We start from the raw sequence: 144,179 nt of genomic DNA, 5'->3' as shown, positions 1-144,179 counted from the left end.
GAAACAGGTTCGCACAGGGTTCCGTACTCGGGTATTTTTTCCGACATTTTGCACGATAAATCAAAAATTAATATGCATAAAAATAAACAACAATCTGTTTTAGAATATATAAGTAAAGCCCTTTCATAATATGATACCCCACTTAGTATAGTTATCTTACTTTGACAAGTGTAAATTAAAAATTTATAAACCCCCCCCCCCCCCCCCCCCCCGCCCCTAGTGAAGGTTACAGAAATAAATAAAAAGAGCTGATAATTTTCAAACGGCCGAACCGATTTTCTTGGATTATTATTGGATTATTAACTAAATTAAAATCGGTTCATTACTTTAGGAGCTACGATGCCACAGACAGATACACAGATACGCAGATACACAGATACACACGTCAAACTTATAACATCCTACTTTTTGGGTCGGGGGTTGTATTTTTGTTTTCAGTCGTCGTCGCATTAAAATTCAAGTAAGCGCCTGTCAATACTATATTGCAATTTTTTTCTGGCTTTAAACTGTGGTCGCTGCTTGCAAAGCAGTAACTTTTGTATGGTATGATCAACCCTCCGCCTCCCATAGTCCCACCAACCTCTCGGTCATACGTACCGAATCGCTAATCCTTTCTCGATTAAGGTGGATGCGACGGGCCTGCCCGCGAAATTCAAATTTAATTTGATTTTTCGCAATTTCGTCGCCTCAGTGCTTGTTTGTCTTATCTACCATTGGGTAAATTTTACAGTAGAAGAGTTTTTGCCCTATCTCTTTTTAAGAGCTTTAGTTTCTAGATTTCAAGGTTTTTCTTAATAGATGAGTTACCTATGTATTGACAGCTACAACATTCATAAGAGATGATAATTAATTATAGCTTATTTTTCAGGTTTTGTATGGAGATAGAACAAACATGCCCAAATATTATTATGAATGTGGACTTAGAACATTACCTTATTACAGATAGGACAAAGTGACTGTTCCATTTTTGCATGCTTATTTGTTCTATGTTCCGAATACATATACAGGATGTTTTTTGACAATTTCTTTCGAATTGTGATTTGAGTTTGAAAGAAGAAGACAAACAAACAATCTTTAATTGAAATAGAATTGCCAATCGTATTTTTTTTCATCAACCGACTTTTAAAAAGGAGGAGGTTCTCAATTCGTCTGTATTTTTTTAATGCTTGTTACCTCATTTTGACTGGGTGAACTGATTCTGATGATTCTTTTTTATTTGAAAGCTGGTGCTTCCCGTGTTTAACCCTGACCATTTCAATTTGGTCCAGTTTAGTCGGTTTTTTAAAAAAGTTTATATTATTGGAGAAATATTAAAAAATAGTACTACTGCTTACCACACAGATTAAGAGCATCAGGGACTGGATTTCTAATACAAACTTTCTTTTATTTTTTAAGGTTGGCGGTGTTAGTTAACATCGCATAGTTTTTTAAGGTGCTCATGAAATAACAAATGCAATTAAAGATTTTTTTTTATTATAACTGTCTTGTCTTTTGTAGGCTTCCTCGCAATTTTCTCTTCTTTAGCTTTATTTCCTGCACTTAATGTCTTCTTCTTATTTTTGCCTTCTTTGGTTTCATTTACTTCTGTGTGTATATCCTTTTCATTTTTTCCTCCTTTAGTTTTATTTCCTGCATTGAGTGTTTTGTTCTCGTTTTTACCTCCTATTATTTCATTTCTTTCATTGAGTGTCTTCTTTGCTATTTTCCTATTTTTTTAATTCTTTTTCATCTGCTAGTTTATTCGCATCGATATTTTCTTTTTCGTCCTTCCATCGTACAGCTTTTTTAATAAGACTCTCCATATACATTTTGTCTTCTACTGGCATATATTTGAACATGCTCCGAATGTCATCAATTTTCTTTTTCGTTAATGTTTTATTTTCCTCTTTTATGATAATTTCACTTAAAATAGTGATTTTTTTCTTTCTTATGTCAATTGTCTCTTTTGCTCCAGAAAATGAAGTTTGATATTTAATAATATACCACTCTTCTTTAGAATATGTTATTGATTTGACTTGTTTATAAGGTATCTGATGGAAAGCAAATTTTCTAGCTTCAGACTGAAATGACAAAAAATCGGGATCCTGCATTTGTGTAAAAAATAGTTTTAGAACATTTGATTTTATCTTAAGTAGGGCACGTAGTAGAGATAATGGACTGTATATTTCTTGGTGTCTTAGGTTTCTTTCTATCATGTTTCAATCATGTGAGGATGTTTAGTCATAAAAAAAAATCAACACCCTGTTGCAAATTCATAACGCAATTGAGTGTAAATTAAAAAGTACTTACTGCTCAATTTGCGGCTGCTTTTGCTCGTATCCACTTTTATAACCTGTTCTAGACATGATATTTTGTCAATATCTAGAACAATTTATGCACTAAAAACACTACAATTTATATAATTTTAGAATTATTTCTTAGTAACGAGGTTATTCTCCCGACGTCTCAGCCAAAGTGACGACTGACGAATCAAAACAAAATGGCGGACATGGCGCGCCGCGGCACCGCGGTCTGTGATTGGTCGATTCAAAGGATATAGAACACTCAAGAACTCAACGTCTCTTACGATGTGGGACTTAAAACAAACACTGGACATAGTACAAATAAGCACAAAATTTTCGTTGCAGTGTCGTGTCACTAAAAAAATTTAATTAGTTTTTTTGTTGTATTTAAAAGAAAAAGTTTAAAATCTTCCCTAACAGCAGGATTGAAATTTAAGCCGTAACAAATAACGCATTAAAAGTTATTTTCGAAAAATTTGGTAGATAGAACAAAAAAGCACTGAGGCGACGATTTGTAAACTAATAGAACAACGTAGGCTTATGTCATTTTAACTGCGACAATGGCAGTATCATCCTCACAGGTTTATATAAAAATCTTTCCTTGAAAGGGCCCAGTTTAAGAAATTAGCTCTAGTATCAACTAATGAATAGTCGATAGAGCTAATTGCGAAAAACCAAATTAAACTTGAATTTCGCGGGCAGGCCCGTCTCATGCCTCTTAAGGAAACAAAAAAAATATTCTTATATGTATGTTTGGCTTGTTTGAGCGTAGGTGCATATTATATCTACGTGGATGAAGACAGAGATCAGCATAAATTAATGATCTAAAATATGGATGTTACAAGGCAGTCTCCTGATTGTGTATGCAGTGCGCGGCGGTGATGACGTGATGGCGGCTGAGCAGAGATCCGCCGCACAGCCAGCTTGTGGGAGATGACCTAACCTCGTAGCCTAGCAGCGCCATCCATGGTAGGTCACCTGAAAATAGCAAGTACTACGTGTGATATCCATAATTTTTAACCCCCGACCCAAAAAGAGGGGTGTTATAAGTTTGACGTCTGTATCTGTGTATCTGTCAGTGGCATCGAAGCGCCTAAACGAATGAACCGATCTTAATTTAGTTTTTTTCTCCGCGTGGATTTAAGTTTTCAAAATCCCATGGAAAGTATTAAATTTGAAAAGTAATCCATGCAAAAAAACCGGCCAAGTGCGAGTCAGTCTCGCGCACCGAGGGTTCCGTACTCGGATATTTTAGAGACATTACGCACGATAAATCAAAAACTATTATGCGTAAAAATAAATAAAAATCTGTTTTAGAATCTACAGATTCATATGCCCTTTCATATGATACCCCACTTGATATAGTTATCTTACTTTAAAAATTGAAACACATTTTAATTTTTTTATTAAGATGTAACCACAAATTCACGTTTTTTGAATTTATTCCTTTACTAATTGTAGGTCTATCTGGCAGGACCTTGTATCTACCTGCCAAATTTCATGAGTCTAGGTCAACGGAAAGTACCCTATAGGTTTTTTCGACAGACACGACAGATGGACAGACAGACAAAGTGATCCTATAAGGGTTCCGTTTTTCTTTTGAGGCAAGGAAACCTAAAAGTTAAGATTGAAAAAAATCTTACCAAGTTTAGCGTCCACCCCACCAACTATTCTTCCAAAACTAGCCTTGCTGATGCCGCATTCCGGTGGAGAAGGGAACGCCGAGATGTAATCATCATTTGTTGGTAGAGACTTGGCTATGCTCCGCCCTGGAGCTAAGGTGGCTGTGGCAGGCTGCAAGGGGTTGGTAGTGGTCGGGGGTCGCAAGGGGTTGGTAGTGGTCGGTGGTCGCAAGGGGTTGGTAGTGGTCGGTAGCAGAAATTTCCGAGGACAGCATACCTGTGAAAATAAAACCTTTTTAGATTAATTGCTTTTTAATTGATTTTAGTTGCTTGTATAGTATAAGTTACGTGTATAGTATATGTATGGCTTATCATTGTAAATTGTGAATTGAACACTTGAAAAGAGCAACCGCCGAGTTTCTTGCTGGTTCTTCTCGGTAGAACGGCATTCCAAACCAGTGGTAGATTATATTTTTGACGATTCAAACAGTTTAACCGATTCTGACGAAGGGTACAGGGTTAGCTTATATCCTGGGGACGGACGTAGGCAACTTTTTATCCCGGAAAATCAAACAGTTCTCACGGGATCTTTAAAAACCTAAATCCACGCGGACGAAGTCGCGGGCATCCTCTAGTATCGAATACTTACGCTTGTCATGGCGCGCAAATAGTATGAATAGGTATAATATAGCAAAAGTAATTAATAATGATTGATGATGATTATAATTTTATACCTTAGGAGTAGTGCCTTCGAAGCCACAGGTTGTTTTCCTCAGAAAGTCTTGGACTTCTGGTCTGGAACCGAAATTTTCCAAAACTTTTAAGTACGGCTCACACAACTTTATGTTAAGACAGGACCCAAGGGTCTTGTCCACTGTTTCACATTGGTCTTCTGTAAAAAAAGGAAAAACTTTCATATACTTACCTATCTACTCACTTATATATACATGGTATAGGTACACCATGGACAAAATATGAGGAAGATGTATATTAGCTTCCTGATATTTTGTCATGTTCTATGATTTGTCAAACATGCTATGAGTAATAATAAGCTATTTCAGAGCATAAATGTCAAAATCTATTTGGGGGTTAAACCGAGCATTATAATTATTAAGTCCATGGTTAAACCGCGGTATTTTTGATAAGGAAGCCGACAGACAGATTTTTTAAGTCCATTTAAACAGACAGACACACTTTCTCATTTATAATATTACTTAGTTACCTATGGATTGAAATAATTGGAAACTTCATTTCCCTTCAAAAATAAATTGTTAACTTTGCATCGCGCATTTTTTTTAATAGTGCAGTTTAGTTAATTTAAGCAAAAATATACTTAAAATTAAGCAATAAGTATTAAACTTAATAAAAATATCAAACTCACCAGGCACAAATTGAGTAAACACAAATTGAAATACACAAACACACAAAACAATCAAAAGTCGCACCATTTCTTGCTATCAGAGTCTCACACTAGTTTTTAGTAACTTAAGTAATTATTGTTACTGCTCAATCGGTTATCTACTCTAAAAAATCTATTTAATGCACTCTACCTCGGTAAAATCATTAATTTATAGAACTATAAAAACTCTCATGTGAATAAAGTTTAACCACTTGCTAATAAAATAAACTCTTCGAAGTTAGGGAAGAATTCTAATTACACTAAAAAATATCACTTATACTTAAAAGTTCTAACTTATACTAAAAAAAATTGTATAAAAGTAAAACTATACCGGCAATAAATAATAAAATAACTTATGAGTAAAGAACTTATTTTGTGTAGAGCTACCTAAGTGCGTGCGCTCGACCTATGTGCACTGATAATATTAAATGGTATCATCTTGAGCCATATAAAAATAAGTTTTAAGCTTCGGGAACCCCTAACGACATTAATCTTATACGTTTATAAACCGGTCAAGAGTGAGTCGATTCGCAAACGAAGAATTCCGTACCATCGTACTACAAGAAATTAAATCCTTTTGCGCGACAATTTTACCGCGATTCTTACCTTCCTACCTTCCAGCTAGGTAGCCTTTTTACACGACTGACCAAAAAGGAGTGTAATTTTTCAGGGTTTATGACGTATAGTACGCGACAGGTCGAGATGGCAACCGGGGTGCACAGCCCCCGCACTTACTCCGTGTGGGATAGTAGTAGATAGTAGTATAGAAGTATTAGGTATGTGTGTGAGTTTCTTTATTCAACCATAACTGCTAAATGCCTGAAACAGTTGTGAATGTATGGGATATCGTTAAAATTACATCATCCCGAGTAAACCTGGCTAAAACATACTTCCTAACTTCCAGATCCACCAGGTATAGTTCAGTCAGTCAGATGTTTTCCTTGCAAAGTGCATAGGTATAGGGCGGGCTACCAAAAATCTCTAACATTGAGAAAAGTCGACTGGTTTTAGAGATGTTGCCGATGGAAATCCCTTCGGGCAATCGACTGGTAAAAAGATAAATAAACAAACAGTAGGTAATCCAAGTCATTTTGTGTGGAAAATAGGTAAGTAATTTCTCGGTTTAAAAAATAAACCTATCCCGTACTACGCATATACAGAGTGAGGCAAAGATAAACTTTGACACCATCGATTATCTCGAAAATATTTATTTTATACTATTTAATCGTGGTTTTAGGGTTCCATATCTTTTGAGAAAGAACCCTAAAATGGAGGGCTTATAGGATCACTTCATCGTTTGTCTGTCCGTCTATCTATCGTGTTTGTCAAGGCCCGTCAAGGGAATTAAAACCTATTGGTATGGTATGGTATATTAAAGGAAATTCGGTTGGTAACAATGTCGTATAGCACAATCCGAAAATCGTGAATTTTTGGTTACATCACAAAAAAAGTGTTATTTCTTGTGGATAACGGAACCCTTCGTGTACGAGTCCAATTCGCACTTGACAGGTTTTTTTACTGTGAATGTATAGGTATATTTATGACCTAAATCTTAATAAAAATTCTCGGAAGTTTTACCATGAACTCATCACACTAATATTATAAAGGCGAAAGTTTGTATGTGTGTGTGTGTGTGTGTGTGTGTGTGTGTGTATGTTTGTTACTCCTTCACGCAAAAACCACTGGACGGATTTGGCTGAAATTCAGAATGGAGATAGATAATATCTTGGATTAGCACATAGGCTACTTTTTATCCCGGAAAATCAAAGAGTTCCCACGGGATTTCAAAAAACCTAAATTCACGCGGGCGAAGTCGCGGGCATCGGCTAGTAATAAATAAATTATTATAGGCCCAATGTTTGAGGTTTTTTCAACTGATCGACCTCGCTGCAGTTTAGTTTTCTGACAATAAAACACCGAACTACAAATATGTATACAACTTTATTATTTACAAGTCTACAATATTACAATAATTACAACACACTATGGCTCACAAATATTTATTGATAAAATATTATAGTCGTTAAAACTATGTATACAGGCATACCTAATATTTACAATTTATAACTATTCATGAAGATTACTAAGTACAAAATGGAATGGTTGTAAGGCTTTTACAATTTTAGCGACATTGACAGTGAGTTTAGACACGTACGAAGCTATTTGCTTCCTCGTTTCTAAATCGAACCGCTAGGATATGGAACGCCCCTCCGGTATCAGTTTTCCACTCCACTTTTAATGTGGATACCTTCAAGTCAAGAGTAAATAGGCATCTTCTAGGCAAGCGCACTCTATCTTAGGCCGCATCATCACTTGCTAGCAAATCTGTTCGCAGCCAAGCGCTAGTCATTAAATTTAAAAAAAAAGAGATCTTGCGAACGTAGCCTGAGACGTTGGTCAGACCAAATAAAAGATGTAGTGGACATCTGCCAATTCACATCTGCGATGCAATCCATGCGGCAGGAAATAGAAAGCAATGAAAGAACATCGTAGTCATAGCTAAGATCGCAAAGGGGAGCCTCAAAATTGAAAAGTCTTCATGAAATAAAAAATAAAAAAATGGTTTAATCGAATCACCATTGCATCACCTAATGATACTAATCGTAATAAATAAACTAAATGTCGCAGACTAAAAGAAGAAAATGGATGAAGCTATTGTGACCAAACGAGAGAAGTTAACTGGCCTCATTTTAATAATCACTAGTTAATCTGATGCTGCTTGCAAACTTGTTGCAAACACATTAAAAACTGTACGGAAAGATTACACCAATATGACGCTAGGGTAAAATACTTTATTTTTTATTTTTTGTGGGACAATAATTTACAGTATTCTAAGCCAATGTGTTTGAAATTGAAATGCATAAATTTCGGTAAAGGTTTCACGCCTAATCAAAAACATACAACAATGCAGTTTCCTATAAATGCAAAAACATTAATTTTGCAGCCTTTGACTAGCAGTGAGCACTTAACAGTGATCTATTGTGTGCTGAGACAATATCGTGCTGTAAAATTGGAATACATGATATTACGATACGACAGTCTGTCGAGTTTTTGGCTACTCATATTTTTAATTACTGTGCCACGTGACTCTATTCCATGCCATGTATTTTAGGTCAAAATTGCTCTGTGGGAATGACCTGTAGCGTCCTTTTTTAGCAGCGAGTTTTCGAGTCAGTTTCATCACTCTGTCACCCTATTTCAGCTGTCTACCTTTTCCTTCTAGTCTAAGCAGAACATAATATTAATATTTGTAACACGTAAACTTTACTAATGCTGTGACTTCAACATATTTTACTATCCGCACTGAATCAAGAATTTAAAAATAGCTTTAGTCGGAAAGCTGATGTATTTACTGAGAAGTTGAGAATATGGGATTTCCAACGAGAATTAGATGACAAATTCTCGGTTGGACGGTTCTCCTCGAAATTGCACTAAGGTTGAAATCTATAGAGAGCACTTTGACTTTGCTTAGACTTAAGTTTAAGTTAAAACGAGACAGATTTACGCCAGCGGTATAACACTGTCTCGTTTTAACAGTGTTTTAAGTCTGAGCAAAGTCAAAGTGCGCTCGATAGATCTCAGCCTTAGTATTTGTTACCAGATGGCTTTGGAAACCAATGGGCAATCCTAGTGAGATTCAAAAATTCTTCTACAGAATATTCATGATCATTATTGCCAACTAGACGTCCATAGCTGGACATATAGGTCTCTTGTAGGGATTTTTACACGCCATGGTCTTGCACCGCTTAAGAGGGGTCTCTCCGTCACTCGCTCCATACAAACGTAGTTCGTCTCATCCACCATACTCAACCATCAACCAATCATACTCAATGGAATTTCGTAGAAACGTTCCGGGAATTAATATCTAGGTATGCCTGTGGTTTTCCAGATTTCCGTTAAAATATTCGGTTTCAAAGTTACGCGGTCTTATAAATTCACATAAGTACAAATTTTTGAACCCCTGTAATTGTAAAACTACATATTTTTAGAAAAATCTAAAACACTACAGGCACAGATATTAGTTTCTAGAATATTTCTGCAAAAATTTCATGGACTTTGGTTGCTTAATATTCAAATGAAATTGGGGCTACGATTGTACGGAGAGAGCCCTGTTAAATCATCAATATCAAACCAGTCTGCTAAGAATCCTGCGACTTGTTTGATATCGTCTGTCCACCTAGTGGAGGGGTCTTCTAACGCTGCGTTTTTCGGCGCACGGTCGCCCTTCTTGAACCTTGGGACCCCAACCTCTATCAGAAATTCGAATATGTGCCCTACCCATTGCCACTTCAGCTTCGAAATCCATTGAGCAATGTCGGTTACTCTGGTTCTCCTACGGATCTGCTCATTTCTGATTTGATCACGTAGAGACTCCAAGCATGGCTCTCTAAATCGCCCGCTGAGTGATTTTCGTAAAGCCCTAGTCTTATGGTACAAAGCCTTAAAACCATCCAACACATTTCAACTGACTTACATAAATAATATAATGACTAAAAGGCATATATGGCTTCCGAAATAATCTACAAACTATTTACATCATATTTATAGCTTAAAAATGTTTTTGGTGGAATTTGTTTCCTTGAGAGTAAAAGAACTGTTGCTTACTCAAAATTGAAAAAGGATTTTTACACATACTCGTAGTTATATAAAATTGAGAGGTCACTTTAGTTAAGCTAGGATGCTGTCTCGACGCTCTGCTACCACTTTTGTTCTTCTGAATCCTGATGTTTTAGTGATAGTGAGAGATGGCCATTAGTAGCGAGATGGTCAGTGGTCAGTTTAGGTAGTTCCACGCAGAGTGCGGCGGATGGTGGTGCAGAATTGGTCACCACTATGATTCTGTCTCCACGCTCTGCAACCCCTTAGGTCCGAGATTTCTCTGTATCCTTTATTTTTGTGGTGGAGAGATGGCCACTAGTAGCGAGATAGTTACTGGTCAGTTGGAGTAGTTCCGCATGAATTACGGTGGGTGGTAGTGGTTGGCCACCCTTATGATGCTGTTACCATGACATTCCTCTAAATCTTGATGTTTTAGTGGTAGAGATGGCCATTACTGGTGAGATGGCCAGTGTTCAGTAGGAGTGGTTCCACATGGGTTACTGTGGGTGGTGGTGTGGCGGTTGCTTTGCAGGTTTGACCACCCTCATGATGCTGTTACCATGACATTCCTCTGTATCTTGATGTTTTAGTGGTGAGAGATGGCCATTAGTAGTGAGATGGTCAGTGGTCAGTTGGAGTGGTTCCGCGCAGGGTGCGGCGGGTGGTGGTGCGGCGGCTGCAGCGCGGGGTTGGCCACCGCTATGATGCTGTCTCCACGGGCCGCCACCACTTGTGGACGAGATTCCTCTGTTTCCTAGTGGTGAAGAAAGAAAAAAATAATCTATATATGTATTGCATAAAACCTATTGAAATTATTATAATATTTTATAATAGATTCATATTAGTGTCATAGATATTTCATACTAAGAAGGATTTACCTACTTATGAGACTGGTAACGGGTCGCCATGATTTGAAGTATACTCCGTAGGTATCCTTTTACATTGGAGGAAATTTTACACTGAGTGCACTAGATGGCGCTGGCGGACATTAGATTGCGATGTTCCGGCGCACTTTAGGTTAGCAGACGAGTATCAACAAACAATCAGTTCGATATCTGCTTACGTTTAGCTTTCGTTACAGTTATACCTGTGATTTTACTGTTATGTTATACTTCCCAGTGGTTTAGGGTACCTTGGTATAATAGCTACGAATAAACAATCAAAAAATTTACTTACGGGTGGTGGTGTGCTAGTGCTAGAGTAAGAGCATCTAGAATCAGCGTCGTCACTTTCTGTCTTCATGCCCCACCAACTAAAAAAAAAACAATTAGGCACTAAGTTTTTTGTGTAAAACCTTTTTGTTTCTTAGTTTCACAAAATATTTTTAACTCATTACCCGTGATTAGAACTCCTTGCAGTCTCCGGACTGGTTCTGACTCCGTTTCCGTCATCTCCGTCCTGAATAATAACGATATGGTTAACATTAACTTTCCATTTGTTAAATAATGTGTAATGCCCTTCTGGCTTCCTTCAAGGCAAGAGTGAATAGACCTCTTCTAGGCAAGCGCGCTCCGACCTAGACCCAAAGCGCAAGCCTATCTTGCAATAAAAAAAATAACTGCTTCAATAGTTAGCTTATAAAATAATGAATGGGAATTACTTTGTATTTAAGCAGTGATCTGCATTAGCATGGAAGATTTATCGGCCTTGCATTCAATAGACAGACAATAATAGAGAGAGAGCCAGCGCGTGCCAGACCTTTGTTATTTTATACTAATAGGAATGATCAGTGACTATGTTTGTTTCATTTGGATCATAGTGGTTTTTGAGATAAAGGTAATAATGGTGAAAAAATCTTACGTCAAAGTATAGCGCCATAATTTGGCTTAAACTGCGATTTTGTCTGCGTTGATGTGTATTTGTATATTATTCGTATAAATCATTAAATCTTCTTCGTGAAATCTTCTAATTGATTGTGAAAACTACATTAAAATCTCACAAGTTTAGGAGAAACAAGTGAACTCATAGATAAACACAGATTTGTAATTTTATTTAAGTAATTTAGTTTTATAGAGAAGAGAGGAGATAAGACCTAATAGATTTTCACTTACTTCTCATTTAATTTTATAGGTGCACCGTTTGACTGAGACGGCTGCACTGGTGAGGTAGGGTGCGGCTTGCGGGAGGGTGACAGCGACATTGAATTCCTTGAGATTTACATCAACTGCTACGATCAACAATTTATTCTATATCAATTAATCAACTGTCTCTCTCCCACAAGCCGCGCCCTTCACAAGCCGTCTCAGTTAAAGGGTATATCTATAAAACGCCAACTGTAATATACCTAGATGTAACAACCAGAAAGTGATGCATCTTTATGAATATAGGTGTAGTACACGACAGGTTTAGATGGCAATCGGGGTATGAGGTGGGGAACTCCTCGCACACCTGCACGTCACCCGCAGCGGGTTAGCGCGGGGGTTGTGCGGGTGTGCCGGGCGTCCCCACCCCGGTTGCCATCTCAACCTGTCGCGTACACGTATTGCTAGTGTATACATATTGCTAGTGTCCCCTAGCAATGAAACTTGAAGAAGTCAGCTATCATTGTCAAGTCCACGTCAATTCCTGCAAGTTTTAGAATTTTGTTTTTACACAGTGCAAGTGACATGTAAGTGACTTGCTAGAGCTGATTTCTGTACGTTTTGTTGCTAGTAATAAAACCTTGGATTAAAAATAGGAGTTATTAATCATGTAAATGTAAAGCGTAGCAAATTATAATGAAATAGCTAGACTTACCGCAACTGAAAATAAAAAGAAGTATTAAACATAAAGAAATGAAAAATGTTAGATTTCATTAAAGCATTCGACAGTGCCATGCTTACCTTTACCGAAACTAAAAATGAATGGCAAAGAGAAAAGAATATGTTATAAGAAAATAAGTGCCTTAATTTATGCGCTACTTAGGTATATCAATTTGAATTCCATTTTACAAATGCGATAAATATAATTCATTGGTTCAAGGGTGGGATATGCAAGGGTAGCTTGGGAGGGCCAAATTTGTTCAAAGTATAAATTATTTAAAAAAGGCTTTCTAATGTCGATAGGTAATTGACTGAAGGGCGGGGTACGCAAAGGTAGCTTATTAGGTCCAAATGTTTTCAATGTATAAAATATACTTATGTAATGAGATGTGACCACCACAATTTTATAAAAGTACCCTTCTGATAAGATATGACACTAGAATTCAGACAAGTAGTCCATGAATGAAATCGTTATTTGGGATTAAGATTCTTACTTGACCAAAACTGGAGAGAGTTATAATGAAGTAGTAGAATCAAGTAACTAATAAGATTGGAAGAATAATTTTTCATACTCTTTCTAATTAGAATTTTTCGAAATTTAAATAAAGATTACGTATGTTGGGAGTTTTTTTATTCTATGGGTAATTTTAAAGGGTATCGAGTCCTTATACCATAATTTCTTCACACTTCGTATTAAGAATGTTTACCTTATTAGAAATTCAAATTATGGTAAGTATCTTCAAACAAAATAATGTCTTTGCTAATATATTCTTAAATTTTAGGGTTAGGAATAGACTATTTACAACCCTTGAGGTTAATATTATTGCATTTATGTCCTTAAGAACCCTAAGTACATCTACAAGCAGTGTTAGACTAGTCAAGTATCTAGTTAGCATTGCTAGGTGTTATAAGGTGAGGTCTATTTCAGTGCTGACGACCTGCCGCGGTCGTTTACTGGGCGTCTCGTCCTCGTCTCGATCTCTTTCTTCACTCGCAGTAGATGGAGGTAATCTGAAAAAGTGTTTTCAATGTGTAAATCAATACATACAACAAATGTATTCAAATCAAGCCGTTCTAAAAAGAATGCATTTAATTTAACAGATGTTGGTAGCTTTACCCATGTTTGGAGTAGTGTAAGCCAGCTCGTCTTACAAGTTGTCTGGCCAGGGGAAATAGTTCGTCTCGCCGCGTGAGCAGCGCGGGTACACAGCGGCACATCTGAGCTGCTGCCTCGTTCACCATCACCTGGTGTATCAGAAGTCAGAACCATATTATGAAAGTTAAACCATTTGAAATTTCACCTAATTTGTTTCGTACTTATTATGCTACAGTATTGCCATTTGTACTACTATTAGTATTGTAATACAGTTGGCGATCAACAATCGACTTTTTCATTTTAAGTTATTAATCAAAGTAAATGGAATAGTATAATTTCTGAATTTACTTTGATATCTTCAAAATGTTATCACTTATCAGGAAATTTTAGATTTATAAATTGGTGTGAGGCTTGTATTACAAACTGAAATCAAAGATCTCACCCTACAGTCACTTTAGACATAGATTCTCAATAAGGTAGACCAATAAATTACAAAAAATTATAATTATTGGCACAGATATTTAAAATGTCAATTATTGTTAGGCTTTTAACAAAAAGTTACAATTCACAAACCTCATGCAACGTCAGTGGTTTTTCCGGTTTCCGTTTACAGTCAAACCGTCCATAGATCGCCGCGTACTTCCTGATCTCCTCCATCCTCCTCGGATCCGTCTCCGGCATCATCATCACCAACTCCAAGTCCTTACACATCTTCTTTTTCGTATTCTGAGGCTTTGGTTCTAGCTGGGGTAAGTGCTTACTTAACTTCTCCGCTGCAGCTGCCAACTTTTGTACATGGATATCTAGTAAGACTGGTGTTAAATGGACGGGAGAAGTGACTGAGCTAGGACTAGATCCTGACGAAGCAGGAGGGCAAGCACTTTGTGGAGAAAAGGATCTTGAAGTAGTTGTTACGGGAGCTGTGGGTGCTGGGGATACAGGAAGGACTATTTTAGTAAACGTGCTCTGACTATGTACAGGACTTGCGTTAGGAGCTGAGGTATTTGAACTGCAGGAATTCTCTGGAGCGCCAGGAGATGGACTATACATTGGTCTGTTATTGTCTGGCGAGGCTACTGTTCGAGGTAGAGTAGGTATATTGGGTGGGATGTTTAATAATCTTTGGTTACAAGGTAGAAAGGGGTTTTCCGTTGGACACAGGTTTGGGACGATGGGGATTTGGAATAGGGCAGGATTGTTCACCCATTCTTGAAGGGCTTTTTGGAGTCTCCTCACGTGGAGAGGTTTGGATGCCATGCCTACTAAAGCCATGATCTCTAGGAATTCCTCTTCGCCGGCATCACAGAGTTGCTGGACGTCGTCGCCTCCTGAAATTGACAAATTATGATTTAGCAAAATCTAAGTTCTATGACTACATACTTCGGAACGTATTTTCATGGATTCGGGTCGGATGCATTGCATAATTGCCCTGAAGGAATGACTGAAGAGACAGAGAAAACGATTGCACCGATTTTACTAATCTATATTAATTGTAGATATTGAATAACATATTATTCTGCCGAGTTTCTCTTCCATCTTATAATTTCAAAGTAGCATTGCAAAACTAGCATTCCGACTAGAAAAACAACACAAAACACGCAACAATGCAACCAGATACTATAAGTAGTAAGGCAAGTTCATTCCGCTGGTATTGTTCGAGGCAAAAACGTGAGATAATCGAAAAAAAGTCCAGCTCACACTTTTAATTTAGGCGAATATGCAAATCCCACCAAAAACATTTCATGTAAAATGTTGCCAAGACTCACAAGTTCATAATGCTTTCACTGTTAAAAAGTTATGAGATCTCTAGTAGAGCCAAGCCCCTAGCTGAGCTTAGAATTGCGCTGCCCATGGGACCTATCCCAAGTCCAAAGTATATAGCTCTTAAATGCTCTTGAGTATATCACATTTATAACAATAAAGAACAAATAACTCTACTTACAAGCTCTGATTTTACAAACCCTAAATCTTGGTTAAAAAAGGACGGCTTGGCCGTTTAATGTTCGTGGTACTTTTATCTGATATGACATTTAAGCCCGGAATAGCTTGTGCGACAATCATGAAGTATAATACAAATTAGTAATTGTCGAACAAACTATTCCTTATGACCTTAATATAATATGTTATGTCATGTAATAGTTTTACGAACATTAAACGGCCAAGCCGTACTTTTTTAACCAAGATTTTGGGTTTGTAAAATCAGAGCTTGTAAGTAGAGTTATTTGTTTTTTATTGTTATAAATGTGATATACTCAAGAGCATTTAAGAGCTATATACTTTGGACTTGGGATAGGTCCCATGGGCAGCGCAATTCTAAGCTCAGCTAGGGGCTTGGCTCTACTAGAGATCTCATAACTTTTTAACAGTGAAAGCATTATGAACTTGTGAGTCTTGGCAACATTTTACATGAAATGTTTTTGGTGGGATTTCATTTCTTTTTGGCAGGTGCCCTAGATTTTTTTTTTGGATCTATTTTTTGTAGGTACCTACATCATTTTCATGGCCTGGTCTCTATCGTTACCTCTTTTTTTAAAAGCTTTTATTCCACTTGCAATGTATGTAACTATGTTGGTTTGGGTGGAATCTTGCAACTCAATTTTAAAGCAGACATATCAAATTTCAGTCTTTTAGGACTTCAGGAAACACATTTTTTAAATGTACAGACTGGGAAAAGTTTATTTTTCTGTTGTTTGAATGAAATCCCTAGCCTACATACCAAATTTGAGTCTTCTAGGACTTAGGGAAGTACTTTAGAACTTTTGACTAGAGGGGTTTTGAATGGCAATAAATCTGAAACCATAACAGGTAGACAATTGATACTTGGTACGTTTGATAAGTCTGTCAAGGACATATTATCCTGAAAATATCAGCATTCTAGCGATAGACTTTACAAATAATTTGCTTCCCCCCTACGTGGGAGTGGAGGGGGAAAATTTTGAATTTCTTAATTTTCCTGTAGTTTGTATGCAATTTCTAGTGTACATACCAAATTTCAGTCTCCTAGGACTTCGGGAAGTACCCTAGAATTACAGACTAGAAGTTTTGACTGTCAATAAATCTGAAACTATAAAAGCTAGACAATTGATACTCAATGCGTTTAATAAATCTGCCAAGGACATCTTATCCTGAAAATATCAGCATTCTAGCGACAGAATTTACAGATTTGCTTCACCCATAAGAGGCGTAGAGGGGGGGCATTTCCAATTTCTTAATTTTCCTGTAGTTTGTAGTCAATTTCTAGTCTACATACCAAATTTCAGTCTTCTAGGACTTCGGGAAGTACCTTAGAGGTTTTGAGTAGAGGTTTTGATGATCATCAGTGAGGGACGAAATCGGCGTATTTTAGGTATCAATAAATCTGTAACCATAAAAGCTAGATATTTGATACTTGGTATATTTGGTAAATTTGCTAAGGACACCTTATACTGAAAATTTCAGCTTTCTAGCGTCATCCAGACCGAAGTTATGACGGGTCGAAAATACGGCGAAACACTTCGAGAAAAAGGTACGTAGCGCCCCGGCCGCCGTTTGGCTCGTCTTGGCGGGGGCACTGCCGTGCCCCCTGATTACTTACGTGACCATTTTGCGAAGGGGCTTCGAGAATTAAAAAAAAAACAAAAGGGCCAAAGGAACGGCCGAACCCTTCCTAACCTTCCTCCTTCCTTAGAGAGGGTAATTGCGAACATTAAAAAGTATAAAAATAGTTTAAAAAACCGGACAAGTGCGAGTCGGACTCGCAAACGAAGGGTTCCGTATCAACGTGCAAGATTATGTACTTTTCAATTTTTTATAATTTATATGGCGGCCATTTTGAAATTTTTATTATTTGTTGTTATAGCGGCAATAGAAATAATAACTACGCACTCTGAAAATTTCAACACTCTACCTATTTAAATACATGAGATACAGCCCGCTGACAGACAGACAGACTGACAGACGTGGACGGACGGCAGCACAGGCTTAGTAATTGGGTCCCATTGGCACTTTCGAGTACGGTTCCCTAAAAAGTATAAAAATAGTTGAAAAAAAATATTTTGCATCGCTCGGGATGTCTGCTCTTTTTTCGCTTATGGAAATTTGTTTTTTCTCTCGCGTTTTTGGACCCTGAGAACGAGTCTACGAGACGCGTTTTTTCTTAATTCGAGTTTTAGAGATGATGCTGTTTTTTATTTCATGTAGAATATTTATGCAAGCTTTGTGGATTTTAATGATTAATTATTTTAATAATATTAAAAAACTTTTTATTTCACATATTAAAAAACTGGCTGACTGATCTAGCGTACCTACAGCCTAAATCGCTGAACTCGAAACTTGCAATTTTGACAGTAGGTTCCTTTTAGAACTAAGAAACGATTTTTAGATATTTCACCTGTTAAAAAGTTATAAGTAATAGGGAATGAAAGTCTGTAATTTTTCAAGTTGAATTCATGAAAATTGGTATTTAGGCTGTTGGTTAAAAATAAAGAATTGAGTATTTTACTATTTATAGAAATTCCACGCCCAAGGGGGTTAAAATATATGGCATGAGTGGTACGGAATATATTATCTTCAATGGAGTAAAGAAATTTGGAACGTGGAAATAAATGGAAATCGTAGAAGAGCAAAAGTGACTGACCCAAAGGATTAGCAAACTGAATTGGTGAATGAAATGAACCAGGTCACGAATACCTATGTCAAAAAATTTGCGCTCGATTCGCTCGCGCTTTTATTGTGTAGGTATTTTAGTAGATACCTGCAACTTCGTCCACATGGATTTACTTTTATGAGAATCCCTGGGAATTCTTTGTTTTTCCGGGATAAAAAACATGAGAAAAGTAGAGTATTATATGTTGTTACACTAAAATGTTATGTACAGATTACGACTTTAAGCCCATATTTGAATGTTTATTGTTTTACCGTGTGGGAGCGGTGTCATGTAAGTGAGCTACAACCTTTAACTTACCCATTTCTAATAAGGTGTCGTAGTATGCGAGTAGGCTGGCTCGTTGCATCACCCTGTACAGCTGCAGCTCGGCTTCGTTGGCGGGGGCTGACGTCACCACCACTGGAAAAGATAAGAGATAGGTACTTTGAATTTCTTTCCGTACATAAAAGAAGTTTTTTTTTTTTAATTTCTTATACAGGACGTAACTAGTTAAAAAAATTTACAAACAAACAAAAAAAGCCCTTCTAAAAACTAAAAAGTAAAATTTAAAGAGGGCGCCATACATACTGAATTTTACTCAAAAAATTACTCGTAATGATGTAAAGATTAATGACGGTAGGTACATCCAAATCTGTTCAGCCATTTAGAAATTATGATGGAATAAAGAAACTCACATACATATACGAGTGCCTACTTAGTAGATACTAGGTACATACTAGGTACAATTGTATTATTGTACCTCTAAGAAGAGCAGAAGAAAATTGGTAACAAACAATTGGAATGCCGTCGTATTGTGGTCTGTTTCCTTTTGACCTTTCCATGATTCAAAAGCCCTATAACTCTAGTAGAGTTTATTAAAAAAGTTATTTTTCGATCGATGCTTTGGAAATGGAATACCTGCCAAATAAATAGATATTAAGTAATTTCTAACTACCTTCTTTCTTTCTCATTTAGGAACGTGTCTGCAATGCCCATTCTTATAATTTAAAAATCCATAGGTAGATAATACTCAATTCTAAAACGGATATAGCTTAATACTTTCCAAATCGATCGATAATCCTAACATTATAATAACTGCAGACGAAGTGCGTGCCGAAAGTAATTTCGTCCCTAAATCGCGTGCGGAGACGCCGCACAAAAAACTACCCCTTTTTAATAACAACCCCAGCCATTACCAAAATAATCGCTTCAACCGTTACCGGGACGAAAAAACAGAATGAATAAAATTTTACATAAAGGCCTCTTTTGTTAAGCAAACGGGTTGGATATAATCTATGGTACATTTATAGCCCGCCAATGTGCTGTTTGCGCGGGAAAAATATCGATCGCTAGTTGCTAGAGACAAAAAAATTGTTGCCACCCTTAATGCGCTTGGCGTGCACTATTGGTTTTTGTAATGAAAAAAAATGTGGGGTGGGCCATGTCTCCACCCCAGGCAGGTAAAAAATGCAGCAAAAAAAATTAACATAAGTTTTTAGCTTATGTTTGTTGTATTTAGTTGTTGTTATGTGATTTGATGAATAGTTTTTATATTATTATTTAGATGATTGTTTTTTTTGGAATAGGTGTTAAAAAAAGGGACTTCATATTATAATTTATATCTACGTATTTGAAACTACATAGGTAGGTTCGTATCATGTTAGAGTTTAAACCGTTTACGAAATAATGTAAGTAGGTAAGTATATTGTAATTTTTTTCTGTAATACTTAGTTAATATAGAAACCTGTGTATTAATCCATAGAACTTCTGGTTTAACTATAGATACAACATTAAATAAAAATTCAAAACGCGCTAGACTTAAAACAAACTACAAAAATAAACTACAAATAACAATGTCAAGTTACATAAAAGTTAAATATTAATAATGTGAATGAAGTGTTTTGGCAAAAATATCATAAAAAATATAAAAAGTTAAGTTGTTTTAAAATTGACTAAAAATATCAATTTATTTCCACTTATCAATATTTAATCATAACAATATACAACAATCTAAAATGATTCTCATGCTTTTTCCGTAGACTACAAAAAACAAGCATTCAATCATATTATTCCCAAGTATCTTTCCATTAAAAAAAGTAATTGTTCATAACTTTTTCCTAATGAAACTCATTCTGCCAAAACTTTCTCAGGCGCAAAAAAAGTCCACCGTACGGAGGTACAGTGTCCAAAAAATGTATTTGCATAATCTTTTTGGGCATAAAAAATCGCCACTATGCGCGCTTAGCGTATGCAAATTAGGTTCCAAGCGAATATTGAAAGGGTTAGCTGCGACCACATGTCTCGTCTTTTGTTTTTTTTTTTACTTTTTTAGTTTTTTTTAAATAATCTTAAAATTGGTCACGTAACACGTTGCATAGAATGATAATTTAAATTATAACTATCGTTAATTTTATTCAAGTCTCACGGTACCTCCTATCTTCGAACACACTTCGAGTTTTTTTTAATCTGTTTTGTCTTGAGAATTTCAGACTGAATTAATATGCAATTCTTTTGGGTTACATGCATGTTTTTTGCGCCAACATTTTATTGTGTTGCTGATTTTGCATTGTCTTTTTTCTAGTCCCAGCATTATTGTCTAGAAATCGTCGCCATGTTTGAATTTTCCCTTTTTGCAAAGTTACTTATCATGTAGAGATAAAAATAAAAGGACAAAATATACTTAAATGAATTGTATTACACCTACCTCTTATTGTCTTAACGATATAATAGTATTTTATTATTATTTGATGATTATAGTTGCTTTACCTATTGGTACAATTGTAAAACGCCTTAAAACTATAGTCCATTTTTCCTTAGTTTGTTTAAAAACCTTCATGGGGGAACGCGTAAACAACTTGATTTGCCTGGCCCTTTAGACCTTCTGCACTTGGGTTTCACTCGTATCATTTCATTGTCAGTTCGTATGGGCCACGTATACTGCGCCTCTATGCATTTCAGCAAGAAGCTACTTGTTTCCCTTTCAAGTAAACTAAGGAAAACTAAAGTACTTAGTCAAAGTCAGAGTCAAAGGCAACAGCAAGTACCTAACAGATTAATTATGTTACGAGTGCCGACTGTATAGCGGTCGTTACTCCAAAGAATTTTACAGACATAAAATTAATATTTGTAGCTTTTACAATATTTCTTTTTCCAATTATCTTAGTTGTAGCGTTGCTAATAAAAAGTCGTCACATTAACTTTTACAAAATTAAAGTTTAAAAAACAATTATTTACATTGGATGAATTAAAACAATTAAAAATTACGTTTATGGTGAAATTGACTCACAAATGCGTGTCATAAATTAAAACGCATGATGGTTCTTCATTGCATCACGTAAGTAAATGCTCAACAGCTGTTCAATGGCCTTAAGCCTTTTTTATGATTGGCCGGTTCGCGCTTGACTGCGATCTCAACTGATGGCAAGCGATCGTGCAGAAAATGCATCGTCTTAATTGGTATTGGGATTAAGGCATTTTTCTTCATACTTTCTTTCTTTCTTGATGATTGAAGATTTCTTTCTTACTTTCTATCTTCTTTTTTCTTACTTATTGCTAATTTCTGAGTAGGTATACCTACCCATTCCGATTGTACCGATAGTGTTGAGCTTTTAGGAATAAAGGTGCCCACGCACTCGAACTGAACTGCAACGCGGTAGTGACGTACGCGCGTCGCGACTGAAGAGAATAACGTGCGGGGCGCTGACGCGACGCGCAGTTCAGCTGCAGTTCAGTTTAAGTGCGTGGCCACCTTTAACACTCAACTTTGGACAGTACATCGAAATCATCTTCCATCCAGCAGACGGACGGACGGACAGACAACAGAGTGATTCTATAAGGGTTCCGTTTTTCCTTTTGAGGTACGGGACCCTACCTAAGATTCCGACGAATTGAGAACCTTCTCCATTCTTGAAGTCGTGTAGAAAGGTTGGCGGGAAGGATTGGATGAGGAAGGCTGAGAACTGGATGTGGTGGCGCTTTTTGGGAATGGCCTACAAGCCTGCCGACACCTACTAACGTCTGCTGCATAAAATTAAGATGATGATGAAGTTATTAAAGGCTTTCCAATTAAAGCATGTAATTACACGTTTTCGTTGAAGATGTTAAACGGTGCTTGTATAAAATAGGGTAGGAGACCAGGTGCATTCCATTAATTGGCCGACATTTTAATACTTATTATTTAGTTACTTAATTCTTTTAATCCCAAGTTATGCTATATTGGGTTGAACCTAGAAAAAAACAAAAAAAAAAACCTAGAAAGTATTTAATTATTTATTTATTAAAACATCTTTATTGCTTAATACTATAACAAAGAAAAACACAGATAGACTTAAAAACAAAAGGCGACCTTATCACTATAGTGATGTCTTCTAGTCTACCTATCCTAGACTACCTAGACTATCAGATATTTAAATACTTAGATACAAGATGCAGATTAAACCTATATTGGTCAGAGTAGATGGCAACCCCCAGGTTTTTGGGGGGGTTGACATCTAGCCCAATTTAAGCAAAATAATGAAACCTCGAAATAACATAGTTGTGAGTTTTGGCACGTGTGTTCCTTATGCTCTTATGCGTAATTAACATTATCAATTGCACGTGTAAACCTCTAATTTCATAATGCGTTCATTACAAAGATGTTTTTACGTGCAATTGATAGTGCAATTAATGCCGTGCCACTAGTTTCGTAACGTAAATTCCGCTTTACAACCAGATATCCTAAAAATTCCCCACCCCTATGATGCATGGCTTCTCCAGTCTCCTACTTCCCAATGTCTCCCCGTCCGTGGTTTTTTAAATTTTCGCAAAATATATTAGAGCTATAGAAAAGAGCGTCGATGGCGAAAATAATTCTAATAATGAATCACCGCGCCGCGCCGTCTCACTACTGAGCAAGGGATCTTCTACCCGTGATGGGCTGATGATGATTTAACCATGACTCTATTTAGCGAAACAGGATACGAATTATAATTCCATAGTCCATACTCTATAATTAGCTATCTAGTTACCACAGTTATAAAACACGCGCATAATAAAGCTAATCGTGCGAAAATACGCCTAATCCATACCAATCCAAAGAAATACGACAGTAATTAGCGCCAACCACACCACATCTATTGAAAAAAGAACATGCACCCCTCGCGTTGTCTATGCCCAATTTGAATAAAGGAACAAACCTTCAGATAATACAATCATTCCTCTATAAACAAAAACACGGCATTGTCGTTCGAAATTTGAATAAGTTCGACAGCCACCGTTCCCAGAGTAAAAAAGCTTGAAAAAGGCGCTAATGACACTGTACCATAGACAACAAAGATGCCGGGATGTGTATACGCATCTGATTAGGTATTTTTTCGCACTTGCAATGTGATTGATATGCGTACTGGTGTCTTTGTATGAATATTAAATAGTTTGAATGTCGCTAACGACTTTTTTTACTTAAGCCCCCGGCTTCCGTGCGAAATTCGTGTCTTGGATGTCACTTGAAGAATTAACTTTTTTCTTACTAGGTCACGGGGTTAATCGTTAAATTCAAAACTTAATATTTTTAAATTTAAATATCCAGTGAGACATCAGTACCCCGCAACACAGTATCACCTTATCTTCTTTTCTTTTTCCACTTATACCTATAAAAGGTCGTTTTGGTTCAGGAAAATCAAAGAGTTTCCACGGGATTTTTACAAAACATAAATCCACATAGAGGTAGTTGCGAGCATCATTTAGGTACTTGGTATGTATTTAGAAAGCTCGCATTCTGGAGACAGTGAGACAGTCATAGACTGCTTTTGGTACTAAGTAAGTATATCCCGGAAAATCAAAGAGTTTCCACAGGATTTTAAAAACTTTACGCGGACGAAATCGCGGGCATCATCTAGTTTATATACCTAATACCTACTTTACAATTTGATTTTATAATATCTTTGGAATAATATAGAACCCTATAACTTAATTACTAAGTAAAAACGAAAGCTCCCAATCATCAATGAAAAAAAATAACGATCAAATGCGAGTTGGGCTCGCACACAAAGGGTTCCGTACCATCAACAAGTAATCCGTACATACAAGAAATTTTTAATTTCAGAAGACTTCAATTCTTTTTAATTTTCATGGCGGTCATTTTTAAATTTTAACTATGTAATTGTTGTTATAGCGGCAATAGAAACACACATTCTGTAAAAATTTCAATTCTCTACCTATTATGTTTCACGAGATAGAGCCCACTGACAGACGGACGGACAGCGGAGGCTTAGTAGAAGTCCTTTTAGCGCCCTTTGGATACGGAACCCTAAAAAACATAATTACAACATGATGACTAATCTTATCCGATTCGAGATAAAAACCGTATAAAAACTAAAGCACATGTCCATCGCACAGAATCATACGAAGAACGCTCTAATTTCTTTATTATATTTGATTAACCCTTCAAAGTTGCAGCGTAATTTAGAAACAGATGCATCCCTGATTAATTACTAGAAAAAGTGCTCGGCACCTGCCTGATCACTTTCCTTTGCATCGGGAAAAAATGAAAAAAAAAAGATGCAGACCATAGATTCCAGACAGTGTTTTGTTAAAAACTTCCGCACGGAGGTTTTAGTTTTTTGAATATATGACTTTCCTGGAAAAAACAGTGTTTAAAGGTTTTAACACAGATAAAGGAAAAGGTACTCGTACTTCCTATTCCTATGTTTTTAATGAATTTTCAAAAACATACTGAAAATTAAAAATGAATCCTTTCAAATGCTGCAAAGTGAAAAAAAACTTGGTGTTGGTCGATGAAAAAAAAAGTAAGCACGCGTTCGGAAACTTCTCTAATTTTTCTCTCAACAATAAAAAAAAATCATAGATAACTTCTTTTGTCTTAAAAATTTTTTATTTGATAATACCACACTACTTTCTCAACCTTCTATAATTTTCCCAAAAGTTACATCTAATTACATAAAACTATTTCAAAAAGCACGCCGTAGTTTTTACCGCCAAATCACGTATGTAAATCGACAAGTCATTGTTTTTTGGAAGCAAAAAATACGACGGAAGTCGGGATCTATTTGGGATTGCTTTAATCTTCTTTTTATCATATTTTAGTTTATTATTCAGTTAATCTATGAAGTAGTTAAAAAAATATGATTAAGTATAAAATATCTAAAGCTATAGGATTTATTTTCAAAATTGAAAGTTCGACAACCAAGCCCTCTATGGATAACATTTTGTAGATCAAAAAACTCGAAACCATTGGTTTTTTTAGTTTTTTACACGCGTATTTTAATGGCAAAATTCACCATATTGGATTAAATATGACGTCATAATAGCCTATTAAAGAAGACGGATAAAAACTCTACATTTTTAAAAAAAGAACCCGTCAAACTAGTATGTATTAGCAACAGATGCAAAATAGAGCTATTACAAAACCTAATCAACAAATTGACCGCCTTAGAAGATAATATAAAGGGTAGGCTTGGCAAAAACCCGACCGACCCATATTGGCATTGGGTACTTGTTCCAGTTCACTCCCTGCTCTAGGGTTGCCTCTCATCGCTAATATTTAATCGATCGCCTGAGGAACCAGACAAAAACCATAGGTATGGTTTTGCTTTAACGACAAAGCTTCTTTCTTTCATACTAGATAAATCTTATTTTTGCCAACAGAACTTTAGCGCTTGTCTTCATTTTCGTGTTAATTTGTAACAATATAACAGTCGATGGAAAGATAATACTTAATAGTGCAGCAGCAATAGGCTAACCATTCACTATTCTGTATTATAAGCGACTTGGTATTGCTTTGTAGTACATGGGCCTATTGAGGAAGTACGGTTGGCCTCAGAATTCGAGTAGCGATTCCTCGAAACTATTGCATCAAAAACCTGTCGCACTTATGGCCTTTTTCTATAAACGCGCCACACACATCTAACGCATGTGCATAGCCGTAAATAATATGATCATTAAGGTGCTAAACGACTAAAGGGCTTTCACTGTCGGTACATTCGTTTTCACCCTGCTGGGTATCAAACCCCGAAATTTCTTACTACAAGTCGCACTGCTGAGTCAAAGAGATTGTCGAAAAATTGGTCACATGTTACAACCCTACTACCATGAATCTCTTCCGAACCTAGCCTGTCGAGTGTGGATAAAAAACTGTGTTTTTGTTGGAACCGACCCCTTGCGTATAATCTAATAGGTCAGTGTTACAGCTCATCATCATCATCATCATGATCAACCCATTTCCGCCCCACTACTGAGTACGGGTCTCCTCTCAGAATGAGAAGGGTTTAGGCCTTAGTCCGCCACGCTGGCCCAATGCGGATTGGCAGACTTCACACACCTTTGAGAACATGGAGAACTCTCAGGCATGCAGGTTTCCTCACGATGTTTTCCTTCACCGTTAAAGCAAGTGATATTTAATTGCTTAAAACGCAGATAACTGAAAAGTTAGTGGTGCGTGCCCGGGATCGAACCCCCGGACCTCCGATTAGGAGGCGGACGTTCTAACCACTAGGCTATCACAGCTCATACTATTTAAGTATATCAAAACCGGTTACTTCGATCCTGGGAGATGGATTTGGCCCAAATACTTAATAGCAATGCTAACTATAGGTGCTTAACTAATTCATGAAATAAAAAGACGTGTTATAGTTTAATTTTCTAGCCGAAATTAACAATCATTCGGTAGGCACGGCATTCCGAACTAGTGGTAGATTATTTTGACGATTCAAAAGCACTTGTAAAAGTTTAATTGAATAAAAATATTTTGAATTTGAATTTGAATCTTTCGATAAATTACTTAGTTATTTAGCAAGAAACAGTTAAAAATTATTTTGCTATAATCCGCCAACAGAAAAAATCTGTATGGATATAAATCACCATACAGATTTTTTCTGTTGGCGGATTATAGCAAAATAATTTTTAACTGTTTCTTGCTAAACATGAACTTCCGCAAAGTAACGCCTGATTCTATCCAATACTTAGTTATTTGTCAAGTCAAACTCGCGTACCGAGGGTACTACAGTCGTATTTCTTCGACTTTTGCACGATTAATCAAAAAATATTATGCATAAAACTTGCATAAAAGTAAATAAACATTTTTTTTTTGGAGCACACTACGAATAAACTCTTCCTAAGAGTTCCTACTTCCCAAATTAAAAAGGAAAAGTTAGATAAGAAAAGGGAAATACATAATTATTATTAGTTACATATATACCAGAGTAATAGGCATGATGAACTATAAAAAATGGTTAACCGCAGTAAAAAGTAACTTAGGACAGTCTTTTTAACAAAGTTTTTTGAAACATGAGTTTAAATGGACTAAAGACATAAAATTTTCTCATTTAAGGCTCGAGCGAGTTTCGAATCAGGTGTCTACGTACATTTAAAGTAAATGCAATTAAAGAGTGTGCACATGTCGGAATGTGTGACATGGAAAGAATTTGCTAAACACTTTTTATTGAATAAATTAATGCTAAATGATCAGTGTATAGTGAATACCTGATAGTATTAGATTTTTAGTTTATTTCGTGGTTTAATGACATTTTATAATATTGTAGATAACGGATACATATCACGATTGATTTGGTGTTTTTAACTGCCGATATTTCGACTCAGTTGCATGAGTCGTGGCCACGAGGGGTCCCAGTCCAGTCGGCAGTTAAAAACACCTTAATCGTGGTAGGTACCTGCCCGTTATCTACAATATAAAAACCTGATGATATATTAGTACATGAATCTCATCATAAGGTCAACCCATTATTATCAGCCCACTATTGAGCACGGATTGTCTCTAAGAATGAAAAACCGGCCAAGTGCGAGTCAGACTCGCGCACTGAGGGTTCCCTACTCGGGTATTTTTTCAACATTTTGCACGATAAATCAAAACAAAATCATACATAAAAATAAATTAAAATCTGTCTTAGAATGTACAGGTAAAGCCCTTTCATATAATACCCCACTTGGTATAGTTATCTTACTTTGAAAATTGAAATACATTTTAATTTTTTTTTTAATAATGTAACCACAAATTCGCGGTTTTCAGATTTATTCCTGTACTTGTGCTATAAGACGTACCTACCTGCCAAATTTCATGATTCTAGGTCAACGGGAAGTATCCTATAGGTTTTCTTGAGAGGCACAATGGACGGACGGACGGACGGACAGACGGACAGACAGACAGACAGACAGACAACAGTGATCCCCTAAGGGTTCCTATAAGGTGTAGGCCATATCCCGCGCTGGAGTACTGTACGGATTGGCAGACTTCACACACCTTTGAGAACGTTATGAAGAACTCTTAGACATGGAGATTTCCTTACACTGTTTTTCCTTCACTGTTAAAGCAAGTGATATTTAAGTGCTTAAATGCACATAATTATGTACCTAATTCTGAAAAGCTAGAGTGCACGCCCGGGACCAAACCCGTGACAGTCCAAATAGCAGGCCGAAACTAAGCTATCACCGCTTATCCATATTTCCATACTAATTATAATAGTATAAATGCAAAAATGTATTTATATGTCTGATTCTGATACCTTTTCAAATTCAAATTCAAAATATCTTCATGCAATTAGATGGCCCGTCCGTTAAATAGATCTTGACGGGTACAGGGATGGCTTGCATCCCGGATAAGGACAGACCTAGGTTACTTTTTATGCCGGAAAATCAAAAAAAAAACCTCGGGATTCTTAAAAATCGAAATCTACGCGAATGAAGTCGCAAGCATTATCTAGTATTTTACAAATTACAATTATTTATTTATTTTAGGACATGTACTTAAATAGAAAACTTGATGACCAAAATTCAAACTCGCAACCTAGGCACTCTAACCATTCAACCATTGAGGTTCAAAAGCATACCTAATTAAAAACCTGTACCCTAAGGCGCCACTTAGAAGTTTAACACATGTTTCCATTATAAACCGTATTCTAATTGATACTCCGAAGCCCCAGGGCTCCGCAGTTAGCACCTCACCTACGCTTTTTTCGATGGAACTTCATAAAAAGTTCAAATTATTTTATGCGGGGCTCTGACCACCCCTCGGTGAGGTAAGTTAGGTTGTTATAAGCTAGGGTTGATAAATGTTAGTTATTCATAATCGAACCTAAAGTAATGTTTTAGGGCACCATACCCGAAGGGTGTCAACTGCCAACGGAAACCTATTAGCCGCTGCTGTCTGTCCGTCCGTCCGTCTATCTGTCAGCGGGCTGTATCTCATGAAACGGAATAGATAGAGAGTTAAAATTTTCACAAATTGTGTAGTTCTGTTGCCGCTATAACAACAAAATATAATAAGTGAGTTAGTCTAAAGGCGATGTGTATAAGATGAATCAAAATGATTTTACAGTTACTATCTCACGATAAAAATGAACTAATACATTATTATAAGTATAGCGCATAACTGAGTAGGCTCCTGCAGTAGTGAAGGAACCTATTCAGTTATACGTATGCCTGTAATTTTAAAGTAAACTTTAGTAACAGGTGACAACCCTAGCCCCCATTAGTCGACCATCTGTCAGCGAGCGGAAGGGTTGGCCCCACGACAGTTTAGCCTAGTGTTTGCTTTGTCTATACTGTCCAATTAAATAGTTTCATGAAATTTGCACCAAACCGTAGATTGCTAAAAACTACAGTTTGAATGTAAAACTAATTATTTAAATTCTTTTTAAAACTAAGTAAGTAGGTACCCAAGTATTACTTGATGATATAACATCGATGGATGACAAAAATTATATTTCTGAAAAAAACTCTACCGGTGCTATGATAAAAATTATCGAGTGGACCTACTTAGCTTTAACATTCACTCTCACGTTTAATAAGAATAAGCTTCACGTCATTCACACAAAAATTTCGTGTCAGTATTTATATGTGTTACATTCCCATAGAATCTATACAAAACGTGAGCCCATCACATCAAAGTAATTAAAAACAAAGGCCCTCACCCACCTTTACCATTTGAATCAAGATAATCCCCTTTTTATCGTACCGAGCTATTTATTATTCATTCCTCAAGCAATAACTCTTTTTGTGAAGACAAATGTCCACTCGCGCCCCCATTTCAAAAACTTTTTTATTAGACCTCCTTATAGCACTCCTCTTTTTCTCTATGGTCATATTTGATGTTCTCACGGAAGAGGTTGAATGTAGGCCGGTAGGTTGAATGGCTATGGACTGCAGTCTATCATATGACTTTTAAAAAAAACGCGGAAGGGTTGCCAGTACTCAAATTATTAGTTTGTTTTCCCCTGTAAGGTGCTGTGTGGGAATAAATGACCCCTCGCGAGTTTACGATTTTTTCGAACATCCGGGAAGATGTTTTAAATGGTTTTAATGAGAGGATGTGGACAGATAAAAAGTGGCTGACTGGACCGCGATCTTTATTTTTGGGGTGGTTACTTATTGTTGATACAAAGCGGCGATGGCCTAGTGGTTAAGACATCGCAGCCTCCCAGTTGGCGGGTTCAGCGTACGATCCCGAGTTCCTCTATAGTCGAGACCTCTAATTTTGCGTTGCTATATTGCTTTATTACGTAAATAAATATTTTTCTCTCCTATTTTCGGGTGTCGAGGACCAAGATCCTTTTTGGGTCATTGAGCCAATAAAGTTTAGTAGTAACTAATCTTCGTCATATCAACCAGTGGACATCCAACTGCTGTACAAAGGTGTCTTGTAAGGGTAAGATGAATTAATGACAAGTGACAACGTGCTGAATTAATGTTGAATACTTATACTTAGGTTTAGCGCATAAATGAACAATAGTAGTAGTAGTATTTTTAGTTTTCAAAGTAAGATAACTATACCAAGTAACATATTCCTACCTGTACATTCGAAAACAGATTTTTATTTATTTTTATGCAGAATAATTTACGATTTATCATGAAAAATGTCGAAAAAAATACCCGAAAATGGAACCCTCGCACTGGGCCGGTTTTTTAAGATAAGTTGCATCTTGTAAACAAGAATAAAATCATTATTTCAAAGCCCAATATTGTAACGTAAACCGGAACGTAGTCGCGTCACTTCACCGCTCTCGCTCTGACAGGTTTATGCCTGTCAGCACTCAGCTACTATCGATGGCTAAATTAACTCTGGACGTGCCAACGTACTGATTTCACTTTACAACGTACATTTTGTGTTCTAATTTTGTGTATTCGGTCTCTCTGTGTGTCATTCGGGACCCTAGTCCCTTTATAAGTTTGTTAATCAACTTACAATATTTATTTAAAAAGCCGTAGAATACAAATTATTAAACCGTGATCAAACTATTCCCACGTTAGATCATTAGAAGGTTTTTTATTATCACAAGATCCCTCACGATACCTCTCCCTCAGCTACAGGTGATGGTGTAAAAACTGTGGGATCCCAAACTTACTTTTTTCATAAATTACTTAATACTTTTTTTTATTCGTTCTTCATTGTTTTTGATTATGTTAAAAATAAACGCCAAGATTTTTTAACTCAAGCAATTTTGGGGCCACAATAAAAACAGAATACCTTTGCTTCTAGACAAAAGCTCTACCTTACCATTAGAAAAAATTCTGAAATGCATAAAAAGCACATTTAGCAATGTAAGAACAGAACAGTTCTTAAAATATTCAACATCTTAATAATTTGATCATTGTTCTTAAACTTGATTTATTTTTAGGTTTCTCTAATTTTATTAAAATTGGTTTAGTAGTTTTCTATAAAAAGTAATTAAGAGATACAATATATATCAAAGATTTTTTTAAATACTTATGTTATAAGTTGGTATCTGTAGCTTTGGGACACCTATTCGTAAAAGTTCAGAATTTAGTAAACTAACACCTATCAACGATCTTCAGCTATTGTATAGTTTAGCCTAAAATAATAATCCTCAGCGGAACTCAAAAAGTGGACTGTACAAATAAAAAACAAATTATAGCTATAAAATCAAAATGACGATTGAACTTCGAAGACACATGCTATTTCCGATTCGTCGACTATTAAAATCAGTTAACTTTTAAAAAAACGCCCGCATCCTCACCCGCGGTCCTAGACGACAATTAAAAAGAAATAAAACAAATCTGTACGGCCGTCAATGTCAAAACAGGCGGGAAAGGACCAACTGACGTTTCTTTTTTTTAAAAGTCAGGTGGCAAAGGGTTAAGAATTTTGAGTTTAATAATTTTAAAGTTCATTGCGTTGGAGAAAGCGTGACAAACATAGTCTAAACATGTGTTTAGATCGTTAATTAATTATAAGAAATTGAAAGTAACCCTTTTCCTTTAAGTTTTTTTTAAATAGGTCTGTTGGGTGCTAAATTTATCACCTTGAAAAAATATTACAAAGGACAACAAAAAATTGTTTAGTTATTAGTAAGTAACTTTCACAACAAAAATTCGAAATGCATAATTCCTATTGTGCTTTCAGTTTTTAGACAGCGTCGATTTATAAATTGAAATAATAATGTTCAATTTTAATTTTTCCAACTTTAGGGAAAATCTTTTTTGCTTGTAACAATTTCTCAGATACTATGTAGGTACCTAAGTACCAAAAGTAGGTACATTGTTTAGACTTTATAGAGTAAAATTGCAAAGTAAGCAAAAATCATACGTTTCATGTAATTAATAGAAACTTAAAATTAAGCGTTATAAAACAAATAAAACCCATACAAAGCCCTTTTATTTCTTACAAAATCAATCAATTTTTCGCATCGCAATTCGCAACCTCACCTGTCAACATTCAAGCAATCAGTCAAAATGATCATCAATATTTACTCTGTGCAAAGGTCTTTGACCTCTCACCCTTTACCCCAAACAAATTTCAATTCTAAATTCAAACCGACAACGTACTTTTTTGTACAAACTATCGCATTTGTAACAATAGTGTGTATGCTATCTTCCAATATGTTTAATTGGAAGGGAAATGAAACTGTATTATTAGGTTGTTAAAGTTTATTCTTTATTAAACGTAGTTATAAAGGTGGCAATTTGTAAAAGAAATTCTTCAAGCAAAAAATAGCTTTCACGATTTAGGTATAGGGTGCATATTTGATTGTATATTTTGTGTGTTTTTCTTGGTACATTTGTCCATCAGAAGTAGGAACATCTGCCCAGCAGCTGTTCTACTGAGATTAGATCGACTTGTCCGTTCCTTCAAATCAGGGTGGACGTTGAAGGGTTAATAGTTTTTTCATCGGGCATTTGAATTTGAATTATTCACTTATTTTTGACCGACACGTCGAAAAGAAGGAACGGGGGGACTAAAAGATGTTACAGAAAGGTTTTATTTATTTAATTAATTAAAAAATATTAAGGGATTTAAAACCTAAATCCACGCAGATGAAGTCGTGGGGTCAGTTAGTTACATAGGTATACATACATATTCGGGGCCTTAAAAGAAAATTCTGTCGCACACAATCGATTTTCCAAGATATTAGTTAACAGTTAAAACGTGTATGGGGCAAACAGACATACATAATAATATTCACAGGCCTAGTTTTTGCGCTTCACCCATTGAATTCAGAATGTATATAATAGAGGTGGTGAAGGTAAAAGGAGTATTATCTTTTCGTTGCTTAGGTGACCTGCGAAACATCAGTACTCGTTATTTCAGAAACAGACGTATTTGTAAAACGTTGCAGTTTAATTTACTTATTTGGATGCTAAAGATAATATTTTTCGCTATAAACTGAGTACAAGGTACTTGATTGAACTAATATAATAAATTATTTTTGGTATTTACCTGTGCGCATCAGTTTCTCCTTCTACTTACTATAAATGAAGATTGCCCAAAATTGACGAGACACTGTCCCGGTACTAAAGAAAGAAAGAAAAACATTTATTCTTTGAAAGTTGTGCCACACATCACCAGCTGTACCTTCCAAAGGGTTTGGTTATCCAGATGCGTCTAACACTTGAGCATTAAAGCCAAAATTCCTCAAGTAGAAGAAGCGCCAGAATAGACCATGTCATTTGTGGCACAATCCAAAAAAAAGACTGCAAGTGCCATTTCTATTTCTGTGGTTTCTTATTCTATGGTTTCACCCATAAGCAATGTTGCAGAACATGGTCCGAAACATCGAAGCTTTTTATGCATCTACCGATTATCGACTTTTAAAATCACTCGAGTTTTTACAACTGGTAATAAAATGTATGATACGATATGTTGGTAGTACCTTAATGAGGTTTTTTTAGGTTTTAATGGTATATAGAGTTGGTATTTGCAGGCTGGTTGTTGGTGAAAAAACGGCTTAGCGGTGAGTTGGACAGTTACTTACTCACTTTTTGTTTTTACTGTTAGTTACATACTTCTATGTGTCTAAATATATAAAAGGAAAAATTGACTGACTGATCTATCAACACCCAGCTCAAACTACTGGACGGATGGAGCTGAAATTTGGTATGCAGATAGCTGTTATGACGTAGACGTTTGCTACGAAAGAATTTTTGAAAATTTAACCCCTAGCCTAAGGGGGTAAAATAAGGGAGTCCACGCGGACGAAGTTGCGGGCGTAAGCTAGTTATGTATAAAAGCGGTGATCGGCATCCTAGTAAGTAGTTATAATAGGTATTATGGATTATACAAAAGAAAAGTTAAATATCAACAGAAACACAGATATAATTTAAAATAGAACATTGCACCTAATTGCTTGCAAAAAAATACAATTAAATTCAATAATAAAAACAATTTAGTGATATGATTGACACGGCCTACTTAGAGCGTATGTTTAAATGTAATTATAATACGTTTATGGTTTAAACCACACAAAAAAATGAAAGGAACCTTTATAGCAAAAGTAGCTACGTAAAATATTCACATATTTATTTTTTGCGAATTGAAAGAGTGACAAAACACAATCTTTTTTTCATTGAAAAAGGTACAAAAATAACTTATAGCTGACCTAATTAGGTAAATATCGACTGTAAATACAATGTTCCAGTAGGTACATAATGGCAAGTTAACATATTTTTTTACTTTGATATGGCAAAAGTCGTATAAGATATTTTGGGAACTTTTTTTACGATATTTGTATACTAGATTAACAGTTCAGTGTTTCAATGATTTCAGAATATGTTTCAAAATAACAAAAACAAAAGGTAACTAAAAGTAAAGTTAGGTATAGGCTATACTCGACATAGGTAACAATGTCGCTCGCGCGGAAACGTAAAAAAAAAAACATTGTCAATGCAACAATCCCGGAGTAAAACATGGCGGCGTTTCGGCGCTAGCTGCCTATTATAAATAATTAATGATTCCGGCCGCTCTTATGCACGATAAATGCCATTACGGTTTTCATTGGGGATTTGCAAAAAACCTCGAAAACCGCCGTAGTCCGAACCCGTCGCGGGCAAAAAACGGGCTTAAAAGACCGCGCGGGCATCGCTAAAATTCCCGCGATTTCTTATTGCCGCCCGGTCATTTGACTCCAGGCCATTATGTGCGGAATTAATAGTAAAAAACACGGATTCGATATAAAGGTATATTTGTGCAGTCGCCGCGGCTTTTTGTCATATCAATAAAGTGTATATGGCAACACTGCTCCGTCACTGGACATAATTGCGCGAACTGTATAATAATCACGCTCATGAAAATTCAGGTGTGCATTATAAAGGGCGCGACGGCTGCCTGAAAAACTGAGATCCATATTTATTTTTTAAAAATCTGACTGTCACTAGCTAGGCTCCGGGTTCTAGTGCTTTTGAGATTATTTGTATTGTTTTTTTATAAAAAAGTTTATTAACATCAATAAAATGGAAGATTTTTGAAAGAGTTGAGTAAAATAGTAATTTTTAACCCCCGACCCAATAAGAGGGGTGTTATTATAATGTAATAATAATAATAATCATCATCAAAACTGATGGTCAAAGTAGGTTTATTATACATGACTATAAGGAATTAATTTTGATTTAAATACTTTATAGCGTAGAGGTTAAAAAAATGAAAATTTTCTTTTATTTCGAAACAATTTTCATTTCTGCCCGCACATCACACGTGTAGCACAAAGTCGGTTTTATTTGAATTTCGAATGCTGTTATATTAATAACCCCATTTCGCCCGCGTGCACTATAAAAAACCCCAGTCATTACACATCATGTTCCGTTCCTTTCGTCTTTCCAATGTGGCGTTAAAATAACCAAAATGACAGATGCGTCACTTCGTACAAGTCATACTGCAATAGGGCTGTCAACCATACTCAAATAGAATAAGTATTATAAGTAATTTGAAAAGTTTTCAAAAAAAAATACTGCTATCTCATACCTGTCATGTATTTAATAACTATAAATATGAAATAGGTAATTAAAGAAAAGTTTTTTCATGTTTGAAAATGACGCCATTACAGCCGAAATATTGATTATTTTCTCAAAAAATACAGGCAGTTTCACAGATTTAAGATACATCCAATGTAAGATGTAACATCCAAATCTTTTCAGGTATTTAGAAGTTATGGTGGAATAAAGAAACTCACAATCATAGATACATAGCAATACATTTATACATAGCATAATATTATTGTATATCAAATCTTTGAAAAGAGCAACCGCCGAGTTTCTTGCTGGTTCTTCTCGGTAGGAAAGGCATTCCGAACCAGTGGTAGATGCTTTTGACGATTCAAAAAAACTTGTAAAAGTCTAATTGAATAAAAATATTTTGAATTTTTTCGAATACATACAATATACATGAACCCTGAAAACAGTACACTCCATTTTTGGGCGGTCGTGTAAAAGGAAAGTAGATCCGATTTGAAATTGGGCATCCAAAATTTTCATGCTAATCCAAAATTATGTTAAGTTCGGTGGATGGAGAGTGCAATTTAGATTCAGAATTATTATCTTAAGACCATTATTTGCTAAACCATCTGTGCACTACTATGGGAAGTAGGGATGTAAAGACATTCTTTCTGAAAAAATTTCTTCAGTTTTTCAAGATGTTAATTTTGACTGAAGAGTGCGTGTTAAGTTTTCTAGAAAAATACCTATTGACTTATTTTTTCTTTTAAGTGGTTATGCTATAATTTAGACTTATTGAAAGCTCTTTTTGGGTTTTAAAGTTTCGACCAGTGACTCTTTGGTAGGTACTTCGCGTCGCCGCGCCGGCCGGTGCCTCTATGATATTTGATAATAGGTATAGTTTTCTCTTCATAAAACATACCAGCTTCATTTTCTCAAAAAATTTGACACCCCTAAACTAAACCGGTAAGAAATAAACAACAGCAAGATAAATGAGATTTGCATATTCTCATATTGTTAAGGCTAACTGTAGGAGTATAAAAAGCGTTTAAAAATTTGTAAGCAGTAGGTACATAATTCGTCTTTTTGGACGCATCTTTGCGTAACTGTGAGTTCGTTTTTTGAACTCAGCTTTTGAATTTGAATGTGGAAGATGGTATTGTCCGATTCACAGATTAAACAAGGAGGGATTCTATTGTTTTTTTAAGCATAGACTAAAGCGAATAAACATAAAGCGAACTTTTTGTAAATTGGATTCAAAACTTTTTGATTCTACTTTAGCACTGCATTTTACATTTATTTAAAAGTCACTTTAATTTTTTTAGCTTCTGATTTTAACCATTTGATTTTCAATACATAATTATGTACCATGTATCTACATTTAAAATCAATTTTACAGAAATGAACAAAAGTCTGTTTAGAAGTATTGCAAAAATTATTATTAATACTTAGTAGGTCGATTATTGCAAACGATCAGTTTAATAAATTAATTGCCATTTTCTAAAGAATATTTTATAAGTTGCATCCACAAATGAATATACATGCTACCTAGTTCTGTATACAATATTATGTTTAGTAAATTATATATGTATGTGTCAGCGATATAAATGCCCTACTAGATGCGGCGCCTCATAGTAATCGTAATCCGCTTTGTCAAAATTAAACTTGCAGGATAACTCTAAAATTTAAATTAGTATTCACGTTATCATATACCAGAACACTAGCAAAAACTTAGCGTTAAACTACCTTAACACGATCCAGTTCCAATAACTATTTGCCTAGTCTTCTAGTTAGTGCTTTAGTATTTTTCAAACCCGCATTATATCGCGTGCAAAACTTGGGTTAATGCCTCACCTACGACGCGGCATTGACTTCGAGTGACCTATTTACGGACCGTTCGTTGATCTCTAGCGTCATTCAGATTTGCAATACATTGTGAACTTTTAAAAAATACAGGATTTAAAAAAAATCGTAGTTTTTGTATGGTATCTTATCAGTAATCATCAGTAGTATCACCTGTCATCGTTTTTGCTAGCGGTCTGGTTACGCCCTGCATAAATAGGTATATAGGTAGCTTAATAGCTTTAGTACCTACAGTCTCTTCTGACTTATCAAATTCAAACTATTTTTATTCAATTAGACTTGTACAAGTTCTTTTGAATCGTCAAAAGCATCTACCACTGGTTCGGAATGCCTTTCCTCCCGAGAACAACCAACAAGAAACTCGGCGGTTGCTCTTTTCAAAGTTTTGAAGAAGATATTATGCCATGTGTAAAAACAAATGGAGTCCCGCGCATTGCTGGAGCGAATTGCAGGTCAAATCCACGCTCTTTTATCAATTACATAATCTTCGACTGTATAATATGCTTTTCTCAGGAGCATATTTTAAATAGATTTTTTGAACCTGTGTCAATCATAATATTATGTTCATAGAAACGAACCGCATCCAAAGTAGAATACGATTGACAGGAGTGAAGGCACCCGATGTTTGTTGGTACATGTTGTTAGTATGAAACGCCGCATCTTGTAGAATATTTCATAATCATTTATTTCGTTGGTACGTATAAAAACCGGCCAAGTGCGAGTCAGACTCGCGCACTGAGGGTTCCGTCCTCGGGTATTTTTTCCAACATTTTGCACGATAAATAAAAAACTATTGTGCATAAAAATAAATAAAAATCTGTTTAAGAATGGATAGGTAAAGCCCTTTCATATGATACCCCACTTGGTATATTTATCTTACTTTGAAAATTGAAACACATTTTTTTTACATGATATAACCACAAATTCGCGCTTTTCAGATTTATTCCTGTACTAGCTGATGCCCGCAGCTTCGCCCGCGTGGATTTAGGTTTTTAGAAATCCCGTGGGAACTCTTTGATTTTCCGGGATAAAAAGTAGCCTATGTGCTAATCCAGGATATTATCTATCTCCATTCCAAATTTCAGCCAAATCCGTCCAGTAGTTTTTGCGTGAAGGAGTAACAAACATACACACACACACACACACACACACACACATACAAACTTTCGCCTTTATAATATTAGTGTGAAGTGTGATTTGTACTATAAGACCTACCAACCTACCTTTCATGATTCTTGGTCAACTGGAAGTACCCTATAGGTTTATTGACAGACACGACAGACAGACAGACAATGAAGTGATCCTACAAGGGTTCCGTTTTTCCTTTTGAGGTACGGAACCCTAAAACTTTAATACAAATTAAAAGAAACGGTTTTCTTTGGCTCCGTCCGTCATTATATCGCGTCGAGTTGGCTCCTCCGCGTCTCGTCGTAAAAACGCGCATAAAACAATAATATTATTGCACCGGGCCTTACAAGGAACCCGCGGGCGGAAGGAAAAACATGAATTACTTTAAAAAGTATAATGAATTTCATATTATAATTCAACATTTTATTAAAAAATTATGTATAAGTTTGTAATAAATACACTTACCCAGCCTAATACTTAAGTATTAGGCTGGGTACGTACTTATAACACGCCACGCGATGTTGAAGGCGCGGGTTAAAGCTATAGTCCATCAATAAAACCCAACCAAAATATTAAGAAAATTCAAGTACATGAATTGAATGAATTCGCAATCTGAGTTCCGAAGTATGTGAAACAGTGTCTAGAAAATGTATGCATCTATACCTAAGATGAATTAGTAATTTCAGATTCCTAATTTTTTTTCAGATCTGATAAATTCGACGTGGCTGCCGACAGAAGGTCGATTTTTGGCCGAAACTGAAACCGATGGTTTAATAAATCTGACGGCTGTGAATAAAATGCTTTATTTTTATTTTATTTTTTTTATGTAGTCAATATAAACTTTTAAAAACTTGTCTTGATTGGTCTTGTTGAATTGTCATAAATAATAACACTTCGAAATAACGTTAGTTCTACACCTATTTATTCACTTACACATCAGTCCCAGTTTCGTTTTCGTTAAATTTCAGCAGGTGCTAAAAAAAGTCGGCATCGGCCAAATATTTAGCCTATTTTGGCCGAAGCCGAAGGTTTGGCCGAAGGTGGGATGTGTGAAATCGGCTTCAGTTAGCCTAAAAAATATGTAAAGTTTTAAATTTGATTTATTTTTATGCTCTACCCACATAGTAGGTAAAGTATCTCACAAACACTCACAAATCTAATAAGTAATTTTATTTACCTATTGTGTAATTATCTTCCATAAAAAACTACCGCTATCCAAAGTAAATAGGTGTTCTCATGATAATAATATTAATTACTTATTTATTAATTGTATTCCTACTTACCTAACAATTAAAATTTATCGATCCAGTTTATGTACATTCATGAGATAATTATAAATACGTACAATAAAATTATAAAGTTTCATTATACTTTTTAAACTAAAAAGCCGAACGTAGAAATTAATTAGAATAAATTAATTTATTCACATTCTTACATTAAATTACTAGCTGATGCCCGTGAGTTCGTCAGCGTGGAATCAGGTTTTTAAAAATCTCGTGGGAACTCTTTGATTTACCGGGATAAATCTCACTCAGGAATAATATCGCTTTCTATTGGTGAAAGAATTTTCAAAATCGGTTTAGTAGTTCCAGAGATTACCCCCTACAAACAAACTTACAAATTTTACCTCTTTATAATATAAGCACACGATTCGTACAGATATATTACTACAAGATTCCCGCAACTTCATCCGCTGATTTACTGAGGTTTTTTTTTCCTGGGAGAAAATTTGGACGTCCATCTCTGGGATGCATCATGCAATCTATCTCTTCAGTTAAGCGGATAGGTCATGAAAAAGTAACAGACAGACAGACACATTTTGCATTACTACCCATAGTAGTACCATATGTTATAGATGTAAAAGTATGTTTGTTTGTTGGTTTGTCCTTCAATCACGTTCCAACGGATCAACGGATTGAGATGATTTTTTGCATGAATGTAGTTGAAGACCTGGAGAATGATATAGACTCCTCATTGTCCCGGAAAATCAAAGTTCTCATCGGATTTAAAAAACCTTAATCCACGCGGACGAAGTCGCGGAACAAAACCTAATCACACTAATATTATAAAGGCGAAAGTTTGTATGTGTGTGTGTGTGTGTGTGTGTGTGTGTGTGTGTATGTTTGTTACTCCTTCACGCAAAAACTACTGGACGGATTGGGCTGAAATTTAGAATGGAGATAGATTATACTCTGGATTAGCACATAGGCTACTTTTTATCCCGGAAAATCAAAGAGTTTCCACGGGATTTTTAAAAAACTCCATCCACGCGAACGAAGTTGCGGGCATCAGCTAGTTCATCATAAGTATGAATGTTTAAGACATTTGCACGATGTTTTTTCTCGGACACATTTAATACGAGTGACCAACATGACAAAAAGAGAAGTTATGTAAATGCCGGTATAAAATGCAAGCGGCAAAAAATTATCTTCGAGGCTGTATAATATTATAGTGTAACTATGTTCTGAAAAACGCGGCCTAACGAAACGAACGGCGGGTGATTAAAAACCTGCGCCAAGTGCGAATCGCCTCCTTCGGAATGTTCCGTACATTCTTGGTGGATTGGTCTTTGTTTATAAGTATTTATCACTATTACTTACAGTATACTTTGGTTCCCATAGACAGAGCCGAGTGCAGAACTATGTCGCGCGAGTCGCGAGTGCTGCCAGTTTCTACCGGTGGCATGTGAGTGGAGTTTTTCCAGCGTTTCCACAGATTTTCGGCCCGAAACATACGGGTACTGCCTAAACATTTCTCATTCTGAGAGAAGATCCGTACTCAGTAGTGCGCCGGCGATGGCAATGATGATGAAACAGTAAACGTTTTTGGTTCCCATGGACAGAGCTGGGTGCAGATGTTGCGAGTAAGTAACGAGTGCTGGTTTTTGCCGGTGGCATGTGAGCGCAAATTTTCCAGCGATCCTACAGTTTTTCCGGCCCTATACGGACAGACTATGGCATAAACCCTTCACATTCTGAGAGGAGCCATGCTCAGTAGTGCGTCAGCGATGGCAATGATGATGAAATAGTAAACACGTTTGGTTCCCACAGATAGAGCCGGGTACAGAAGTATTTCGCACAGTCGCGAGTGATGCGGGTTTTTGCCGGTGGCATGAGAGTGGACTTTTTCCAGCCCAATACAGACGGACTATGGTTTAAAGCCTTTTCATTCTGAGAAAAGATCCGTGCTCAGTAGTGCGCCGGCGATGAGAATGATGATGAAATAGTAAACACGTTTGGTTCCCACAGATAGAGCCGGGTGCAGAAGTATCTCGCACAGTCGCGAGTGCTGCGGGTTTTTGCCGGTGGCATGAGAGTGAACTTTTTCCAGCCCAATACAGACGGACTATGGTTTAAACCCTTCTCATTCTGAAACAAGATCCGTGCTCAGTAGTGCGCCGGCGATGAGAATGATGATGAAATAGTTAACACGTTTGGTTCCCACAGATAGAGCCGGGTGCAGAAGTATGTGGCACAGGCGCGAGTGCTGCCGGTTTTTGCCGGTGGCATGTGAGCGGAGTTTTTCCAGCGTTTCCACGGTTTTTCCGGCCCTATACAGATACGCTGTTTTTGTTGTAGCTCCGTTTGTAGCTCGGTGCAACGGTATTGATACTTGCATTTTAAATTGGAACTTGTATTTACAGCTTTGGTTTAAGAAATTCTTTTTTTTTCTAACAAGTTGGCCGTTGATTCCAAACGTATCTACGAGTATATCTCAAATATCTACCCAATAATGAAGTGTTGTAGACCGTCATCTAAAGATGGGTACTGTTGTATTAGGATTCTTGTTCACCACGAATTCAGCGAATGTTAATTAAGTTGCAAAAGTATCAATTTGAATTAGTTTACAAGCGAGGGAAAGAGTTATACATAGCTGATACTCTATCCAGGTCGTTTGATGTGAATGATAGGTTGCAGATAAAGTTGGATGAAGAGAATATAGAAGCTAACATAGACATGGTGATAGGTTCATTAAACATCAGCGAGAAACAATTAAACTATTTTCAGAATTTAACAGATAAAAATGAAGAGATGAGAGTATTAAAAGATCCTAATACAACAGGTACATTATGATTTCATGATGTACCTACTTAATAGTACATTATTGCAAAGGCCGGAAAATAGGCAATTGCAGGTCAAGTATGAGTTTGAAGGCCGAGCCGTAGGCTAGGACTTCACTAAATACGAGACAGGCAATTGCCATTTCCCGCCGAGGCATGTATAGTGCTTTTTTCAAAAGAATGCAGGAATGCAATTAAATAAGTGAAAAAAAATATTTGTGTAAAACTGAATGGAAGGCCTTTACCTACAATATGTTTGTAAAATCATTGAATTAGCGATTGTTTTTAACCGACTTCCAAAAAAGGAGGAGGTTCTCAATTCGTCGGAATCTTTTTTTTTATTTTTTTATTTATTTTTTTATTTTTTATGTATGTTCCCCGATTACTCAAAGACCCCTGGACCGATTTGGAAATTTTTTTTTTGTTTGAAAGGGTATACTGTGTAGGTGGTCCCATATAAATTTGGTGAAGATCTGATGAATATCTTCGGAGATGGAGAACAGAACTCCTCAATGGATAGGAGCAAATAGCTCGCGATCAGTGTAATAGCTTAGTAAACAGTAGGGTTTTAACTGGGCATAGCATATTATAGTACAGTGGGGCCACTAAAAATTGTGAAATAAAAAATTTTCAAAAGAAAAATAAAACCGACTTCAAAACCACAAACACTAAAAAGTAAAAAATAACTTTTGTTTAGCTACACTTGTAATATGCCTAGGTATGAAGTCGGGCGAGCTTCACTCTTGGATTTCTAATTTTGTTTCAATATGCTCGCTCGACTTCATACCTAGGCACATTACAAGTGTAGCTAAACAAAAGTTATTTTTTACTTTTTAGTGTTTGTGGTTTTGAAGTCGGTTTTATTTTTCTTTTGAAAATTTTTTATGTTTCTTGGAAGATGAAATTGCTTTTTACCAATGAAAGGTTTACGTATTATTTTGAACGGGATCTCACTTGATGATAATTTAATATGCACTTAATGATGAAGTCCAAGATGGAAAATTAATTTTACATTATTAATAATGGCAGTTGTTTATTTAAACTAATTTGTTATGCAGCTATGCTAAAATTCTAAAAACTTGCAATAATATTTCTAATAGGATATAATATTAATTATAACAATATTTGACATTTAATTATCAGTTTAAACATAAAGTTACTTGTTTGCTAATTAGTATGATATAAATAGATAATATACGTTATGATACTGTTATTATCACGGCTGCCTGTTTAAAAAAAAAACAGTTTTTTTTTAAAACCAGTTTTTAACATAAAATTATTTAAACTAATTTTTAATTTTTTCAATCGGAATAAATCTGTCCATTAAAGTTTTCTTAAATAATAACTCTGCGCTCTTTACTAAGGCTTTTTACGAACAAAAAAGAACTGACAATTCGCTATTGTTAACATACCAATCAATAATCATGGAATCACGAAAAAAGGTACAATCATTGAGACATAAGAAAAGACATGCATATGAAATACGACTTGATATAAAGGACATTCCTCATTCCGCAAGTTTTAATCAAGATTCAAGACTATTCCATCCAAGTCACGAAGCATTAAGAAACAGAGTGGCGGACAAAAAACCTCTTCTAAGACAAAGCGGTCCCGGCGATGCAGAAAAACTCAAATTACCTTCCACAGGCGAATCCCGCATGTGAATTTTCTTTGAATCGGCTAGCTACAGTATTTTTAGGGTTCTGTAAATCATGCTTAAGACCTGCAGGTCGATTGCGGAAAATTGCATCAATCTTTATTTTATTTTATTTTATTTTATTTAATAGGAAGCCAACGGTATACAAAGAAAAGTAATTATGACGACTTATATAAACTTAGGACTATCAATGTATACTCACTTACAGGCTAACTCAACATGCTTAATCTACAACTTCTAAATAGTAAAACTTAACTTAAGACATTCTTTGCATAAAATCTATAATAAACAAATCAATTACTCAGTAAGCCAAAAGTACAACAATTATTAATACTAACAATAAAAACTACAAAAAATAGCACCCTACAATCATACTAATATTATAAAGGCAAAAGTTTGTATGTGTGTGTGTGTGTGTGTGTGTGTGTATGTTTGTTACTCTTTCACGCAATAACTATTGAATGGATTTGGCTGAAATTCTGAATGGAGATAGATTATATCCTGGATTAGCACATAGGCTACTTTTTATCCCGGAAAATCAAAGAGTTTCTACGGGATTTAAAAAAACCGAAATCCACGCGGGCGAAGCCGCGGGCATCTTCTAGTCATTATTAAAACTCAAAAAAAAAACTCACAACTCAAAATCATTTATTCAGAGTATTTTTGTTTTTTATAATCTAACACAATTGTTAGATTTGTAAGATGATTTATAGTGGTGATAATTCAAAATTCAAAATATTTTTATTCAATTAAACTTTTACAAGTGCTTTTGAATCGTCAAACTAATCTACAGTGGTTCGAAATGCCGTTCCTACCGAGAAGAACCAGCAAGAAACTCGGCGGTTGCTCTTTTCAAGTATTCAATTTACAATGATTTGCCATAATTATCTACGTAAGCTTAAAACTAAAGCTATAAGGGTTCCAAACGCGCCCAGGCCTGAGAAGAGTCCACAACAAAATCAGCCGGGTATTCTTATAATCGCAATTGCTGTGATTGGCTAAATTAATGGTACTCTTGTTGCAACAATGCATTGTAGCCAATAGTGAGCGAGTATTAGCTACAGCCTCACTTATGTCGATTCCGGAAAACTTGCATCGATCATTATTACTGCGCCATAAGAAATTTTGATGATTTAATTCACAATATTGCACTACAAACTTATACCTACCATGAGTGACTGATTAGTATTTAACTGAACTTTAAACAGCTCTTCTGTAAAATCGACAATTGTGTAGTGTGTAGTTATGTGTAGGTAATTGTGAACAAACCTATCGAGATAATATATGTGGTGTGAACTGCAGTGACGCTGACAGTTACGGAACCCTCTCAATGCGAGTCCTTCTCGCACATGCCCATCTTTTTTGTGTATTTATTCATTCGGAATTATGGTCGGTGTAAAAAATGTGATTGTTGTAGGAAATGCAATGCGAGGAAAAACTGTGCGTTTTCATATCGTTGCTTGTTGCAATTGAGATCTAGATGTGATTATGTTTGATGTCGTTATAAATAGATAATTATAGGTAGGTACATTTGTACCTGTTTTATATGTCATTGAATTATTATGTACTTATACTCAAAATTGTATATATGTAATTTTTTTTAATTGATTTCGCGATACCTGAGTATAACTTTGTTAGTAATCTAAACAACTTTCGGAAAAACGTTGTAATTTTCCATTTCCATACCTACTGAACTTACATTTTGTTAATTCTGTTATTATTTTTTTTGGTAAACTTTTTTTTAAAATATGATAAGAATGAGATCCATACTAATATTATAAATGCGAAATTGTCTATCTGTCTGTCGGTCTGTCTGCTACCTTTTCACGCCCCAACAGTGTAACCGATTCTGGCAAAATTTGGTACAGGGTTAGCTTATATCCCGAGGACGGACATAGGCTACTTCTTATGCCGGAGGGCATCCTCTAGTGTGTAAATCCTAGAATAACCAGGTGGCTCTTTCAAAATCAATGGTGTAAATAAATGAGAGATAAATATGGAATTAGAGTACAGTTCATGACAATGGGAACTTCTAACAAAAAATCGAGGCTTCGACGTCACAGGTGACAAATGTTAGTACATTTGACGCAGCTAGCCCTAAAGTAGACCTATTTTTTAACCCCCGACCTAAAAAGAGGGGTGTTATAAGTTTGACGTGTGTATCTGTGTATCTGTCTGGTGGCATCGTAGCTCCTAAACTAATGAACCGATTTTAATTTAGTTTTTTTTGTTTGAAAGGTGGCTTGATCGAGAGTGTTCTTAGCTATAAAATCGGTTCAGCCGTTTGGAAGTTATCAGCTCTTTTCTAGTTACTGTAACCTAGTTACAACTAGGGGGGGGGGGGGGGGGGGTTATAAATTTTTAATTTACACTTGTCTTTGATTTTACTTTTACGTCACCATAGCCTAATATTTGACATATCGTCAATACAGGATCAAACCGAGAGTTCCCTCACTCTAATTCACTCTGCTTGTAGTGATACAAGGGGCGGACCAACAAATTCCTGAAAGGCCGGCAACGCATTGGCGGTTCCTCTGGTACTGCAATTAATGTTCATGGGCGGCGGTAATCACTTAACATTAGGTGACCTTAACATTAGGTCTGCTAAAAATAGAAAATGTATCCAAATTATGTTTTTAAATCAACCATGTTTATTCTTATGTTGCTGTCTATAATGCAAGTTTTTACATTATTTTTATAAATATCTCCTTTTTTGTGTAGCATCACAATGAGTCTTGTTTCAAAGTAGTATTTATGTTAGCGTAGCCATCTTCATTGTTTTAAAAGTAGGACATCAAGAATATTAAGACAACCAAATTAGGTAGAAGTTAGTTATGTACATAGTAGGTAGGCACCTAGGTGCCTATAATAATACACTTATTTTATTCAGATATTTAAGTTAGCCCTTGACTGCAATCTCACCTGGTGGTAAGTGATGATGCAGTCTAAGATGAAAGTGGGCTAACCTGCAAGGGTTTTGGCAGTTTTATTAAACCTGTCGCATCGCTTGGCGACACGCCTTTGCCGGTGGGACGGTAACTAGCCATGGCGGAAGCCTCCCACGTGATCAGACCAGACCAGAAAAAATTTAGTAAGATGGTCGATCTAGTTTTCATTAGTGGTAAGGGGTCAAGACCCTCAGCAATGAGGACTGCTACGCAGACAGAGAGAGAGAGAATTTTGAATGGCAGTTTCACCCTACAAAAGCAGGGCAGTCTTACAAAAACAGGACGTCTTAGCCACCCTCATTAGCTTTGGTCCTACAAAACATTGGTAATTAATAACGGAATCCATTAATTACTCACGTATGTACACATTTAATTCTCTAAAGGTGCTAAATACCACAGACAATTTCTTTATTTATGCATGTCCAAAATACCGGACAAGCACGAGTCGGACTCGCACACGAAGGGTTCCGTACCATTGTACAAGAAATCTTGGTGTGTAAGTGATCCAAACAACATAGTGACCAAAGTCAACCTCACCTTCCCGTGGTGTACCCTGCCGATTTGCAAACGAGGCTCTGACACGAAGTTATCCTATAAGAGTTCCTTTTTTTCTCTCGGTCTGGACTTACGGAACCCTAAAAATTACATTGTACTCTACCCTAATAGGTTACATTTCTTCTGCATTTTTAAGTAATTTACCCACTTAAGTAAAGTTATGTTCGCCTATCGCCATTTTTGATATTTTGATATTTTTTTGTTACCTATGTAAAAATAACGAGTATAATTTTTTAATTGCTTTTAGTTGTGTTTCAACTAAACGTAGGTAGGTACAAGCTGCTTGATGGTGAGTGATTAAACAGTCTGTAGCAGTAGATACTTAATATGAATAAAGATTATTTTATATTTTAGGATTCACTTAGATTTTTTAAACATCTCATGTGAACTCATGTCCTAAGATAAAAAAACAGCTTCCAGGAGGATGCAAGCAAATAAACTACGGTATTTTTAAAACACTTCACTATATAAATATATTAGCAGAAAATTATGTTATAAAAAGAAGATATGTATTTCTAAACCTAACTTACTTTTCTTTTTAATTTATTTAAGTATTAAAAACCTGGTATTTTTTTTTGACTAAATAGGTAGGTAGAGGGACCTACCTGCTTAATATTATTAAAACAGTAAAAAACCGTTCAGTATCGACAAATATGCTCGTTATAATAGAAATAGGTAGGTATCTATCTATAGAGATATTTTCAATATAGATACTTAGTTCAATTAAAATTTATAATTATATTATCAGGCATGCTTAACATAACATGATCCCAATAAGGCATAGCAGCTATGTGAACTATTTATAGTAAAGGCAATCGCGATTCTTTATAGACATCTAAATAAAGAAATTAACTCGAGCATTCACACCTTTCCTGTTAATTGAGCTTTGTGTGAATTTTAAAGAGATTAAAAGCACACGAGTAAAATATCTATATCTACTCGTGTGTTAAATGTATGTATTATTTATGGTAGCACCTAAGTTCTGTAATTAATAGTTAAGTAGGTACCTAACTACATTGCTTATGTATTGCATGCTCACATAATATTGTAACATTTTTTTAAAGAGCAGCTGCTGAGTTTCTTGCCAGCTCTCCTCGTAGCAAAAAATAAAGATATTAAGTATGCGTATATTTCTTTTTTGCTCATTATAAAAGATAAGTAAGACCCTCTACACAAAAAAAATTTGATAATAATTACAAGTTTCTCTATGTTTGGGCTTTCGTGACTTTTAAAACATGTTTTTAAATTATTGTGACTTACTGGTCCCATTCACGTTGCGTCCGATTATCTTATTGGACCCGTTCGGTTGCGTTGCGGGGGTGTGCGGGGGTACGCTCCGTCCCGTTTCCTCGCCCGGGCTCTCCATATCTCCCTTCTCACTCGCGCACATTAACCCGCCAATTCCGAACTTCACTACTTTTCAAAACTACATCTTAAGTTCAGAAACACAAGCTAGAAAAAAAGTTAAATAAAAAAAAATTAAAAAGGTTTTTATCATGTAATGATCCTATTGGATTTCCCGCGCGATTTTTCCAGTTGCGTTTTAATTGAAGTCGGCGGTCACAGACGTGTATACACGTCGCGACTGAACGCATCCGACTGAGTTGAAGGTTTGAATTGGAACCCTACGGGTGCAGCTGCATCGCCCCGCCCAAAGCACCCCTTTGGAGGGGTCTGCTTGCCCCACATTTTCCTTTTGCTTACATAAAAAAGAATATAAAGCACAGACGAATTTCTGCTAATGTATGGGTAGTTTGGCGTCTTTAGGGGAAGGGATTGAAAGGGTTCCACCGTGAGGGCTGACTGTGGCTGTAGGGACGGTTGACATTTTTTAAATTAGGAACGGTGCGCTGCTATGCTTTATTGTCATTGAAGCATTACGAAACGAATTTTAGCAGCAATGATAACAAAGTATTCAAAGATATAATAACATTGTGACAAGAAAAGTTTGATTTTCATTTAGTTAACTCCTTTAGTAATTGCATTCACAATGTACATATCTAGTATTAGCTTTAACGTAATCTTAAACTGCTAAGCTAGGTGTAAAATGTAGCTATCTACTTAGATTTTAATAAGTAAGTCAAAAGGTACCTACAATAAATAATAATTGGTGCGTAATACAATTTCTAGAAGCCTATTGATGATTAAATACCTACAGAATTTGAACGCTGCAAAAAATTTAAAAACTTAAAAAAGTAAAATTCTAAGTCCTGCTCTAGCAAAATAACTAAATTAAAAAAACTTAGACCAGTAAATAGATTTTTTATGTATTACTGCTATGGATACATTTAGGGATACATCATACAAAATTTCAAAAGTTAACAGTGTAACCCAAGCCTTTTTTCAACTGGTCAAAACAATGTTGCCATAAGTAAAACAACAGAATAAATAATAATTGGGAAAAACAGTGTTATTAATTTTTTCTTCGCTTCCAAGTTCCAACTTCCAAGTATTTATTTGGATAACATGAAAAGATGAAAGCAGGTAGACGCGAGGTGCGTAACCTATATTTCGCGGGAGATTTTTTGCAAATCTCGAGGTACCGTTTCCGAGCCGCCATTTTATAGGTTTTTTTATAGTTTCCACGAATCCGCCGGTTTCGAGCCAGAGGCGAATAAGCTTTTGCAAACTGATTATCGTTTTTAATTTATTTCTGCACGCATGCGAAAATGTTTATTTCTTTAATTTATGAATAGAATTTTGTGTTAGTCTCATAATCTATTGTATTAACTAGTCTTATTTGATTAAAATTGCTCTTCCGTTTCGACATGCGTAGCAGTCTGAAGTCTCATGAAATTATTAAAATCACTTCGGCAAACCTGCCTACATACTAACCTTTATATTTGGTGTAATCATTAATTACTATATAATGTGGCTAATTCTGTTGTACAAAATCTCTAAACTAAACTGACTAACTGACAGGATAGTATTCTTTGCATTGTGCTCCATGTGGAAAGGGATAGCATCAAGTAGTTTCAGATCTGTCAACAATTATTCAGTTTAGGGATTGTGTAAAACAGAATAAAATTAGCGACAGTCTTAATAGAGTACTTATGTTCTTTAGTAGATCGTTACTTACTTAGATATAGACAAGACTCTAAACCTAGGCTAATTGAATGAAAACTACATACCATAAACTTCCTAAAAGTTTCAGACTCTTGGAATTTTTAGCATTAATTACAAACCGTGGACAAGTCCGCCTTCTAAAAAAAAAAAAAGTTATTTAGCGCAATAAAATAAAATAAAAAGACCGCATTACAATGTAGTTTTATTCACACGATTTTCCTCGCGCTGTGGCAGTTTTTCCCGCGCTTTCCACAAAAAGGCCTAGGTTCCCACAGAGCAGGCTGCGCCGTTAGTCCATCATCTAGGCGACGTGTTTCCAGCTAGCCGCAGTAGCCGGCCGCGTCAACCTTTCACCGATGGAAAAACCTACACTGCCTTAATCGACCGCCCGATATTATTTGCAGAAAAACTGAGGCCACGAGACGAGCAGGTGCAGACATAGCAGAATCTATCGCAAGATGTTGCCTATACCTAAGGTTTTCGCAGGATTTTCCGTAGTGAAAATGAAAATCTGCATTTTCACTGTAGAAAATATTAGTAAAGGAATCCTTATATAGGTAGATGTAGTTGCGTGTTCCTTAGTTTCCTTAAAAGATAAACAAATCGCAGAAATCTCAGATAATAGACGCGATTTGCTCGGTGCTTTAGACCTTCTGGAGTTAGGTTTGTACTCGAAACAAGATTAATTCATTGTCTGTTCGCGGTAACAAGCTCGTATGGGCGTATTGTGTGCCTCCATTTCACTGTAGAAGCTATTTGTTTACCTTTTCTTCAAGATAAGGCAAAACTAACTATATTATTATACTTATTAACTCAAATGACTATTTCAATTACGCACAATTAATGTATTCCATTTTAAATCCTATAAAAATATTCCAACAAGAATTCTCAATGTTCAATTGAATGTTAAAAATAACGTGTTGATATTGTGATTCTAACAAGAGTACCTAATTCTTATTTAATTCTTGTACAACAGTCAAAAATAAGTAGATAAATTACGGAAATTATTGATGTTATTTTGTCACAGTGAATTGCTTAGTATTATTATGTCCTATCTATAAATATTTTTTTCAGCATGAGGTAAAGCCAAAAAAAACAGAATAGTAATTTTAGTACAGATAGAATCTACTAGGTATTACTTGCAAAATTGAAATTTGAGTTGAAACTTGAAAATTAGCTGTAAGAGTGCGATAATTTTAAACAGGTTTTAAATGCTGTTTTGACCAAAACAGTTGCTGTTGTTTTTTTAAATGTTTTTTTTTCCAACCCAGCTTATGTGTAGCTGTTCCCGTGGCCGCGGTCTAATAGTAACACACTCTCTCGTAGTATTTTCTCACGCTGGCCTCGCCTCGCACTCGGCACTCTAACACATCGCATTTTCATTGCTAACGACCGCAACCCGTTTCTGGGCGTGTATGTCACTTACTTCACCCTTTCACCTATCTTTTAAAAGTTCCGTAGCTTAAAATAAATTTTTATTCTTAAAATAGATTCTTTATTAAAAATAGGTTCTAACTAAAAAAAATTAAACACGACTGCCTTGCCAAAAAAGGTAAATATTTTCTCATTTGGAAATGGTATCATTCGGCTACCATATTTAATTTTTCTCAATTTTATAGCAGACTGTAACGACATCCAAATCTGTTCGGGCATTCAGAAGTTATGGTGGAATAACGAAACTTATACGTGTCCAAAAAAGAAAAATGATTTCAGGATTTATAATAAATAATATATGAACACTGAATTTAATATCATGTAAAAAATGTTATTAGTGTCCAATAAAAAACAGGAAACTATAATTTTAAACTGGCAACATTTAGGTATAAGGAACTATAATTTGAAAAAAATATAGAATTTGAACAATGAACATAGAGTTTGAATTTGAATGGATGAAAATTGAAAATCCTTATGACGCCATGCAATGTGGCAAGACTAACGATCATTATTAATTTTTGCAGATTTTTATGGATGCTTAAAAAGTTCGCGTTAGTGCTATACCTACGGTACCCTATAAACAAAACAACTTTCATTATCTTTAAAATTCTAGAGTTTATTTTTATACGAGCTTACATATCGCAAGATTTTCCTGCGCAACATCACAAAAAAAAAGCATTACAACGTTCCGCTAGGTACCTACTTACCTTCTGAAATATACTTACCTTAAATACTTAATGTACTTAGTTTAATCCATACTAGCAGATGATAATGTTCATACTATTCCATTGTATTTTTTTATAATAAATGCTAAAGTATATATGTTTATCTATCTTTTCACGGCCCATCCGCAATTATGACAAAATTTGGGATTTTGAAAAAAACCTAAATCAATGCGGATAAGTCGCGGGCGTCATCATCATCTGGTAATTTTATAACATTACAACGGACTTCAATAAAAATTGTACAGTCAAGGTTTTTGATGTAAATATTCTTCTACCTGTAATCTGTATGTATAGGCACTTTTTTATTCTAGGTACTCGAACCTATTTTTTTTAAAATTAAAATGTGACCTTTTAGGTATAGTTCGCGACAGATCGAGATGGCAATTGGAATATGAGGTGGAGGTTACCCGCACACCCGCACGTCATCCGCGCTATACCGCACAGAGTTAGCACGGAAGCTGTGCGGGTGTGCGGGGCGTCCCCACCCCGATTGCCATCTGCAACTGTCGCATACTAGGAAGATACTTGCCTTATCTAATCGTAACATCTCGACACCTCGAACAAATCGGTGACTCTACCACTAGAAATTTTCTTTCAGTGAATTTCAGTAACTAAGTATATTGAATGAACATTTCAGGCTGTATAATCTTTACCTGGCCTGAAAAGAATAAATTGAACAACTGAACGAACTTTTTCTTTTCGTTCACTTTTCATGAGTTTTTGTCTCTTTCAATAATGACTTGAGTTGAGCTTTGCATTACTTTGTACCACCAATAAGTAAAGAGACAATTATTTTCGCCTTAACCATCATAAGTGTCAAAGTAGTTGTTAATGAATTCCATTACTAATAAATGTCCATTCCGAGAACGAGAAATTTCAATAACTTTTTACCGAAACTCAGTTTTCGGAACGCGGCGAGTCGCCGACGACGAAAAACTTCCAAGATGGCCGCCGGGCTGATGCAAATAAAATTGTGGCTGGATTTCGGTAAAAAATCCAAAGAAAGAAAGAAATGGTTGGAATTTAGATCGCATTACAACTACATTCTTATTATTATTTAAATATATTTTTTTCATCATCATCATTATCATTATCGATTAATAGACGTCCACTGCTGAACATAAGTCTCTTGTAAAAACTTCCACACCCACGGTCTTACGCCGCCTGAATCCAGCGGCTCTCTGCGACTTGTTTGGTGTCGTCTGTCCACCTAGTTGGGGTCTTCAAACGCTGTACTTTCCGGTGCGAGGTCGACATTCCAGCATCTTGGGACCCCAACGTCTATCGACTTTTCGAACAATGTGCCCTGCCCGTTGCCGGTTACTCTGGTTCTCCTACTGATTTCCTCATCTCTTAATTTGATCTCATAGAGAAACTCGAAGCATAGCTGTTTCCATTGCCGCTAGTGATTCTGAGCTTTCTTATAAGGTTCATAGTAAGCGACCATGTCTCGAATCCATTGCTCTGTGCCTCGTTACCTCGACCGTCAACATCGAGCTTCGTTATCTCGACTGTCGTCATCGAGCCACATTATCTCAACAGTCGACATTGAACTTCGTTATCTCTACAGTCGACATCGAGCTTCGTTATCTCTACAGTCGACATCGAGCTTCGTTATCTCGACACTTCTTCGATCTTTGTAATGATTAGTAATAATAATTTAATTGTATATCAAATCTTTGAAAAGAGCAACCGCCGAGTTTCTTGCTGGTTCTTCTCGGTAGGACAGGCATTCCGAACCAGTGGTAGATTCTTTTAACGATTCAAAAGTACTTGTAAAAGGTTAATTGAATAAAAATGTTTTGAATTTTGTACGATTATACTTGGCTTTTGGTTTGTCGTAGTCTGGTAAAAACGTCTGCGGCCGGGTGCCCGTGAACTTAGCAGAGCATATGCCAGCAGATCAAAAATAAAAAGGAGTTCCCTTCGCATGCAGAAGAGTTCTATAGTTCCTGATACTTTTTGAAGATAGTTCTGGCGTTTTTGCTAAAAAAATCGCAGTTGAAATAATGCTCTGCTAACTTCCGGTAGCAGATCATTTTCGAGCAAAGCGAAAAAAAAAGAGTTCTCTGTACGCACGTATCTCAGTTCTATAGTTCCTCATACTTTATAATGATAGTTCTGGCATATAAACCTAAAAAAAGTCAAATGAAAAAATCAATAAATTTTCAAATTTAGTCATCATAAGTAATTTAAAAAAATGCTAGCAGCTAGAACTCAAATCTCAGAACCTAGAACTCTACGATTTCTTATAGCTCATTAACTAAGCTATAAAATAAAGCTATTAATTAGCCCAGAACTCACAAAGAAGTCCCAGCAGAGCATAGAAGAATAGTTATAAACAATAAATTTTCAAACTTCACACCAAAAGTTGTTAAAAAATTTCCAGCTGCTAGAACTCTCATCTCAGGGGCTAGAACTCCTCGATTAATTATAGATTATTAACATAGCTATAAAATAAAGCTATAAACTAGCCCAGAACTCTCAAAAACGTACCAGCAGAGCATACCAGAAGAGTCATGATACACTAATTTTCAAACTTATTATCATAAGCCATGAAAAAAAATCCAGCTGATAGAACTCTGATCTCAGAGGCTAGAACTCCTCGATTTCATTAATATTATTGATAAAACTATAAAAGAAAGCCATTAACTTGCCCAGAACTCTCAAAAAAGTGCCAGCAGAGCATACAAGAAGAGTCATAAACGATAAATTTTCAAACTTAAAAATCATAAGTTACTAAAAAAATTCCAGCTGCTAGAACTCTCATCTCAGGGGCTAGAACTCCTCGATTTCTTTAAGATTATTAACATACCTATTAAACAAAGCCATTAACTAGACAAGAACTCTCAAAAAAGTGCCAGCAGAGCATACAAGAAGAGTCATGATGCACTAATTTTCAAACTTATCATCATACGCCATGAAAAAAATTCCAGCTGCTAGAACTCTGATGTCAGAGGCTAGAACTCCTCGATTTCTTAAATATTATTGACAAAGCTATAAAACAAAGCCATTAACTAGACGAGAACTCTCAAAAAAGTGCCAGCAGAGCATACAAGAAGAGTCATGATGCACTAATTTTCAAACTTATTATCATACGCCATGAAAAAAATTCCAGCTGCTAGAACTCTGATGTCAGAGGCTAGAACTCCTCGATTTCTTAAATATTATTGACAAAGCTATAAAACAAAGCCATTAACTAGACGAGAACTCTCAAAAAAGTGCCAGCAGAGCATGCAAGAAGAGTCATAAACGATAAATTTTCAAACTTAAAAATCACAAGTTACTAAAAAATTTCCAGCTGCTAGAACTCTCATCTCAGGGGCTAGAACTCCTCGATTTCTTTAAGATTATTAACATACCTATTGAACAAAGCCATTAACTAGACCAGAACTCTCAAAAAAGTGCCAGCAGAGCATACAAGAACTGTCATAAACGATAAATTTTCAAACTTAAAAATCACAAGTTACTAAAAAATTTCCAGCTGCTAGAACTCTCATCTCAGGGGCTAGAACTCCTCGATTTCTTAAAGATTATTAACATACCTATTGAACAAAGCCATTAACTAGACCAGAACTCTCAAAAAAGTGCCAGCAGAGCATACAAGAAGAGTCATGATGCACTAATTTTCAAACTTATTATCATACGCCATGAAAAAAATTCCAGCTGCTAGAACTCTGATGTCAGAGGCTAGAACTCCTCGATTTCTTAAATGTTATTGACAAAGCTATAAAACGAAGCCATCAACTAAACCAGAACTCTCAAAAAAGTGCCAGCAGAGCATACAAGAAGAGTCATAAACGATAAATTTTCAAACTTAAAAATCACAAGTTACTAAAAAATTTCCAGCTGCTAGAACTCTCATCTCAGGGGCTAGAACTCCTCGATTTCTTTAAGATTATTAACATACCTATTGAACAAAGCCATTAACTAGACCAGAACTCTCAAAAAAGTGCCAGCAGAGCATACAAGAACTGTCATAAACGATAAATTTTCAAACTTAAAAATCACAAGTTACTAAAAAAATTCCAGCTGCTAGAACTCTCATCTCAGGGGCTAGAACTCCTCGATTTCTTAAAGATTATTAACATACCTATTGAACAAAGCCATTAACTAGACCAGAACTCTCAAAAAAGTGCCAGCAGAGCATACAAGAAGAGTCATGATGCACTAATTTTCAAACTTATTATCATACGCCATGAAAAAAATTCCAGCTGCTAGAACTCTGATGTCAGAGGCTAGAACTCCTCGATTTCTTAAATATTATTGACAAAGCTATAAAACGAAGCCATCAACTAAACCAGAACTCTCAAAAAAGTGCCAGCAGAGCATACAAGAAGAGTCATAAACGATAAATTTTCAAACTTAAAAATCACAAGTTACTAAAAAATTTCCAGCTGCTAGAACTCTCATCTCAGGGGCTAGAACTCCTCGATTTCTTTAAGATTATTAACATACCTATAAAACAAAGCCATTAACTAGACCAGAACTCTCAAAAAAGTGCCAGCAGAGCATACAAGAACTGTCATAAACGATAAATTTTCAAACTTAAAAATCACAAGTTACTAAAAAAATTCCAGCTGCTAGAACTCTCATTTCAGGGGCTAGAACTCCTCGATTTCTTTAAGATTATTAACATACCTATAAAACAAAGCCATTAACTAGACCAGAACTCTCAAAAAAGTGCCAGCAGAGCATACAAGAAGAGTCATGATGCACTAATTTTCAAACTTATTATCATACGCCATGAAAAAAATTCCAGCTGCTAGAACTCTGATCTCAGAGGCTAGAACTCCTCGATTTCTTAAATATTATTGACAAAGCTATAAAACGAAGCCATCAACTAAACCAGAACTCTCAAAAAAGTGCCAGCAGAGCATACAAGAAGAGTCATAAACGATAAATTTTCAAACTTGAAAATCACAAGTTACTAAAAAATTTCCAGCTGCTAGAACTCTCATCTCAGGGGCTAGAACTCCTCGATTTCTTAAAGATTATTAACATACCTATTAAACAAAGCCATTAACTAGACAAGAACTCTCAAAAAAGTGCCAGCAGAGCATACAAGAAGAGTCATGATGCACTAATTTTCAAACTTATTATCATACGCGATGAAAAAAATTCCAGCTGCTAGAACTCTGATGTCAGAGGCTAGAACTCCTCGATTTCTTAAATATTATTGACAAAGCTATAAAACGAAGCCATCAACTAAACCAGAACTCTCAAAAAAGTGCCAGCAGAGCATACAAGAAGAGTCATAAACGATAAATTTTCAAACTTAAAAATCACAAGTTACTAAAAAATTTCCAGCTGCTAGACTCTTCTTGTATGCTCTGCTGGCACTTTTTTGAGAGTTCTTGTCTAGTTAATGGCTTTGTTCAATAGGTATGTTAATAATCTTTAAGAAATCGAGGAGTTCTAGCCCCTGAGATGAGAGTTCTAGCAGCTGGAAATTTTTTAGTAACTTGTGATTTTTAAGTTTGAAAATTTATCGTTTATGACTCTTCTTGTATGCTCTGCTGGCACTTTTTTGAGAGTTCTGGTTTAGTTGATGGCTTCGTTTTATAGCTTTGTCAATAACATTTAAGAAATCGAGGAGTTCTAGCCTCTGACATCAGAGTTCTAGCAGCTGGAATTTTTTTCATGGCGTATGATAATAAGTTTGAAAATAATGCATCATGACTCTTCTTGTATGCTCTGCTGGCACTTTTTTGAGAGTTCTTGTCTAGTTAATGGCTTTGTTCAATAGGTATGTTAATAATCTTTAAGAAATCGAGGAGTTCTAGCCCCTGAGATGAGAGTTCTAGCAGCTGGAAATTTTTTAGTAACTTGTGATTTTTAAGTTTGAAAATTTATCGTTTATGACTCTTCTTGTATGCTCTGCTGGCACTTTTTTGAGAGTTCTGGTTTAGTTGATGGCTTCGTTTTATAGCTTTGTCAATAACATTTAAGAAATCGAGGAGTTCTAGCCTCTGACATCAGAGTTCTAGCAGCTGGAATTTTTTTCATGGCGTATGATAATAAGTTTGAAAATAATGCATCATGACTCTTCTTGTATGCTCTGCTGGCACTTTTTTGAGAGTTCTTGTCTAGTTAATGGCTTTGTTCAATAGGTATGTTAATAATCTTTAAGAAATCGAGGAGTTCTAGCCCCTGAGATGAGAGTTCTAGCAGCTGGAAATTTTTTAGTAACTTGTGATTTTTAAGTTTGAAAATTTATCGTTTATGACTCTTCTTGTATGCTCTGCTGGCACTTTTTTGAGAGTTCTGGTCTAGTTAATGGCTTTGTTCAATAGGTATGTTAATAATCTTAAAGAAATCGAGGAGTTCTAGCCTCTGACATCAGAGTTCTAGCAGCTGGAATTTTTTTCATGGCGTATGATAATAAGTTTGAAAATTAGTGCATCATGACTCTTCTTGTATGCTCTGCTGGCACTTTTTTGAGAGTTCTTGTCTAGTTAATGGCTTTGTTCAATAGGTATGTTAATAATCTTTAAGAAATCGAGGAGTTCTAGCCCCTGAGATGAGAGTTCTAGCAGCTGGAAATTTTTTAGTAACTTGTGATTTTTAAGTTTGAAAATTTATCGTTTATGACTCTTCTTGTATGCTCTGCTGGCACTTTTTTGAGAGTTCTGGTTTAGTTGATGGCTTCGTTTTATAGCTTCGTCAATAACATTTAAGAAATCGAGGAGTTCTAGCCTCTGACATCAGAGTTCTAGCAGCTGGAATTTTTTTCATGGCGTATGATAATAAGTTTGAAAATTAGTGCATCATGACTCTTCTTGTATGCTCTGCTGGCACTTTTTTGAGAGTTCTTGTCTAGTTAATGGCTTTGTTCAATAGGTATGTTAATAATCTTTAAGAAATCGAGGAGTTCTAGCCCCTGAGATGAGAGTTCTAGCAGCTGGAAATTTTTTAGTAACTTGTGATTTTTAAGTTTGAAAATTTATCGTTTATGACTCTTCTTGTATGCTCTGCTGGCACTTTTTTGAGAGTTCTGGTTTAGTTGATGGCTTCGTTTTATAGCTTTGTCAATAATATTTAAGAAATCGAGGAGTTCTAGCCTCTGACATCAGAGTTCTAGCAGCTGGAATTTTTTTCATGGCGTATGATAATAAGTTTGAAAATTAGTGCATCATGACTCTTCTTGTATGCTCTGCTGGCACTTTTTTGAGAGTTCTGGTCTAGTTAATGGCTTTGTTCAATAGGTATGTTAATAATCTTAAAGAAATCGAGGAGTTCTAGCCCCTGAGATGAGAGTTCTAGCAGCTGGAATTTTTTTAGTAACTTGTGATTTTTAAGTTTGAAAATTTATCGTTTATGACTCTTCTTGTATGCTCTGCTGGCACTTTTTTGAGAGTTCTGGTTTAGTTGATGGCTTCGTTTTATAGCTTTGTCAATAACATTTAAGAAATCGAGGAGTTCTAGCCTCTGACATCAGAGTTCTAGCAGCTGGAATTTTTTTCATGGCGTATGATAATAAGTTTGAAAATTAGTGCATCATGACTCTTCTTGTATGCTCTGCTGGCACTTTTTTGAGAGTTCTTGTCTAGTTAATGGCTTTGTTTAATAAGTATGTTAATAATCTTTAAGAAATCGAGGAGTTCTAGCCCCTGAGATGAGAGTTCTAGCAGCTGGAATTTTTTTAGTAACTTGTGATTTTTAAGTTTGAAAATTTATCGTTCATGACTCTTCTTGTATGCTCTGCTGGCACTTTTTTGAGAGTTCTGGTCTAGTTAATGGCTTTGTTCAATAGGTATGTTAATAATCTTAAAGAAATCGAGGAGTTCTAGCCTCTGACATCAGAGTTCTAGCAGCTGGAATTTTTTTCATGGCGTATGATAATAAGTTTGAAAATTAGTGCATCATGACTCTTCTTGTATGCTCTGCTGGCACTTTTTTGAGAGTTCTTGTCTAGTTAATGGCTTTGTTCAATAGGTATGTTAATAATCTTTAAGAAATCGAGGAGTTCTAGCCCCTGAGATGAGAGTTCTAGCAGCTGGAAATTTTTTAGTAACTTGTGATTTTTAAGTTTGAAAATTTATCGTTTATGACTCTTCTTGTATGCTCTGCTGGCACTTTTTTGAGAGTTCTGGTTTAGTTGATGGCTTCGTTTTATAGCTTCGTCAATAACATTTAAGAAATCGAGGAGTTCTAGCCTCTGACATCAGAGTTCTAGCAGCTGGAATTTTTTTCATGGCGTATGATAATAAGTTTGAAAATTAGTGCATCATGACTCTTCTTGTATGCTCTGCTGGCACTTTTTTGAGAGTTCTTGTCTAGTTAATGGCTTTGTTCAATAGGTATGTTAATAATCTTTAAGAAATCGAGGAGTTCTAGCCCCTGAGATGAGAGTTCTAGCAGCTGGAAATTTTTTAGTAACTTGTGATTTTTAAGTTTGAAAATTTATCGTTTATGACTCTTCTTGTATGCTCTGCTGGCACTTTTTTGAGAGTTCTGGTTTAGTTGATGGCTTCGTTTTATAGCTTCGTCAATAACATTTAAGAAATCGAGGAGTTCTAGCCTCTGACATCAGAGTTCTAGCAGCTGGAATTTTTTTCATGGCGTATGATAATAAGTTTGAAAATTAGTGCATCATGACTCTTCTTGTATGCTCTGCTGGCACTTTTTTGAGAGTTCTTGTCTAGTTAATGGCTTTGTTCAATAGGTATGTTAATAATCTTTAAGAAATCAAGGAGTTCTAGCCCCTGAGATGAGAGTTCTAGCAGCTGGAAATTTTTTAACAACTTTTGGTGTGAAGTTTGAAAATTTATTGTTTATAACTATTCTTCTATGCTCTGCTGGGACTTCTTTGTGAGTTCTGGGCTAATTAATAGCTTTATTTTATAGCTTAGTTAATGAGCTATAAGAAATCGTAGAGTTTTAGGTTCTGAGATTTGAGTTCTAGCTGCTAGAATTTTTTTAAATTACTTATGATGACTAAATTTGAAAATTTATTGATTTTTTCATTTGACTTTTTTTAGGTTTATATGCCAGAACTATCATTATAAAGTATGAGGAACTATAGAACTGAGATACGTGCGTACAGAGAACTCTTTTTTTTTCGCTTTGCTCGAAAATGATCTGCTACCGGAAGTTAGCAGAGCATTATTTCAACTGCGATTTTTTTAGCAAAAACGCCAGAACTATCTTCAAAAAGTATCAGGAACTATAGAACTCTTCTGCATGCGAAGGGAACTCCTTTTTATTTTTGATCTGCTGGCATATGCTCTGCTAAGTTCACGGGCACTGCGGCCGGCTCGATGCAAGTTGTGGTTGGAAAGTGGTAAAAAATAGAAAGGAAGTCTTAGTATTTCATCGGCGTTGCCAGTTATTGTGCGGAGTGGTGTGTTTTTGCGGGAATTCCATCGGCCGAGGAACGGAGGCTTTTTGCTCAGCCCCGGAGTCTGGGAAGCGAAACGCCGATGCTCGAGGCTACTGCAAAAACCACGCGCTCCCGCCATAACGTAGCCTAACCGCGGCAAAAACTCAGCGAGTTGCGACATACGGATAGAATTAATGCGGCAACTCTTTAACAGAGGAGCTTAGGACTCTTCGTTACACGCTCCATACAAATGTCATTTTCTTGTGGGAGGCTTCTGTCGTGGTTAGTTAGCTATCCGCCAGTAAACAAGCGACTATGGACGGGTGCATGCAAACCTAGATTTGTTGCCGACTATACCTACCACTCTACGAGCAAAGCCGTGCCGCCAAGCAATTTAAGATTCCGGTACGATTCCGCATAGAAACTGATAAGGGGTATGGTTTTAATAAAACTGCTATACTGCTTCAAAGGAAACCCGCTTCCATTTTACTAAGATCGCAGTCAAGAGCTAGCTTGTAATAGATTAAAATTTAAGAAGTTTCATTCTCGAAATAAATTTGCATAAAGCAGCTAAAGTCAATATTATTTTTAAACACCTTTTAGAAAATACCTCTGTGTCGGTGGTTTGCCAGATTGTCGTACAAAAGTCTAATTTTAAAGTTACATGGGTTCATTCTGGAAAATCCTCATTAAAAATCTGAAAAACCGTAATTACAGGTATTAGTACCTATGCTGTATGAACAAAATTTCATCGAGTTTGATTGGTTAGTATTCAAATGGGACCCAAAATCATAGAATTAATAAGTACTACGTTTGTTCGGAGCGCACTACGAATAAACCCCTCCTTATGCGGCAACTCTTTAATTTTCTTCAAGAAAGCGCGGGAGGAAATGGTGTAATGAGTGTTGCCAGACGCAAAAACCATCTGTATAATGACGTTCCTCATTTATCCACTTTAATTCAGTTCTTGTTGGTGGATGATAAAAAAATAGTCGGTATTTTAACTGTACGCGCCAGCACATAGCGGACTTTTTTACGACATTCCTACCTACTTACTTACTTTGTCTAATTACAACGATTATAATTAACAAGGCTTGTCTAAATTAGCCTGAGACTCTAATGTAACTTTTGAATTATTTAACCATTACTTGCGAGAAATCCTAACGTAACTACCTCGATACCTACCTATGAACTTTAAAATTGTATAAATATTAGTATTTTCAACGCTATTTTTGGCAAATTGAAATGCCCTGTCGTATCTAGGCTACACGGCCCTCAAGAGTTCGATAGCTTTAAGTAGTTTTAAGTAAGTAGGTTAGTTCTGACAATAGCTCGAAGTAGGTAATACTTACAATAGATAAACACCAATGATTTGAAAACGACACAAAGGTGTGTGAAAAGGTAAAGCTGTAGCCGGTTGTAAGTTTTTAAGATATCCATAATCATCTGAGCACCTAATCATCACAGCTGCCCATAATATTACAAATGCCAAAATGTGTTTTTGTTGGTTTGTCCTCCAATCATGTCGCAACGGATCGATGAGATTTTTATGGGTATAGCTGTTAAAAGCATGGAAAGCGACATAGGCTACTTTTTTACTATCCTGAAAAATTGAAGAGTTCCCACGGGATTTTTAAGAACTAAATCCACGCAGACGAAATTTCTGGTCTGGTCTAGTGGTAAACTTCGATACATAACTAGCATAAAACTTTTTTGGTGGTTAGCTTAGTTATACAACTCTAGGCAAAGACCTGCTGACTGTCAGCCATAGTCCACACTCAAACCACAAAGTTAGTGACCGTCCGCGTCCGCATCACATTTTATTTTAACTTGCGCGCCATTGAGACCTTCGATTATTCGAAGATTGACCTGTCAGTCAAAAAGTAAAAAGATAATTAAGTCATGTACACACTATCAATTTATTGCATTGTGTTTTGTAACAGTTTTAATGGATGCGGGTAACTTTACAAAATATTACAAACACATTAGATTAGTTATTGAAAAACTGATTTTAAAATAAATCTGTGGGGATTGAGGATGTTATGCAGTGAAGTCGGTTCTTGTGAGGTTCTTGTTGTAGGTGATTTTGTTAGGCCAAACCATGGCCAAACAGTTAGACCACGCTTGGATTTTGTTACAAAAACACTTTAAGGCCAATTTCTAACTGTGAATTTGCACCACAAACAATAAACATTTAAATGTTTGACAGATCGTCGTACTATGTGACGAATCTCACTTATTTTTATTTTGTTGAATTTTTACTCGCACTGCGCATTGCAGAAAATCGTGATTGGTATGAATTTATATACAGACTGCATCTGTAAAAAGAAATGAACAGTATAAAAAAGTTAGATAGTTGATAGTGTGGAATTACCTTAGTTATGTTAAGTTTGCAGCGGCAAAGTATTTTTCGTGTGGCAACATTGACATCAAAGTTTGACAAAAATTTGAACTGCTTGCTTTCAAAATTATAACGAATTTCTGAAGCAAAGAAATAAAACTGAATTGTATAATTTCACTGACGAATTTTAATGTTTTTGTAATAAAAACAAAATAGTTTTCAGTGATCATTGTGTAGTGTTTTATGTGTGATATATCAAGATGACGTCCGAGAAAGGATGCAGAAAAGATAAAAATCAAAACATTCAAGTGTTCGTGAGGCTAAGGTAAAGCGTTGCGATTTTACGATGTTTTTACTACTTTCGTTAGTATTTGAACTTTCTTGTAGGTTTATACTGTTCTATAACTAACTCACAATGCACTTTAAAATTTAATTTGTCTTGTAAATATCACAAGAATGACTCATATGTATGGAGGTAGGCGTCATAGCTTCATTGATATTTTGAACGGTTAAAATCTCTATTTTCTGTCCCAAATACAAGATTTATGTCTTGTTATTGCAGTCTGCTTATTCCAAAAATTTTAATCCTATCTTGGCTCAGTTTTCAAGACTTAAAATCATTGCTTTGATTGACTGCAACTTTTGCTCTTGCTCTATTCTTTAACTCAACATAACCCATAAAGTGTGCTAAGCCTATCTGTACTGAGAATTAGTATAGAGAGTTAACCAAGTAGGTGTGAAGCTTTCATGTTAAAATTGATGGATTTATAAATTTAAAGACCCCTGCCCACTAAGTTTATGTTTGTTCAGGCTAGTCTCAGAAATTACTGTAAGTACGGATTTTCATACAGTTTTCACTAATAGAACAGGGACTACCTAAGGAGGTTATAGGCTATAATTTATGAACATTTTGCAAAAATAAGTGGCTCCACTATCAAATCAGCTTTTGGTATGATTATAATTGTGACACCTAGAAATACATCTAATGTTTATTTTCTGGAAATTAAATGATTACTTTAAAAATGTAATGAGTAATATTTTTATTATGCTAGTTAGAAGTTATTGGTACTTTGCTATTGATATGCTGTTGTGGAGTGATAAATGATAAAGTATAATTTTTTTGATCAGGCCTCTGAACCAGAGGGAGCGTGACATCAAGTCCTTGGGAGTGGTGGAAGTTGCCAATGGCCGGGAGGTGGTGGTGCGTCAGTCTCAGCAGAGCATGCACACTAAGAGGTTCACCTTTGACCGAGCCTTCCCTCCGCATTCCAAACAGGTTAGTGAAATCAGGCCAAGTTCACTTGGTCACGTGTGAACACACATTTTTTTTTTTTTTTTTATTAACTATCAAATATTGAACGTATTACAAATGCTTTTAACACAACAAAAAAACCACTAAGGTTTAGTAGTTCATCTCTTTCAACATCTTCATCTAGGCGAGCATACTCCATCTTAGGCTGCATCATCGCTTGCCAGCAGGTCTGATTGCAGCCAAGCACTAGATTATGCATGACAGGACAGCATTTGCCACAACATATCAAGACTCTACCACTTTATTTCCCATGTTATTAACATATTGTCTCTTTGCAATATGTAAAGAGTCTACCATTCTATTGAGAAGAGCCGATAAGAAATAGCAGTTGCTCTTTTTAGGGTTCCACACCTCAAAAGGAAAAACTGAACCCTTATAGGTTGTCTGTGTCTGTCTGTCTGTCTGTCGGTCTGTCTGTCTGTCTGTCTGTCGGTCTGTCTGTCTGTCTGTCTGTCTGTCTGTCCATCCGTCCGTCCGTCCGTCCGTCGACAGCCGAAAACAGTTTTTTTCTTAAATGTATAATACTTTTTGAGTTATCGTGCAAAATGTTGGAAAAAATATCTAAGCGCAAGCCTATTAGGTAATAAGCAAACATGTCATGCACCTTTCATCTTTCAGGTGGAAGTATACCAAGAGGTGGTGAGTCCGTTGATAGAGGAGGTGCTAGCGGGGTACAACTGTACCGTGTTTGCATACGGGCAAACAGGCACGGGCAAGACTCATACCATGGTCGGCGAAGCAGCTGCTGATGAATCCACTTGGCAGACGGTGAGTATTCTACACAAATACTGTCAAAAGTATCTTTGTGTTGTAGTTTGTGGTGGTTTGATGACCTCCCTGGCGCAGTGATAAGCACTGTTGTCTTGTCAGTGGAAGGTTCCGGGTTCGATTCCCGGCAGGGGTTTAGAATTTCATAGTTCCTATAGTGGGAGGCTTCCGCCATGGCTAGTTACCACCCTACCAGCAAAGCAGTGTCGTCAAGCAATTTAGCGTTTCGGTATGATGCTGGTTAATACCTTTCCAAAACAACAGCCAAATAACCAACAACTTTCCAAACTGCCAAATACCTTTCCCAGCCAGCCTTTAGCCAGCGTCCATCTTAGATTGCATCATCACTCACCACCAGGTGAGATTGCAGGCAAGGGCTAACTTGTATCTAAATTTTTTCACTCTCTTGTAAAGTTGTTAATTTTGACACTATATGAGTTAGAACTTAATGCATTGCTAAATAAGTTATCAAGATAGATTGAATATTGAAACCCAATATAAGATACATATATTCAAATAATCTCTTTGTACCGCAGGACCCCTTAGCCGGTATAATCCCGCGCGCTCTCAGCCAACTGTTCGACGAGCTCCGTATATCCAACACGGAGTACACAGTGCGGGTGTCTTACCTGGAGCTGTATAACGAGGAACTGTTTGACTTGCTCTCGGGCTCCGAGGACAACTCCAAGCTGAGGATCTATGAGGATGTCACGAGGAAGGGCGCTAACATTGTCAATGGCTTGGAGGAAATAACCGTGAGTATAACCTCATAATACTTCGCCTCTGCCAACTGTTCGACAAGCTCCGTATATTATATCCAACACGGAGTACACAGTGCCGGTGTCTTACCTCGAGCTGTATAACGAGAAACTTTTTGACTTGCTCTCGGGCTCCGAGGACAACTCCAAGCTGAGGATCTATGAGGATGTCACGAGGAAGGGAGCTAACATTGTCAATGGCTTGGAGGAAATAACTGTGAGCATAATGTCATGAAATAAATCATACACTTATAGATAAAGAAATACGAAGATTTGTTATTCAAATAAACTTTTACAATTGCTTTCAATTGTCAAGTAAATCTATCTCAGATTGGGAATCAGTACTTCCACTTTTAGGGATTTTGTGGAAAATTTCATCTAATGTTATCATGTTATTTATGTATGTATCTCAACTCAATATATTATAGGCTCAACTTTTTAAACTGAATTAAAATTAACTAGATCATGCCCGCGACTCTGTCCGCGTGGATTTACGTTTTTTAAAAATCTCGTCAGAACTCTGCTTTTCCGGGATAAAAAGTTGCCGAAGTCAATTTCCATCATGATGATGATGGATGTCAGCTACCTCTGTACCAATTTCATATAGATAAACGAATAGATCCTTAAGAATCCCATAGAACTCTTTGATTTTCCGGGATAAAAATACGTCTGTTCCCGGGATGTAAGCTTACTCAGTACCAAATTTCATTAAAATCGGTTCAGCCATTGAGCTGTGAAAGCGTAGCGGACAGACAGACACACTTTCGCATTTATGATATAAGTATGGAAGTATGGATTGTATTGCAAACTGACTATTCATTTCTATAGGTATACAATAAGAATGAAGTATACAAGATAATGGCGCAAGGGCAGGAGAGAAAACGCGTAGCTTCCACCCTCATGAATGCTCAATCCAGGTATATTCAGTTTTACTTATGTTTACATATCGACGGCTTAGAGTGAAAACCTCGTAAGTGTAAAAGAAGTAACTTTTCAGGAGGAAGAAAAAACTGCGTGCTGTAACTAACAGAAGCGAGTATTTACGAGTTTCTCATTTAATGTCATAGATGGCGTTACGTGTATCGAATGAACAAATTAGTCAGATCAGGATGTGCGTTGCGAGGTTTTCTTCCTAGAAACGCAATAAAATAAATTTGAGCAAAAATGCATTCCCGAGGTTTTCACTCAACAATATGGTGTTCGCAAAACAAGTAGTCCAGTCTGAAATTGCAATATGACGGTTTGCACAGGTCATAGACTAATGCTGAGATCTATAGAGCGCACTTTGTCTTTGCTCAGCCTTAAGACACTGTTAAAACGAGACAGCGATATACCGCCGGCATAAATCTGTCTCGTTTTAACTGAAAGAAGCCCAGCAAAAATCTGTTTTTGTACAACTTCACAGTTGTTTGCCTCGTGTTCAGTACTTGTTTTGCACACGCTAAATTATTATTATTTTAACATTTTTTTCTCATATTGCAGCAACCAATTGAATGATAAGCGTTTATTGTAAGTTTATCACATTTAAAGTACCTATGTATTTAATCTGACTTTAGTGGGTAATTTTTTATATTAGAGAATGCCCGCGACTTCGTCCGCATGAAATCCGGTTTTCGAATCTCTTTTTGAAATAAAGATCGCCAGGTCTTTAACTACATCCATGAAAGAAACCAACCGACAAATAAACACACTTTCGCATTATAATATGGGTAGTGATAATATGGTATTTTTGTTTATGTTTCTTCATGCCATAAACAATTAAATGCTATAAATTAAATAAATCGATTTGGTTGCTGTAATATTGAGGAAGCATATACAAAGTTATCATCATCATAAAGAAAACTAAATTGTACTGTGTCAAATGTTGAATTGGTTTTGCTTTGAAGCTAAAAACGTAAGATTTCCAGTTTACAGAAGTTGTAGTTGTAGTAGTAGCTATAGTAACAACGTGTACCACGTATGTAAGATTCTAGAACAAATCTAGAATCTTACCATACATTGTACATTGGTTTTTATAGTCTTTTTTTTTTACTCAAATAAATAGAATAGAATAGATTTTTATTCAAATAAACTTTTACAAGTCCTTTTGAATCGTCAAATAATTTACCACTGGTTCGGAATGCCACATTGGCACTATCCATCACGATGCTGTTTTTTTATTTACGCGAACCTTATTGTGGGGAACCTCGCAAAAGTACGGCAGATTTGTATGGATGTTCCATTTCATGAAGACCGTTTGGCTGTCTGTGTGTGTACACACTGCACACGTATTGTTATAGTGTGCGTGGCGCTCAGTTTCGACCACTACACGGCTTACGTTACGCACACAAATGCGTTACCGCTTATCGCTACACATTACTACAAGCAAGGCTGAACGGTCATAGTGTAATAGAAGATCTGCTACATCTGTTAAAGCCTATGATCTTTTCAGCCGTTCACATACTGTATTCACGATCGTGGTGCACATGAAAGAGAACAGCCCGGAAGGTGAAGAGTTAGTCAAGATCGGCAAACTCAACTTGGTGGACTTGGCCGGCTCAGAAAACATCAGCAAGGCGGGGTCTGACAACCCTGCTAAGAAGGAGCGAGCGAGAGAGTGCGTGAACATCAACCAGTCCTTGCTGACCCTGGGCAGGGTCATCACGGCATTGGTGGAGCGACACCCACATATACCTTATAGGTAAGTCACACTATCACACTTCACACTATCACACTAATATTATAAAGGCGAAAGTTTGTGTGTATGTGCGTGTGTGTGTATGTTTGTTACTCCTTCACGCAAAAACTACTGGAAGGATTGGGCTGAAATTTAGAATGGAGATAGATAATATCCTGGATTAGCACCTAGGATACTTTTTATCCCGGAAAATCGAAGAGTTCCCACGGGATTTTAAAAAACCTACATCCACGCGAACGAAGTCGCGGGCATCAGCTAGTATAGAATAAACTTATTCTGAGTTTCGCTAGAGTTCCTCTACGTGATCAAATCAGGGATGAGGGATCCATACTGACGTAGCTCATAGGTAAAAACCGATAGACGTTGGGGTACCAAGGTGCTGGAGTGGCGACCTCGCACTGGAAAGCGCAGCGTTAGAAGAATCCCCACTAGGTGAACAGACTACATCAAACATTTAGAGCCTCAATAGCTCAACGGTTAAGGAGCTGACTGAATTCCGAAAGGTCGGCGGCTCAAATCCCACCCATTGTACTATCGTACATATCTTGCACTTACTCATAGCTTCATGCTTAATTGGAGGGGAAAAGGAAATATTAGTCATAAAAAACATTTCTAATATGCTTTTTTTTTTTAAAAAAACAAATTTGGGCGTGTGGAAGTCCCTATTTAAGAGACCCATACCCAACAGTAGAGGTGCAGCATAATCCTTTTCAAGTTAGCTCACTTCCATTTTAGACTACATCATCACTTACCTCCAGGTGAGATCTCAGTCAAGGTCTAACTTGTATTGGTATTATTTTTCTATTCAGGGAGTCTAAACTGACCCGTATCCTACAAGAGTCCCTCGGCGGTCGTACAAAAACCTCCATCATAGCGACCATTTCCCCGGGCCACAAAGATCTGGAGGAGACCATGAGCACTCTGGAGTACGCCAACCGCGCCAAGAACATCCAGAACAAGCCGGAGATCAACCAGAAGATGACCAAGAAGGCTATCCTCAAGGAATACGCGGAGGAGATTGACAGGCTGAAGAGGGATCTGTATGCTGCCAGAGAAAAGAATGGTAATTAATAATATGTCTCTTAGATGTTATTAGTCATCAAAAGTCTGGAGATCAACCAGAACCACACTTAATGTGCAATATACCGATAATAACCTAACTTAATGACTAACATCAACAGATGACCTTTCATCCTTTGTCCACATGGATTAAGATTTTTAGAATCCCATGGGTACTCTTTGATTTTCTGGAACCAAAAGTAGCCCTCCATGGCATGCAAGCTTTCTCTATACCAAGTAAATGATGCCTGAAACTTCGTCCATATAGATTTAGGTGTTTTCAAAATCCCATGGGAAGGAACTCTTTGATTTTCTATCACCAAAAGTTAATTGAATAAAAAATATTTTTATTTTATTTTCTATAATAAATGTCAAAATCGGTTAAATAGATGGGCTATAAAAATCTTGCAGACAGACACACTTTCGTCTTTATAATATTTGTATGGATCACTTTTCTAAACTTTTCAAGCGTTTTTACGTAGGCTATAATATTCTTTTAAACTTTTTAGTCCATTTTTAAAATGTGGTATTTTAATGCTTTTTTATTCGTGACTACAGTATTTTTAAATCAAATATTAAAATTCAGCTGCAATAATGTTTTATACTTGTCTAGGTGTATACTTAGCCAACGAGACGTTCACGGAGATGACTCTCAAACAAGAGGAGCAACGCAAGGAGATCCAGGAGCTATTGCTAAAGAAGCGCGCCATGGAAGAGGAGAGAGATCGTATGGAGAGTGTGTTCAAGGAGCTTAGCGATAAACTCGAGGACCATCAAAATAGGCTCAGCAAAACTGTTAACCGGCTGTGCATCACTGAAAATGCGCTTGCTAATACTACTAACGTGAGTATAAACTATTATTATGGTGCTTATGGAGGAGCAATTAGTCCATTTCAAACTAGATGGCGTTGTGTGGAGGTGACGCGCGCTAGAAGAATTTTTATCCTCAATGTAACTGAATATGGATCCCAGAGTCATCATCATCCCATCGCCAGCCCACCACATAGACCGGGTCTATTTTCAGATTAATTAAATAAATAAATAAATACATTATTTTTATATTTTATTTTATTATACCCTTTCTGCTTATTTAATTTATTATTATCATTTACCTTAAGGTTGCCTGGAAGATCGCTGTTTTAAAGATGAGGTGCCTATTGTATATTTGTATGGTGCAACTTTGTATGGTGGATCTATGGTGTATGAGTGTGGTGGTGGTGGAGTATGACAATATTTTACTTACTTTCCATGTATCCTCAGGTGTTAAATACGACAAAGTTACACTATGAAGAGCAAAAGTACCTGGTGAACAAACAAGCGGAGACGGAGAGCATTCTGTCGTCGCAGGCTAAGCAGCTGCTAGCCGCGGCCGAAGCCGCCTCCACCGATGCAAGCAAATTGCTGGAAACTGTTGATAAGCGCAAGTAAGTGTTACACCCAGAACATAGAATTGAAATTTTAAAAAACTGGTCCAGTGCGAGTCTGACTCGTATACGAAGGGTTCCGTACCATCGCATACGATACTCCGAACACTTTATACAGAACACTGCAAGTTAATGACGGACAGCGTCATGATGTGACACTACACTACGTACACTAATCATTTTCTCTTTTTTTTTCCTCTGCATATCTTATCCATCGTCTTGGACTATGAACAGATTTGAGGACCGTAACTGATTTTTTTTTCTTGAAAACATTTTTTTTTGGTGTAACCTCAATTCACAGTTTTCGGATTTTTCCCTTACTTGTGATATGAGACCTACCTACCAGCGAAATTTCATGATTCTAAGGCTGAGATTTATAGAGAGCACTTTGACTTAGCTTAGACTTAAGACAATGATAAAACGAGACAGCGTTATATCACTGGCATAAACCTGTCTCGTTTTAACTAAAACTAAGTATGAGCAAATTCTAGGTACACTCTATAGATTTCAGCCTAAGTCAACGAGAAGTACCCTGTAGGTTTGCTTGACAGACAGACAACGAAAGTGGTGCTATAAGGGGTTCTTTTTTCATTTTGAGTTGAAGAACCCCTAAAAAGCTATTAAATTTTGTACAACCCGTATATTTTTGCCATATTTTTTTTTTATACATTCTCAGATCCGTAGAGTCAACGAATTTAGAGGTAACGAAGACATACCGAGAGGTATCGACGCAACACCGCAGCAACATCGTCGCTGGCACTGACAACTTCGTGGCTTCGGTTATTAGGAGCCTGGGGGATATTCAGACTGCTTTGGGTAAGTTCTCTTAGTTTGCTTAGGTTTGCTTAGGGTAAGGGTTTTAGCCCGCAACCCGGCCCTCGGCAACCTGGGCGGTCTACTCGGCTTCTGGAGCGTGCTTGGATGGCTGGAGTTGAAGACTTCGGCCGGAAGGAGGAACGTACTGTTACACCCCTTAACTGTAAGCTGGAGAGCTGACCCAGCAGCGGCTCGATCTTGACGAGGTGTCGGATCGGGTGGTTTCAGTCAGTCCGATCTAAAAACTCAAACAGGTTGAACGTCTTTTAAAATTTTAATGTATTTCCAAGTATAATAAAGTTAGTCTCATTCTGTGTATCTTGTTTTTTTAAAAACCCTTTCGGGTAATCCTTCGTAACAGTACGCACAACAGACGGACATGTTTAAGTGTGGAAACCAGGCCAGAGAGAAGAAAGAAAGAAAGTTTAGCCCACTGGCTTTACATCGCTGCAAAAAACCATAGTCAAAAATCGATATAGGTGTAAGTTTCTCAGGGTGATGGAGATTATGAAAATAACATCCAATTTTCAAATCCCAGTTTTACGACATAATTATATTTAATCTGGTGACATCTGGTGGGATCCGACTGCTCGTTTGCTCGCTTTTTGTATTAAAAAAAAGAATGCTATAAATGTCATATTTTGTGCCATTACTCAATTACGAAACTGACTTCCATTTTCAAATTTAATCAAAATTTTAAATACGTGCAAACGCAACGATTTTTTATTTAATTATTGTCATGTGCCACCATTAAGTATTGCTTTTGTTTTCAGAGTCATACACCAAAGACAACATTCAGATGAACAGCGAAAACAAACAAAAACTGGATAACCTAGTCCAGCACTCCATGGACACTTTGAATAGGGTGAGTATTCGCCTATTCACTCTATTTATAATAATATAGAAAGGCGTCGATTCTGATGGTTTTACTCTAAATTTAGTTTAGACTAAAAAGTGCGCGCTTCGTAGTCACACACACACACGCACGCACGCACGAACGCACGCACGCACACACACACACGCGCACACACACATACGCGCACACACACACACACATTTAGTTTTAATTAGATAATTTTTTTAAATTAAGTATTCCACATATCCAGATATCATCTCTGAAGACCACAGTGCAAGACGACACCAGTAAAACAACGGAGCGCCATTCTGCTCAGTTTCGCGATGCGCTCAACCAGAAGACGGAGAACATTGAGAGTGTTCTGGACAGAGTCTGCGCTAGCGTTGCGGCATGCGTGCAGAAAGCCGGCAAACATGACCTGACTGCCACTGTTACGGACTTCCTACAGCAATGGGTGAGTGGCGGTCTCTACACACAAGCGCTAGATGGCGTTACACGATGCTCAATCTCGCTAACAAAGTTTTCGGAGCACTATTTACCGTTCCAAGATTCAAACGCTTAGACAAGAGGTCTCTGAGCATAACACCTTAAAATCTTCATATTGTCAGCATAAAATCTCCTGCTCATCATGTAATAAAAATCATATTTACAGTTGGTCCATCATTGCTGACTGAAAAAGTCCTCTGGATGAGGAGGTTCCGGTATGATGAAGTGTAGAAACCCATACAGGGTATTGGTTTAAAAAAACTGCCATATCCCTTCCAAGTTAGCCCACTACCATCTTAGACTGCATCATCACTTACCATCAGTGAGATAGCAGTCAAGGGCTGACTTGTAATGTAATTTAAAAAAAAACTAAATAAACTTAAAAAAAATAATTCAAAACTATCTGAACTCTGTAAAATCTGAGCAGAGTTAAAGTCGTTATAATATGATCTCGGCCTAAATCGCTATAATATGATCTCGGCCTAATTCAAAAGCACTTGTAAAAATCTATTTGAATAAAAATCTATTCTATTCTATTCTATGAACAGGAAATACGGCGCCACTCGACGACGCAAAAACGATTCTGAGAAAAACTTAGGTCGGAAAAGCGAACTTTGATCTTTATTGTCACTCATTTTTATAGTTAAAAAAGAATATTGAAAACACATTTTCTTGCAATTTTATCTAGGCTAATTTTAGCAGACCCATTCTGTAAAAATTTTAAAATATTTAAACCTGCTTGTTTGGTTGGTATTAGATTTATTTAATTTTATTGCAGCAAAAGAACGCATCAACAAACGTGACGTCTTTACAAACCACACACGCGGCGTTCGAAACGAGCGTGCGAGCCGCCGCTGAGGGTCTCTTCAACTCGGCGCGACGACAGCAGCACGACAGATACACGACGTGCCGACGACTGGAAGACGACATACGACACGAGATCGCGGTGAGTTGATTTATAAAAACGCTTTTGTCCTCGATTTCTTCTGCGGTACATTTTAAATTTATAGCCTGTTACTTTTGGATAAAGTTGCTTTTAAAGGTGTAAGCATTTTTAAAATCGGCTCAGTAGTTTCAGAGTTTTTGACTTAAAAAAAATTGATTAAAAATGTTTTTAGTTACTAATCTTTTTATTTTCATTTGGAAATAGAGTGTCAAAGAAAACGAAGAAAGAACCAAACAATACTTGGAAAGTCAAGTTCTAGAAATTGAGCGTGAAAAAGAAGAATTCGAAACGATATTCGCGAAACGGGCAGAAGAAGAAAGGAGACTTCTAGAAGAACGCTTGCAAAGACAATGGACTACCGAAAAAAACTTTCTAGACGATAGAATTAAAAAGAAGTTAAATGTTATAGAAGAACAGAACATACTTTTCGAAAAGAGAACTAATAATACTGTGAAGTGGCTGAATGAGAAATTGAAAGTTTATGAACAAGAGATAGAGAAGTGTAAAGAAGATTTCTCAGAGTGTGAGAAGAAGTTAGACACTTGTTTGAGTGGTTTTGTGGACCAGTGTGAAACAGGTAAGTTTATAATAAACTAGATAATGCCTGTACCAAAATAGTTCTAGTCCCATTGGCCCCCACTAAAATAGTTTTGGTTCTGATAGCCCGCACTAAAATAGTTTGTATTGTTGCCCTCCACCAAAACATTGCTCTGTTGGCCTCCACCAAAATAGTTTTTGTCACTTTGACCCCATCAAAATAGTTATTGACAATTTGGCCCTGTCAAAATAGTTTTGTCCTGTTGCTCCCACTAAAATTGTTTGTTTCGTTAGCTCCCACTAAAATTGGTTGTTCTGTAGTCTCCCACCAAAATAGTTATTGTCACTTTGGCCCCACCAAAATAGTTTTTGTCACTTTGGACCCAGCGAAATAGTTTTTGAATCCAGAAGCTATCTGGGGTCCATTTGATAAAGCAAAAGAATAGTGACAGGCTAATGAAACGGGGCAAATTTTTGGCACCAGTGCATTTGGCCTTGGGAAATGGCGTGGGATAATAAGAATATACCTTACAAAACTATAAGGAGGACTACAGGTGATGCCTGCTTTTGTTTGTATGGATTTAGGTTTCTAAAATTTTCTTGGAAACACTTTAATTTTCCAGGCTAAATAGTAGCCCGTCCATCTCCACTTTCTTAACCATATCAATCAATATAATCACTTTGATCCACAGCTCTGTTGTGGTGTGAGTGAAATCACAAAGAGCATCACACTAATATTATAAAGGCGAAAGTTTGTGTTAATGTGTGTGTATGTGTGTGTGTGTTGTGTATGTTTGTTACTCCTTCATGCAATTGGACGGATTTGGCTGAAATTTAGAATGGAGATAGATAATATCCTGAATTAGCACATAGGCTACTTTTTATCCCGGAAAATCAAAGAGTTCCCACGGGATCCACGCGGCCGAAGTCGTGGGCATCGGCTAGTTTAAATTAAATGTTTGATTGTGTTTCAGGTTGTGCGGCGATCACTTCCAATGTGGACAGTTTAAGCGCTGATGCAGTCAACGTGGTAGACAAAGTAAAGACTGACTTAGTATCAGATTTGCAGCAGGCTCAGACCAAAATTCAGGTAACAGTACTGTTTGCAATGTTATAAAATTATATAACTACTGATATTGTGGACATAGAAAAGTATGTTAGATAAAGTGTGCCATACAAAATGACAGTTATTTTTTTAATGCTGATTCGAAGCATCCCACAGCTGGGATAGTGAAATATTAATTAAAGAAATTAAAGAAATATTAATTCAAGTGCATTAATATTTATTTTGTAATCAACAGGATGAAACTTCATCTCTGAAGCAAGAAAATAAACGTTTTATGCGCCAGTTAGCGGACGACTCGGATAAGATGTTGCAGGCGGTGCTGCAACACTACCATCGAACCATCGACGCCCTCGCCGGGGAAGTTAACGTGAGTTCTTTTGTTTTTAGGGGTATGAGCCATATATCGATTTATCTATCCGTTATCTATACCTTAAAACGATTAATATAGTAAAACGGTATTTATTTAAAAAGTTATGGCCTTTGAAAAAATCTCGATTTGAGCCCAAATTTTGAGGCAACTTCGTGCTTAAATAAACCACATACAAAATTGAAAAATTAACAACTTCATGTCACGCTTTACTTCATTATAATTTCAAATGTCTTTAGTTAGTGTACAAAAAATATGTTTTCTTTGGCCAAAAATAGGCGTAATTCAAACGTCGATTAGCAATTATCACATTACCGTTCTTGACAAAAAATCTTGAATTTCAAGCAAAATTCATTCGCTTCTCTTGTGGTGAGGTGCAGTTAGAGGGAAAGGTGACTGACACAACTGACTGACTGAAACAAATAACGTTATTTCTGTCATCTGTGGAAACAGCACTATTTTAGGTTTGACCCGCCGACGAGTTATCGCTTCGATGAAACGTCTCTTAAAAGATTAAATTTTTATAATACAGGGCATCACAACTACAACAATAGAAGATCTATCCTCCATATCGACCGGCGTAGCTAACCTTGCGTCCTCGTGCCACTCACACGAAAACCAGCAGAAACTGACGCTGACTACCACTTACCGGGAAATAGAACAGTTCTATGGCAACCTGAGGGAGGAAGTGGCGAAGCTTGAAGAGTTGGAGACCAGGTGTTTGAATCAGGAGTACGCGGTCTATAACCCCTCTGGTAAGGCTTTACTTTGTTTATCTTCTGATAATATTCTGTACTGGACAAGATAATTATTCTGCTAAGATCTTTACTTTTTTACTAGATAATGCCCGCGACTTCGTCCGCGTGGATTTAGGTTTTTTAAAAATCTCGTGGGAATTCTTTGATTTTTCAGGATAAAAGTAGCATATGTCCGTCCCCGGGATGTAAACTAACTCTGTACCGAATTTCGTTAAAATCGGCTCACTGTTGGACCGTGAAAAGTTAGCAGACAGACAGACACACTTTCGCATTTATAATATTAAAATTAGTAATAAGTATTTAAGGGGCATATATAAATCTTTAGTTGAAAGGGTCCAGTTTAAGAAATTAATTCTAGTATCGACTATTCTCACAAATTAGTTGATACTAGAATTAATTTCTTAAACTAGAACCCTTTCAAGTAAAGATTTTTGTATAAACCTGTGAGGATGATACTGCCATTGTCGCAATTAAAATAGCATAAGCCTGCGTTGTCCTATTAGTTTACAAATTGCGAAAAACCAAATTAAATTTGAATTTCGCAAGCAGGCCCGTTGCTTCCACCTGTAATAAGTATAAGTTAATAAAGTAAATAAGTAAGGATGAATTAAAAATTAGTGGTGCATAGATTCAAAAATGGCAAATAAATGTATATTTTTCGTTTCAGGCAACACTCCAGTGCGTGCAGAGTACAGGTACCCGCGCACGTTGGCCGCCACGTCGCCGCACGAACGTATCTTGACCCGGTTTAGGGCTATGCGACAGAACAGCAACGACGAAGTAACTATTATTTTTATCGTTAACTAGCTTATGCCCGCGACTTTGTCCGCGTGGACTACACAAATTTTCAACCCCCATCTTACCCCCCCTTTGGGGTTGAATTTTGCAAAATATTTCCTAGCGAATGTCCACGTCACGATAGCTACAGTACGCGGCAGGAATCGAACGAAAGATTTCGGCTTCGTAGAGCGTTGTCTCTGTCACTCATTCCTGTGTGACGTTTTATCAGTCTCAACGACAGAGACAACGCTCTACGAACCGTTATCTCATTCTAGAGTTCGATGTGCAATATTTTCTGCTGTACTGTATCCGCATGCTCAGGCCGATCGGCCCAGTAGTTTGAGAGTTGCGTTGATAGGTCTGTCAGTCAGTCAGTCACCTTGTCTTCATTCCACCAAGTCAGTTGAGCTTATCATGCTATCCCGGAAAATCACAGTTTCTATGTGAATTTTAAAACCTATATTTTTTTTAGAAATCCCACATATTCGCGTGGATTTCTATGCAGACAGAGTTGCAGGCCACATATTGAATTATCATTTTATGAGAAAAACCTCATCTATAATAATTCGTATATTTTTCTAGGATTGTATCCTAATAGAGAACGATGGCGAAGCCCGAAGCGATACGGAGTCTTCGGCATCCGAAGACAGTGTCGCCTTCGCGGCCCCCTCCCCGCCCACCGATAACCAAAACCACAACCATAGCGTCAGCAACCACAACCTGAGCTCGAGTAACCACAACCACAGCGCGCCGATAGTTAAGTGCACTTCCGAAACCGACATATACCTGAGACGAGTGAGTATGCCCTTAACTTTTATCCTCCCACTAGTTTATGCCCGCGACTTCGGGCATATTACTGCAAAAGAACAGAAAATGAAACTCTATAAATTGTGCATTCCAAATTAAAGCAATAAGCTCACGACTGGCCACGTGACTTGACTTAATCAAGTTGTTTCTCAGTTCTAAATTCTTTTGGGTTTGTCTCTCCTTATTAAATTGGTAAGGAAAACATGTGAATAGGTACTCTAAAATTGTGCTCAGAATCAGTATCAAAGCTATCTGCATGCCACAGTTCTATCCGTCCAGTAGTTTGAGCTGCGCTTTGATAGATAATATACTAGAGGATGCCCGCGGCTTCGCCCGCGTGGATTACGGGTTTTTTAAAATCCCGTAGAAACTCTATGATTTTCTGGGATAAAAAGTACCCTATGCCCTTCTCCAGGATGTATCCCAAGTCTGTACCAAATTGCATTAAAATCGGTTCAGCGGCTGGGCCGTGAAAACGTAGTAGACTGACAGACAGACACACTTTCGCATTTATAATATTATTATGTAATTATGTATATATTATGTATATTAGAATGGATATAGATTTCGTATGTTTGTTCCAGCGTCTACAAGACCAGCAAGGCAAAGAGAACTCCAGCACTACTTTAAACCGCAACGTGTCCTTCAAGAAGCCCTCCAAACTGCCCGCACCCGCGCCCGCGTCCCAAAAGAAACCCTTGTACGAGAGAAACGGCGACAACTGACAGATATACTATATCTTATACGAATATTACAATACCCGTGGCTTTGCCCGGTACGTAGATATAAATTGAACTAGGTGATGCCCGCGACTTCGACCGCACTTATCGAGGTTTTAAACAGCCGTGGGAACTCTATTATTGGCGTTGATTCTCTTGTTCTTCTCTTAACTAAGTTTAGAGTATCCGCATCTTTTTAATATGTGTTGTATTGTTTAATACTCTTCAAGTTACTTGCGATCAGAATCAGTACCAATTAATAGGGTAATAGCTTAATCCACCGGGATTAAGCTATTACCCAATTAAGTCAAAATCTGTTAAACGCATGAACCATGAACAAGTAACAGGATATACTTTCGCATTTTATAATACCGCCAAGCGATTTAGAGTTCCAGAACGATGCCGTGTGAAACCAAAGGAGTATGGGTTTAATGAAAACTGCCATACCCCTTCCAGAATAGCCTGCTTCCATCTTAGGCTGCATAATCACTTATTACCTGGTGAGATTGCAATCAAGGGCAAAAAATAATGATATGAATTAACTTTGCCGCGTGATATTCGGTACAAACTGTAGGGTTAATACAACTATGTTTTTGATTTCGAAGAATTGATTTCTTTCTAACACTCTTACAATCTTATCTATCTAAACAATGTTATAAAAAGATAAACCGGCTCTAACGATAATATACTTAAGTTTCTCTTAGTTTGCTTAAAAAATACACAAATCGCAAAAATTTCGGAACAGCGCGTAAGTGATGAGATTTGCTCGGCGCTTTAGAACTTCTGTTGCTTTGAAATAGTCCAATGGAAAACCTGTTGGAAAATAGTTCTTGTTTTCTTTTTGCATGATTGGCATACTAAAAGACTTACATATTTTATAATGAATTTTTACACCAATTTTAGAATCGTATATTTTAAGTTAGTACTTCAGAAATATCATAATTTCTAAGTTTATAATAAGCTTTTTTATATATATATCATTAAATACGGCTTTTGAAAAACTACTATGATAAATAAATAATTATATTATGTTTTAGAAATATATCCACCGAAGATAGTTTAAATTTATTTAATTTCTTAATTTTTATTTTTAAGCGAGCTGTATTCCATCAAGTAATTTTTAGTTTATTTTGCTTAAGGTGCATCCAGATCTGGTAACATGTTATAAAACTTGTTATATAACACGTATAGATTGTTTAGCGTTTTTATATAATGTTACAATAAGACGCTCCGCCCACGTCAGACTTTTTCAGACAGATTAGATAAATAAAATCAAGTCGATAATTTCGCTAACTTAGCATAGATTATATGGCCGACTTTTTGTAGGACGTGTGCGTTTCAACTTTGCAATCTGTATGTTACATTTTTTTACCTACAAAAAACCGGTCACCGATTGTCGGACGTGGGCGGAGCGCCTAAGTTTGGATCCATCGTTACTCTATCGTCTCATAATAGACTTCAAGTCAGTTGACATAACTGCCTACTGCCTGAGCAGTTCGCGTGCAGTCAGTGTGCAGTAATTATCGTAGTGTAAACTGCACGCGACAGTCAGGGTTCAATAAACGATTGTAATATTAATAATGTAGCTAATGACAAAATATTTGAATTTTTTTTTTAATAATAAGTTATGTTATAACTTTATAATAGTATTATTTCAATATGAGTGAATAAATGACTAAGCATGAAATCTTTCTTTTTCATTTTAGTAGTTATATTACCTACTTAATTCCCATAGGTAAATAGTAGAAAATCGATTTTTTTTTTTAATAGTGAATTCTAGCCCCATAAACTACCGCTATACAAAATATCACATCATTTTATTACTAGATTCCAAGATCCTATTTTAACAAATAACAATGTTGCTAAATAACTTATCGACATTCCAACAATTGAATTTATTTTTGGTTTTAATATTATCTGGTCACTGTAGAGGGTGACTTGGAAAGTAAAAAAAACAACAGTTTCTTTTTAAATAATTTATTAGAAAAGACGTAATTACATTATGTTTATAAAGAAAACATTCGTATTTATAGGTCAAAGTTCGACTGGAAATGATGTAATCATTGAAGAAGAATAATATGATAGGGTACATACGTAAAATTAGTCTATTTACAACTTTCTAAATGTACATCCAGATTATATAACATTTTATAAAACTTTTTTTGTATAACACACCCACATTGTTATGTAACATTTGTCGATACTATCAAAATGTTATTAAATCATGTATATGGTCTGGACGTACCTCAGAGGCACGGTTAGTAGGTAAAACAAAGTGGTTAGTGGCAAATTGATTTGAGTAGGTATTTATATTTAAAAAATCTTTTCCTACATATAAGTTTGAATTTTAAAATACTTAAGTTTTTGTTTTAAGTTTTTAGTAATTTTAAGTTTTGACCCGCAAAGGCCAATTTTTCAAAAAGGTATGATGTATACATAATTATTTTGAAAAATTGGGACTTGATGCATTGAATTTGGGTAGGTAAGGTAATCTCCTTTATTTTTAAAGTCGGTTAGTCATATATCTTTGTGTGTGAAAAGGATAGAACCATGCATCTTGGTTCTTTCAATTCAATTTCGTCTACTGTTTTATTAAACACGTGTTTTAATATAAAAATCCTAACCATAGCCTTTTATTAAAAAAATATATAACTTAATTTCTAAAATACATAATTACGAGTAGGTATATCGTGTTTAAGTTACTGTTTGGTTCGTATTCTAAAACTAAACGGAACTCTAAAAAATTGTCTTTTCTTCTTTGTATAAAAAATATTTTTAGCCATTTTGAAAATATGACTTGGAAAGGAATATAAAAAAATTAAAATATTCATCATTATTATTTCATGTTTATTTATAACAATAACTTATACTTAGTTTTATTTTTTTACCTAGTCAGACATCAATTTATTCAGTGTAATAAATTATTATGATTTAAAGGTAAGGTAACATTTTAAAACTGCAAAAAATTGCCAGTAAGTAATTAAAAACTTGAACTTCAAAAATGCGTTCTATATTCGAAATTAACTGAATACAAAATGGTGGGAAAACATTTAAATGCCATTTATTTAAATTAAATAAAAACTACATAATAAATAATTAAATACTTAACCTATAGAAGCAAATATTTATTTACAAATTCGATTATAAATTAATAAATACCTATTTACGAAATAAATGCGTTTTAAATACAAAAAATAATCTTGGAAATCTGTTTACAGACATTTTTAACAGTAAATTCAGCCGCTTACAGATTAAGCCCTAATTCACACGAGCATTCTGGGAATGCATTTGTTCTATTTGAACGCTTTTTTAACGGACGTTAAAAAAGATCTCGTATGAATGAGGCCTAAAACTTAATACATAAGTATATTTTTTTGTTATAATAGAGTGGATGCCTGATTCATTGATACAAGTCAATGGCATATAGTATGTTTAAAAAAAATATGCAACAATGCCACATATCCGTAAAACTGCTTGAAAATCATTTTCAAATGATTAATTCATATTATAAAAACAACATGGACCTCTATTATATGCTACAACTAAACATTTTTAATTTATAAATAACAGAGGCATAAGACTTAATTTTTCTTAATCCTATTCTAATGCCATTGCGCAGATTTTGTATAGGATTTATCGATGGCGAGAATGTTACGTTTGAAATAATCTTTTTTTTTTTAATTCATGTTCTTAGAGTTGATAAGGGCCAGAAGGCGGCCAATTAATGGTATAATTCGGGAACGGTTAGATATAACTCATGCCAATAAAGAAATGAATCAAAATGAAGCAACGGTAATCATTCCCTCTCACTCACACATTATACACACTGTATAGTAAGTGAGAGGGAACGATTAACGCCGCAATTTTTAACCCCCGACCCAAAAAGAGGGGTGTTATAAGTTTGACGTGTGTATCTGTGTGTCTGTGTATCTGTGTATCTGTCTGTGGCATCGTAGCGCCTAAACGAATGAACCGATTTTAATTTAGTTTTTTTTGTTTGAAAGGTGGCTTGATCGAGAGTGTTCTTAGCTATAATCTAAAAAAATTGGTTCAGCCGTTTAAGAGTTATCAACTCTTTTCTAGTTTTCTTGTAGAAAAGAAGGTTAGATAACCGTTAGGTTCATAATATTATGTCAATAGACAAATGTCAAGCTGTCAAGATGGACGTTGCCTAAATACATAATTATTTATTTGAAAATGATGTTTTGGAAAACTCAAATACTTTGGATCGTCGGGGGTGTTATAAATTTTTAATTTACACTTGTAGATTCTTTTGTTGGTACGATACAGCTACTATGATTGGTTTTACAAGTCGGTTAATTTTATTGATTTCTTCTTGAATTGAATCTTTGAATCTGCATCAATATGCACCATAACAGCTGAAGCATCATTTATTGATGTATTAAATAGCCTCAATGTTTTATTGTGACTGTTGAATAAAAAAAATCCTATAAGTGAATTAATGTATCATTCGTCTTTTGTTAATTTCTAAACTGTTTTATTTGGCCACGCCCATGCTAGATTCTGGAGGAACAGCACCAACAGTCATCAAAGTGTAAATTAGCCTTACGTCTGATTTATAATGCACACATTTTGAGATCTCAAAATGTATGCAGTACCTATACACTTTGTTTTATAGCAAGTGCAAGTGAGAAGTCCACGTCCCAAGCTCCCATACCGACTACGCGAGGGGTTTTGACGTTTGATAAAAAGTTTCTGATTTGACTAGTAGTCACATCTCTATTGCAATAACTATTAACTAATTACTTGTCACCTGCACTTCACAAAGTGTAAATCAGGCGTTAGGCGTTTAGGCTGTGTTATAGGTTGTTGACGGATATGATCTGGTTGATCCAGCCGATGAAGGAGGACACTTTGACGTAGACGCCGGGCACGTCGCGCCGCCCGCAGCCGAAGCCCCACGACACCAGCCCCACCAGCTCGTAGAAACCGTCATCCTGGCATACTAGAGGACCTCCTCCATCACCCTGGAAGAAATTTGCAATTTACATATACAGCGACTTACCAGGCTGTATAGTCTACGACCTTTGCCTTTCCTGAACGGATGAATTGAACAACTAGGTATTACTCATAGAGTAAAATACCTAATCCATTACTTATATTGTGGCGGTTGCCACAGTTGCAAGAAGAGGGCGCGTCTCACTCGTACAAGACATCGATCAACAGACCTCGATATGAACCTAAACTGGACGCCACTCACGACGCTCTCACTAGAAGGCAGCATGAGTACCTTAAAGTTGATGTGCAAGAAGAACACACAAATCTGAATCACACTAACAGTTTTCTGAAATCCACTATAATATTATGTAGAAGTTTCAAGATACAACAATCAACACACAAACACACTTTTGCACATTACATAGTGTACCCCTCATTAAAAATGTGCGAAAAGATGTTTGTTTCTGTGTTTTGTTGTGATTCTGAATTGAAAGTTAAAATATTTTCTCATGCTAAGTCTTATGTCTAAATAAAAAGTCTAAGTAACTCTGACACTTATGAGTCAAGGCTTTACCACTCATTGGAAAGCAGATTGTACTGAGAAGAGCTGGAAGAATTCTGTCGTGTAGGGCAGAGAAATCAGACCAACCTGGCAAGCATCGTTCCCTTCTTCGCCGCCCGCGCAGAAGGAGCTAGCAGGCAATATGAAGATCTTCTCTGTCACTGCATTCACTTTCCTGATACACTCCGCGTCGCTCACTATCGGCAGTTCCGCTTCACGCACCCGCAGTGGAATAGGACCCGCTGAAAATTACAATTTAAAAAAATCAACCCGTGTCCTGTTCGGTTTTTGAGCAGGTTGTGAAATAGTGCCATACTGTTTTCAATAGCAGATCTACCTTATTCATGGCATGCGAAGACCTCCACGAAGTATACTAGATAAGATAAGATCGGGGCAGGTACTATTAGTACTTCGTGTGCGTTATTCGATACAGTTGTAAGCGATCTATTTTAGGCGACAAAAGGTACCCCGAGGTTAGTAAATAAATTTACAAACTTGTCCCAACTTGTCTAATACTTGAAATGGTTGCTTATAAAGACCCATATCTACTTACTACATAAATCATCGATTTCTGCGTGGCTATTCACCGAAATCGAAAATAAATACCGAATATACTCACTTTCGCCCATGTAACCATATCCGGTGACAGTGCAGCGTTTGCCGGCCGCGTGGCTCACCCCTCGCGCGGGCAGGCACACCAGGCACACACCTGGATAAATACAACATAAATAAAGAACACTCACAGTCAAGCCACCTTTCAAACAAAAAAAACTAAATTATAATCGATTCATTGGTTTAGGAGCTACGATGCCACAGACAGATACACAGGTACACAGATACACACGTCAAACTTATAACAGCCCTCTTTTTGGGTTGGGGGTTAAAAACAGTAAACCTAACACGGTGTTTTACACGACATACTTCGGAGAGTGTGCACAAAAACTTTTCGATGTAGTTCCCCCTTCATCTTTTACCAACGTAACTTACGCGCGCCGGGCGGGTTTCCACCCCTAATGCTGTCGACATCCCTTCTACGTATACGAACCGCTTTGCATCGTCATTCTTTATACGCATGGCTAGGGTTTGGAATACTCTTTTGAGATCAGTATTTCCTACCAATTATAATTCTAGGTAAACGCCTTCCATCTTAGGCCACATACGCGCACCTAAATTGCGTTGCCAGAGTGGAGGATGCTGAAATAAAGCCAGGAACTACAACTCTACCTACGTAGTAGCTAAGCGTAGAGTGTTCGTGCGAGGAGAGCCGTACCTATGAACGTAGATCGCATTGCCAGAATGGACGATGCTGAAAGAAAGCCAGTAATACGTCCAATTGATTAAAACTACCCACCTTCTTTAAGCTCAGCTTTCCCATGCAGCTTGAGCAACGCTATGTCATTGTCCAGGGTCTGGCTGTTGTGGTTGTGGTGTATGTAAGTGGTGGCTACGCGTAGCGTCTGCGCGCCAGGAGAGCCGTACTTCCGCGTCAGGTCGTGGTCCCCGACGCGCACGTAAATCGCGTCACCAGAGCGGACGATGCTGAAAATAAGGTCAAAAATTTCAACACTGATTCCCACATGATTTTATGAATATTTATGCTAAATTTTCCATAATCTACCAAAACAATTCCAAATAGATGGCCGAAACAGACAAATCTGTATGGTACGGTTGGCCTCAGAAATCGAGTAGCAATTCCGCGAAACAATTGCATCAAAAACCTGTCGCACTTATGACTTTTTTCTATAAAGACGCCACACACACTTAACGCATGAAATATGATTATTATACTTAATGACTAATGGACTAAACGACTAATGGTGCTAAACGACTTACGAACTTTGACTGTACAACGTAGCATCTGCAGCATGTGATTTGAACCTATAGATGGTCACCACAGAGTAAGTAATCCTTACTTGGTAACGCAATGCGCGGCAGTCAACACCCACTGCGTGCCGACCAGCGCGGCGCCGCACAGGTACTGGTTGAGCGAGTTGATGAGCGCCACTTGCCAGCACCACTCGCCTCGCTCGCCGTCCTCGCCGCCCATCACTCGACCGGCGCGGGACGTCGTACCTAGACGAGAAAATGATTTTAGTTTTAAAATAGCATTCAAGTCTACTACAAATTGGTCCCAAGTTATAAATTTATATACAACAAAATACCTACGACTAATACATTTACATATTTCTAAATAAAATAATGCAAACTAAGGAACTAAGACATATTTAATTAGGTATTCATATAAAGTGTATAAAGGTAATGATGCTCTAAAGTCTAAATTGTTATAAATAGTTTTAGATTCAGTGTAAACAACCATGGGGCCGGCATTTAGCCATAAAGCCCCTTAAAATATCAGAAAAAACTTACCTTTCACACCGCAGACGTATTTGTTGTACTTTTCTGGAGTTCTCAGCGTGGTTACGTAGTTTGGTTCATATTGCGCTGAAATTAGAAAATCAACTTGTTTATTTATTATCTAATGAAAACTAGATAAGTATCTTAAATAGATATAATGATATGGAGAAAATTAAAAGCGGTGTTGGCCTAGTGGGTTACAAGACGATGTCAGCCTCCTGGTAGTCGGGGAGTCCACGAGTTTCGATCCTGGGTACGCACCTCTAACTTTTCGAAGTTATGTTCATTTTTGAATAATATCACTTGCTTTATTGATGACAAAATAGATCGTGAGGAATCCTACATGCCTGAGAGTTCTTCATAATGTTCAAAGAAGTCTGCCAATTCGCGGTTGGATGCTAGACTAAGACATAAACTTTTCTCCTCTGAGATGAGACCGATGTTCAGTGGCCCGGCGATGGGGGAATGATGATAACTTACGCATGGGAGTGGTGTGAGGCATGGTGTGCGTGTGCGCAATGGTGAGCGGGTGCGTGTAGGGGTGTGTGGTGGCGAGGGGGTACGTGTCGTTCCTGTTCACGCCGATCGCCTCCAGAACCTTCGACTTGGGCGCGCAGCATTGCGTGCCCGCCTTCCTGCATTTGAACACGTCCGTCATTTCTGCGTTACCTAGAAATTGACTTGAAATATTAATCACACTAATATTATAAAGGCGAAAGTTTGTATGTGTGTGTGTGTGTGTGTGTATGTTTGTAACTCCTTCACGCAAAAACCACTGGACGGATTTGGCTGAAATTTGGAATGGAGATAGATAATATCCTGGATTAGCACATAGGCTACTTTTTATTCCGGAAAATCAAAGAGTTCCCACGGGATTTCGAAAAACCTAAATCCACGCGGGCGAAGTCGCGGGCATCGGCTAGTAGTTAATAGTTTTTATTGCTAATAGAGCGATGAAGACAGCTATGGTTCGAGTTACTCTTCGTGATCAAATCAAAAATGAGGAGATCCGTAGAAGAACCAGAGTGTAAGATTAATTATTTTTGACAATCCGTGAGTGCTTTAGTAGCATATGCAATTGGTGCATTATCCTGCAATAACACCGCCCCTAATCCTGTCCTCAGCGCCATGTAAGATTAATTGAAAAGCCATTACGTATCATTACTATTTACTAAGACACAAGTTACAAGTTTCTTACAAGTACTTCAGTGTCCATTATTCTAGATGGCGATCCAAAGAGCATATAAACATCCCATGGTGCCCTAGACTCAACGCATGGTGTTGCCACTGCTTACACAGAGTAACCGACAAAGCTCAACGGGCGATGAATCTGGAGTGGCAATGAGCAGGGCACATAGTTACGACCGATAGACGATGGGGTCCCAAAGTGTTTGAATAGCATCTTCGCACCAGAAAACGCAGCATTGAAAGACCTTGAAACCAGATTTTGAAATTTTTTTGTTTAATATGTATTGTGTTGTTATGGCGGCAATAGAAATACACATTCTGTGATTTCAACTTTCTGCTTATTACCGTTCACGAGATAGATAGATACAGACGAAAAGATGGCTAAGTAATAGAGTTCCGGCACCTTTCGGGCACGAAACCGTAAAAAGAGGTGACGTAGAATGAGTTCAAAATATCTCGGATATAAAACGCTCACAATTTTTCGAATAATCTATTTACCTATCCATTTTTTTTTTTAAATAAGTAAATCCTATATTAGGTAAAATTGAATTGCCCGAAAAAACGCGAACGAAGGAGATAATTTGCATTTTTAATTACAAAAAACCGGCCAAGTGCGAGTCAGACTCGCGCACTGAGGGTTCCGTGCTTGGGTTTTTTTTCTAACATTTTGTACGATAAATCAAAAACTATTATTCATAAAAAAAAAATAAAAAAACTATTTTAGATGTTTTAGTTTATTATGATGTACCTACAGGTAAAGCCCTTTCATATGATACCCCACTTGGTATAGTTATCTTATTTTGAAATTTTTAAATGATGTAACCACAGATTCGCGGTTTTCAGATTTATTCCTGTACTTGTGCTAGCTACCTAAGACCTACCTACCTACCAAATTTCATGATTCTAGGTCAACGGGAAGTACCCTATAGGTTTCTTGACAGACACAACAGACAGACAGAAAGACAACAAAGTGATCCTATAAGGGTTCCGTTTTTTATTTTGAGGTACGGAACCCTAAAAAGATGACTTACGGAAGCACGTGAAGGACAGTAGCGACACAATGCAGGAGCCGGGGCAGTCGGGGCGCGGGTCGACGGGCGCCGGCGTCGTGGTGGTCGTCGTCGTCGTGGTCGTAGCCCTCGTGGTGGTGCGCGGCGGAACTCTGCACAACGAACGGAATGCTTTACCCATGGGGATAAAAAAAAATTGAGACCCTCACTTTTTTTGATGTAACTTCCGTCAGGCCGATTTTTTCCGTATAAAGTATAGCCTTTGTCACCCGGGCCATTACAAAGAATCGATTGACCCCTCATTCATCAAAATCGGCCCAGTAGTTTAGGCGCTACGGTGGAACACACAGAATCTGGATACAAACATACATACCCACATACATACATACATACATAGACTGCTAAAATCATAACCCTTCCTTTTGGCTTTGCCGCAGTCGGGTAAAAAAGATATTATATAGATATTTTAAAGATATAATATTCAATCAATCAATCAATTCAATATTTTACACAATTACAGTCCTAATAAAAAAAAATGAAATATAATGTCTAATAAAAATTAATTCTAATGTCAAAAAATATATATGGTTTAATGTAGATAATGACCTGGTATTATCACAGCAGATAGATCCACTGTGCTTGCAAGTGGTGTGTGAGAGGAGCACGGCAGGCCGCTCGCAGAAGGCTGCCATTATGTTGAGCAGGCAGTAGCCCGGGCAGCGCGGCAGTGGAGGCTGGACCAACAGACAAGTACATTGTGTATAGATTTCTTCAGAGATTTATTCTCAATATACTATTCACATCTAAGGTTGAAATCTATAGTCTACACTTTGACTTTGCTTAGATTTAAGTTGCAGTTAAAACGACAGATTTATGCCAGCAGTATATATGACGCAGGTATATTGTCAAAGCCGGTGATATTATAATCTCACTAGTGATATTATAATTAATTGGTAGATTGTCATTGATTGGTAGATGCCTTCATTACGATTTAACGGGTTGGTTTTAGTGATATTGTAATGTCACGGGGTCATTATAGTGACATTATAAAAAATCTAGATAAGTATATTATAAGTGAAGGGACCCTCACTAACGATCGAATGGATAACCTTTTCAAAGGATTGATCTTGCTTTATAAAGAAGTTCTTATCTCTCTCAATTTTCATTCCCAAAAACGAAGATCCTTACCGGTGTAGTAGGGCGCGGCGTGGTGGGAGGTCGCCTGGTAGCGGGCTCCGTAGTGTGCGGCTCGGTGAGGCAGCACGTGCCCTCGGAGGGACAGGTGGCGTCTTCGTCCACGTGGTCACACAGCAGTGCGAACAGACCACTGATGCAGTCGCCTCTGCACTTCCTGCCTGGCCTCGGTTTTGGAGGTGGCGTTGTTGTTAGCTGGAAGATAATTAAATACATTAGAACAATTTTAGGCAAGAGGCCTTTCTACATAATCCATACTTGACATTATAAATGCTAAAGTTACTCTGTCTGTCTGTCTGTCTGCTAGTTTTTTCACGGCCCAACAGTTTGACCGATTTTGACGAAATTCGGTAAAGAGTTAGCTTACATCCCGGAGAAGGAGATAGGTTACTTTTTATCCCGGTAAACTAAAGAGTTCCCACGGGATTCTTGAATGCCCATCCGTTAAATGAATGTGTATGTAATTTTGGTATATACCTACTGACAGTGATAGTATGAATCCCGGAAATTGACATAGGCAACATTTTATCCCGGAAAATCAAACAGATCCCACAGAATTTTTAAATCCACGCGGACGGAGTCGCAGGCATCCTCTAGTTCTTCATAATTTAACATTTAGTCCTAGAAGTCAGGTCTTCATTAGAAACTAGCATCAGAATGAATTCGTGAGACTATAAAAGCTCTTCTTATATGAACAATTTTAAAATCGAAATCAGCTGTAATTTGCTGCACGAAATCTTACAAGAAAATTAACCAACACAGGTTTTTTCATTCTGATACAAGTTAGCCATTAACTGCAATCTCACCTGGTGGTAAGTGATGATGCAGTCTAAGATGAAAGTGGGCTAACTTAGATGGGGTATGGTAGTTTTTATCAAACCCATACCCTTTGGGTTCTAAGTACTCGGTATCGTAAAGGAACGCTCTAAAGTGCTTGGCGGCACGGCTTTGCTGGTAGGGTGGTAGCTAGCCATGGCCCACCAGACAGTTTTTCTCAGGATCTCAAAGCATTCCACCGGGTTTCAACATATTTTATTGCATTTACCTATTCGGTATAGTTTCTTAACTGTAATTTTCTTTCTTGGTTGAATAAATCTATATTATACATATAATAAAATTGTAGAAAAGTGGTGTCTGTACAATGGAAATATATAAAAAAAAAAGTAGCAGGGGTTGTTATTATATCGATGCCGAACCCGAAATTGTAATTAATTTTTTTTTGTCTGTTTGTCTGTGTGTTTGTGCACGCTAATATCAGAAACGGTTTAGTCAATTTAGATACGGTTTTCACTAATATATTGTAGTAAGCTTCACTTAACATTTAGTGTTTATTTCATGTCAATCGGTTCATAAATAAAAAAGTTATGTCAATTTAAAGAATCACGGCGAACATTTTTAACGTACAGAGTACGTACTACACGCCTCGCGCCTGAGCGTCCGCGGCTATATAAAGCGCGCTGAGAGCCGCGCCGCTGCCATAAGGAATGCTGTTCGAAAAGTCACTATTCCACGCGAACGAAGTCGCGGGCACAGCTAGTCTATATTAAAACTTACCGCAGTAGAAGGCGGTCTTTTAGTGACATGTTTCTTCTCATTAGGAACAACTAGGTCCGGCGGCCTCTTGTCCCCATACCCGTCCTTGGACACGCAGCAGAGCCTCCCCGACACGCACAGGTCCCCGGACGTGAGGTAGGCCTCGCAGTACTGCGTCAACCGGGACTCCACGCACACTCCCGGGCAGGCTATATTACCTGAAAAGTAAAGTTGAAAACTAAAATGCGATCGTCTTAATAAACACTGAAATATTATAGTAAAATTGTTTTTCCTTCGCTTGGTATAGGTATTTTAATGTTGTTGTATATTTATATTCATGACTTCAAAATTTTCTCCTCTTTCATTTGACACCCCACTCAATTAAATACAAAACAATACACACACTAGCAAAAAAAATTTTTGGAGACCTCCACTTTTTTTGATGTACAATGTGAATATGTATGTGAATATGCTTTAGGTAAATTTTTTTCGTATTTAAAATATAGCCTATGTCACCCGGACCTTTACGACTAATCAATTGACACCTCATTCATCAAAATCGGCCTAGTAGTTTAGGCACTACGGTGGAACACACAGGATACAAACATACATACATACACACATACAAACATACATTCATACATACATAGACTGCTAAAATGTGTCGTGTCACTACCTCATATTAAGTTCTTAACACAAGTTTTTAAAATTTTTGTCTGGCTGTCTCTGTCTGTCTGTTTGAACGGGCTAATCTTCGGAACGGCTGAAGCTATTTTGATAGGACTTTCACAGATAAGTAGAGGATTAACCAAGGAGTAACATAGGCTAATATAATAATATTGGAATAATATTGGAACTTTGCGATATTGTTCCATAAAAAAATTGGTTCAACTCCTCAATATTGATGCTGCAGGGTAACTGACCATCAAAACTGATGGTATTTAGAAGCTATCAGTTATGAATTGATATTGGAAGTACCTACCAAGTACTTATCAGATAAAAAAGCGAAAGGTAAACGATCTCGAAAAAAAAAATGTTATAGATCACCTTACTCTACTTTTCAAGCCCCTTCTTGTCTTGTCTTCTGAGAGGAACCCAGTGTGTTATGAGTGAAATATTTATGGGTGACGGTCTCGTGTACTGTACAGAGTATCCTTATAATTAATAGGGTGTACCTAATAATTACCACTGTCATATTTATGGGTGACGATGAGTGTACAGAGTATCCTAATAGTTAATAGGGTGTACCTAATAATTACCACTGTCTTTGTATCGGTCGTTGGCGCGCGTGGTGGTCTCGTCCTCATCGGAGTAGGGCTCGCTGGTGGTGTAGCGCGTCGTGAACGGCTTGCGGGTCGTCGTCAGCGTGTCGTTCCCTGCAAACCGGGACAGGCTGGCTTTACACATGCTTGAAGATAGAGCGGACTGCAAGAGCGTCAGAGTCTAAGGCTGAGATCTATAGAGCGCACTTTAACTTTGCTCAGACTTAAGACACAGTCAAAACGAGACAGCGTTATACCGCTGGCAAAAATCTGTCTCGTTTTGGCTGAAACTTACGTCTAAGCAAAGACAAAGTGCGCTGTATAGATTTCAACCTTAGACTGAGAAAGAATGAACTTAGACTACAGAATAAAGTGAGCCAACGAAAGTTTTTGACGTGACAACGTCTTATAATTCGATAGAGCCGGCTGCACGCACGAAAAAACATGACTCATGCGGCGTTACCTCGCTCTGAGGCGTTCCATGTAAGGCTTGAAGTGCAAGCGAGAGCGCGGAACGAGCGACAAAGAAGCACAATCGGCCTTTGTTGTCACGTTCAACTATCGTCAGTAAACCAACTTTACAGACAACCAATTTTTTTTTTTTATAAAAAGTGAGCTAACGAGCAGCCGAGTCACCTGATGTTAGGTGATCACCGCCGCTCATGAACATTTGCTGCAGAGGTACCGCTGATGCGTTGCCGGCCTTTTACGAATTTGTTGGTCCGCCCCTTGAATAACGCCATGTTGCAATCTAGTGGGAATACCGCCGATGGGAGTTGATTCCACAGTTTGCATGTGCGTGGAAAAAGAACCTGGCACAACGGACGGTCGATGTGCACCAGGCACCCAGGTGGTGAGGGTGAAATTGTAAGTAATCCGATGTCCGATCTCGTGGTAAATGATGGTGAAAACATAAAAAAAATAAAAATAAAAGTTACCCAGTGGCTCGTCGACGCAGCACTTCATGGAGGGGTTGGGGCACTCGACCTCGTCCAGCACGTTGGAGCAGATGAGCGAAGCGAGCGCGTGCATGCATACGCCCGGACAGTTCTTCGCGTCCACCTGCGTGTCCAGCGTGTCCAGCAGACCTGCGACAACGGACATGAAGTCTTTTATGAGTTACCTTAATTTATACGCACTATAGAAAAATGAAAATAGCTACATATTTATATTTAAATAAAAATCAAATAAGTACGGTTCTTTAAGCATTAGACTTCAACGCGCTTAAGGTCGGCCGTCAGCCGCTTAATAATAATACGGATATAAAAACCTCGGATGGAACTAGGATATTGCTTACGCACTAATCCGATCTCTGATCGAAATCCTAGCTATTTAGTGGACATATTTGTTATATCTATGTTGTCTGTGATATCTACGTCATATTGTCCGATTCGAATTCGGGGCACGGATGTCGGAGAGAACTCGGATGACGAAAGTCGGAGCTAGTGCGTAAGCTTACCATACAAATAGTTCTATGACTACTTCGGAACGTATTTTCACGAATTCGGATCGGATGCAGTGCGTAATCGCCCTAAGACGCATTTCAAGCTACAGATATCAACTTCTAATATCTGTCATCGCTGATCAACCCGTCAACTCGTCAGACCTTCTAAGGTCTCAAAGCAAAACAATTTTCCCACAGGATTTCACTGTTTTAATTATACATCAATAGCTTTGGCGGACGCCGGCAGTTGGGAAAGTAACAGACATATCGCACGGATCGCCGAGTGCAGTTACTAGAATTTCTAGTTATTTCTAGTTTAGCTGCAACATGGTGCCTAGAAAGTTCGCCGTTTGACCACTTTTCAGATCAATAAGGTTATGGTTCTGGAACTTTGATATGTGAAATAAATAAATATATAAACATATTGTATGATGTATCTACCTCCTTAAGTATAATGAACACTCGCCATTTGGTTGAGTTTAGGTATGTATCTACGTAAAATTCCAAAAGAGGAAAATTATTTAAAAAACCGGCCAAGTGCGAGTCAGACTCGCGCACCGAGAGTTCCGGACTCGGGCATTTTTACAACATTTTCCACGATAAATCAAAAATCATTAGGTACTCTGTACTCGGGCATTTTCCCGACATTTTGCACGATAAATCAAAAACTATTAATTAGGTACTTATGCATAAAAATAAATAAAAATATGTATTAGAATGTACAGGTAAAGCCCTTTCATATTATGATAGCCCACTTGGTACAGGTATCTTATTGTGATGTAACCGCAAATTCACGGTTTTCGTTTTTTTTTCTATATTTTTGCTATATTATATCTATGAAGTACCCTATAAGGTTTTCTTGACAGACATATTTCATGATTCTAGATCAACGGGAAGTGCTGGTAGGTTTTCTTGTGTTAGACGAACAGACAGACAACAAAGTGATCCTATAAGGGTTCCGTTTTTTCTTTTGAGGTACGGAACCCTAAAAAAGAGGCACATTAAGAAATTAGGAACGATAGCAACCTGTATTATTCAAACTATTATCACAACCGTTTTAGCTTGCTGATACAATGAGCTAGAGGAATTTTCTTCTTCTTATTTTTAACCCCCGACTCAAAAAGAGGGGTGTTATAAGTTTGACGTGTATATCTGTGTATCTGTCTGTGGCATCGTAGCTCCTAAACTAATGAACCGATTTTAATTTAGTTTTTTTTGTTTGAAAGGTGGCTTGATCGAGAGTGTTCTTAGCTATAATCCAAGAAAATCGGTTCAGCCGTTTGAAAGTTATCAACTCTTTTCCAGTTACTGTAACCTTCACTTGTCGGGGGGCGTTATAAATCTTTAATTTACATGGCTTAGTAGTGCCACACCAGCACAATGCACTTCGCCAATATGTCACGTAGAGTTTTATGTGACGCAGAGTCATAAAGTCAGCCAAAGTTATATGGAATACATAGATAACGTGTGAGTTGTATGTCTGTATGAGTAGATGGATGTCGTCGGTCGGTCAGTGCGGCGAGCGAGGATGGTGTCACGTCGGGGACTTTCGTTTTCGGCGCAGGCGGCGATTTCTCCGCGTTAGCTCATCGGGTAACGGTGCGCGGGAGTTCGGCTCCAAGCTACAAACTTTTACAGGAAATTTTCGTGGCTCCTTTTTGATGAGCCGAAAACTGAAACGTATTTTATGAAATAAATATGTAAACAACCATTTTAAAAAAAAGGTTTTTTTTCTCTCTCGTCTGGCTTTACAAAGATTACAATGTCAAGTTTGTAGTTATTTGTAACAAGTTAGGGAAACTATTTAAGTATGGACTTCGTCTGTGCCGGCGCCCGCCAACACACGCACGGCACCCCCCTATTTTGAAATTTTTTTTGGTCCACGTGGACAAAGTCGTGGGCATTTAAGCTAGTTAATTTATATGATTCATTCATTCGCTTTTTAACCCCCGACCCAAAAAGAAGGTGTTATAAGTTTGAGGTGTGTATCTGTGTATCTATGTATCTGTCTGTGGCATCGTAGCTCCTAAACTAATGAACCGATTTTAATTTAGTTTTTTTTTGTTTGAAAGGTGGCTTGATCGAGAGTGTTCTTAGCTATAATCCAAGAAAATCGATTCAGCCGTTTGGGAGTTATCAGCTCTTTTCTAGTTACTGTAACCTTAACTTGTTGGGGGTGTTATAAATTTTTAATTTACAGTTGTTACACACACTAATTTCTAAATCTCGATTGCTTACAAATTGGGCCATATTCTATTTTCCTTTCATTTGCCTCTGACCACAACCGTGCCGCTGGGAGCGCCTAACGGTGGACCCTGGATCGGAATGTGGCGGCACAGGTTTGGCGGTATGGTCGCTATGTGTTAGGTAATAAGGTCGACAGTTGCGTGCAGGTGCGTGACCGAGCAGTTACATTGTTGTAGGTTGTATAGGTTAAGGCCATTGTGATGGAGATGTTATCATGAGCTATTTAGGTTTCTGATTGTTCTTATTGTATTGGAAGAAAAGTTATTAATGCCGCAGTAGTCTACTTTAACAATTATTATGATCTACCGTTATTATTGTTACGGATTACGGTGTGCTCAGTTAGTACCTACTGAATGTGGTAGTGTTTTTTTTAAAACGACTTAGTATTAGGGTCAATTTCAACAAAGCCGATTTCTTGAATTTGGGTGGTTTTTTTTATTATTAAGTAAGGATTTCAGGAAATGGTTAAGTCATAGTATTTATAATGGCGTGCCAGACGAGATTAGTAATTAAATGTGAATGAAAATTTATTTCACAATACAACCGCCTCATAACTCCAATTGCCATGTCGACCTGTCGCGAACTAAAGGTACCTACACAATCTTATGTAGCTCCTAAATAATAGGTAGGTACTTTCTTGTGGGTATAAGTAAATAACGGTTATGTAAATAATAATTAGTATGTAATTATTGTCTAGCGATTTTGTATTAAAAATCAACTTTCGAAACAAGTTTTAACGGTCCCCTGTAAAATTTTCTATTTTCGCATCACGCATTGTAGGCAGACGATTATGTTGGCACGAAATATTAGTTGTATTGATGCAATTTTTTTATAATTTTAAATTTCAAAAAAAATTGGTTGTCTGTAAAGTCGGTTTACTGACGATAGTTGAACGTGACAACAAAGGCCGATTGTGCTTCTTTGTCGCTCGTTCCGCGCTCTCGCTTGCACTTCAAGCCTTACATGGAACGCCTCAGAGCGAGGTAACGCCGCATGAGTTATGTTTTTTCGTGCGTGCAGCCGGCTCTATCGAATTATAAGACGTTGTCACGTCAAAAATAAAAATGCGATAACATGCTATCAATTTTTTTATGGTTCAAATCGATAATTTTTTCCGATTAAAAAGGGGACAGATACATACGAGTAGATAAGTAATACATATTCCAAGAACTGGCAGCCACTTTACTATCTCGTGAGTTACAAGAGTTTTGTATAATTTATTTAATAAACAATAGTAAAGTAATAAAATAATTTCATACGATTTTATCAATAAATTAATCATCACATCCAACTATCCGATTTAATAATAAGCTAAAATCCAAGCATCTCAGTATAGTATGTAACATGTTCTAAGATTTTTTTTTAACCTTTGAACTACATTTTGTTGAGCTAAATAAACTTTTATTTATTATTATTTTTTATTCATTATTTAATTACACAAAGTTTGTTTTTATCATACATATATTGTATTTTATATGTACCTAAAGTGGCTTAAGTCACTAGCCAGGTCTTTAAATATATTTTATCCATACAAAATATCGCGCCGATCCATTGCTCTGTTGCAGCGAGATTAAAAGACTGGTCACCAATAAACTAAAAAAAAACCATACGCAGTTTTACTATAGGTAGCTATCAGTTATAGGTACTAACTAATAAAAAGAATGTAAATGTTTATTATTAGAATCATAAAAATCTGGCGGGCGACCTCAAGCGCGTTGAAGTCTAATGCTAAGAGGATTATTAAACACCGTAATAAGCTTTTATAAACTGCTTTTGAATATAAAATAAATTGTATTGGGTACAAGACTATTTAATATTTAGATACTAATCGCTAAGTTTTATTTAAGAGGGGTCCAGTAGTTTTTGCGTGAAGGAGTAACAAACATACACACACACACACACACACACACACACACACACACACACACACATACACACACACACACACATACAAACTTTCGCCTTTATAATATTAGTGTGATTAGCGACCTTTTCAGGGCTTATCTTCTTGGGCAAAATTTGGTACTATTCAGTGGTAGCTTGCATTGTAATTGGTATAGGTATTTTATCCCAAAAAATCAGAATTTCCACGGGGTTTGAACGAAGGTCCGGTAATCTAATAGGTACAATAAAAAAGCGCGAGCGAAGCGAGCGCAAAATTTTTGATAGATTGTAAATTCGAGAACTAGTTATCATGCATTTTGAAAACAATTTCTCTTTGTCTGGGATTTCGGGGCCTCTTGGGCCGGGGCCCTCTTGGGTCGGGGGCCCGTGGCAATTTGCCAGCCCTGCCACCCTATTGTTACGCCACTGGGTATTCAAATGTTTACCTACTCCTAAATCTATGGCGTTATTACAAAAACTATTTACCTACCTATATACCTATATGCCTATACTTAAAAGTTAAATTAAAACCAGGTTTATGCCAAAAATATTATACTTAATATTATGTAATAACAAAACTGGCTGATGCGAGTGACTTGGATTAAGGTTTTTAAAAATCCCGTTCGAACATTTTGATTTACCGGGATAAAAGGGAGCCTATGCTACTCTCCAGATTTTTAGCTTTACCCATACAAAAAATTGAAAGACAAACGAACAAACCATCGATTCATCAAATAAATCGATGTAACAAACCATTTAAACCTAAAACAAACATACTTTCGCATGTATTACTCATGCGAAAGTGTTGGGCAGGTGGTGATTTTCAGTGCGTCTAAAATGACATTTGGAAAAATCTGAAAAGACTTCGTCTGTACATCTGTTTGCTAACGCGCGTGCGGTGCCTTTTTGGAGCGTTTTTTTTTTGTTAAAAGTGGCCGGTTTTTGTGTTTTACTGGTATTTTTTGGTGGTGGAACTGACTGGGAAGCGCTCTAAAGGGGCGCCGCGCGTGTGTCGGCGAGTGCCGGCATAGACGAAGTCCATACTTATATAGTTTCCCTAACTTGTAAATAACTACAAACCTGACATTGGCTAATCTGTGTAAAGCCAGATGAGAGAAGAAAAAAATCTGAAAAAGACAGCATTCGGCGAGACGTGTGTTCTGTGTTGAGTTTTCAGCGTTGAATGTTGTTGCTTTCTCGCGGGTGAACGACCTCGGCGGCGGCAAAAACTGGTTCTGTAGACGCTGATTGATTGTGTGTGATCGAGCTTTACTAATTTACTTGACGCGAATTATTTACAATTTATCAGAGGAAGAGGAAGGAAATAAATATAACGAGATTATTCGCGGGTTGTTTTTTTTTAATAATTACAGTGGACCCCCGGTAACCCGACAAACGTTTTGCAGGGCATTGTCGAACTATCGAATTTGTCAGATTATAGAGTACCTACTGCCTAAGACCCTATATAGTCCGGATTTTTTACAAAAGAGTACCTTGTAATCCGACAAATTACAGACCCAATGATAAGATTCTAAATGCAACCTACATACTCTGAAGTACAATTCATAGGTGCTTCACAGTAAATTAAATAGTAATAAAATGTCGGATTACGGGGGGTGCCGGATTAGACAGGGGCTGGATTGCCGGGAGCCCACTGTATAGCAACCAAACGAACAGGCGGGTCATCTCATGTCAAGTGATTACCGCCGCCCATGAACATTTGCAGTACCAGAAGAATCGCGAATGCGTTGCCGGCCTTTCAGGAATTTATTGGTTCGCCCCTTGAGTAACCTCGTGTTGTAATCTAATGGAAACATCGCAGTTTGCATGCGTGTTTTTTTTTGTTTTATAGGGGCAAAAGGTTTGGAATGAAGATAAAAAGAATTTTATTTGAATAAGTAGATATCGGTCACTTTGAACTAGAAAAGATGAAAACTTTTAATTACAATATGTATATATGTACCTTCTGATATTACTTCTGTTTTAATTCTAAGTAGATTATGCTCGCAACTTCATCCGCGTGGATTTAGGTTTTTAAAACGTGGGATCTCTTCGATTTTCCGTGATGAAAAGTAGCCTATGTCCGGCTCCGGGAAGCAATAAGCTATCTGTACCCGTCAAAATTGGCTGAGCGGATAAGTCGTGAAAAGGTAACAGATAAAAAGACACTTATAATACAATTAGAACACGAATTTAAATTCCTTCTATTTTAGTATCTGAAAAATGAATCAAAACGGAATTGTTGATAAATAAATTAATTTTTGTCTAAAGTCGTTACTACATACCAAATTATTTCGATCCTGTCAGATAAAATTTGCAGGATATCCTATAGGTATCGAAAACTTCACTTATCTCTCTCTTTCTCATTGCTGAGAGTCATAATCATTAAAAGCCTTTCTCAAAAACAAACCATCATATTATTATAAGCCGTCACACAGAAAAGCAGGTATTATTGAATTATTTTTAACGAATCTTTAATTGGAATGACTTCCCAAAACATACGTAAGGAACACAGGTTTAACACGTAGAGGTTTTTCGAGAGTTTCAATCTAATTTGTTATTTTATAAGAGTAATAAAAATTGCGTAAGCGTAACTAAATACATGATGACTCGTAAATAAAGTGACGACCGATTCGCGTGCAAGATTACATTAGCGTCTTTGATATAACCATGATAAGTTTAGGCATATAATAAACTTAATTATGCCTCTTTGATATAACCATGATAAGTTTAGACATATAATTTTACTCATGCCTCTTTGAGTAAATCGTTTTCAAAAGAAATTGACAAATACACCAAAAATTCAATTTTTAGCACGAAATCATTTTATTTTAGTAGGTGCAAAAGATGCTACATTATAACATCTTACAGTATCTATAGTAGGTATTTAGTTGTTAATCAAATGAATTCAATATTGATCGAGAGCAGAAATCATGAACAATTACCGGCCAAGTACGAATGAGACCCACGGAGAATTCTGTACTTTGCAACCAAACGTACTTATTTATAACTAGGGATGCCCGCGACTTCGTCGGCGTGCATCAAATTCGCGTCAATTACAAGGATGCAAGCTACCTCGGTACCAAATTTCATACAAATTGGTTCAACGGATGAGTTTTTGGGAATCCCGTGGGAACTCTTTGATTTTCCGGGATAAAAAATAGCCTATGTCCGTCCCCGGGATTTAAGCTAACCCTGTACCAAACGTCAGAATCGGTTAAACTGTTGGCCCGTGAAAAGGTAACAGACAGACAGACAGACACACTTTCGCATTTATAATATTAGTAAGTATGGATAATTTATTTGATAAAATTATCACAAAGAATAACACTTTTTAATTTTCGTGGCAGCCATCATGAAATTTTTATTATTTGTTATTATAGCGGCAATAGAAATACATATTCTGTAAAAATTTCAACTCTCTACCTATACCCAAACGGTTCACGAGATACAGCCCGCTTACAGACGGACGGACGGACAGGAGGCTTAGTAATAGGGTCCCGTAGCCACACTTCGGGTACGGAACCCTAAAAAGGTCAACTTTAAGTTTAATCGAGATCTAGTACTGTTATAGAAGTGATACTGGCTCTTCCGCAAACTTCAAAGGCATTAGATCGCTTTATAGTTTATCTGTGGTTCGAAGACGCTGGACTAGTGTGGCTGGTCAGTGAGTGTGCTGTATAAATTATCACCTAAACAGTAGATGATAACGGGCGCCGTTTACCGTTACTACGCATGGCCCGTACTTTGCTATACAAGACTATACTTAGTTCCTACTTTACCATTCATTGAAAAGATTTACGAAGCTTTCTCAAAATCAACACATTGTTAAACCCAAAGACTTACAAGCGAAAATTGTACGTCTATGGTTAAGCCCATACCTATCAGTTTAATGAATCAGTCAAAATAATGAGTTTGACACGAGTTACTCACAAATTAGTCGATACTATTTGTCGTATTAGTTTACAAATTGCGAAAAACCAAATTAAATTTGAATTACGCGGGCAGACCCGTGTCATGCACCTTAATAAGAGATTTGGATTTAGATACTAATTGATTACAAACCGCCAACCTCCGGAATATAGGTGAATGTCTCAATGGCTATCACGCTCATAATATGACAATATCTAACTCTAATTCCGGCCCATTGTAGGTAGGTAGGTAAGGTACTGAAGGAGGTTGGATCCATTTCAAAAACGGTAAACTGTTATAGTTTGCCCAATCGCTCGATATCACTTATCGAATACAATCATCTAAGTAGGTTATCCCACGATTGAAATTAAATGAGAAAAGTTAAATTATTATTATTCGTCTTTTTCGGGGTTCTGTGCGCTTTAAGCAATTAAACGTCCGTCGTGAGAAAATCTGCATGCTTGAGAGTTCTCCATCATGTCAAAGATGTGTGAAAAAAAAAGAAGTGTGAAGTCTGCCAATCCGCACTGGGCCAGCGTCACAGACTTTAGCCTAAACCCTTCTCATTCTGAGAGGAGACTCGTGGTTAGTAGTGGGCCGGCAACATTGGGGGTTGTTCCTTATTGACGTGACAACGTCTTATAATTCGATAGAGCCGGCTGCACGCACGAAAAAACATGACTCATGAGGCGTTACCTCGCTCTGAGGCGTTCCATGTAAGGCTTGAAGTGCAAGCGAGAGCGCGGAACGAGCGACAAAGAAGCACAATCGGCCTTTGTTGTCACGTTCAACTATCGTCAGTAAACCGACTTTACAGACAACCAATTTTTTTCTGAGATATTTTTTTCCTAACATTATTTTGATAACGTCTACTTAGTTAACTTAATTTTATAAATACGAAGTGTATGTCTGTCCACACAATCCATCCATCACAATCCATCGGTTTTGATAAAAAGGTTTAGAAATAGCTTGCATACCGGAGCTACTTTTTAATTATCCTTATTATACTTTTTATACCTTTTATCCCGGAAAATCAGTAAGTTTCCACGGATTATAAGAAATAGAGAATACTCTAGGTAAGTAGAGTAAACGGGACTTACTCTACTTAGAGTAAACATAGTATAGTAGTTAGTTATAATTAAATAATCGTCAGAAGCATTTCAGTCATTGAGTAACAATGCAGTCTAAAATGATTTTTTCTTGATCTCCAATTTCAGTGAAGGAAAACAACAGGAGAAAAATTGGCGCGAAATCTCAAATAGGCAATCACTAACCAATAATCTAATCCATGAATCCGTTTACTTACTTATTAATACATTATTTATTATATACTTGTTTATTACTTTGTAAGGAAAAGCTATTCTAAAAGGTCTAATTTTTCTCATAAAAATTCTACATTCTTTTTTTTTTCTTCCGTCTGGCTTTACACTGATTAGCCAATGTCAAGTGTGTAGTTATTTACAATTTAGGGAAACTATATGTATAAGTATGGACTTCGTCTGTGCCAGCGCCCGCCGACATACACGCGGCGCTCCTTTAGAGCGCTTCCCAGTCAGTTCCACCGCCAATAAACACCAGCAGAACACAAAAACCGGCCACTTTTCACAAAAACAGTCCAAAAAAGCACCGCACGCTTCAGCAAACGCCACCACAGACGAAGTCCCATTCTACATTCTAGATGTTAAACTAAAAATCCTAACAATTTTAAAATAACGGTGCCTAGCTACTTACTGAAACACATGTAGAATTAGAAATCGCAATAGGTACTCTCACATACCTACTCTGAACTCTAGAAAATTGTCTTAACTAGAAATGTTCATGATTCGGTATAAACGGTATAATTTAAAGTGGCATAAATAGACATTATCACGTCCAAGTTAGCATGAAAAGTGACAAAATGCATACTTGGTAATGTTCATTTTGTACCATTGTATTATCTCTGTAGCCTATTAAACCTACTATTATAAAAATGTAATCGTTTGTCCGATAATTTGATCACGCAAGAACCACTGGACCGATAGAAATGAATCTTAGATCGCAGTTCGAAAACATAGTAGGTGTAGATCAATAGTTGGAAATAAGTGAGTATGTACGATGGAATGTTTGTTACGAGTTATCGGAAAATGGAAATCGTTTGCTAGAATGAGTAATTTTATTGATTGATGTCAAAATATTCTTCAGCTAAATATGAGACGAAATGACGATAAAAAGACGTTGTATGGGCTTTTAGGGCTGTAGCCCAGAGCCCTGTCTGTGGTTATACAGGGCCCCCAACCTCCGTTAGATAAAATGGTCATTTTTTGTGTGTTTGTGTCATCAAATTTTAAAAAATCGTATCATAAGGTTAACAACCCTGAAATCAATTAAACAGTGTGCACACCTATCAAATGAAATGGAGGATCTCCTGATGCTGTTTTTGGTTGTATTTTCTCGCTATTACGTTCTTCTCTCTTACAATAGGTACTATTACTACGTACTATGATATACTCCACGCCATTTATTTTCGTTGTATTTTCTCACAAACGCAGTCATTCACAGCCTAATGGGCTTCATGTATCTGTTCGGCGTGTCGTGTACTGTCATCATTTTGGATTTCTTTTTTGACAAAATAGCAATTAGTTGATTAATAAGGCGGGTCCGGAAGTAGTATTAGTCTAGGGTCCCACAAACTCACAGTCCGTCCCTGTCTGCTAATAAACGGAGCATAGTTGGACGGTATTGTTTACGTGGATAGTGGATAGCCGCATTTCTAGAAGACGTCCGTTATACCAATCCGTACCTACTCATTACAGCGAGCAAAGAACCCAACACATAGCGGTTTCACATGCCATCGCCAAAATTAGTTACGTTTACATTTGAATTCAGCTCGCATCCGACCTTCGGCGATTAATATGTATGTAGGTCCGACCCAAAACCACGACCTATCTTAGAAGAGAAAGTTGCTTCTGTACCTGAGAGAAAGGAACTGGCGAAGGACTCGTCTTGGCTGTAGATGCTCGGCAAAGCCAGCACCAGGAGGGCGACCCTGGCCGCTGACATGGTGCACTGTAAAACTGTCACGTCTGTCACGGAACGACTGTCAACTGTCAAGGCGCATGGCGCAGCGACCGGTCGCCGACTCGCGTGCTTCTCGACTGCTGGTGAAAGAAAGAAAGGGGCTCGACGCGATTCGAGGTCATAGATTATGTGGTGAAAGTCAGAGGCGCTTGTTGTGAAGTGAAGATGATACCTGTTCGCTTGAAGATCTTTAAACAAAAGAAGTTTGGAACCTTCACAAAAGAAGTTTTTGAATATTCTTCACCGACACTATACCCCTGTAATCATATGAGTGTTTGTTGGTTTGTCAGTTTGTCCTAAATAATATAGTTACCTAGAAACCTGGAATTTCAGTATTTACCTAAAGTTTAATATCTATAGGTACCTGAAAACTAACTCTGTGGGTTAGACCCTTTACACGTAATAACGTTCAATTTATAACTACCTAGTATCGTAATAGATAAGTTGGTTCATTGACTTCAGAACTGAGATTTCCATAGGACAATGACTTTTCCAAATAGAATTTTTCTCCCGTTAGCTAGCTATTATTTTCAATGTCCTATTGAGAGTGAAATCTTTCTAAATTCACTTTTCGTATCACATAGCCATAATTTAAATGCGAAAGTATGTCTTTTTGATGGTTGGTTTGTCCTGCAATCACGTTGAAACGGAACAACGGATCGACGTGATTTTTTGCATTGATATAGTTAAATAGTTGGAGATTGACATAGGCTATTTTTTTTATTCTTGCAAATCAAAGAGTTCCTACGGGATTATTAAAACCTAAATCCACGGGGATGAACTTGCTAGTATGAGGTAGGTACTTATAACTCGTTTTTACCTACTTATTAAAGGTTTGATCTTCCGTAAAGGTAAAGTTCTCTTAGGTTTTACTCGGTGTCGACTCTTCACCAGTCTACTCTATGAGCACATCAGCATCATGTAACGGACGAGAGCGCTATGGCGTGTGGCATCTACTCATGTGGTGTGGCACTGGTTACTGGCGAGCGAGTATGTGTGAAGTGGTGACGCGACGGAGATAGTGCCCAGCACCGGACGATCAATGGAGCTGAGTGATAATTACACGAATAGATACTTTGTTTTTTTTTTATAAAAAAGAATATTAGACATGTTTAATGACTATTCCCCTTTCCTCTCCAACAAAGCGTCAGGATTGTGCTAAGAATAGGTACGACAATAGTACAACGGGCGGGGTTTGAACCGTCGACCTTTCGGTTTTCAGTCCACTCCTTTACCGGTTGAGCTATTGAGGCTCTGTATTATGTGCATTACTTGCCTCTGTGACTTATATTATATAACTATATTAAGATAGATGTAAAAAAGCACTGCTTACCCCATATCGCGACCTTATATCAAAACTGTTTGAACTCAAAATCAAACTTTTTCAGAAACTAAGAAAAACTGATTTTAATTACCTACAAAGCTACTTACTAAAATTCTAAAAAAATATTTACGAAGAACTATCAAGAGTTTTGAATATATACGGCTCTAGCTGATGCCCGCGACTTCATCCGCGTGTAGAGCAACTGCCGAGTTTCTTGCTGGTCTTTCTCGGTAGGAAAGGCATTCCGAACCAGTGGTAGATGTTTTTGACGATTCAAAAGAACTTGTAAAAGTCTAATTGAATAAAAATATTGTGAATTTTGAATTTTGTATTATTAAGGTTTTAAAAAAACACGTTGGAACTCTTTGATTTTTCTGGATAAAAATTAGCCTGTCACTCTCCAGGTTAAAGCAAGTGGTTTTAGGCAAATAAAAGGTTACGTAATTATTTATAACCAAGCAATATATTTGACAAAACGTAAACTTTTAAAAATCTTCGGCGATAAAGTGTGTGACTTTCAATTTAGAGAAATTAACGTGAATCATGATTGAAGGAAGATTAAAATATTTAACACTAAGTAACATGCTTGCATAAGGCTGACTAGTTAGTGACTAATAAGAATTTCCAGAAGTAAAATTACACTTATTCGAACTTTCGCAAACTTTGGTCCCTACCAACCAAACCTCCCTGGCGCATAGTACTTAGCTAGTGAGCAATGCGGTCTTATTTTGTTTTTTTAAAGAATTTAGCCATGCTTATCATGACTAATACTCCCCTTTCCCCTCCAATTAAGCGTAAAGCTTGTGTCAGGAGTAGGTACGACAGTAGTGCAACGGGTGGGGTTTGACCCGCCGACCTTTCGGAATTTAGTCCGCTCCTCAACCGTTGAGCTACTGAGACTCTAAAGTGGGAGGTCCCAGGTTCGATACCTGGTAGAGGCAACTTTTGAATTTATAATTCTTAAATTGTCTATGGTTTAGTCTGGCGGGAGGCTACGGCCATGGCTAGTTACCACCCTACCGGAAAAGCCGTTAAGCGATTTAGCGTTCCGGTACGCGATTTACATTTCCGTATGTGCAGTAGCAGGCCGCGCAGGCTTCTGCCGTGGTCACTTACATTCACTTAGTTACACACTACTCCACTACATAGCACTAGCTTCTCCTTTCAGCCAAGGTTGCCTGGTAGAGATTGCTCTAAGCTTTAATAAGGCCGCCTTTGCACGCAATTGTTTTTTTTCTGTTGTGTTCCTTTTGTGTTGTGTTCCTTTTCATGTTATTATGTGCAATAGACTTCATCCATCCAATCCATCCACTCTATGAGCGAAGCCGTGCCGCCAAGCGATAGCGTTCCGGTATTTCTTTCCGAATACCTATGCCTTGAATGCTTCGTCTTGAACACGTGTTAGGAAGAACAGTTTGCGTTGCAAACCCGGGCGCGGTTGGACGATGCTGAATACGGCTTTGGAAAGGGAGTTAGCGAAACAAACCCACAAAACCGTGTGGTTGTGTTCAAGGCAGTACCTGTGGGCAGTACTGCCTCCTACTGCACACCGGCACACGGAAACGTAAATACGCATCCGGTATGATGCCATGTAGAAACCGATAACGTTAGAGGTTTATTGAAACTGACATACCCCTGCATAGTTAGCCCGCTTCCCTCTTAGATTGCATCATCACTTACTACCAGGTGAGTCAAGGACTAACTTGTAATGGAATCTATACTAATAAATAAAATTGGAGTGTCTGTCTGTAATTTCGAAATAACTACCTCATATTAAGCTCATATGGTTATTTGAACGATACCATAACTGAATCACACGTTTTTAAAATTTTTGTCTGTCTGTCTGTCTGTCTGTTTGAAAAGGCTAATCTTTGGAACGGCTGAACCGATTTTGACGGGACTTTCACAGGCAAGTAGAGGATTGACCAGGGCGTAAAATAGGCTACTTTTTTAACCGACTTTTAAAAAGGGAATTGTGTTTTTCTACCTATGTACACCGAAATCTCCGAGATTTCTGAACCGATTTGCGTAATTTCTTTTTTAATCGATAGAGGAACTTTGCGACATTGTTTCATAAAAAATTTGGAGTCCAACTCCTCAATCCTGATGCTGCAGGGGATCTGACCAATCCACGCGGGCGAAGCTGCGGGCATCAGCTAGTAATAAAATAAGTTTAGTATAATCGAATATATTGGGTAGGTATATTATAATAATTTCAACATAGGGTTATTCAAGTGGCGGATCAATGAATTCCTGAAAGGCCGGCAACGCATTGGCCGGGTGCTGCAAATTCCGGGTGTTCATGGGCGGCGGTAATCACTTAACATAAGGTGACCCGCCTGCTCGTTTGCTCGCTTTTATTGTACCTATTTTAAAAACTCTAGGCGACGGGTCAAAATGGCAAACTGGGTGGGAACGCGGGTGTAATGCGTCATACCATGATTGCCATCTCGACCTGTCGCGAACTATAGGTACTATTGAATTTGGTCAGTTTAAATATTGGCAAAAAACTGTTTAGAATATTTTTTACATATATTAGATATCAACGCGTTTCAACGCCATATTTTATACATTTTTTTTCTTTGCTTATTTTGGCACGTTTTCTTTGTGCTTGTAGATATTTTAAGACGAGTATAAAATAGGACGAAATGATATAAGCAGTCGTGGCCGAGTGGTTAAGGCGTCTGACTCGAAATCAGATTCCCTCTGGGAGCGTAGGTTCGAATCCTACCGGCTGCGATATTTTGAATAAATTTACTCCCTTCTCCTCAATCGGTCTCTATGCGACATTGAAACAGCAGGGGTCACTAGCCACGGCCGAAGCCTCCTAAAAGAGCAGACTTGAACCAATAAAGTCGGTATAAGCTTGCACTTTTCTCTTCATTCAATATACATGGATCTTATATCGTATACGTATATAAAAGGTACTTATCATATTAATTTTAAGACAAAGAAAAACTGACTTTTATTGGAAACAAAAACTTTATTTTTCACCTAATAATATTTATTATTTACAATGTTAGGTACTGATATCAAATTAAAGAGACGAGTCCAGTGACTAAAAATAAAAACAAGTTTCACAAAAAAATTACAAATCGTGAGGCACTTACAGGTTATGATTTTCGTTTATAACGACCATTACTTTTTAGGGTTGCGTATCTCAAAAGGAACTCTTATAGGATCACTTAGTTGTCTGTCCGTCTGTCGTGTGTATCACTTTAGGGTACTTCCTAGGTAGGAAAAATCCGAAATCCGTGAATTTGTGTTTACATCAAAAAAATTAAAGATTCGTGTTCCGGGCCAAATAATTAGTTTACTAAATCACAACTAGATGGCGCTATAAGGCATTGCAATGTTTTACTATACTGGTTTGAATTTTTTTTCACGATGGTGCGGAAACCTTTGCGTGCGAGTCCGACCGGTTTTTTAGGGTTCGTACCTTAACAAGGAACCCTTATAGGATCGCTGTGTTGTCTGTCTGTTGGATACTTGACCTAGAATTATGTTTGGCAGGTAGCTAGGTCTTATAGCACAAGTAATCGGAAAAATCCGAAAACCGTGAATATGTGGTTAGATCTCAAAAAAATGGTTTTTTTTTTATGATGGTATGGACTATAGACTCCATACTCCATCCCTTCGTTAGCGAGTCCGACTAGAACTTGACCGATTTTAGTAAAGAAACATGCGTTGCGCAAGCGTCTTGTGTGCCGGTATGCGATCACCTTTATAATGGTCGTTATTTAAACGATTTTTATTAGTTGTATTATAGTTATATTAAGTATTTAAAAAATAGAATATATTCGCAAACATGCTTATTTTACTGTAAGCGTTTTATTTCACATAGGGCATGTGTCGGTACAGCTGTTTATTTACTTATTTTATATTCACATTGAAATTATACAGGATGCTTTAAAAAATACCTTCTCTTAAAAATTATACAGGTGCATTTAATTTTTTAAACTAGTTATAAGCAGATATAGTTTAAATGACTCGTATACAAATAAAAAAACAAGATTTATTTAAATAACTTTTTTACTTAGTGATATCCATATTATCAATATTATAAACGCGAAAGTTTGTCTGTGCGTCTGCTAGCTTTTCACGGCCTAACAGTTTAACCGATTTTAATGACATTTGGTACAGAATAAGCTTATATCCCGGAGAAGGATATAGGCTACTTTTAATCCCGGGAAATCAAAGAGTTCCCACGGGATTTTTAAAAACCTGAATCCATGCAGACGAAGTCGCGGGCTTCATCTAGTTTAAAATATTTATCTGAAGGATAGTTAGATGTAAACAAAACAAGAGTGTAATACTGGTGTTTTTAAATGCAGCCTGTATATAATGCAACTTAACCTAATATTGGACAATATTAAGAAATGCTCTCTTAATAGTTTAAGACTTAATAATAATTATGCGTAGTTATATAACAATAAATCACTTCCGCAAACTTGAAAACACTTATAGAGAGAGCCAGCGCGTGCCAGACCTTCGTTATTTTATAAAAGCTGAAAGTTTCTCTGCGTATTGTCCCCAACACAGGGAGGAACGGTCAGTGACTATGAAGTTTGGATCATGGTGGTTTTGGGGGATAACAGATAGTTAATTAAGGTGTAAAAAAATTATGTAAAGTCTATTTTTTTCTTTAAAATGGTATTAGAAATCACGTCACGTACCTACTGCCGGACACCCTTAATTAGGGGTTTTTGGCAAGGGGTTGCCACGACACAGGGTGGTTGGATAGTTACGCTTACCGCCAGCGCGGACGACAAGCGCGGTTCGTAATCGCGCTGATGATCCGCGCAAAACTGTGAAACATGTTTAGTATAGCGCGGTTAGCCGGCTGGACATTCGTGATGGACGAATCGCGCGCAGTTTACTATCAGCGCGGACCGTCAGCGCGGGTCAATTTCTCTATGAATCGATATAAAAACTATCAGGCTCGTGTCCCGCACGCTTACCGCCGGCGGCGCTGATAAGCGTGACTATGCAACCACACTAAGTGTCTTGCAACCGCTTGCCAAACGCCCTTAAAGTTTATGGTGTCTGGCAATGCATGGCCGCAAATTCTTATATTATTGCGAAGAAAATTAAAAAAAAAATTAGACTTTATATTTTGACGTAATTATTTTTACACCTTTACCTACCTGTTAAGTTTTTCATGTAAATAAGCCACCCAACGTCTAAAATGACATTTGTCAAAATCCCACCGAACTAAAAATCAGACTATACAAAAAAAATATTACTAATGCAAAGTGTTTGCTGGTTTAGTTATTGGTTTGTCTCTCAATCACGTCGCAACGGAGCAACATGATTGGTGTAATTTTTTGCATGGGTAATGGGTAGAGTTAAACACCTGAAGAGTGGCACAGGCTACTTTTTATCCCGGAAAATCAGAGTTCTCACGGGATTTTAAAAACCTAAATCCACGCGGACGAATGCGCGAGGTAGTCAATTATGTAATATTTACTACAAAAAAAAAAACTATCTTACATTACAAATTATAATCAACTTACACTGTAATTATTTAGCTTTAGGCTTAAAAGACTAGAATCCAAAGCCTAAGAGCAAAAAAAATTGTCTTTGTTATCTGCACATATATTATGTACAGTTTTATAAGCTTAATGATGTGTATACTATTGGAATACACTACTAAGACTTTAATAAGTTGCATTGGCCAGATTCCTAAGCTAATGCCAACTAAAACCCAAAATACGCCAATGAAATACAGACCTTATTGTTTGGCCTTAAGATTTTAAACTAAATAACAAAGACTCGTGCTATCTCGCTCATTATTCGCATGTATAAAACATGGCGCGTAGGCAGTAACCGATAACAGTGACACGCGCTATGATTGGCTGAGATATTTCAAAATATGATTTCTGCGCAGGTACATTCGAACTTTGTTAGTCGAGCAATAAGTAGGCATTGGCTTCAAGTAGGCTCTATCTGTATTCACAATTATAGATTCATAGTACCAACCAAGTAGTTAGTGATATAATAGTTCTATTCATACTTTTTACATGACATTATTATTATGAAAAAAACTTTTGCCAACTGATTTTCTTTTTTACTAACCCCCAACCTAAAATGAGGGGTGTTATAAGTTTGACGTGTGTATCTGTGTACCTGTGTATCTAACTGTGGCATCGTAGCTCCTAAACTATTGAACCGATTTTAATTTCGTTTTTTTGTTTTGTTTGAAATGTGGCTTGATTGAGAGTGTACTTAGCTATAATCCAAGAAAATCGGTTCAGCCGTTGAAAGTTATCAGCTCTTTTCTAGTTACTGTAACCTTCACTTGTCGTGGGTGTTATAAATTTTTAATTTACACTTGTATACATATGAAATACAAATACACATAAAAAAAATTAAAAAAAAAAATGATTGAAATAAACTAGATCAATTAAAGAAAAATTTGGTACTTTTTGCAAAATTTTCACTTTTTTGATTTTGAACAACAAATGATTATGTTTGTTAGCCATTGCTAAGTGAACTAGAGTGAGGAAACTGGATTTTGATTCTGAATCGACATCTGTCAAATATTAGACGTGATACTTAGTCATTTCATAACCTATTGGATAGAATCAGGCGTTACTTTGCGGAAGTTCATGTTTAGCAAGAAACAGTTAAAAATTATTTTGCTATAATCCGCCAACAGAAAAAATCTGTATGGTCAAACATGCAGTTACAAGCTAAGCACCGCTTACCTCCCCGACCAAGCAAGTTGTGGACAACGATTAGTTGACAATACAGCATTGTAAAGTCGAAATCTCCTGAGGATGCTCCGGTGTCGGGGCGAAACATGCGTCGAGAGTAGTGGAAAAGTCTTGTGTGGTGTTGCATGTGAATGGTGGTGGCAGTGCTTGCTTGGGAACTTGGCTTTATTGCTTGGTCGGGGAGGTAAGCGGTGCTTAGCTTGTAACTGCATGTTTGACCATACAGATTTTTTCTGTTGGCGGATTATAGCAAAATAATTTTTAACTGTTTCTTGCATTTCATAACCTATCTAGCTGTTAAAAGTGTGTTCTCAATATGTCACAATCGTTTTATCATTGGACAACTGTCGTCACTAGCTGTTCCCATCATCACAACAATCTGTTGTCACAGCAAAGTAAGTTGTGGACAACGATTAGTCGTACCATCCTATATTATGTGAAGTTCACATATACTATACTGGTTAATTGAGTATCGGTTTCATATGTGAACACCTTCATTCAAATATACAAGCCACAACACTTTAAACTGCACGACTATTTCTCGTCACAACAGAGTGTGACCGCACCCTAAATATTACCTAGATTTGACCCCTACCAGTGTACGTGAAATCTCAATGTTTTGTTATACGTTTCCTGTTGTGAACTGTACATTACTGCAAAAACCTTGTATGCGCCGTATGCACCAAGAAGCAGTCACTAAGCACTAAACACAACTCTGTGGGCTATTCCATCTCCATTGCATTCTTCATATAGGTATCCAGCTCTTTGTCCAGCGCGTGCTTGGTGCTGGCCATGTACTGGTCTAGCTGCAGGTCCAACTCTTCCTTTGTAGGAACTGGATTCTGCTGTCTGGTGATGCCGCCACCTAATATATAGAAATGTAATGTACAATAATCACACTTAATATTTTAAAGGAGAAAGTTGTGTGTGTAAGTTTGGTTACTCCTTCACGCAAAAACTACTGGACAGATTGGGCTGAAATTTAGAATGGAGATAGATTATACCCTGGATTAGCACATAGGCTACTTTTTATTTCGGAAAATCAAAGAGTTCCCACGGGAATTTTAAAAAACCTACATCCACGCGAACGAAGTCGCGGGTATCAGCTAGTGTCATAGTAAAATGGACCTGAATGACTACATAAACAAACTTACAGACTTACAGGTTACATAGAGTAACCAACATAGCTCAAGGTTGTGAAGCTGAAAGGTGAAAGAAAAAACTGATAGATGCTAGGAATGTATGGTGGTAGAATGGGAACATTGGAATAATGGTCTCCTCTCAGAATAAGAAAGGTCTAGGCCTACGCCTAAACCTTTCTAAACTAACTCTAAGGTGGAGTTATATGTAACATGTGGGGATTGGCAGACTTCATACACCTTTGAGAACATTGAGGACTCTCAGGCATGCAGGTTTCTTCACTATCCTTCACTGTGCAAAAGCAAGTGTTATTATATTTAATTGCATAAAACATACATCAGTCCAAAATGTTAGAAGTGCGTGTCCAGGATCAAACCCAGGATAGCAGGTGCAAGTCTTAGATTGAAATCTATAGAGCGCACTTTGACTTTGCTTAGAATTAAGTTTCAGTTAAAGCGAGATAGATGTGTGGCAGCAGTATAATGCTGTCTCGTTTTAACAGTGTCTTAAGTCTAAGCAAAGTCAAAGTGCGCTCTATAGATCTCAGCCTTAGTCACTAGGCTATCATGGCTCTACACCATATCACTTACTTTTATTTTCTATTTACTAACCTCTTCCAACCCCTCGTCCTCGGCCGCGCGCTGCCCCGCGCATATTTTGCCCGCGCGCCCGTCCCCGCCCGTTTTGCCCAATCTGCCCACGGAGCATTCGTTGCTGCCCACGCGCCTGCTCACGTCCCCGCCCACGCATCCTGCCCACCATCTGCTGTCTACCACCACGGGCTCTGCCAAGGGTAACAATTTTTGAACAAGCTGATTCCTGCAGTGTCATTGAAGGACAAATCAACAAACAACACACTTTCACATTATAATATGGGTAGTGTATAAGCCTTTGTTTGTTATGTTTTGTCTAGCAATAAAGATTTTATCTATCTATCTACATAGTTTTTATTAATAATTCTACTAGCTGATGCCTGCGACTTTGTCTGTGTGGAGTAACGTTTTTCAAAATCCCGCGGGAACTCTTTGATTTTCCGGGATAAAAAGTAGCCCATGTGTTAATGCAGGGTATAATCTATCTCAATTCCAAATTTCAGCCAAATCAAATTTCAGCCAAAGCCAAATTTTGCGTGATTGAGTAATGAAGTTCCTTATCGACAGTCTTCTCAATTGAAGTATCTACTACTACTAAGCGATGAACAAAGAAGGGCTTAGTATGTTTGTGGTAGTTACCTCATTCTGCCTCGCATGAGTCCCATGCGTCCGCCGCGGCGCCGGAAGCCGCGTCCGCGCCACACGCCCGCCGACAGGCTGCTGAACGACGCTGACCTACTGTTATAATATAACAGCTATTATATCACAGAACTCTATTATTATAATAGACTAATAATAGTTATAATATAACAGCTATTATATCACAGAAGTCTATTATTATAATAGACTAATAATAGTTATAATATAACAGCTATTATATCACAGAAGTCTATTATTATAATAGACTAATAATAGTTATAATATAACAGCTATTATATCACAGAAGTCTATAATTATAATAGACTAATAATAGTTATAATATAACAGCTATTATATCACAGAAGTCTATTATTATAATAGACTAATAATAGTTATAATATAACAGCTATTAAATCACAGAAGTCTATTATTATAATATACTAATAATAGTTATAATATAACAGCTATTATATCACAGAAGTCTATTATTATAATACACTAAGCAGCATTCGCTGATGCATCTCTATCAGAAGTGCTTCCAGTTTTCCAAACGTTTGTCCAATCTGTCCTTCAACTGGTTAACAGAGCTTTACATAACCACATTCTTGAGCAATTTATTCCATATATGAACAACTCTGTTGGTCAGAAGTGTTTTATTGGATTTGAGGATGATAATAATTGATATTGTAGCTTCATATCATGTCTAGTCATACTCTTTCTCAGAAACATGCTTTCAAAATTTCAACTTTCAAAATTTGGGACATTATAATAATTATTTAGGAAGGAAGTTAGTTCCATAGTTTGCATGTGCCTGGAAAGAAGGTCTCATTAATTCACTAGCAAACAACAATGGTGTTTCAACTTACATCAAGTTGCCATTGTTTTGCCTCCAAGATGTCCTGCTCTGCACACTCCGCTCACTCAGGTTGCTGAAACTGTTTGACCTACGGAGCCCTGGCAAACTACTTGCACTACCATAACGTCTGAGCGCAGGGATACCTAGCCGCTGTCTAACTGCATCCTGTAATCAATGCAATTTTGTTAGTTTAAAAGGAACAAAAACCCCTGTCAAGGTCCATCAAGGCAATGAAACCCTATAGGGTACTTCCAGTTGACCTAGAGTCATAAAATTTGGCAGGTAGCAATGTCTTAGAGTACAAGTAAAGGGAAAATCTGAAAATCGTGAATTTGTGGTTACATCACAAAATAAAATGTTGTTTCTTGAACAATGGTATGGAACCCTTCCTGTGGGAAGTACTTATGACTAGTTTTCATACACTTACCCTCTTGGACTGCTGTCCTAATCGTTGAGCAATTTGGTCGATGATATCTCGGTTGTTTATCTGTTGACCAAAGGAGAACAGCCCGGTAGACCGCCTCCGTTGCCTGGGCACTCGAGCGATAGGGGCAGTGGCCGCAAACATCGTGAAACGGTCATTTAAACTGATGCCTGTAGCTTGCAAACCATGCAACTTTTCTATAACCATGTTTGGTTACCCACAAAAACCGCGCAAAGTTTTTGTTACAAAATATTAATCCAACTGTGTATATTCGAACTTTTGTACGTAAATCAATAAGAGTTGCTCATATCGAAGGAATTATCAAGTTATTTGTGAAAGTAAATAACGTAATCAAATGAAAATAGTATTTTTTTACAATGCCGCTCGTTTCGCTAACGCGCTTTACATTTCACTATGACATTTCACAATCAAAGAGTAGATTTTTTTTTTTCTTTCGTCTGGCTTTACAAAGATTAGCCAACGTCACGTTTGTAGTTATTTGTAACAAGTTAGTTAATATTATTATAGAGTCCGTTTAAGGATCGATAAAATTCAATTAAAATAAATATTATACTTCTTTAACAGTTAAACTATTCAAGTATGGACCCCGTCTGTGCCGGCACTCGCCGACATACCAACCGATTCTGACGAAAGGTACAGGGTTAGCATAAATCCCGGGGAAATTGAACAATTGAAAAGAGCAACCGCCAAGTTTTTTGCTGGTTCTTCTCGGTAGGAACGACATTCCGAACCAGTGGTAAATAATTAGACGATTCAAAAGCACTTGTAAAAGTTTATTTGAATAAAAATCTATTCTATTCTATTCTATCTAAATCCACAAAATATTTTTATATCTTTGATCTCCTATATACATAATACATGCCCGCGTGGAATGGTGCCAAAAATATTGGCTGCATTTCCGCGCTGGACAGCCAGGCGGATCCGTTGCGCAAAAAATGAGCCAGCCCTTCATGTCATTTGTGATTTGTCATTGTCACATTGACAACTAAACTAGCGGCACGCTATGATGGCCGGTTTGACGTTTGTCCGCTCATGAAGTTCCGTATTAATTGATAACGACTTTGAAGGAAATAATTGTATTACTTTATTGACGATAGTGATGTGCAGAGATTCATAAATTTTATCGAATGTAGTTTTAGGTTTAGGACTCAAAATTTATTTATTAAATTGATTTCTTAAATGTATACAAGTGTAGAAAAATCAGTTTGCACCATTTAAGGGGTGAATGTACTTGTGAATATGAACAATTTTCACTATGTGGACAAACCTCTGAAATCGCAAAAAAATATCAATAAATTTTTAAAAATGGAATCTAATACGATCGTCACATAGGATCGCTGGCTAGCACAACTACTACCTCCGGCAAACTCGCGTCAATGCTCAATGCAAAACAAAGCAGTTTCGAATTGACGTTGCTTCGAAAAGTATAAACTGTCAGTGCAATGCGATTGTGATATAGTTTTGACCTGGCTTTGGATTTCAAATATTGATACTGCATTACTGTTGACCCTTGCTCGTTAATTTGGACTCTGTTCAAGCTCTTTGTTGTGGATTTCGTCGATATGACCGAACGTACGCAGAGAACTGTTCTAAATAGTCAGACACGTGAGTTCGTAATACGCCTTCGTAACTATTTCGATCGTGAAGCTCAAAATGGAGGGCCAATTTTACCTATAACGTCAGTGGTTGAACGCGTAGCTGATGCGCTTAATATTGGACAACGAACTGTTAGACGGATAACTAAAAAAAAATATGGCGAGACTGGCACAGAAGAAAATAAACTTCACACACCAAAAAAGAGAAAACGAGCAAAACCAGTCGTAGGCATCGATAGCTTTGATGCCGATGCTATCCGAAGACATGTTTACGGCTACTATTTACAGAAGGAGTATCCAACAAGAAAAAAGTTGGTGCATTCACTGAAGGAAGCTGGATTATTCTTCGGTGGGGAAAGTTCTTTAACGAAGATTTTGAAGACCATTGGATTTCGATACAAAAAATGTAACAAACGCAAAATATTGATGGAAAGATTTGATATAGCGATGGCAAGGTATACTTTTTTACGGCAAGTGAAAGAAATCAAAAATTGGCAAAATGTTGTGTTCTTGGATGAAACATGGCTTAATGCTAACCATACTGTAGGCCGTTCTTGGAACGATGACACAGCAGCATCTACTTCCAAAGTTCCTGTAGGAAAAGGATCGCGACTTATAATTTGTCACGCCGGAACCATCAACGGGTTTGTCGAAGGTTCTCTCATGGCTTTTGCGTCAAAAACCACTGGAGACTATCATGAAGACATGAATGGAGAAAAGTTTACTGAATGGTTTACCTCAATGTTGTGTAGCCTCCCTGAACCATCTATTATAATTATGGACAACGCCCCATACCACTCGATGCAAATTGACAAGCCACCTGCCCAATCCCAAAAGAAAGCTGATATCGTCGCATGGCTTCGTAAAAATGGCGTAGATGCAAACATGAATATGTTAAAAGCGGAATTAGTACGTCTTTTAAAAGAAAACAAACCAACCAAGATCCGATACGTCATTGACGAAATAGCATTAGAACATGGGCACAGAGTTATACGGTTACCGCCTTACCATTGTGAGTATAATGCGATTGAGTTGGTGTGGGCTCAAATTAAGGGATATGCTGCAAGACACAATACAGAACCCCCATTTACCACAAAAAAAATGCTAAAATTATTAGAAGAAGCTTGTGAACATGTGACTAAAGGAGACTGGGAAAAGGTTGTGAATAGAACTGTTAAATTAATAAGGGAAGATTATGAAAGAGATGTGAAAATAGATAATATTATAGAAAACGAACATATAATTATTAATGTATGTGATGATAGCAGTGACGACAGTGAAAATAGTAGTATGGACGAATCTGATTAATTATGGCCTTTTGTGGCACCTTTTTTGGTATCTTTTGTATTCATATGTTTCTTGTGTGCATATAAAGTATGTATATTCATTTTCGTTCAAATATTCAGTTCGTTCAAATAAATTAAATAAACATATACATTTTTGTTTTATTAAACCTATTTAATCAGGTACAAAAACAAAACTTAATTGTTTTTTGTTCGAGAATAAATTGACATTCCACATCACTATTGTAATGTGTCAAACCGGCCATCATAGCGTGCCGCTAGTGTAGTGACATTTGCCCTCTTCAAAAGTTCAAGTTCAAACAAACTTCAAGAATGTGCCTGTGAAATGTGAATCACGAATTTCATAATTATTTCACTGAAAAGATCACATAAAACGGTAAATTCTTATCAGCCTGTCTAGCAAAAATCGATCTGCATGTGGCAGGCTCAATGAAAGTGGTTTTTCGGTGTGATATCTGGGATTTTTCGTCTGTTTGGTGTAGTAAGCAAGTTTCAGCGCAGACATGCTCGAGTGCCTTATAAACGGGCGCAGCCTCGGCTGGCGGCTCAGTTCGATCCAACCAACGATGTCGGAGGTTGCTAACCAGTGCTCAGTAGACGTAAACAGCTTGTTCGATATGGACGCATGTTACGAAACTTTTGACAAGGATGGGTATGATTATTCAAATTATTGAATGATTAGCTGATCCTAGCCCCTGGCTTCACTTGGGTACAATATCTAGAAAGCCTTTCTTAATGCAGTTCTAAGTTTCAGAGAGAAAGTACATACAAGATCTCAAGTTTCTAGACCTAACAATATTTTAAACTGGATGTTGATATAATGTCAGTCAGACTTTCTACTTTTATATATTATACTAGCTTATGCCCGTGACTTCGTTCGCGTGGACCACCCAAATTTTAAACCCCTATTTAATCCCCTTAGGAGCTGTATTTTCAAAAATCCTTTCCTAACAATCACTATGTCATAATAGCTAACTTCATGCCAAATTTCAGCCTTATCCGTCCAGTAGTTTGAGTTGTGTGTTGATAGATCTATCAGATAGTCAGCTTTTTCTTTTATACATTTAGATGCAATTCTATATTTTAGCGGTTCAAATTAAAAGTGACCTCCTTACAAATTGCTTCATATAAATGTCTGTGGAATTTCGAATAGGTATCTTACATATGGGTGCAACCGTTGACGATGCCTTGTTATACGATAGCAGAAAGATGAAAAAAGAACTAGGTCAAAAAATTCTTGGGCACACTCCAAAATATATCCTGTAAGAATATCAATAAATCTTAGCTACTTTTACCCTGGAAAATAAAAGGGCTTGCGGACTTTTGAAATATCTACGCAGGCAGTTGTAAAAGACAGACAAACAAACAGATAGCAAAAGCTAGTTCTTTACAAAGAATAATTAAGTTACAGGTACTGCATGCAAGGCCAAACAATTACGAAATAATAGCATTGTAGCAAAAACAACACTTGTTTACATAGCTATAGATTAAGCTATGTGAATTATTTTGTCCATCAAGATAGGTCTTTATTGCTTACTAGCCGATGCCCGCGACTTTGTCCGCGTGGATTTAGGTTTTTCGAAATCCCGTGGGAACTCTTTGATTTTCCGAAATAAGAAGTAGCCTATGTGCTAATCCAGGATATTATCTGTCTCCATTCCTTTCAGCCAAATCCATCCAGTTTTTGCGTGAAGGAGTAACAAACATACACACACACACATACAAACTTTCTCCTTTATAATATTAGTGTGATGTGATAGTGTTATAACAACAATATAAAGTTAAACAGCACCAAAACCCGACTACTACCCGCGAACTGCCTATAGGTGGCGATAGATATAATAAATTGTTTTCTGTCGCTCAGTGTATTTTAACATTGTACTCAATTGTATTCGTGAAGTCAAAATTTTTTCCTCTTTCCTTTGTTATCCCACTCGATATACTTAATAGCAAAAAAAAATTTTTGGAGACCCCCATTTTTTTGGATGTAACATCCGTCAGGTCAATTTTTTTTCATATAAAATGTAGCCTATGTCACCGCACTAATAACAAATTGATTGACACCTCATTCATCAAAATCTGTCCAGTTAGGCGCTATGGTGGGACACAGAATCTGATACAAACGTACATACATATTATATACATAGACTGCTAAAATCATAACCCTTCCTTTTGGTTATATCATGTCGTAGTCGGGATTTTTTTTTTATTTATTTTAAGTTAAAATAAATAATAAAATAAAAAAGCCTTATATTTATCCTTAATAAACTAAACAAAGAATTGGTTGACAAAAAAATAATAATTTTCATTTTAATATTAAGGACCTCTCATTGAGTAAAGGCCTCCTCCAGATTTCTCCAGGTCTTCCTGTCTAGGGCCTTTTTTTTCCAGTTAATGCCTCCCGTTTTTTTGATTTCATTTTCCCAGCTTTCGACAGGTCTACCTCCCTTTCGTTTCCCAACTGGGCCACGCCATTATTATTTTAAGTTATGGTCCTTAAAAAATCTCTAGAGTATTATAGGTCTATGATAAAAAACTAAAAAACTGAAAAATTAACAACTTTATGTCATGCTCTACTTCATAATAATTTCAAATGTCTTTAGTTTGTGTAAAAAAAATGTTTTCTTTGGCCAAAAATAGGCGTAATTACAAACGTCGATTAGCAATTATCACTTTACCGTTTTTGACTAAAAAATCTTGTGTCTCAAGCAAGATTCATTCACCCGGCCTCTCTCGTGGTGAGATGCAGTTAAATGGAAAGAATGATACGCTTAAACAACGTTGTTTCCATCATCTGTGGAAACATCACTGTTTTAGGTTCCACTCGCCGACGAGTTATCGCTTTGATGAAGCGGGCTGCGGCAGCGTAACGCCACGGTGACGTGTCCAATGCAACTGCTTTTTAGGGTTCCGTACCTCAAAAGAAAAAATGGAAACCTTATAGGATCACTTCGATGTCTGTCTGTCTGTCCGTCTGTCGTGCCTGTCAAGGAAACCTATAGGGGACTTCCCGTTGACATAGAATCATGAAATTTGGCAGGTAGGTAGGTCTTATAGAACAAAGTAAAAGAAACATTCGAAAACTGTGAAATTGTGTTTTCATCATTAAAAAAATTTAAAATGTGTTTCAATTTCCCAAGTAAGATAACTGTACCAAGTGGGGTATCATATGAAAGGGCTTTACCAGTAGGTACATTCTAAAACAGATTTTTATTTATTTTTATGCATAATAGTGAGAATCAAATTTTCGAAAAGAAAATTATAGAAGAATTGTTGTTCATACAATTTACCTACCTAATAGGTGTGGCGGAAATTATAGTTGAATAGGTATTAAATACCTTACAATACAAGACTTCCGCTATCAAGCTATTGTGTCCGTTGGCTATAGGTATTGTGTTATGGTGATTATGTATATTATGTACACCTATTGCTTCCGATAAATTACTTATTTATTAGTATAGGCAGGTAATATTATAGATATAGGTATTGAATTTCCTTTTAACAAAGTTTCATTAGGAAAAGTGTAATTGCAGAGTTTCTTGGCGCCTCTTCTCAGTAGAAATTGCTTTCCGAATTAGCGGTAGAGTCTTGACTTGTAAGTTGGCCTACATGACAGGAATATAGTTTTAATTTGAACTTTTAAGTAAAAAATAAATAGGTACAGGTACAGAACCAGTGGTACCACAGATGACAGAATCTGTGTGTGGTACAGTGCCTACAGGTACAGGAAACTTCTGCGATCTTCGCCAAAGTTGCATTCAAAAGTATAGGAATTCATAGATGTTTTCTTTACAGAGATGGACAACTAAACCTCGATGAGTTCAGATTGATCTGTCGTGCGTTGTTCCGGAACGACAAAGGCCACATCTACCCTCTGTCCGAAGAAAGAGCGCGGCACATCTTCCAGGTGTTCGACAAAAATGACGACGGGTTCATCGACAAAGACGAGTTCACCTTCTGCTGGAATCATTGGATCAAAGTGGTAAGATTGCCTTAACTCCTAAACTCTTGCTTTTCCAGGCCTGTTCTCGTATCTGAATAATTATTAATAGCTCTTTCACACAGGCTGCGTAAGAGTAGACGTAGCGCGTACCATTGCGTTGTAATGTATGGAACTGAATGAAACATGGCACACCGCTTGCCTAAAGCGTGGACGTATGCGTAATCCAAAGGAGTTTACGTGCGTTACTACGCACGTGTACACAATTGGTGTGAATCGGCCTTAAGCCTTTGAACTATGTCGGTCGCTTTGGTTCTTCTGCGAATTTCCTCGTTCCGGATTTTATCGCTGAGAGTAATCCCAACATAGCTCTCTCCATAGCGAGCTGAGCGACTTTTAGTTTGTGGACGAGGCCAACTGTTAGTGTCCACGTTTGAGTCATCATCATCATCATCAGCCTATGGACGTCCACTGTTGGACATAGGCCTTTCCTAAAGAGCGCCACCACACCCGGTCCTCAGCCTTCCTCATCCAGCCACTTCCCGCCAGCCGCTTTATATCTTTTTTTTTTATTCTTTATTTTGTGATGGGGCTTAATCACTTCGTGATTATGTCGCCCCCATGAGTAAATCAACTTATATAAAACCTTAATCACTAAGAAAAACATTATTTGTGAGTATTATACGCACTAAAATTACTGGACTGCCAATAACAATTCGCACAACTTCCTCGCCTGCTCCGATAAGGGGCAAGCTAAGAAGCTGTTGCACACCCCCACATCCATGCGCTTTATATCTTCGGTCCATCGTGCTGGAGGGCGTCCCACATTACGCTTGCTTAAACGCGGTCTCCACTCAAGGACTTTCAACAGCTCTCTTCTCAACTTCTCTTGTCAACAGATAGTGCGTCCAGTGAGCGCGTTCCTGATCGTGGACGTGCAGAATGACTTCATCTCGGGAACTCTCAACATCAGCAAATGCAACGCGCAGCAGGACGGCAGCGAGGTTAGTACTGATGATAGAGCGAACATGTTAGAGCGCACTTTCACTTTGTTTAGACTTAAAACTTAAAAGAGAGTTAAAACGACACAAAATGTAGACTGAGGGACATATTAGAGAGAAAGAGTAGAGAGTCAAAATTCTACGCAGTAATATTTAGTATAGTGTGTTCAACTCTTATTATTAAAGTCGATGCACTCTTTTGATACCTATCAGACTTACTAACAAGTGTAAATTAAAAATTTTCAACACCCCCGACCAGTGAAGGTTACAGTAACTAGAAAAGAGCTGATAACTTTCAAACGGCTGAACCGATTTTTCTTAGACTATTCCGCGCCTACGATCCAAAGTATCTGTGTTTTCCAAAACATAATTTTCAAATAAATAATTATGTATATCTAGGCAACGTCCATCTTGACAGCTTGACATTTGTCTATTGACATAATATTAAGGACCTAACGGTTATCTAACCTTCTTTTCTACAAGAAAACTAGAAAAGAGCTGATAACTTTTAAACGGCTGAACCAATTTTTTTGGACACTCTCGATCAAGCCACCTTTCAAACAAAAAAAAACTAAATTAAAATCGGTTCATTCGTTTAGGCGCTACGATGCCACAGACAGATACACAGATACACAGACACACACGTCAAACTTATAACACCCCTCTTTTTGGGTCGGGGGTTAAAAATAATTCCACACTTGCATTTTGCAAGTAAAATTACGGTATTACTAAAATTTGTAACAGTCTGCATTCCGCCATCCGATAGGCATGAAAAATTTTGGTACAAACTAATTTTCCACATAAATGTAAATGGCATATAGCATTTATTATGTACTCTACAATCCAAACACTAAAATACTCTTTTGTATGTAGTAACAAACCAAAATTTTTTTTTCTCTCGTCTGGCTTTACACTGATTAGCCAATGTCAAGTTTGTAGTTATTTACAAGTTAGGGAAACTATATGTATAAGTATGGACTTCGTCTGTGCCGGCACCCGCCGACATACACGCGGCGCCCCTTTAGAGCGCTTCCCAGTCAGAGCCACCACCAATAAACACCAGCCGAACACAAAAACCGGCTACTTCTTACAAAAAAACACTCCAAAAAGTCATAACACGCGCGCCAGCAAACACCACCACAGACGAAGTCCCAAACCAAAATTACAAATAAAAACTTAAATTGAGAATGCGTTAAAAAAATTATGCCAATCAAAACTTGTGAACACGGAAACCTATCATTTCTTTCGTAAGTTGTAACTCAAAAGCCACAGCCTAAATAAATCAGTGGGTAACTGGGTAAGTAGGGATGTACCTAATGAAGCCGATGCGGCGGTCGTTATGCTAATACCAGCTATATTGTCTTGAGACATGAAATATCAAGTGATCAAACGTTGATGTATTCGCGACTGAGCTTGATTGTGACGGTTACCGAGTCTTGTGTAGAGATTAGAGAAGCAGGGGTTACTTTGCGGAAGTCCATGATATGCAAAGAACCAGAAGCTTCTGCTATAATCCGCTGAAACAGAAGATTCTGTATGGTGCAACATGTATGCGATATGTACCGCCCGCCCTCCCACTGCTAAACATGCAGAAAGGCCAGCCATCAAGCAAGCAACACGCACCACAATCACGCAACACAACACAAATATGCCAAAACATTTTTTTCTTAAAAGTTGTAATTCATAAATTATTTGTAGGTATGGATTATTCCCGATGAGTATGCAATATTTGCTTGCTATGTAGTAGAATATGAAGGTCGCTTATACTTATATTATTTTTAATATCCTATGTACTCAATTCTCAGCAATTAAATTTTCATTTCATTTCACGACGCTCGTTTCGCTCCAATACCGGAGCATCCTCAGGAAATGTAGACCTTACAATCCGCCAAGAAGGCGGGCCGTCCATATCGCATGCTGCATGTTTCAGTTAAAGGTCTGGATAAGTCCTTTTTATCCTGAAAATCAAAATGTTCAGTATGGTATTTTTAAAAACCTAAATCAGGAAGTCGCGAGCATCAGCTACGTACAATACGTATATAAACGAATCGATACTATTTTTACGTGACTACTAAATTACAATCTATACCTATCTGTCCTTCAAAGGTTGGTATGTCCTCTCGTGTTACGCACGTGTCACACACACATACACACACACATACACACACACTACTCCACCATTGAATGCATGTCATGGATAGCTAGGTACTCGTATACCCGTACGTTGCGAGGACCCTGTTTAATCGATTGATACCACATCGATATTGCTTATCTATCTTAATTAGTTGCATTGACATAAACTACCATAGCCCTGAAACCACACACACTTAATATTAAAAAGGCGAAAGTTTGTGTGTATGTACGTGTGAATGTATGTGTGTGTATATTTGTTACTCTTTCACGCAAAAACTACTGAATGGATTTAGCTGTAATTTGGAATGGTGATAGTATCCTGGATTAGCACATAGGCTACTTTTTATCCGGGAAAATTAAAGAGTTCCCACGGGATTTCGGAAAGCCTAAATCCACGCGGACGAAGTCGCGGGCATTAGCTAGTAGTGTATAATCTAGGTCTACTTAGGTCTCTTTTCTGTACCACTAATTAAAGTATCTTTTCAAAAAGCAGAATCTTGTACTTATAACCATGATGAACCATGTTTCATATATTATGACAAATAGTAACAGTTCATGCGAGCGGTTAGGCCGGTTACTTAGATTACTATTTATTACGAGGATGAGGTAAGTTATGGCAGTCCAAAATAATCAATGTGAGGTTTGGAATGTGCCCAAAAATTTGGTTCAATTCGGTCGGTAAGATCGCGTGGCTAAGTAAAGGGAATCATTAATATACTTCCATGAAAATGCTTTTCCTTGTCGTTACCGGTGCATCATTTCAACATGCAATACTATTTTTAAGACCTTTAATTGTTAAAATTCAAGGCCAAGAACTATTCTAATTTATTTAGACCAGCGCTTGACTGCAAGCACACTTGCAGTCAAGCATGGCCTAGCCGAGCCTTCTTAGCTAACCCTTGTTCGGAATCTCAAAAAACTGGCCAAGTGCGAGTCAGACTGGCGCACTGAGGGTTCTTGGATATTTTTTCCGACATTTTGTACTATAAATCAAAAACTATTATGCACAAAAATAAATAAAAATCTGTTTTAGAATGTACAAGTAAAGCCCTTTCATATGATACCACACTTGGTATAGTTATCTTTTTGTACACCGATTTCTCAAGATTCAAGATTCTTTATTTGCAGAAACATTTTTTACATTCGAAATTTCTAGCCCAATTGCTAATTTTTTTCAATCAACAGAGGAGGTTTTAGTTAGTAGGTATACAAAACTTGCAGAAATTGTCAGTGGAGCGCACTTGCCTAGAAGTGCTCTGATTCACTTATTTTCCATTGAGCTATAACTATTGAATTTCATGTATGCACAGTTTAACACATGTTTAAACGAGAAGACGGTTATTATCGAAACGGATGATTAATGATCCGTGCAAGACGGGTATTTCCCACAGGGACAGAACCGTAAATACAATATACAACCCAAGGCGATAAACGACTAATATTTTTCAATATACCTATGTATATTTTCCCGAAGAACCTACTATATTTTTGTGTTAAAAAAATAGAAAAATATTCTACGTTTACGCCGTGCGACGTCATTGATCAGATTCACAATAATAAATAATTAATTATGTTAAAAATTTCGATAAACCTATTTTTTTAACCCCCGACCCAAAAAGAGGGGTGTTATAAGTTTGACGTGTGTATCTGTGTATCTGTGTGTCTGTGTATCTGTGTATCTGTCTGTGGCATCGTAGCGCCTAAACGAATGAACCGATTTTAATTTAGTTTTTTTTGTTTGAAAGGTGGCTTGATCGAGAGTGTTCTTAGCTATAATCTAAAAAAATTGGTTCAGCCGTTTAAGAGTTATCAGCTCTTTTCTAGTTTTCTTGTAGAAAAGAAGGTTAGATAACCGTTAGGTTCTTAATATTATGTCAATAGACGAATTTCAAGCTGTCAAGATGGACGTTGCCTAAATACATAATTATTTATTTGAAAATGATGTTTTGGAAAACTCAAATACTTTGGATCGTCGGGGGTGTTATAAATTTTTAATTTACACTTGTAAAATTATTTCTTTAACAGTGAATTCTAGCCCCATATAATAGCGCTATATAAAACATCATATCATTATCCAAGACAATAGGTGTCAGCAAGTAGATGTACAAATTATAAACTTAAGATAATAACCACTTAAAGAGTAGAGTAGCCTAGAGTATGGCAAAAGATATAGCTATTTTCACTACGATTTCCTAGGATTTTATATTAAAAACATAGTATCGGTACAAAGCGTAAAGTATCTATAATAAAAATCAGAGGTAGCCTAGTAGTTGATAGTAGATCGGGTGGTTCGTGACCGAACCACCCGATCTAATATCAACTTTTCAAAAGCACGCGCTTCTAACTTTTCGGAGTTATGTGCATTTTAAGCAATTAGGTAAATATCACTTGCTTTAAAAATGAAAAGAATGAATGAAAGCTCTCCATAATGGTCTCAAAGGTGTGTGAAGTCCGTCAATCCGCACTGGGGCAGCGTGGCAGACTATGGCCTAAACCCTTCTCATTCTGACAAGAGATCCGTGCTTAGTAGTGGGCTGGCAATGGTTTGATCATAAACCATGCAGATGATGATCATACAGCTTTATTGCAACAAAACACAGAAACTACATAATATATGCATAAAGAGAAGGTGCTAGGGTGCAAAGGCGGCCTTAACACTAAAGTGATGTCATAAAGGCACGGTAAAACATGTTTCTATAGAAAAAATACGTGTTTTTTGTATAGCATATACCTATCTAAAGAGCCATGAATCTGTGAGTTTGTAATCAACAACACAATGGTTATTTCCACGTACCTATAGACACTTATGTTCAGCCATCTAGCTAGGTACATTTTATAGGATAAGTAGCTAAGTTGCTTGTAAGACACACATAAGTACTACTAATTCATCATTAGTATGGAACTTTCTGGATGGATTTTCCCTGATGAGCGCCAACCCAACCGGTTCTCAGCCTTCCTCATCCAACCTCCCACCCTCTTTTCTTTATATGATTATGTAAATGATAAAAAAAAACATGGATTCGACTCGCTGCAGCAATGCGCGGGGCTGAAATTGTTTATACATATAGTATGGCATATTATTGTAAATTGAACAGTTGAAAAGAGCAACCGCCGAGTTCCTTGCTGGTTCTTCTCAGTAAGAACGGCATTCCGAACCAGTGGTAAATTATTTTGACGATTCAAAAGCATTTCAAAGGTTTACTTGAATAATATTACATTCTATTCTGTATCGTTGGTCCATCGTGCTTGACTTCCTAAAATCTAAATAAGAATCCAAGTGTTCCATTTTACTAGGTAGGTACAAGTTTGTGTTGGTACTTTCGTGTGATTCATGGTATCTTCTATTCGGGTCGACAACAACCCCTCTATTACCCGGCTTCGGCAAACACATTCCTTTCAATTGTAAAGGCTTCAGCATAACTTATTATAAAACAACTCAAAACTCGATTCAAACTTGATTCAAGCTGTACCAAATCGGTACGTTCCCACCCGATCGCACGGGTGGTGGTTAGGGCCGTCACTTTATCGTTGAGCAAAAAATATTACCACTAATGCGCCGGCCATACAGGCCGCGTATGCGTCGTCGCGTAAGCGTAGACGTAGCGTGTACCACGACGTTGTAAATTGTAATGTATGGAACTGTATGAGACATGGCATACCGCTTGCGTGACGTGAACATACGCGTAGACGTAATGCGTGCAGTTATGTCTATGGATTCACATGCGTCACTACGCGCGTGCTCACGTGTACGTGCTTGGTGTGAATTGGCTCTAATTCCGGCAAAGTCGCACCGCTTAATGACGTAACCCAATCACTGGTCGCCCCGCCGGTTTCTCGCCTGTCCCGTTTAGTGACGAGCGAGGGAGATGTTGAGGATGGGGAACGGGGAGAGGGAAACGAAGCCCTCGCGAGGACCTGTGGATGATGGACACGGGGAAGTCCCTCGTTCACAGTGTGGTCCTCGGATTGGTTTGCGTGCTATGGTTCCGGCATGCCTCTAACGGTGTTTAGGGGCACGTAGTGTCTCAGTTGTGGGTCTGCTGCGGCAGACATTCGCTGACGGAGTAACGGGGTGTTGCCGGTCCCTTGAGCTCCGTCGTCATCGGTGGGATGGAAGTTCGTGAGGTCTTTAGTCGGTGCGAGTCCGACAAAACCAGTGCGTTTCCCCCGTGGCCGGTGCGACGGTATCCATGACAGGTTTTCCTCACGCAAAAAAAAGGTTTTACGGAATCGAACCGCTGGTGTCAACCCTATCACCAATAAGGCGGATGGCCGCGGCAGGCGGTGCCAGGCACTGTTTCGATAGCCTAATTGCATTTCGCCACCTGTACGTGTGAAATGTGAAGGGGTGTATCTGCGTCTAATTCCGGCGTTGAAGGGTGGTTGAAAGCCTCGACAGCCCGTTTGATTAACACCATCGCAATTATGAACTAGTTGGTGGATTTTTGCTGGTTCTATTTGTGGATCGTTTGCGGTTTAGTTTGGGGTCTTCAGTTGATTAGTAGGTAGATTAGATTTCCGTGGGGTTATCTCGAATGGCAAAAAAGTTTTACGCCTCAAGGCTAAGGTTAAGCTTTGTTTCTTCAGGGTCAAACTTTAAGTTTTCCTCATCCGACAAAAGAATCTTAGTAAGTTATATCTTAGTAAGTTATACTTACGTTCAATATTTTTTTATCATCTCTCTAAAAACTCCTTTTAGTTAGTTATTCCATAAAGATTTCTTGTAGAAGTTCCTACAAAAGACCTATGTCTCGAATTGTTCGACTTCATTGCAAACCACAGCTAATGATACGATACGATGTATAACCACAGATAACCTGCACCTCACGATATTTTTTCTTTAAATACCTATTAATAATCATTTGATTTAAAAAGCACTGAAGACTAAGGTAGTAACTAAGATTACATTGTTTTTAAAGTTACTTAAGAAATATCATTTCTTTCTCAATAATTTTGATAGAGTCGATGTGAAACATAGAGTTCCTCAGGGGAGTGTTGTCGATCCAAACTTGTTTATTTTCTACATTAATGTCTTGAGTTTAATTCATTTATTTATTAGAAAAGTCTGTTCCTTAACCTAACTTTAATACCATTGAGTATCGAAGAAAATTACCAGCTACAGACGGTTGTGTATTTCACTACGGACCGCTAAAAGTAACAATTGACAATAACGTGCTTCATTTCATTGAATCAACGTTTTTATTCAACTGAACTTAGGAAAACAAACTCCGAAGCCGTATTTAATCAAACAAAAATTTGACATAGCTCCACCCTTTAGATCCACCCCAATGCGGTTAGTGGTACCAGGCACTCACAGCTTCGATACTCGCATTGCAATCCACCACCTCTGTTTTTAATTCTACATCGATACCTTGAAAGTATTTTCGATTAAAAAGTCGGATATTGGTTATACATACGGTTCTTCTGATGTTTTTCTCTAACCTAAAAGAGTATGTACCTGCGTCTTTTCCTTCTTAATATTGCTAAAAAAGGACGTTGGCGTACGTACGGACCCCTATAAAAATACACATGATCAATCCATCGTCGGCCCACTACTGAGCACGGGTCTCTTCTCAGAGTGAGAAAGCTTTAGGCTATAGTCTGCCACGCTTGTCCAATGCGGATTGGCAGATTACACATCTTTAAGAACATGGAGAACTCTCAGGCATGCTGGTTTCCTCACGATGTTTTCCTTCACCGTTAAAGCAAGTGATACTTAATTGCTCAAAACGCACATAACTGAAAAGTTAGAGGTGCGTGCCCGGGATCGAACCCCCGACTTCCGATTAGGAGGAGGATTTTAGGAGGATAAAAATACTGCACTTCGGAAAATTTCAGCTGTTACGGTTCATGATATACAGCCTGCTGATAGACAGACAGACCGACGGACGGACAGCGAAGGCTTAGTAATAGGGTCCCGTTGGCCCCCTTCGGATACGGTAGCAGGTGGTAGAGAATTAATGTTTACTGCGGAAGTTCTAGTTCACAAACTAGATGGCGTTGGCCGACGTTACCACGCTCTAGATTTTGTGTGTATGGGAAACTTAGCCATTTCCAAATCAGACACAATAAAGCGCATGTTGTAATTTTTGGAGGTGATCCAATTGATGATTTGGATTCATCTTTGACATATCTACGTCATATTGTATCCGATTGGAATCCGAGGCACATCCGAGATGTTCTCACGGATGACGGAAGTCGGATGTAGTGCGTGAACTAGCTATCATATAAATTCTATAACTACTGCGGATGCGGAACGTATTTTCACGCGGATCAGATCAGATGAGTGCAAAACCGTCCTTAATGACTTATACAGGATGTTTAGTAATTAGTATATAATGACGACACGTACCCATGCTACTTTGGTGATAAACACAATGCTGACGTATAATGACGAAAAAAAATTATAAAAATTTCCATACAATTTTTTTTTTAATGACAAAGTTTTCATGACCCTAACGTGCCCTAACTCATTGAGATCGTTGGCTCCGCCTATTTAAAAAATGGCCAACGATCTCAGTGAGTTAGGGCATAAAAAAAATTAAATTTTGTATGGAAATTTTTATAATTTTATTTCGTCATTGTACTTCAGCATTGTATTTATCAGATTAAAGTAGAATGGGTACGTGTCGTCATTATATACTAATTACCAAACACTCTGTATATATTAATTTACACCACATCTTCAATATTAGGATAAATTATGACAAAAAAAAATTAAAATACTAGCCAAGCTGATACCCTTGACTTCGTCCGCGTAGAATTAGGGGTCAAAATTAAAAATCCAGTGGAAACTCTTTGATATTCCGAGAAAAAAGTAGCCATGTCCATCCGTGGGATGCAAGAAATCTCTGTACCACCTCAAAATCAGTTTTAAACTGAATTAATATAGATTCAAGTACACTTATATGATATCTCAGCTTAAGATTCAAAATAGGTAGGTACGTAATAACTATTCATACGGAAGTATATGGATCGAGGAATCTGAATTAGAGCTTTATGAGCGTATACATGACGTTAACATGAACGCTTTTTCAAAAATTTATAACAACAAATAATAAAAATTGCTTTCCGTCCGTCCGTATAAAAAAAGTAGTGTACTGTTAGATATATCTCATAGACATATAAACTTTAGCGCAACATAACGCCGCCTAGCGCTATCTAGTGCTTGAGCAAGGAATTAAACATTTTGCTACAGCTACCTACAACCATTCCACGTTCCGTATCTAAGCAGTTTTTACGATCGTGTGGATTAGTTTGACTTTTTAACCGACTTCAAAAAACCGGCTAAGTGCTAGTCGGACTCGCGCACCGAGGGTTCCGTACACGGTTTTTTTTCGACATTTTGCACGATAAATCAAAAAATAAATAAAATATTTGTTTCGAATGTACAGGTAAATCCCTTTCATATTATCATATGAAATACCCCGCTTGGTATAGTCATAATACTTTGAAAATTATTGAAAATACTAATTATTTGTTCATGAACACGTTTTTTGTGATATAACGATAAATTCACGGTTTTGGATTTTTTACTTTACTTGTGCTATCAGACCTACCTACCTGCCAAATTTTTCACGATTCTAGGTCAACGTGAAGTACCCTATAGGTTTTATTGACGGATAGACAGAGTGGTTTGGGCATTGGCTATCTTTTCGGGAGGTCGACGGTTCAATCCCGAGCACGCACAAAACTTTTCAGGATGAAGTGCGCTTTTTGCAATTGAAAATCACTTGCTTTAAAGGTGAAGAAAAACATCCTGAGTATGCATGCCTGAGTGAGCATGCATGCCTGAGAGTTCTCCATAATGTTCTCAAAGCTGTGTGAATGTGAAGCCTGCCAATTCGGCCTTTTCGGCCTGCCAGAAAACTTTCTCATTCTGAGAGGAGCCGTTGGGTTGATCATGATGATGATGATGATCACACTAATATTATAAAGGAGAAAGTTTGTATATGTGTGTGTGTGTGTGTGTGTGTATGTTTGTTACTCCTTCACGCAAAAACTACTGGACGGATTGGGCTGAAATTTAGAATGGCAATAGATTATACCCTTGATAAGCACATAGGCTACTTTTTATCCCGGAAAATCAAAGAGTTCCCACGGGAATTTTAAAAAACCTACATCCACGCGAACGAAGTCGCGGGTATCAGCTAGTTGAGCAATATCATTGGAAATAATTATATTAGGTTCGCCTCCTTTATGTATTTTGATTCGCTAACGCTACACATTGTTAAAGTAGATACCCACCTAATGTGTCAGCTATTTCGAAATTGCCCTCGCTGAATAACTTGATAGCTCTTTTGAAAACCCTGACAAAGAAACCGGATATTACATTAAGTACAAGTTTCATTTACTTACGTAATCTTGTTAATTGACCTGAAGTGACAAAATAAAACTCTTTTAGAAGGTATTAGTCATTTCAATCATGACTAACATTCCCCTTTCCTCTCCAACTAAGCGTAAAGCTTGTGCTAGGAGTGGGTACGACAATAGTGCAGGGTGGGGTTTGAACCGCTGACTATTCGGATGTTAGTCCGCTCCTTTAATCGTTGAGCTGTCGAGGCTTATAAAAATTTACTACTTTGCAATATACAGTGTCTTTAACTGGGACAGTATGGAAAAATCCAAAACCATAGGAGAATAGGAGATACAGGGAAACTTTTTTATGAAAAAATTGCCACAGCCAATCATTGTCCTGAATACTGTGTTCTGAAGAAAATATCACTTATGGTAGGGGCTCGTACAGTTTATTTGTATAGACCGTTTTTTCGCAAAGGAGAGTTATAAACTTTTTAAACTTTTTGTACAAATAGCAACGGTCGGAAATATTCTGTTCAGACACCTGAAATAGTGTGTTTGATTGGAATCTAACCTAATCGGCACATTTGCGCCTCATCGGCGGAGCAGGGCCGTGCCAGGCACCTCTCTGACGTGTGAACTTTAAGGCACTTAACTGTACTCAGGCTTTTTCCCTGACGAACTCCAAGCTCAACATTTGCCAAAGAGCAACCTTCAAGCTTCTATGGCTCCTGGCTCTCAGTTATATGGACCTTCTTGACTCCTACGAGTTTTTAGGGTTCCTCAAAAGGAAAAACGGAACCCTTATAGGATAGGGTTTTTCCTCAAAAGGAAAAACTGAACCCTTATAGGATCACTTTCACTTTGTTGTCGGTCTGTCTGTCTGGGTAGGGACGGTCCGTCCGTCCTTACCTAGGGTACCTATCCTAGGGTACTTTCCGTTGACCTAAAATCATGAAAGGCAGGTAGGTAGGTCTTATAACACAAGTGAAGGAATAAATCCGAAAATCGTGAATTTGTGGTTACATCACAGAAAAAAAATTAAAATGTGGTTCAATTGTCAAAGTAAGATAACTATACCAAATGGAATATCATATGAAAGAGCTTTACCTGCACACAGTGTCAGATTATGAGCGTTGTATGCCAGATGACTTGTGGATAAAATATGCTTTTTTCTGAAATCCTCAAAATCCAGCGAAGTAGGCCAAGGCGAGATGGTGTGATGAATACGATTTTAGAGTTACATAGGTTCAGAATAGGTTATGGGAAAATCAGAGAGAGGCCTGTGTGTATATTTCATGTACGTTTGCATGTAGTACCACCAACAGAAGTCGCTGGAGAATTCATAGCCGCGACCACTATGTCAAGCGTGAACGAATGAAAAGATTCATGTAGGCCAACTTTTGGCATAACATTTCAAGACTCCAGCACTATTTCTGCTGGTATTTCTGCCGGATATTGACAGCTTATATTTGTCTCCAGGTGGTTGAACCCATCAACAGACTGCTGGAGTCGGTGCCGTTCGACAGCGTGTTCTACTCGCTGGACTGGCACCCGCCGGACCACGTCTCCTTCATCGACAACGTGCACATGCGAGAGCTACATCCTTCCAGCCCCGTCAGTATTCTCTTCTATTGTTTGCTGCAATAGTGAGCGAGCGTCAATTAATCAGAGGTGATTGCGGTAGTGACATTGTAGCTGTCATTCTACCGCAATAAAGCTGCAGGGCTTGGATCGATTGCGACTACTTGAGCGACCTCGTGTAAGATAATGAAAGGGAGTTTATAGTCGCCATGCAGTTGCAAGCTGCTGGTACATGTCCCGCTCTAACCCGTACTCTACCTGCAGGTGTCAGCGGACAAGGCGCAGGCATACGACACGGTCGTGTTCGCGGGCCCTCCGCCAATGAAGCAGCGGCTGTGGCCGCGACACTGCGTGCAGGACACGTGGGGCGCCGAGCTGCATAAGGACCTCAAGGTATGGAAGAGTGTTCACCTAGGGAAACATGCACTGCATCTGGGAAGCGAAAAACATCTTGGCCGAGAAGCTCTGTTCCTGGCGGCAATCAGGGCCTTACTACCATCGCTTAAAGTAGTAATGTTTTAATATTGTTTTGACATTTTCAGATAAAACTTGTATGAAACTGTCAAAACAATATTGAATTTATTTTATGCGGTGGTAGGAGGGCCCCAATATTGAACGAGAACTGTAAAACGGTGACGATCACAATAGATCGGATACAGGGTCTTAAGGGCCCTGCATGGCCGCTTAATCAGAAAGAAGAAGGTATAGAAGAGGTTTGTCTACCTGCAGGTGTCAGCGGACAAGGCGTAGACATACGACACGATCGTGTTCGCGGGCCAAGGGTTTGACCATAGTCTACCACACTGGCCAAGTATAGGTTGGCAGACTTCACACATTTGAGAATTAGTACTTAGAATTCTCAGGCATTTCCTCACTATGGTTATGTGCGTTTGTTTGAAACTCACATAACTCCGTAAAGTTAGAGGCGCATGCCTGGGATCGAACCCGCGATCCCTATTTAGGAGGCGGATGAGTAACTACTAGGCTTAAGTGGATACCGGGCCTAAAGTAAAGGCCTCTTTGGGTGTCTGGAAGAGATCGCTAGGTAGCGATAAGGCCGCCAAATTGTACCTACCTGCCTATATTTTGGTTTGCTTTGTATGTGTTGTTTCTTTGTTAATTTTGTGGTGTACAATAAAAGTATTCATTCTTTTTGGCACCTTTTCCAGATCGTAGAAAACGCCGTGAAGGTGTACAAAGGGACGAATCCAGAAGTAGACTCGTACTCAGTGTTCTGGGACAACAAGAAACTGACTGACACAAGCCTCAGCACGCAGCTGCGCTCGCGCGGAGCTACCGACATCTATATATGCGGACTGGCCTATGACGTCTGTGTTGGTACGTTAACTGAAATCTTTTATTAAGAGCTTTCTGTTTTTTTTTTTTAGAACATTAGTCATTTTAATCATGACATTCCCCTTTCTCCTCCAACTATGGGGTTTGAACCGCCGACCTTTCGGATTTCAGTCCGCTCCTATAACTATTGAGCTATTGAGCCTTTGTAGATTTACTTATGTCTTTGTAAGCAAGAATTTCGCAAATTCGTTGAAAAAAAATCTATTGAACATTTCTCTTCATTCTTACTTTATTCTGTACTAAGGAACGAAAACATAAACATCAAATAATAGAGTTGGTACATTATACAATACACGTAGTAGTACAAATTTTGTTAACAGGCATTCCGGCCCAGTGGTAGATTATTTTGACGATTCAAAAGCACGTGTAAAAAGTTTATTTGAATAAAAATCTGTTCAATTCTATTCTATAATAAAGTTGTTTTATAAAGTAAATGTCAAAAACAATATTAAATAACCAGAACAGAGAAGAAACACTCCGCAAATGTTGTATAGCATATTTGCGACAATCCGGTGTTTGACAACTAGTCAAATCAGTATCTTTTTGTCAAACGTCAAAAAGCGCGCTTAGTATGCGAGCTTCTATGAAATACTGGCATGTGACGTCACAATGTTTTGTTTTCTTCGTAATCTGAACGTCTTGTTTTTCTCTAGGGGCAACAATCGCTGACGCTTTAGCCATCGGTTACCGCGCAATCCTCATAGACGACGCGAGCCGCGGCGTGGACCTGGCGGACATCGAGCGCACCAAGCAGACCATCATCAACAACAATGGCGTCATCGTCGAATCGCATCAGGTAATAGTTATTTATTTTTTATTTGTACCAGAAAGTTGTAACAATAGAGAGAGAAAGAGAGAAAAAGTGGACAGGGAAGCACTTATCTCTATAAGAGATCTTTAAAAGTAACCCTTGGGCCCTTGGCAGTGCGAGATATAGTTATTTTTACGAGTGCTTAGTTTGAATCCCGAGCGAGCGAGGAATTCTTAGAATCACGAGCGTAGTAAGTCGAGTTCACGACACAAGGTTCGTACGCCTGGACGCGATGAACATCTATAGCAACCGTTGGGAGACTTCTGGAACGACCTGGAACCCGATGTACAATATTTCCTGCCGATCAGTGTATTTATATTTATCACTCACAATCGTTTAAACGCTAAAAACTTTCCTTAGATATTAGATTGCTTCTATCTTTTTGTTTGCGTTGTTACATAACTATTTTATCTTTAGATATTAGCGATGGTGGAAGGACGCGACCGGCGGCCGGAACTAGGCTACAAGCTCGCCATGGAACTGAAGAGCGCGATGGAGGACGAACAATGAATCGTTATCATCAAAAAGAGGGTAGAACCAAAAATAATTACATGAATGACATTTCCATACCAATATTAAGAATGCGAAAGGTGTTTGTCTCTCTGTTATATTTGATATCCCTTGTTAGAAAGATGTACTATTTTACTTCTATAAATTTCTCCATATTATTTCTTTCTTAAACTTTTTTTTTAATACAAAAAGTTAGATATGACATAAGTATCATGTTTGGACTGAAAACTGAAACAATGATCAAGTTCAAGTTTTTCTTATTCCACGAAAATCCGCGTGATAAAAAAACACAGGTAGGTATCTACCTATGCACCGGATTGTATTGTAGGTTACCGATAGCAATCTTCGTAGGGTTTTCCGCCCAATCAATTTTTTGTTACATTTGTTATAATTTTATCAATCATGTTATTGTTTTATCTACTCAAATCTGACTCTTGAAAATAATAAGCACCTAATACCTCAGTACTACCTACTAGTACTACTACTAGTACCTAGTAGTACTAGTACTAGTAGTAGTAGGTAGGTAGGTACCTACCTACTGCCAACTAATCATAAAAAAACACGAATCTAATGTAACTAGCTGATTTTACGATAAGATACCTACCTACCTACTACCTATAAGTGGGATTTGGCTTGTTAGGGTTCAGTAGGATAGCAAGGAATCACCATTTCCGTCCGTCCGCGGCTTAGCATGTCTGTCTGTCTGTTAAGAAAACCTATAGGGTGCTTCCCGTTAACCTAGAATCATGAAATTTGGCAGATAGGTAGGTCTTAGCACAAGTAAAGGAAAAAATCCGAAAAACCTGAATTTGTGGTTACTTTTTTCAAAGTAAGATACAAAGTGGGGTATCATTTGAAAGTGATTTGCCTGTACATTCTAAAACAGATTTTTATCTATTTTAATTCATAATAGTTTTTGAGTTATCGTGCAAAAAATTGGAAAAAATACCCGAGTACGGAACCCTCAGTGCACGAGTCTGACTCGCACTTGGGCGGTTTTTTTATGATAGCGTTATATAACAAAACTTCTAGGAGAGCTCTAAATCTCGATCATCAAACAATAGATTAGTGAGACATGACTTTACTATTGTTATCGTCGATATCGGATGATAAAACGGTAGATCTTACTCGTCAATCAATCAAACTATCATTCTAGGATAAAACTACATGTTTTCCTGAAAGCCAGAGGTGATGTGGCGCTTCCAAAATCAATGGTGGTAATTTAGTACATTACAGTCCAGGCCTGAAATAAAGCGATTACTGGTCGAATATTATTGGAAGGCCAATTCGAAGCCGAGGACTGCTGAAGTGATTAACTTTTCGGAGCAATCAAATACATATCTCTTGCTTTAACGGTGAAGGAAAACATCGTGAGGAAACCTGCATACTTAAGAGTTCTTCATAATGTCATGTACTAAGTACTTATTATGTATTCTGAGATGCTTTCAAAGGTGTGAAGTTTGCCAATCCGCACAAGGCAGACCGTGGCCTAAACTTTTCTTATCTGAGAAGAAAACCGAGCTCAGTACTGAGCCTACTAGTACTACACTGAACT

The 144,179-nt window shown here is 37.4% G+C and overlaps 6 protein-coding genes, 2 long non-coding RNA genes and 1 other non-coding gene across 10 annotated transcripts in view; 3 read left to right on the top strand and 6 right to left on the bottom strand.

Annotated features, from left to right (window-relative positions):
* The window catches only part of LOC123877032 (venom protease-like), a 7,946-nt gene extending 2,232 nt beyond the window's left edge, over positions 1 to 5,714 (bottom strand). The window contains exons 1-5 of one of the 2 annotated variants that reach the window (XM_045923538.1): positions 5,691 to 5,714; positions 5,286 to 5,427; positions 4,639 to 4,796; positions 3,926 to 4,181; positions 3,125 to 3,260 (exon numbers count right to left, since the gene is read on the bottom strand). In XM_045923538.1, coding sequence (XP_045779494.1) covers positions 3,125 to 3,260; positions 3,926 to 4,181; positions 4,639 to 4,796; positions 5,286 to 5,352 — 617 coding nt within the window. In that variant the 5' untranslated portion in view covers positions 5,353 to 5,427; positions 5,691 to 5,714. Of the gene's footprint in view, positions 1 to 3,124; positions 3,261 to 3,925; positions 4,182 to 4,638; positions 4,797 to 5,285 lie in introns of both variants that reach the window. The other variant, XM_045923537.1, reaches the window with a different exon arrangement.
* On the bottom strand, positions 1,479 to 2,027 carry LOC123877054. Its single transcript, XR_006798482.1, has 2 exons — positions 1,807 to 2,027; positions 1,479 to 1,549 (listed from the first exon to the last, which is right to left on the bottom strand). It is a non-coding gene; the product is annotated as an uncharacterized LOC123877054 (long non-coding RNA).
* Positions 5,715 to 9,409: 3,695 nt separating the features above from the next.
* On the bottom strand, positions 9,410 to 50,332 carry LOC123877026 (NGFI-A-binding protein homolog). Its single transcript, XM_045923519.1, has 9 exons — positions 50,003 to 50,332; positions 18,682 to 18,783; positions 14,313 to 15,067; positions 13,761 to 13,888; positions 13,582 to 13,654; positions 11,239 to 11,300; positions 11,079 to 11,154; positions 10,492 to 10,656; positions 9,410 to 10,038 (listed from the first exon to the last, which is right to left on the bottom strand). The coding sequence occupies exons 1-8, from the start codon at positions 50,130 to 50,132 to the stop codon at positions 10,531 to 10,533; spliced, it is 1,452 nt and encodes a 483-aa protein (XP_045779475.1). The 5' UTR covers positions 50,133 to 50,332; the 3' UTR covers positions 9,410 to 10,038; positions 10,492 to 10,530.
* LOC123877055 lies at positions 21,229 to 39,610 on the bottom strand. The gene is made up of 3 exons (XR_006798483.1): positions 39,598 to 39,610; positions 22,357 to 22,360; positions 21,229 to 21,362 (listed from the first exon to the last, which is right to left on the bottom strand). It is a non-coding gene; the product is annotated as an uncharacterized LOC123877055 (long non-coding RNA).
* A 15,400-nt stretch (positions 50,333 to 65,732) lies between the features above and the next one.
* LOC123876962 (kinesin-like protein Klp61F) lies at positions 65,733 to 83,452 on the top strand. Its single transcript, XM_045923419.1, has 20 exons — positions 65,733 to 65,958; positions 66,762 to 66,909; positions 67,564 to 67,713; positions 68,250 to 68,468; positions 69,300 to 69,388; positions 70,903 to 71,151; positions 71,958 to 72,211; positions 72,821 to 73,050; positions 73,468 to 73,631; positions 74,308 to 74,447; positions 75,221 to 75,312; positions 75,554 to 75,757; positions 76,568 to 76,735; positions 76,940 to 77,312; positions 78,247 to 78,362; positions 78,574 to 78,705; positions 79,238 to 79,460; positions 80,131 to 80,243; positions 80,826 to 81,038; positions 81,635 to 83,452. The coding sequence occupies exons 1-20, from the start codon at positions 65,894 to 65,896 to the stop codon at positions 81,773 to 81,775; spliced, it is 3,483 nt and encodes a 1,160-aa protein (XP_045779375.1). The 5' UTR covers positions 65,733 to 65,893; the 3' UTR covers positions 81,776 to 83,452.
* Positions 83,453 to 86,054: 2,602 nt separating this feature from the next.
* Positions 86,055 to 108,358, bottom strand: LOC123877110 (protein masquerade). Its single transcript, XM_045923617.1, has 14 exons — positions 108,271 to 108,358; positions 96,771 to 96,920; positions 95,830 to 95,946; positions 94,592 to 94,788; positions 93,032 to 93,232; positions 92,450 to 92,577; positions 91,865 to 91,995; positions 90,126 to 90,314; positions 89,658 to 89,732; positions 89,204 to 89,363; positions 88,642 to 88,829; positions 87,910 to 87,999; positions 87,378 to 87,532; positions 86,055 to 86,757 (listed from the first exon to the last, which is right to left on the bottom strand). The coding sequence occupies exons 1-14, from the start codon at positions 108,356 to 108,358 to the stop codon at positions 86,590 to 86,592; spliced, it is 2,037 nt and encodes a 678-aa protein (XP_045779573.1). The 3' UTR covers positions 86,055 to 86,589.
* A 3,999-nt stretch (positions 108,359 to 112,357) lies between these two features.
* Trnas-cga lies at positions 112,358 to 112,439 on the top strand. The gene has a single exon. It is a non-coding gene; the product is annotated as a tRNA-Ser (tRNA).
* A 4,360-nt stretch (positions 112,440 to 116,799) lies between these two features.
* Positions 116,800 to 120,478, bottom strand: LOC123876974 (chromatin target of PRMT1 protein-like). The gene is made up of 5 exons (XM_045923443.1): positions 120,075 to 120,478; positions 119,658 to 119,812; positions 118,792 to 118,890; positions 118,171 to 118,343; positions 116,800 to 117,284 (listed from the first exon to the last, which is right to left on the bottom strand). Exons 1-5 carry the CDS (start codon positions 120,276 to 120,278, stop codon positions 117,142 to 117,144), a joined length of 774 nt encoding a protein of 257 aa, XP_045779399.1. The 5' UTR covers positions 120,279 to 120,478; the 3' UTR covers positions 116,800 to 117,141.
* Positions 120,479 to 123,291: 2,813 nt separating this feature from the next.
* LOC123876971 lies at positions 123,292 to 143,373 on the top strand. Its single transcript, XM_045923439.1, has 9 exons — positions 123,292 to 123,643; positions 126,787 to 126,973; positions 127,831 to 127,935; positions 139,846 to 139,980; positions 140,212 to 140,340; positions 141,117 to 141,285; positions 141,957 to 142,099; positions 142,532 to 143,086; positions 143,148 to 143,373. The coding sequence occupies exons 1-8, from the start codon at positions 123,495 to 123,497 to the stop codon at positions 142,622 to 142,624; spliced, it is 1,110 nt and encodes a 369-aa protein (XP_045779395.1). The 5' UTR covers positions 123,292 to 123,494; the 3' UTR covers positions 142,625 to 143,086; positions 143,148 to 143,373.
* Positions 143,374 to 144,179: the final 806 nt, after the last annotated feature.

The sequence above is a fragment of the Maniola jurtina genome, chromosome 22, assembly GCF_905333055.1.
Source record: "Maniola jurtina chromosome 22, ilManJurt1.1, whole genome shotgun sequence".
NCBI lineage: Eukaryota > Metazoa > Arthropoda > Insecta > Lepidoptera > Nymphalidae > Maniola > Maniola jurtina.
The sequence above is the reverse complement of the archived record's forward strand: the minus strand, read 5'-3'. Positions and strand labels throughout refer to the sequence as shown.

Coding starts and splice junctions, on each gene's coding strand:
- LOC123876971 (XM_045923439.1), top strand. CDS start 123,495: ATGCTCGAGTGCCTTATAAACGGGCGCAGCCTCGGCTGGCGGCTCAGT. Junction 123,644..126,786: donor GAAACTTTTGACAAGGATGG/GTATGATTATTC, acceptor TTTTCTTTACAG/AGATGGACAACTAAACCTCG. Junction 142,100..142,531: donor TCATCGTCGAATCGCATCAG/GTAATAGTTATT, acceptor TTTTATCTTTAG/ATATTAGCGATGGTGGAAGG.
- LOC123877026 (XM_045923519.1), bottom strand. CDS start 50,132: ATGTGCGCGAGTGAGAAGGGAGATATGGAGAGCCCGGGCGAGGAAACG. Junction 15,068..18,681: donor CGACACCTTATTAGAAATGG/GTAAGTTAAAGG, acceptor TGTCAATTTCAG/GAGGCGACGACGTCCAGCAA. Junction 11,301..13,581: donor CCAGTAAACGACCGCGGCAG/GTCGTCAGCACT, acceptor GTTATTATTCAG/GACGGAGATGACGGAAACGG.
- LOC123876974 (XM_045923443.1), bottom strand. CDS start 120,278: ATGGTTATAGAAAAGTTGCATGGTTTGCAAGCTACAGGCATCAGTTTA. Junction 118,891..119,657: donor CAAAACAATGGCAACTTGAT/GTAAGTTGAAAC, acceptor ATATTATAACAG/TAGGTCAGCGTCGTTCAGCA. Junction 118,344..118,791: donor CTCATGCGAGGCAGAATGAG/GTAACTACCACA, acceptor TACCCTTGGCAG/AGCCCGTGGTGGTAGACAGC.
- LOC123877110 (XM_045923617.1), bottom strand. CDS start 108,358: ATGTCAGCGGCCAGGGTCGCCCTCCTGGTGCTGGCTTTGCCGAGCATC. Junction 90,315..91,864: donor ACTGTCCTTCACGTGCTTCC/GTAAGTCATCTT, acceptor GTCAATTTCTAG/GTAACGCAGAAATGACGGAC. Junction 88,000..88,641: donor GAAAGCTGAGCTTAAAGAAG/GTGGGTAGTTTT, acceptor GTATTTATCCAG/GTGTGTGCCTGGTGTGCCTG.
- LOC123876962 (XM_045923419.1), top strand. CDS start 65,894: ATGACGTCCGAGAAAGGATGCAGAAAAGATAAAAATCAAAACATTCAA. Junction 65,959..66,761: donor CAAGTGTTCGTGAGGCTAAG/GTAAAGCGTTGC, acceptor TTTTTTGATCAG/GCCTCTGAACCAGAGGGAGC. Junction 80,244..80,825: donor GACAGAACAGCAACGACGAA/GTAACTATTATT, acceptor ATATTTTTCTAG/GATTGTATCCTAATAGAGAA.